Raw genomic sequence first — 104,820 nt, 5'->3', positions numbered from 1 at the left:
ATATTATTTGCTGGGCTTGCAAGATATGTTGATCATAAAAGCGATGGCTGTAGAGTGGCAGCAGTACCTTGTTCCCATACCAATTGTGTAAAGGATTTTTCGTGGAAATTCTTTCGCGCATGCGCAGTGGCATTCTCTGAAGCACGGCAGAAAAAAAGAAGGAAACCTTCAACCTGAACACTCTTCATGTCCACTTGTTAGTCGTACTCGGTTTGGCCTACGATGGTTCCTGACGTTGACACGCCAGAAACTGGGCATGGCTATTGCTGTAAGCAAGTAAATACAGAAATAAAACTAGATAAGGACAATTAATAAGTCATACTGAATTACACGAAGCAATAGCTTACGGCTGTCACCCTAGTATTGCTCACCTTTCCCAACCCGCGTCTCGGCGTAAGAACAGTCATGTACGGTCTCGTAACTGACTAAATATTGCATCGCGTATCAGTTTAAAAATAAATTCAGGATTATTCACAGAGGCATATTTTAAGCACGATGTAAAATATTAATAAAACGTTCGACGTGTCGGGTTTGTAGGTTCTCTTGCCATCAAATGCAACGCTCCGTTTGTTTCCACCGATATTTCCCAGTGAATCTGGGTATTATCAGAAACATTATCGTTATTAACATTACTGCACAGAATCTAATTAAATCGATTCATTACGTCCCTTCTTTTCGTTACTTTAACTTTTCTTGGCTGCTACTGTTGTGCGCCTGGTTTTATTGGAGGGCGGCGACGCTTGCCTCTGCTGGTCACGTGGTAATGACTGTCGTGTAACAAAAAGTCTGAAATGTATATCGTGCGGCACTCATGTAATCAAATCTTTATAGCAGATGCGTGTGGCACCTGTTCAAGGTTGACGCGTCCTATTTGAGAACATTCATTTCTGCCGGTTCAAATACGTACGTAATATCCGGTGTGAGACAGCGCTGTTCTTCAATTTCTCGCATATTACTGAAGGACGTGGGAATTACTTGCGTGACAAGTCGTAGTGTTGTGGTGGCGATTTTATTAGTGCAAAATTTACTTTTATTTATTCACTGGAGGGGGGTCTCACGCTGCTAATATTCAGAGTATAATTTGAATCCCACACTGGCATAACGCTGCATTGTCTCCATTCAGCTGTTTCGCCTTTACGATACCACAATACCACAATGGCTCGCTTTCCCTTTCCTGATACCTGTGTATATGTGTATATGTGTTCAAAACAAATAATAATAATAATAATAATACCACAATGGTTCACACCCAATTACTCAGAGAGGGTTTGCTACTGCTAAATGCTATTCATTGATAACAATGCCTTTCCTGTTTCTACTGAAGTGGGGCATGGGCTACTTCAAGAGCAGGAAATTGTCGGAGTAATTGCAAATGCATTTGTGTTCATGCTTCCTTTTTGGTGGGGATAGGAAAGGGTAGGTGGACAGCATTTGAGGCAGAAATAGATGTAAACAGGAGGTTTTCTGTTGAAGAACAGCCTTTCGTACTTCTTGAAGTTAATACTGCTTGACGAGCGTCACTGTGAAGAGTGAAACGGGACGGGGCTAGAGTGTACCGCAATCGTGGAGGGGGGTGTTCTTCTAAGTCGTGCCTAAAGGACGCATTCCATGGACCACCACAGACAACCACCTACCGCACAAAACCCATCCACAATCATTCCAGAAACTGTAGCGCTTACCTTACTGGAAAAGTGCGAGTCCTAAGGGGGCGTAGATGGAACTTGAGAGAGCATGGGAGAGAAGAGGCCATTCCCATGCAAGGGGGTTGGGGGTGGGAGGAGATAGGCCAAAGGAGACGTGAGAAAGCAAGTAAACGCTACTACTACAACACGAGAGTGGTTCCGCGAAAACAGGATAAAGTTCGATTCAATGTGCGGTCTGCTACCTTTCTGCTATTTCTCAAAAATGAACACCACGGAACTATGTCCAACGGATGACTTACCCAGGGCGTGAAGAAGCAGAGCCGCATTGTGAAAGCACACTGCAGGATCTAGGCGACACTACGGTAGCGGTCGCACATCAAATCAACACTCCTGTGCCCGCAGCAGCTGCTTTGAGACTATGGCATGGCTAGAAATAATCTCGCGCGTATTCGCGAGACTCTTTCACAATCGGAAAAACACTTTCATGTAGCGCGTCCTAGCGACAGAAAGCTGCATCGGGAGTTTTTTCTGTTGCTCTGCAATTTTCTCATTGACACTTTTGATCTAGTTATAATATTCAATAAGTTGACTAAATTAATTAAGTAGAGTGGTCTAATTTGGCGTGATGGAAACGATCATCCGAGTATTTCCAAGAGATGGAAAATAGCATTTCATTTCAGTTTTATGTTGCAGAAAAAACAGACATTTCTGCTTGGGATAAGTGGGCAAAAAGCTATTTTTTGACAGTTTTACTGGGCCCAGACAACCTGAAAACTTTTAGCAGTGGCGATATTTAGGAGATGAAACAGATTGATGAAAAAACATAGCCATTAATGAACACATAGAGGAGACATGCACATATTTTTTCACAGATACCCACATATATACTGACACTCACATATATACCGATTTGACTTGAACAGCTCATAGATATTCCAACAGTAAAATTTTATAACATATCCATTCCCAACAATAATATAGGTTCGAACTTTAGTCGAGATTGAAAATAAAACCACTTGTGGATTCTGCATTGCATCCTGATAGTTAACAGTATTATAAGGCTTCATATTCCGGAAACATTCTTTAAACTGTTTCAAAGCCAAGCCCATGGTATGATGGTTGTACCTGTTTAAGACACTAGGTAAATTATGTTCAAGCGTTGGTGACTTGTAGTTCGTGCAGAAACGCGGTGTAAACCACAAGTCCGTCTTTCGCGTGCAGGTGTTACTTAGTGCGGGTTTTAATGACGCTGTGTGTGTGTGTGTGTGTAAGGAAATCGTGAAAAAAGCTAGCCGAAAGATAGAACGAGTGCAAAATACGGAAGTTGTACATGTGATGAGAGACCATAATCTTATAGGTCTGGAATGCAACGCCAGTGTGTGGTAAGTACGGAATGTTTGCAATGTATCGAACTGGTACCTTGGTTTGGTCCAGCTACATTTGCATATGTTTAGGGTGCGATCTTGTACGCGTTCCAATATAGAACGGAGGCGGTTCGTTCTTTACGTCACGAAATAGGCGGAATGTTCCGTTCCGTTCGTCCGATAGCAGACGACACGCAATGATTGACAGCAGATATCACGTCACAATTGACGTCGTGGCGTTCGGCACGGTTCAAATTGACGAATCGTATTTGGCTCGGTGGAACGAACTGGTTCCGTTCTATTTTGGAACGCGTACAAGATCGCACCCCTAATGCCTGGCTCAAGTTACGTGCAACACCATGCATTCGCCTCCGACGTGGCTGGTTCCACATTTTAGTGGCGTTCGAGATTGGACGAAAAAAAAAAAAAGAACATCGGAGTTTATAGCCTGCAGTGCAAAATTCGTGACGCTCAGACAACTGTACGTACGACGCTGTGTTGCGGCAAAGCGAGATTTAACTCTCCGCAGTGCGAATGCTTAGTTGTGTGACCGCTACGTGAAATCACGTATGCGACAAATTCGCCATCTTTAATGTCATTCGAGCTTGTGTTATTTAAAATATTTTTTTTTTCTCTGGGTGTTGAATACATGGTCGCAGGGAGATGGAAGTGACCGATGTTGCTTTCTGGGTCACTCTGATGCGAACCACCGTGGAATCTCTTTTCTCACAGGTTCTTTTCTTTTTGGATACCGAATTCCACCGATGGCGAACAGCAACCGTACATTTCGTCGCCAATCACTATATCAGAACCCGCGTCGCAGTCGTACACATTTCTGCAGCTTTTCTCTGCCACAAATGCCATATCCGACCAATAAATGACCCGTTGCCCGATATTGATCAATCTTCCTGGTCGAGAAAAAGAAGTGGCGATATAAGGATGTTAATCTCAACCCCAAAATGCTACAAAAATGTCTCATCAATTGCATGTATAATCGGTTGCTCCTGCTTACGTGTAAAAACTTTCGTAACGAGACCCGTAGCTCACTGGGTTGCGGTAGCGTATCATAGATCCAAAACAAAACAAAAGAATAAAAGGATTGTGTCCGCGTGTCTGAATCGTGCATATTTCTTCGTATACCTGCGCGGATCCACAGCTAGCCTATGGCTAAGGATACAGACGTTGTCGCATACCAGTCTTGTACATTGATCTGAATAAAGTTATTATTATTATTATTGTGTTATTACATAGCTTGGTGCCCTAGTGTCTCGGAGACGGAAGAGTAGCCCGATGGCGCATCTCGTGCATAGTCGGTTCGCGGGTCGTCAGTGTTGTACTCCTGCTTCTGCGGACGACACGCACCGGCACAAATTACCACGCAGATTACTCGTACGTTTCTCGTACCGGCATTCTGCGCCAAGATGCGCGAATATCTCGGCGCGAAATAGGTTGTTTGCAAGTCACCGTCAGGTTAGGCGCGCACGCGAGACGTGTCCTTGCTTGCGGGAAACTAACGCAATATGCGGGGCTATAGTTGGTGTTGATGCATTTAGTGAGACATAGATACTAGCGCTAACGAGACTAACGGGGAAACAGTTTGGGACAGGACAGAGCGCCAGTGCTGTTGTATTCAGCTGGTGGCCAAATGAACGGTTGTTTTCTTTTGTATTCAGTATGTGTTACACCTAATTTTTCTCATTTCTGCAGCACACCTATGACTGTCATGACACAGAATGCTGACATATAATAATAATAATAATCATAATAATAATAATAATAATAATAATAATAATAATAAAGAAAAGTATGGCGCCTTCGCTCAGGCAAGAGCTCGCCATATGGAACTGGAGGAAAACTGCAAAAACATGAACGCGATGGCCACAAAAAAAACAAAAAAAGATTGCGTGGTTCACGTTGGCCGTGTGTCTGTTTGACCTTGGAGAGGCATAGTCAAAACCTTCCCGAACAAATAGCAATACCTGGAAAACCTATTTGCACGCCGACTTTAGAAGCTGCTTCTTGGAGATTTCACTTCACAGCAAAATAATGTGCCTTTCCTTTACGATGCATCATGCTGTGGAACGGGTGCGATATGACCAGCTTTTCTTTATTCTGCACATAATATGTCGTATGAAGCCGCTTCGTTGTGCTACAACTTTACCTTCGTGCTTCCGGAATCTCGTGTCTTCGAGCTTTCACCATTGTCGTCGTGGTCGTCTTATGAAAATGCTTGCGCAGCCAAAGACTACAGTCGCGGTATAGGAAGCCAGTAAAACCTCTTGATAGCGCAATAAAAATACAGCTAATGAAACTCGAGTGGTAATATATATTTCAGTAATTGGCTATTACGGTTCCACTGTAATCGGTGTTCGCAAAATATCAAATCATTTCCAATAATATGTTCATAAATACAAACTAAACACCTAAATGATGCATATATGTTTGCAGCGAAAATACTCCTACGCAGATGAAGTATATGAAGGGGAAATACCCTGCCTTAATCCCTGCGTCCCAGCTGCCAACAATATTGGTTCTGAAGTGACTTTGATTCATGCATTTACCATTCACGTGCGAATTTCTTATGTAAAAAACCAAAGGCATTGCAGAGCCAAAGCTAGAAAGTATACGAACACAACACCCAAATGAAATGCGATTACACAAGTACTCGGTTGAAGGAGATGGGAAGACCGACATAAATGTAAGGAGGCTAGCAGAAGTCATTCCGGTTTACTACCCTACACGGAGGCCCTTATAGACGTTTTCATTGAGCGAGGAGGAAAGCGTGCGTGGCGAGCCTTTCTTCCTCTCTGACTTGTTCGATCCGGCGCGGCGCTGCTTGAAAGTATTGCTGTCGCGTGCTGCGGAACGATTTCGACATGCTTTAGATCGTACTTTGCGAAATTTACGCAGTGTCCGTTCCTATAGGATGGTCAGGGAAGCCTTTGGGTGCATCGGAAACTACAGTACGCGGAAATCTCTCTCGGGGGCGCAAAGATGTGACCCGAATTATCAGCCGCGGTGTGTGTATGTGTTGTAAACTATTTTGCGTATATCGGTTTTAATTCAACGAAGAGAACCGGTGTTTCTCAGCATTAAATGGTAAATCTGCTCACTATCTGATCGCTTGTCGTAGCCGAGCCCCGGAAAGAGAGTGCCAATCTCGGTTTCAAGGAGCATGCGCGCTCCAAGCTGTAGCCGGACATCCGAACGTATTTTTTGTTTATTTCTCTTTTTGTGGATTTTAAATCGCGTGAAGTAGTTGTCTTCGTGCATCCGTCAAGCTTATCTCCGCTCACCCTTGCCACTCGCTCAGCGATATAAATATTCGGATGGCGCTTGGTCATCTGCTTCGGCTGTCGTCCCAAGTATGAAGATGGGTAAGATAAGGCAGGCAAGCTCGATCGGGCGTGCAACGAACGCAAGACGCAGCAAAGGTCAACCAAGCATTAGACGACGGCGGCTGAACGAGGCATCACATGTGTTCCGCGGTTGTGCGGTGTTCCAACACCGGGAATTCCAGTTCTGCAATGATGTTCTGGTTTATTAACGACAGCTGGTAAGCACGAGTATTTCACTTTATTTTCTGAGCAGGTATTCATATTGCATGAGTAAACCAGTTCTGTGCAAACCTCAGTCAACTGAGGATTGCGCTGAACGCACGCTTGAGAGCAACGCAATACCACTGTGCAAACGCTCCGCCACATCTTTTTTTTTTTTTTTTTCATATTTCGCGGGCTTTCTTTGCAACCCGGAAAAAAAAGAGGACTACGTGAGACGTATGGAGGAGGAAACAACTCGATCGGTGGTTTCGGAAGGTGCTCTACAAATTTGCCTCTCTGCCGGCTGCGATGCGTCGTGGTGACCTCGACGTCCGAGTTGTGTTCTTGCTGTTACGAAGTGTGTTCGCAACATATAAATCGCCATCTATATGTACGATGCGTCGCGGCTGTGCTAGGCGTTAAAAGTGTTCGTTTTACGCATAGTGCGCGTGCTCAGAAGTCTGCGTAAGTGTTGCCGATCGCGTTTTCTTATGTAGTACCCCGACAGGGAAAGCCACCATCACACCGGCCTCCTCTGCTTCGTACATGTACTGTTTGTTTCAAAAGCTGTTACTGCACTTTTGAAGATGCTTCTGTCGGTGAGGGGAACTTAAGGAACGTCTTAAAAGTTACATACATCGAAACATGCAGCGCTGTCGTGAAATGCGGGCACGCCTGAGAGCGCTATTGTCATGAATCCAAATTTCGGGCCTGTGGACATTTGAAATTGAATGCACGCATTGGGGTACATATTCAGAAGGAGGTCCCATAGCACATCGCGGAAAGCGGACCTCCTCTTAAATATGAAGCGTAGATAAGTACAAAAAAATGGCAAGAAATAGCATTGAATTAGTTCTAACAATGAAAAAACTACAAATATGCACGGATAATATACACCATCAGAATATAAAGACAGTGAATAATGCAACTGCGCACGCAAACACGCCGCAGTAGCTTTGCGACTATGGCGTCGCTCGGGGTGGCGGATTTGATAAGCATGGCTGGCAGCCGCATTTCGTCAGGAGCGAAATAGAAAACGCAGTTCCACTTAGATTTTAGAACAAGTTAAAGAATACCACGGTGTCAAAATTAATCGGCAGGCCGCCAGTAAATCGTGCCTTATAATCCGATGATCGTTTTGACACGTACAGCCGCGTAATGCAAATCAAATTTATTACTTCTGCCACGATGTGATGTGTCATGTCAGGCAATGACAATGCTGTATACCCTCTGAGGTTACGAAACATGGCGCACAACAATGCCTCAAGCAGACAACTCTCACTGTGCGTTCTGCACGCACACAAAAAGCAGTGGTGTACTCAACGTAACGTTTAATATCAAATCACCCCTGTTGCGTTGTACTGAACGTTGAAGAAATTAGGCATTCCCCATCAACATCACCGCTAATTATTCGCCAATGAAGGTAACCAGAACAGAAAGCTTCGCTTACACCGATTCCCACAGTGCGTGGGATATACATAATTTCTTTTTAGTCAGTTGAATTGTTTTTTTCTCTCTGCATTTTTTCGGTAGTGTTTGTGACCCTGCCGTCGACAGCCACATTTAGTGGGCTCTCGGCTCTTGCGTACTTTATTGGGCTGTTTCTACACGTGCTTTGTAGCCCACTTCAGAGTGGCGGAAGAAACTTAATCAAACCATGACCGGATGGACCAGCGCTCGTAGCAGTGCGTGCTACCTGCTTTGTGGCGTCTTGACTTCTCAGATGTCAGTGGCGAAAAGTACTTCATCTCGCAAGGCAAACCATCACACCAAGAAAGTCGGCGAAAAAAACAAAACATCCAGTAATTTCGTATGCAGCCTGGGTACCCAGCGTGGCAATCAGATGTATTACCGCAGCGTTAACAAAACTGCCAACTTGCAATAGCTTCTGTGGTTGTCATAATAGGCACTGAGTGGAAACTTTTCACATTTCTGTCGCATGATTTCTGTGGATTTCGGCGTTCCTCGAAGCAAATTCTTGTGCGCGCTACGTAAGTCGTACTCTAACATTTATTGTAACGCAATGAGCACAAACCGCCACTGCATGTTTCATTAGAAAAGCGTGTCCTCACCTGGGTGCGCCCACTGAAAACCATAACAGTGAATTACCTTGCGTCTGTTCTTCCATACAGCATAATGTAGTTCATGTAGACGACGGTTGCAGCATCAATGTCGCGTGTGGGTGTATTTTACTGGCGAGGGTGACAATGGTTTTAAGCGAAAAATTACCCACGTCTTAAACAACGCCGTATTTCACGCTGCCAACATTTAGGTTTAGGTAGCAATTTGCCTAGCAATGTGATTAAAGCACTCTCCCGAGGAAGTGTCAATAACGAACTGCTCTGAGCGAAGGTGCAAACGGTACGACTAAGGTCACTCACGCTGGTTTCCGAACGGAAGGTGCCGGTGACTTGAATAACACTGAGCGGAACAACGGAGAAGAGTTGCGCTTGTCTGCTTTGGGTCGTTAAGGATTTTGTTAATTTGTGTATTGCAGTTTCGACTTTTGACATCTTTGTAAATGTCAAATGCTGCAACGGATTCGGATTTCCACCAATCACTTAGTCAATAGGTAGCGGAGCTTCATTGCATCATTCCGCTCTATTGTTGCGATAATCACGCGTTGTCATAGTATGGGGTCGGGGACGAAAAATATGAATTGCGTTGTTATTATTCCTAGGCAAGTGCGCGTCAACGCCATGGAAGCACACGCGGCAGTTGTTATTGCAGTGACAAACACTCCCGTGTGAGCGGGCTGCAACGAAACATGCACGCTGCCCTACAGTATAGCCGGTGACGCGAGGGAAAACGATATTTAGCTGTTAATATTGATTATTAGCGAAGTATGTGAAGTCGAAACCTGGAAAATAGCAAAGAGAAACCTCCCACTTGCATCGACAAAGACAATGCCGAATACGTCTAACGTACCTGTGAAATGTTGGAGACAGTGTCGGACGTACCTTTAGCTACAGCTTTTCTTTAACGGAGAAAACGCGTACGCTCACTGGCACTACTTATTAGGTCATCAGACTGGCTCGATGTAAGGCCAGTTATTGTTAGCTATACTATATGCTATAGTTATCAATATACCGACAAGTATATACCCATCTAGGAACCCAGCCACGTGGGATAAAGCCCACGTTCGCTAAACTCCTAGCCACTTTCTCTCGTAAATCCTAAATGCTCAAAAAATAATGAAAAAAAAAACACCTGGTCTATACCTAATCAACGTGATGCAGCTGTTCAGGCCGTTTCCAGCCGACCGCCGCATGGCACGCAAATAATCGAGCAATTCGGAAAATGAGAAGCAAGAATATTTATTATGAATTTGAGCAGTACAGGTATATCTTCAAAGGCAGCTGCTTCGAACTTCAGTGCACATGGTCACAGGCTACGTAATTGCAGCGCCCTCTCGTGAGCGGCACTGTGCTGACTGATCCAGCGGTGAACCCAGGCCTAGGCGCCGGCGATGCTACCAACACCGAGGCATCAACACGAAGGTCTCGGTTCTGATGAGGCATTGCCGCAGGTGACCCTGAAGTTTTCCAAGCTTTCCGACGAACGGGCAGCCTAAGCCGGCATGGAAACAGCGCACCGGAAGTTTCAGAAGATGCGGCACTGGGAAATCCAGAACCACGAGGTCGGTCTCCACAAAGGGTTGACTGTCCAGGGGACACGAGCCGTCACGGGGCCTGTCTTCGAAACTGTCGCCCTCCCGCCGAGCCGCATTTGTCCCACAATCAGAAATGTCGTCAAGGCAGCTATCACACAAGGTGTGACCGCAGGGAAGCAGCACAGTATCGGCCGCAACCACCGTGCATCTCACGCAGACGCGCACCCAGGACAACGGCTTCAGGAAGGTGATGGGTCGCTCGTTCACGAATGGGCAGTTGAACCCTTCCAGGGTGTAAGTGGTATCCGGGCGACCCTCGGAAGACCCGGATGGCTGCAACGGAGAGCCAGGTTGCCCGTGTCCGTAGCCTGAGTGGTCGCTCTCTCGAGCGGTCGTCGGATGGCTCGCTCGGCGATGGAAAGCTTCTCTGTTCATCTCTGCTGGTTGTCGGTGTCTGGGCGCCTGCCTGGTGTTAGACGAGTTTGAACAGGGTGCCTTTCACGATGCTGATGCTTGCAAGACGATCAGGGAATGATGGGCGTCTCACGGGCTTCGTCTGCGGCCAGGCGCAGGTCGTCAAGGTTGTTTGCGGCGAGGAAGTGCGTGGCGTCACGAAGATCCAACTCAGACGCGCTGAGAGCTGAGAAGAATGTTGCCGAGATGGGCACTGTGCCTTTTATAGCCTGGCAGGTGCGGCTTCCATTCTTGGTCGTGATTGGTGGCAAATTGCTGGTGAAGGGATTAAAGAATTCTCCAATCTCAGGACGTCTTTGTGGCGAGAGTGCGAGACATGCCGGCAGCAGAGAGAGACAGAGACTTTCACTCAAAAGGTCAAAGGAGGGGTGTATTTTTCCAGAGTAGGCAAAGAGGGATTTATTCATCAGCTCTCATCGCAAGTACACAAAGACGAAACAGAGACGCTCCCATTTCACGAAGATATTCCAACTCGCTCGATTCTCGGTACTTGGCGAAAAAGGAATACAAGCTATAAGTAAGTGGCCAGCCCGCGTCCGCATTCCTTTTTCACACTGCTCCCACCTGACAATAGAATAAGTCATTGACAGCTTTTCAGCCACGCTGCTTCGAGCCTAATGTCTTTAAAAGCATGGCTGCACATATTTTAGCTCGTTGCTATTGCTCCATATGGTGTAAGCGCTGACAGGTGTTCAAAGGCGGAAGGCATGTACGAACAGGAGGACTGACGAATTCTGTAATTCATAAAAACGAAGCGAGTAAGGCTCACCTATTTGAAATTGCCTTCATGTATGTATGTATGTATGTATGTCTGTATGTATGATATATATATATATATATACATATATATATATATATATATATATATATATATATATATATATATATATATATATATATATATATATATATATATATAGCTGCAGTAGTTCAATGTGCTAACAAACGTCAATATGCTTCGGTAGTAAGCAATAACAGTGTCGTGTTTCCTGTATACAAATGTGAAAAAGTGCAGTGCAGAAATTGTAATATGCTTCACGAAAAATACTGCAAGGGTGGTTCATTCTATTAAATTTATATTATTATTGGGTACCCCATGAAAACCCTGCATTGACGAGGTGCATTTGGGGACTTCTAATTTTTATAGTCGTCTATTTACGCATTTATTTAGTTATTGTTGCGCTGTTATTATTTGCTGGACTTGCAGGACATGTTGATCGTAAAAGCGATCGCTGTAGAGCGGCCGCAGTACCTTGTCCCCATACCAATTGTATAAAGAATTTTTCTTGGAAATTCTTTCGCGCATACGCAGTGGCTCTCTCTGAAGCACGGCAGAAAAAAAAAAGGAAATCGCGAACCTGAACACTCTTCATGCGCACTTGTTAGTTGTACTCGGTTTGGCCTACGATGGCTTCTCACGTTGACGCCCGAGAAACTGGGCATGGCTATCATGTAAGCAAGTAAATCCAGTAATGAAACTAGATAAGGACATGTAATAAGTCATACTGAATTACACGCTTACGGCTCCATGCTTACGGCTGTCACGCTAGCATTACACACCTTTCTGAACCCGCGTCTCTGCCTAACAACAATGATGTACAGTTTCATAACTGACTAAATATTCCATCGCGTATCAGTTTAAAAAATAAATTCAAAACTATGCACGGAGGCATCTTTGCAGCACGATGTAAAATATTGACAATACCATCGTCAGGTCGAGTTTGCAGGTTCTCTTCCCATCAAAAGCAACGCTCTGTTTGTTTCCATCGATATTTCCCAGCGAGTCTGGAGAATATCAGAAACATTAACGTTATTAACATTACTGTACATAATTTAACTAAATCCATTCACTACATCACTTTTTTTCGTTACTTTAACTTTTCTTGGCTGCTATTGTTGTGCGCCTGGTTTTATTGGAGGGCGGGGACGCTTGCCTCTGCTGGTCACGTGGTAATGACGGTCGTGAAATAAAAGTCTGAAATTTATATCGTGCGGCACTCATGTAATCAAATTTTTATAGCAGATGCGTGTGACAGATGTTCGAGGTTGACGCGTCCTATTTGAGAACATTCATTTCTGCCGTTTCGAATACGTAATATCCGGGGTGAGACAGCGCTGTTCTTCAATTTCTCGCATATTACTGAATGACGTGGTCATTACTTGCGTGACAAGTCGTAGTGTCGTGGTGGCGATTTTATTAGTGCAAAATTTACTTTTATTTATTCACTGGAGGGGGGTGTCACGTTGCTAATATTCAGAGTATAATTTGAACCACGCCCTGGCATAACGCTGCATTGTCTCCATTCAGCTGTTTCGCCTCTACGATACCACAATGGTTCACACCCAATTACTCAGAGAGGGTTTGCTACTGCTAAATGCTATTCATTGATAACAATGCCTTTCCTGTTTCTACTGAAGTGGGGCATGGCCTACTTCAAGAGCAGGAAATTGTCGGAGTAATTGCAAATGCATTTGTGTTCATGCTTCCTTTTTGGTGGGGAAAGGAAAGGGTAGATGGACAGCATTTGAGGCAGAAATAGATGTAAACAGGAGGTTTTCTCTTGAAAAACAGCCTTGCGTACTTCTTAAAGTTAATATTGCTCGACGAGCGTCACTGTGAAGAGTGAAACGGGAAGGGGCTAGAGTGTACCGCAATCGTGGAGGGGGGTGTTCTTCTAAGTTGTGCCTAAAGGACGTATTCCATAGACCACCACAGACAACCACCTACCGCACAAATATTTGCAAAGGGGGGTAGGGGGTACAGCGCTTTGCCCTCCTCCGTTTCGCTGAACTGTCGAAGCAGGATTTTCTGTGTCCGCCGGACTAAATGTGTAAACTTTACGGCGATAGTTTGCCACAAGTTATTTGTGTTGAAGGGCACTTACACCATCTGATCTGGATCAAGGTCAAATAATTATTTTGACCATTGAAACGCCGGGACACCATAGATAACGCTGCATATTTAAGTAAACGGCGCAGAAGAAAGCCATGAAAAAAGACGTGCTCATGCAAAGAAAATCTGCATTTGTGTCACGCTTTACGTGTATTTCGTGCGTGCAGCGCATATTGAATGGCTCTAAGGCAAATTATGCTTTCATACAGTAATTTACCAGCCAAATAAATAATCGTTAGGACGAGGTAACTTCTTTTTTTCCTTTAAAAGGTATGAATGCGAGCTAGTTAGTACGAATTCATTGAGAAAAGACAGCGCAAGATAAACACGGACAAAGGAGGAGACAGGGCGAGATTGATAACGAAATGATTTCCATGGGTGCAGAAAATAGCCGAGGACATTTCGACGAGTAACAGCCGATAGCAAGATCGCACGAGGCACCCATGTCTTGCCTGGGTTGCTGATGGCAACAGGTCGTGGCGGAACTGCTGGGTCGACGAACTCATGATTGAGATGGGGGGTATCACGAAGCCATTTATTGCATAGAAATATCTAGAATACTTTAGAACGCGATTCAAAGGGAAGCTTTATTTGCCTCTTCTTTCGAATTTCCCATTGGGGATGTCTGGCCCACCAGGTAGGGTTGGGGCTCAAAGAATTCCATGCACGACAGTGGCGTGGCAGAGAAGAGAGGCGATGCGTGAAACTACTTTTGACCTTACCGCGGTGAATGTGCACGATGCCCCCTCGAGCTAACTGGTCGTCAACACATCCCCCTCTTGACAGCTGTAATTATCCGTGACCCCTCCACAATCATTCCAGAAAATGTAGCGCTTACCTTACTGGAAAAGTGCGAGTCCTAAGGGGGCGTAGATGAAACTTGAGAGAGTATGGGGGAGAAGAGGCTATTCACGTGCAAGGGGTTGGGGGTGGGAGGGGATAGGCAAAAGGAGACGTGAGAAAGCAAGGAAACGCTACTACTACAACACGAGAGGGGTTCCGGGAAAACTGGATAAACTTCGGTTCAAGATGCGGTCCGGTACTTTCTGCTTTTTCTCAGAAAGAAACACCACGAAATTATGTGAAGCGGACAACTTAGGCAGGGCGTGAAGAAGCCGAGCCGCATTGTTAAAGCGCACTGCAGGGTCTAAACGACACTACGGTAGCGGTCGCACATCAAATAAACACTTCTGCGCCCGCAGCAGTTGCTTTGAGACTATGGCATGGCTTGAAAGAATCTCGCGTGTATTCGCGAGACTCTTTCACAATCGGAGAAACACTTTCATGTAGCGCGTGCTAGCGACAGAAAGCTGCATCGGGAGTTTTTTCTGTTGCTTTGCAATTTTCTCATTGACACTTTTCATCTAGTTATAATATTCGATAAGTTGATTAAATCAATTAAGCAGAATGGTCTAATTTGGCGTGACGTAAACGATCATCCGAGTATTTCCAAGACACGGAAAATAGCATTTCATTTCTTTTATACTGCAGGAAAAACAGACATTTCTGGTTGGGATACCTGGGCAAAAAGGTATTTTTTGACAGCTTTACTGGGCCCAGACAACATGAAAGCTTTTAGCAGTGGCGATATTTAGGAGATGAAACAGATTGATGAAAAAACATAGCCATTAATGAACACATAGAGGTGACATGCACATATTCTTTCACAGATACCCACATATATACTGACACTCACATATATACCGATTTGCCTTCAACAGCTCATAGATATACCAACAGTAAAAGTTTATAACATATTCATTCCCAACAATAATATAGGTTCGTACTTTAGTCGAGATTGAATATAGTACCACTTGCTCAGTCTGCATTGCATCCTGATAGTTAACAGTATTATAAGACTATACATGTTTCGGAAATATTCTTTAAGCTGTTCCAAAGTAAAGCCCATGGTAAGGTTGTACCTGTTTAAGATACTAGGTAAATTATGTTCAAGGGTTTGTAACTTGTAGTTCGTGCGGAAACGTGGCGTAAACCACAAGTCCCTGTTTCGCAGGCATATGTTACTTAGTGCGGGTTTTAATGACGCTGTGTGTGTGTAAGGAAATCGTGAAAGGAGCTCGCCGAAAAATAAAACGAGCGCAGAATACGAAAGTTGTACATGTGAGGAGAGGCCGTTTTCTTATAGGTCTGGAATGCATGGCCAGTGTGTGGTGAGTACGGAATGTCTGCAATGGGTATCGAACTGTTACCTTGGTTCGGTCTAGCTACATTTGCATATGTTTAATGCCTGGCTCAGGTCACGTGAAACACCACGTGTTAGTCTCCGACGTGTCTGGTGCCGCGCATCAGTGGCGTTTGATATTAGACGAAAAAAAAAAAAAGAGAACATCGGCGTTTGTAGCTTGCATTTTAAAATCCGTTACGCTCAGACCACTCTACGTACAACGCTGTGGTGCGGCAAAGCTATGCTTAGCTCTCCGCAGTGCGAATGCTTTACTGTGTGACCACTACGGGAAATCACGTATATGCGACAAATTTGCGATCTTTAATGTCGAACGCGTTGTTTTCCTAAAAAAGTTTGTGCTTTTTTTCTCTGGGCGTTGAATACACGGCCGCAGGCTCGTGGAAGTGACCGATGTTGCTTTCTGTGCCGCTCTGGGCGAACTGCTCTGGAATCTGATCTTTTCTTACAGAGTTCTTTTTTTTTGTACCGAATTCGACCGATGGCGAACAGCAACCGCACATCTCGTCTCCAATCACTGTATCAGAACGCACGGCGCCGTGGTACACGTTTCTACAGTTCTTTTTTCTGCCACAAATGCCACATTCGGGCATTAAAGAGTCATTGCCCGATATTAATCGATCTTCCTGGTCGAAAAAAGAAAAAGAAAACACGAGTATAAGGTTGTCGATCTCAACAGTAACGTGTGACAAAAATGTCTCATCAATTGCATGTATAATCGGTTGCTCCTGCTTACGTGTAAAAACTTTCGTAACGAGACCCGTGGCTCACTGTGTTGCGGTAGCGTATTATAGATCCAAAACAAAACAAAAGAAAAAAAAGGATGGTGTCCGTGTCTGAATCATGCATATTTCTTCGTATAACTGCGCGGATCCACAGCTAGCCTATGGCTAAGGATACAGACGTTGTCGCATACCAGTCTTGCACATTGATCTGAATAAAGTTGTTATTATTATTATTGTATTATTATATAGCTTGGTGCCCTAGTGTCTCGGAGACGAGACTGTAGCCCGATGTCGCATCTCGTGCATAGTCGGTTTGCGGGTCGTCGACGTTGTACACTTGCTTCTGTGGGAGAGAACGGCGCGCGGACAACACAGATCAGCATAAATTACCATGCAGATTACTCGTACGTTTGTCGTACCGGCATCCTGCGCCAACGTGCGCGAATATAGCTTGTTTACAAGTCACATCAGGTTAGGCGCGCACGCGACACGTGTCCTTGCTTGCGGGAAACTAACGCAAAAAGTAGGGCTAGTTGGTGTTGATGCACTTGCTCAGACATAGTTACTAGCGCTAACAAGGCTAACGGAAACAAAAAGTTGAGACAGGACAGAGCACTAGCGCTCTGTCCTGTCCCAATTTTCTTTTTTCCATTAGTCTTGTTAGCGCTAGGTAACTTTGTCTCAGCTTGCAGATATCTTTTTTCGCTGAATTTGGTGACAATAAACGCTTGGTGAATATAAAAAGCAAAAACCAAAATAATAAAAAGGAATGAGGCACTAAGCGTCCGGTTCATCGCTGCCTTTGTTATAGGCTCTTGCTGATATCGGGAACGAGCGAAATAATAAATGCATAGATGCGTTTACATCATCCATCTCCTGACATCATCAGAGATAATGGCTACACAGACAAAAAAAAAAGAATGATTTTGAAAGTGTATCCTTGTACCAACTGTATATTACTACAACATATCCTTCCAAACGAATGATCATTTACGTTCTTTACTCTTTCTTCTGATTTATTAATGCTTTCAGGACACATGAGTGCAGAAATTCGAAAGACCGCATTTCTAGCACTACCTAGACTTCCACATTTATTGAAGCAATATTTTATTGTGTGTACTGTAATGGTCTTCTGTCGCTATTTGTATGCAAACGAGCTACATTGTGTTGAGGGGGGGGGGTCTTTTGAGTCGTGCCTACAGGACGCATTCAATAGACAACCACAGACAACCACCTACCGCAAAAAAATTTATAACAGCGGGGGCACAGCGCTGTGTCCTCCTCCGCTTCCCTGAACTGTCGAAGCATGATTTTCTGTGACCCTCCGACTACGTGTGTAAAATTTACGGCGACAGCTTTCCACAAGTACTTTGTGTTGAAGGGCACCTACAACATCCGATCTGGATCCATCTAAAAGAATTATTATCACCATTGAAACGCAGCAACAGCATAGCTAACGTTGTATCGCTAAGTCAACGGCGCAGAAGAAAGCCATGAAAAAAACAGCTTATGCAAAGGAAATCCGCGTTTGTGTCAAGCTTTACATATTAAATATCTCTAAGGCAAATATCCTTTCATACAGTAATTTACCAGCTAAATAAATAATCGTTAGGATGAAGTAACTTCCTTTATCGCCTCGGAGCGTTGCATACATGACTTGGACGACGCCGAGAGGAAAGGCGACGCGAGAAACTTGCTTGCGACCCACCGCGTGGAATGTGCACAATGACCTCTGGAGATAAGCGGTCGTCAAGGCGTCACCCCCTTGACAGCTGTAATTATCCGTGACCCCTCCTAAACCATTGTAGAAAGTGAAGCGCTTATCTTATTACTAATGTGCGAGTCGAGATAGGACTTTAACCGCTGAGTTCAAACTCTTCTGATGTCTGCCGCACCTAGAAACGAATTCTTTATTGTAACCCACTGAGCATAAAGAACCACTGATTACGATCAAAGCGAGCTACTCTAGGTTTATTCTCAATCAAGTTGGCGCAGAACCCCGTCTATACAGCATAATCTACTTGATGTAGACGAATCTAGCAGTACCAATGTCGCAGTGTGTGTATTGGACTGGAAAGTGCGAAAATGTTTTTAAACGTAAAACAAAACCAGGTCTTATACGACGCCGTAACTTGGGCTACCAACGTTTAGGTTTATATTAGTGATTTGCGTAGGGCTCTCATTAAAGCCGTCTCCCGAAGAAGTTTCAAGAACTGCTTTGAGCGAAAAAGCAAGCAGTACGACAAGGATCAGTCACGCCGGTTTGCGAACGAAAAGTGCGGGCGACGAAAAGAACAATCAGCGGCACTTGCCATACGGTGTTGAGTTGCGCTTCTATGGTTAGCTTATTTGCGGATTTTGTTACTTTCTGTATTGCAGTTGCGACTTTGACATCTTTGTAAATGTCAAGTGCTGCAAAGCGATCGCATGGCCACCAATCACTCTGTGAATAGGTAGAGAAGCGTCATTGCATCATTGTGCTCAAGTTGCGATTAAGCACTCGCTTTGATAGTGCGGGGTCGGGGAGGCACCATACGGATTTCGATGATAGCACTGGCGGCAGTTATTACTGTAGTGAAGATCATGCCCATCTGAGCGGGCTGCCTCGAAAGAGGCAGGCTGCACCAGAGAATAGAATAGTTGACGCGAGGGAAATATAAGTGTACCTCTTAAAATTACTTTTTAGCGAAGCATCTGAAATTGAATCTTGGAGAACACGGAAGAGAAGCCTCGCAGTTGCATCAATAAAGGCAATGACGAATACTTCTAACGTACCTCAAAAATATTGGAAGGAGTGTAATACGTACTTTTAGCTACAGCTTTTTTTAACGCGGAAAACTCATACGCTCATTGCAACTACTAAGTACATCATCAGACTGGCTCGATATAAGGCCACTTATTGCTAGTTCTGCTATATAATATAGTTTTACTATGTACTGGCAAGTATATGCCCGTCCAGGAACCCAGCCACGGGGAAGAAAGGCCACGTTCGCTACACACCTAGCCGCTTTCTTTTGTATATCCTCAATGAGAAAAAAAAAAGAATGAAAAAAAGATACCTGGTATGTAACTCATCAACGTGCTGCAGCTGTTCAGGCCGTTTCCAGCCGACCACCGCATGACACGCGATTAATGGAGCAATTGGGAAAAGGAAAAACAATATTTATTACGCACTCGAGCGGTACAGGCATATCTTCAAAGGCCGCTGCTTCGAATTTCAGCGCACGTGGTCACAGGCTACCTAATTGAAGTGGTCTATGCGGCCCGTCGTAAGCGGCACAGGGCTAGATCCACCGGTGACTCCAGGCCTAGGCGCCAGCGATGCTACCAACTCCGAAGATGCATTCCAGCAGGTGACGCTGAAGTTCTCCAAGTACTCCGTTGAACGGGCAGCCCAGACCGGCATGGAAACAGCGCACCGGCAGTGCCATAAGATACTCCAGAGGGAAGTACACGTCGAAGACGACTTCCGCCAGGAAGCATTCACCGTCGAGGGGACACAAGCCGAAACGGAGCCTGTGTTCGCAGCTGTGGTCATCACAAGCGTCTTTGTGGCACCGACCACACAAGGTGTGCCAGCAGGGAAGCAGCACAGCGTCGGCCGCCACCACCTCGCAGTTCGCGCAGACGCACTCTGAGGGCAACGGCTGCTCGAAGGTGATGGGTTGCTCGTTCACGAATGGCCAGTCGTACGCTTGAAGGGTGTACGTGGTCGCTTCCATGGTGTAAATGTGATCGTGGAGATCCTCGGAAGACCCGGATGGCTGCGACGGAAAACCAGGTTGCCTGTCTGCCCGGTCTGAGTCGTTGTCGTCGTCTGGAGCGGTAGTCCGGTCGCAGGGTCGGCGATGGACAGATTCTCCGTTCCTCTCTGGTAGTTGTGGCTCCCTAGGTGGTTGGTGGCAGCCAAGTTTGAAGAGCGCGCCTTTGACGAAGCTAATGCTTGCAAGACGATGGGGCAATGATGGGTGCCTCACTGCATTCGTCTACGGCCAGCCGCAGGTCGTCAAGGTTGTTAGCGGCGAGGATGTGCGTGACGTCACGTCGGTCTGACTCGGACGAGCTGAGAGACGAGAATGGTGTCGCCGAGGTGCACACTGCGCCTTTTATAGCCTGGTAGGCGGGGTCTCCCTTCGGGGTCGTGATTGGTCACAAGTTGTTGGAGAGTGGGTTTGAAAAATTAACCTATCTCTGGACGTGTTTGGAGCAACAATGGCAGAGAGCAGCAGAGAGAGAGAGAGTGGGACACATACACGCTCATCGTCGAAGGAGGGGTGAACATTTCCAGGAAAGGAAAATAGCAATTCATTGGTCATCTGTCAGCGCAACAACTACACAAAGAAGAAACCAAATAAAGGCTGAAGTTCACGAATATATTCCAACTCCCTCAATTCTCGGTACTTGGGGGAAAAAATGCAAGCTGTAGTAATTGGCTTAACCCTGTCGGCATACCTCTCAACCAGCTGCTTCCACATGACAATAGAGTAAATTACTGTCACCCTTTCAGCTATGCTGCTTTCAGCAAATGTCTGTAGAAGCATGGCTGCGCATTCTTTAGCTATTTACTTTTACACTATATGGCGTAAGTGCTAATAGTACAGGCTGCTTAAAGGCGGAAGGCATGTACAAACAGAAGCACCAGTCAAATATTCATAAAAAAAAGTAACCGAAACAAATAAGGTGCGCCTATATGAAGTTCGCTGATATATATATATATACACACACTTTCGCTGCCGACATCCTCGCTAATTATCGTCAATCAAAACAACCGGTGCAGAAAGCGTCGCTTACATCGATTCTGACAGCGCGTGGGAACTGCGTAACTTTTCATCTGAAAAAAAAAATTGAACTTCCGTATTTATTCCGATTTTTTTCTACATTTGGACGCTCTCCAGGCTCAAAATTCATCCCTTGAGATTTGAAAGGACAAACGCGGACTTCGAATAGACCTCCATTTGATGCATCTGTATGAATGTTTATATGTTTAGATCAAATTACTCTGACAATTTTGACTGGGGTGTTGTTCTCATTCGGTATCTTTGCCTTTATTATACCTGTACTGTGCACACCCCTCTATTCTGGAATGGTATGACATTCCTAAAAGCTGATGAATGACATGGTACAATGCGTCTCTGTCGCCTAGTGTGGGGAACTATGAAGATAGTACATTTTGGTGTGATTCTCGAAACGGCTTGGTGCTCGCCCTTCCTTTCTGGTTGGGAAAGGGAAACGTGGGGCCGCACCTGGTGACGAGAGTGTCTCGTCGAGGAGCAGCCTTGCCTGGCAACCGCGATTAATTTCGCTCGATATGCTTAACTTTTGTTGGCTTCTATTGTTGTGCGCGTGGTTATATTGGCGGGCAGGGACGCTTGCCCCTCCTGGTCACGTGGTAATGACCGTCGTGCAATAAAAAGTCTGAAATGTATATTGTGCCGCACTCATATAATCAAATCTTTATAGCAAATGCTTGTGCCAGCTGTTCAAGGTGGACGCGTCCTATTTGAAAACATTTATTTCTGCCGGTTCAAATACGTCTGTAATATCCGGCGTGATGCGACGCTGTTCTTCAGTTTCTCGAATATTACTGAAGGACGGGGGAATTACTTGCGTGAGAAGTCGTAGCGTCCTGGTGGCGATTATAAAATTGCAGAAATGTATATTTATTGATCCACTGGGGGGGGCCTCACGTTGCCAATATTGCCGAAAGAATTTCAACCACATGCTGGCATTACTCCGTATTGTACCCATTCAGCAGCACCGCCTTAACCATACCACAATGGTACACCCCGAATTATTCTGAGAGGGCATGGTAATGCTAAAGTCTATTCATCGATTACAATGCTTCGCTGGGTCAAGAAGAGTAGGGCGTGGGTTATTTCAAGAACGAGAAATTTGGAGTAATTGCAAATACATTTGTGCTTCCTCCTCGGTGGGGAAGAGAAAGGATAGATGGACCGCATTTCAGGCAGAAATGCCTGTAAAAAGGACCTTTTCCGTTGAGAAACAGCTTCGCGCACTTTTTCAAGTTAATATTGCTCAACGTGCGTCACTGTGAAGAGTGAAACGGGACGGGGCTAGAGTGTGCCACAATAATGGAGGGGGGGAGGGGGGTCCTTTCAGTTGTGCTCAGGGGACGCATTCCGTAGACAACTACCTACCGCAAGAAAATTTACAACAACGGGGGTACAGCGCTGCGTACTCTGTTTCTCTGAACTGTCGAAGCATGATTTGCTGTGGCCGCCGGACTACGCGTGTAAACATTGCGGCGATAGTTTGCCACAACTTCCTTTTGTTGAAGGATACCTACACCATCCGATCTGGATCAAGCTCAAAAAATAATTTGGCCATTGAGACGCCGCGACAGCATAGCTACCGCGGCATCGTTAAGTCAGCGGCGCAGAAGAAAGCCACGAAAATGAAAAAAAATGCTTATGCGAAGGAAGTGCGCTTTTGTGTCTAGCTTTGCATTTCGTTCCAGCCTGCGGTACATATTGAATGTCTCTAAGGCAAAATATGTTTTCATACAGTAATTTATCAGCTAAATAAATAATCGTTACCAGGAGGAAGTTCTTTGTTCTTTTAAAGGCTATGAATGCGAGCTCGTTGGTAAGAATCCATGGAGAGAACACCGCGCAAAATAAATACGGACAAGGGAGGAAACACGACGAGATTGATAAGGAAATTATTTCCATTGTGGCAGAAAATAACCGAGGGCGCTTCTACAAGTAACAGCCGATAACAAAATTGTCGGTGGCACCCATGTCTTGCCTGAGTTGCTGAAGGCAACTGGTCATGGCGGAGCTGTTGTGCCGACACATTCTTGATAGACATTGAGGGTGTCACGAATGCATTTATTGCTTAGAAACATCTAGAAAAAAAAAGACGTCTTTTTGGGCGAGTTGATCACAATTCTTCTTGGGTACTAGGCCCGAAGGCACACAAGAAAAAAGGAAGGAGACGGGACAGAGCGCCTGTCCCGTCTCCTTCCTTGTTTCCGGTGTGTGTTCGCGCCAGCACCCAAGAAGGATCTAGAATACTTTAGAACTTGATTCAAAGGGTAGCTTTCTTTGCCTTGTCTTTCAATATTTTCCACTGGTGCTGTCTGGCCCACCACGTTGGATTATGGCCCAGAGCATTGCATACATGACAGAGCGAGGCAGAGAGAAAAGGCGATGCGTGAAACTACTTTGGACCTCACCGCGTCGAATGTGCACAATGTGCCTCTGGAACTCCCTGGTCGTCAACACACCACCCTCTTGACAGCTGTCATTTCCGTGACCCCTCTGCAATCATTCCAGAAACTGCAGCGCTTACCTTATTTCTAAAGTGCGAGTCAAGAGGGGACGAAGATAGAACTTTACAGAGGAGGGGGAGAAGAGGCCGCTCCCGTGCTATGGGGTGGGGGTGGGTGGGAGGGGATAGGCAAAAGGAGACGTGAAAAGGCACGGGAACGCGGCCGCTGCAACACGAGAAGGGTTCCGGGAAAACTGGAGAAACTTCAGTTCAAGGTGCGCCCTGGTATGTTTCTGCTATTTCTCAAAAATAAGCACCACGGAAGTATGTCAAGCGAACAACTTACACAGGGCGTGAAGAAGAAGAGCCGCCTAGTGTAAAGCGCACTGCGGGGTCTAGGCGACACTACCGTAGCTGTCGCACATCAAATCAACACTTTTTTGCCCGCAGCAGTAGCTTTGCGACTATGGCATCGCTCGAAAGAATCTCGCGTGTATTCGCGAGATTCTTTCACACTCGGGAAAACACTTTTATGTAGCGCGTGCTGAGCAACAGGAAGCTGTATCGGGAGTTTTTCGTGTTGCTCTACAATTTTCTCGTTGGCACTTTTCATCTAGTTATACTGTTCGAGTAGTTCATTAAATTAGTTAAGTAGAATGGTCTAATTTGGTGTGATGTAAACGATCGTCCGAGTATTTCCAAGAGACGCAAAATGGCATTTCATTTCAGTTTTATTTTTCATAAAGAACAGACATTTCTGGTAGGGATACCTGGGCAAAACGCTATTTTTTGACAGCTTTACTGGGCCCGGGCAACCTCGAAACATTTAGCAGCGGCGATATTTAGGAGATGAACCAGATTTACGAAAAAAGATAGCCATTAATGAACACTTATAGGTGACATGCACATATTCTTCGACATATACCCACGTATATACTAACACACACATATATACCGATTTGACTTCAACAGCTCATAGATATGCCAACAGTAAAATTATTTTGTCCATTTCCAACAATAATGTAGGTTCGAACTTAAGTCGAGATTGAAAATAAAACCACTTGTGAAGTCTGCATTGGATGCTGATAATTAACAGTATCATAAAATTATACATGTTTCGCCAATATTCTTTAAGCTGTTTCAAAGTAAAGCCCAATGTATGCTTGTACCTGTTTAAGATACTAGGTAAATATGTTCCAGGGTTTGTAAGTTGTAGTTCGTGCGGAAACGCGACGGAAACCAAAAGTCCCTGTTTCGCGTGCATATGTTACTTAGTGCGTGTATTACTGATGCTGTGTGTGTAAGGAAATCGTGAAAGCAGCTAGCCGAAAAACAGAACGAGCGCAGAATACGAAAGTTGTACATGTGATGAGAGGCCATAATCTTATAGGTCTGCACTGCAACACCAGTGTGTGCTAAGTGCGGATTGTTTGCAATGCATCGAACTATTACCTTGGTTTGGTCCAGCTACATTTGCATATGTTTAACGTTGTTTAATCTATTGAAGCAAAAGTTATTGCGTGTACGCAATGGCCTTTTAGCGCTATTTCTGTGCAAACGAGCGACATTGCGTTGTACGTTTAATAAAGAAATAATTTTACTTTCTTGTACTGTGTTTGTTTTCTAGCAGCACCTTTGTGCATTAACGGTAGTCCTCAACGAAATTCTTTTTTTATTTCTTTTGCGTTGTATATTTAAAAAGGTTACGATGCCTAATACTCAAAATGCATATAGTTACCATTGGTTAGTTGTTGCCCGCATTGCACAGAGGGACCGTCCACAGTTTTTTTTTGTCAAGTTCTTGCGTCCCAGAAGTGTAATATATTTATGCATTCTATCCAGCTGGTGACCAAATGAACGGTTCTCTTTTGTTTTGTATTCAATATGTGTTACACGTATTTTTTCTCATTTCTACACCACACCTATAACCGTCATAACACCGACTGCTGACAAAGAATAATAATAATAATAATAATAATAATAATAATAATAATAATAATAATAATAATAATAAAGAAAAGTATGGCGCCTTCGCTCAGGCAAGAGCTCGCCATATATATGGGTCTGGAGGAAAACTGCAAAAACATGAACGTGATAGCGACAAAAAAAAAAAAAAGAAAGATCGCGCGGTTCACGTTGGCCGTGTGTCTGTTTGACCTTGGAGAGGCATAGCCAAAACCTTCCCGAACCAATAGCAATACCTGGAAAAGCTATTTGCACGCCGACTTTAGAAGCTGCTTCTTCGAGATTTCACTTCACAGCAAAATGATGTACCTTTCTTTTACGATGCATCATGTTGTGGAACGGCCGCGAGATGTCCTGCTTTTCTTTATTCTGCATATAATATGTCGTATGAAGCCGCTTCGTTGTGCTACAAGTTTACCTTCGTGCTTCCAGAATCTCAAATCTTCCAGCATCCGCCATCGTCGTAGCGGTCGTCTTATGAAAATGCTCTGTGGTGCACACCAAACAGCCAGACCAACCGGAGCAACCGTCAATACCACCTGCCCTCTTTGATGCATCGCTGTATGCCAACTAGACTCCGCCGAAGAGAGGCGACTCTGCTTTATCGCTTGTGGCTAGGGGTGGCTTTCACGCAATCTCACTCATTTCTCATTGGAATGGCCGACAACGCTCTCTGCAATGCCTGTCTTTGCGAGGAGACGGTGGAACACATTCTGTGCGACTGTCCTGAATATAATGTTCAGCGACAGTCCCTGGCATCCGTTCTAGCGCACCTAGACACTAGATCATTGTCCCTTGAAACGATTTTCACATGATGCAGACAAAAGACATCGCAGCTGAAGGCGACGAAGGGACTACGTCGGTTTTTGAAAGAGACGGGATTGGACAAGCGGCTGTGACAGTGATATGACGTACCGCGCAAGAGTGATGGACTCTAACGGATGATGTGTGTGCGCTGTGCTATGTACTCTCTCTCTCCCTTCCCCATCTTTCAACGCCCCCATCCAGCTCCCATGTGTAGGGTAGCAGACCGGTTAAGCTAAACTGGTTAACCTCCCTGCCTTTCCTTTTCCACTTTTTCCTTCCTTCCTTCCTTCCTTCCTTCCTTCCTTCCTTATGAAAATGCTTGCGCAGTGAAAGACTACAGCCGCGGAATAGGAAGCCTTTAAGCCTCTTGATAGCGCAAGAAAAATACCGCTAATGAAACTCGAGCGGTAATGTACGTTTCAGTAACTGGCAATTGCGGCTCGACTGTAATCTGTTTTTGCGGAAAATCAAATTATTTTCAATATTATGTTCATAGATACAAACTAAAAACCTAAACGATGCATATATGTTTGCAGCAAAAATACTCCTATGCAGTTGGAGTTTATGCACCGGCCTTCATAAAAAATATTCTAGTGCGTTTTTATACATAAACAACATCCTACGAAAATACTGCCCAGATTATTCAGTAACGAGCGTCTGAGAAAAGCGTTCCGGTGTGTACCAAGGGTTTCCTGTCACCGCAGCCGAGACATTAAAGACATGTTACTGTGCTCAAATGTCGGCCAACATCATTCCCGCATAATAAAAGCATGTTGTCGTCCGAGGTTCAAAACCTGCAGGCACCTTCAAAGTGAAAATAAAATAAAAGCACCACAAATTGTTATACATACGAAGTGTACCTTTACTTGCACAAATTCGGATGTGATTTATATGCTTGAATGTTACTTCTGTAAAAAACAATATATCGATGAAACGGGAAAATCAATGAACGTCAGACTAAACAGGCATCGCGCGGACAAAGCTAAAAAGCTTTTCAAAGCGGTTGCGGAGCATTTCAACCAACATTGAGGAACCTAAACTCTACATCTTACAGTCAAATTTCTGTTCTGAACGAGAAATAAAATAGAGAGAATCATACGTTATCCATAGGTTCACGACATTGCGGCCAAGAGGCATAAATGTTCCAAAGGGAGCTTTAGAATCGGTACGCTTTGCTAAATTTCAACATATAGGCAACAACAATTGGTTTGGCTGCTTAGTGTTCCTTTTTTCCTTTCCATTTTTCCTCTTTTATTTATTTATTCCATTGCAGTACTTTCTTTTTCATATGCTTTATTTTCACGTGCAGCGGTTTCTGCCGCGCCATCTATTATGTATTTCCGAGACATGGTAGCCCACGAACACCAACGAAACAGGTAATAGATGGCTGCTGCGCACGCCGTTGGCACTTCGGCTTACAAAAGGCCGTTGACATGCGGCTGAAAGATGGCCATGTTACCAGCCTTGTGCACAGCACTCCTTCTTTCTCATTCCTACACCTTCGCCGCTAACACACCTTCATTCGTTGCCACACCCACCCACCTTACCCCTCACCCCTTTAGAAGAACCCTACCTATGTGTTCTGTGACGAGGAAAGCATACGTAGCCTTGAAAAAGACAAGTCTGCTTGTCGAAACGTTTGCTTTCACCTTGTTCTCGTTTTGACCATCGTCTTTATTATCCATCTCCCGCATTCCCCTGTTTTTCCTAGACATCAACAGGGCATTTGACACTGTTAGACTCGTTCATGCGCTGCTTATTATGTTTGAACTCGGAATGTCTGGCAGGTCCTTGCGACGTATTTCTGAATTTTTACTAGGTTCTAAAGTACTTGTTCAGACGGGTGAAGGAAAGAGTGCTGAATATGTTTCGTCAAATAGGGACTACAACAGGGAAGCCTACTCAATCCTGTTCTCTCTAACTGCGTCATGGCAGATTTACTAAGAAGACTGCCATCACAGTTAGCATTTTCACTGTTTGCAAATGATGTCTGTAGTTGGAGATCTGGGTGAAGTCAAATAAAGCATAAAGGCCACCCATTGGCTTTAGACATAATGAAACGAGATATAAGTTTAGTTTAAAAGGAATTCGAGAACATCTTCATATATTGCTAAAAATAATTTTAGAACTCAGACTTCCAACATCCTCCATGGCTGCCTATACTTCCAAAAATCGATTTGTCAGTAGACCGAATATTCTGAAAAAGACATCTTCATTCAAGTTGATCAACAACTATCACTTTACCAGATATTTATGCCGTATTCAGGATACAGACAGATATACACAGATGGCTCCAGTAAAGCAACCTCTTCAACTTTGATCAGCACTCATTATAGCGCACCTAAATAAACAAGAACGATTTTAGTTACCTATTGCGACTTTGTCCACAACGGCTAAACTATTCGGAATTCTATGTGGGATAAAATTTATAACTTCTGCAAGAGATGCCTAAAATGTGTAAATTTCAGCGATTCATAGGCGGCTCTAACACCACTGTGCAGCACAAAAGAAAAACAATCACTGATAGCATAACTTACGAGACACTTAAAGACCTCACAAAGGCAAGCAATGCGAACCATGAAATAGAATTCCAGTTGAAGCCAGGGCACTGTAACATTTTTGGCAACACAGCTGCCGATGAAGTAGCACGACAAGCGCACCTCAAGGTTGATGTTGTTCCGCTACCACTGTCGAAGAATGAATTTTGCTGCATTTATAAGGACAATGTCTTTCAAGATGTTTAGAAATACGTGGTTTGACCCGAATTCTCAGAGCTCGGATTTATATGCTATGGATCCATTCGTTGAAATCAAATTTTCATTGTCCTTACACAGAAATATGGAAACCCTTATTAATCGATTAAGGGTCGCTCCTGCCTAAACAAAACATTTCTCACATAGAATTGGCCATGCGGAAATTTCCGAATGTGATTGTGCATTTGGAGATGAAGATGCACATCACTTCCTTCTAGATTGCACACATCACGGCACACGAAGACACAGACTTAAATCAACCCTAATTACATTAGACGGCAGACCTTTCAGCTTAAAAAAGCTTTTGGGTCCTTGGCCAACAACGGCCTTTTTCCCTGTGAATGTGTCGTTAGCTAAGGTGAAGAAGGCTTTTCCTTTATGTAAAGAGCTCGTACTAGAAAAATTAAGAAAGAGCATCAACGCGGCTGACGCAGGGTCTTTGAGTGTATTCTTTACTGTAAAGACCCACAAGGAATCTGTTCCGTTCAGGGCTATTGTCACTGAGAAGCGCTCCTGGCCAGGCATCTTGTCAAGGTATCTGCAGAAGCACCTTAGTACCGACCCGTTAGAAGACCCTTTTCTGGTTAAAAATTCTGCCGAGGTCATCGAGTATTTATCTGGCTGTGATGCCTCGTGTCAAACGAGGTGCGCTTTTTCTATTGATGTAGAAGACTTGTTCTACTCATTGCCTCATCCTGAGCTTTTCTGCGCGGTTAGAAGTCACATTGAAGACACGGGACTAGTGGCCTTCCAAAAGATGACTGGGTTATCAACCGACAATTTTTTAGAGGTAATATCCTTTTATCTCTCATCCACCATTATCACTTGTAATGATAGCTGTTTTATCCAAAAAGAAGGAGTGTGCATCGGCTCTTGCGTAGCTCGACTTTCAAGCGATATGTTGTTATCCAGTGTTGACAAGCGCATTCAAGCGTCCCTTTACGATGCAGTCATGCTGAAAGATTGTACATATGTCGACGATTACGCAATGGTAATGAATGCGACTAATCCTCAGGATAGAGGTAATAGTATGATCAACATTGTCGATACTTTTGCTAGCAACGCCTTTGGAGTGAAGTTCACGCACGAGCTGCCGGAGGATGGTCGCATCCAGTGCTTCAATGTGTGTCTTATCTTTCACAGAGCGCGCGTGTGCTGGCAGTACAAGCCACGGTCGAAAAAACAAATTAATAATTATCAATCGGCCAACTCCAAGCTGGTAAAAAGAGCTATAGCTAAAAACTGCATCCGCTCTGCTAAAGAGAAGGCCTGCGAACATCAAGTTCGTGAGAGCGTCAACGCCCAGCTAAGGTGTATGGAGAAGGCTGAGCTCCACGGACATATTATGGCCTCGGTGCTAGAGAGCCGGATTCGCAAGGTAAAAGTTGGTGGGAGGCGTAGGAAAATTTTTTGAAGCCTTTTGTATCTCTAATGAAAACGATTGCTGCGTCAGTCCTGCTTCTGTTGTGCTCGGGGAAAAAGAACATTATTATCTCTCGGCAAACGTATGTGTGGGAATGAAGCCCTGTTTTCGTGAATAAAGTTTAGTTGAAGTCCGGCGTTCGTTTTGTCCTTCTGTTCTCGTCCGTGTTCACTTGTGAGCTGCAACAATGTTTCATAATGCATATCACAACCAACTAGCCCAGCTGTCCATTCTGAGGAAAGGCGACGCGAGAAACTAGTGTGGACCCCACCCCGTCGAATGTGCACAACGCCATCTGGAACTTCCTGACCATCACCACATTACCAACTTGACAGCTGTAATTATCCGTGACCCCTCCACAATCATTGCAGAAAGTGCAGCGGTCACCCTATTTCTAAAGTGTGAGTCAAGAGGGGACGCAGAGAGAACTTTAGAGAGGAGGGGGGAGAAGAGGCCCTTGCCATGCAAGGGGGGGGGGGGGATAGGCAAACGGAGACGTGAGAAAGCAGGGAAGCGCTACTACAATACGCACGACAGTGGTCGCGGGAAAACTGGAAAATGTTCGGCACAGTACTTTACTACTATTTCTCAAAAATGAACACCAGGGAAGTATGTCAAGCAGACAACTTACGCAGGGCGTGAAGAAAGAGAGCCGGATACCTAAAGCGCACCGCAGTGTCCAAGCGACACTACGGTAGCGGTCGCACATCAAATCAACACTTCTGTGCCCGCTGCAGTAGCTTTGCGACAATGTCGCGGATTTGATGACGACAGCCGCCGTACCATTTCGGCAGGGGCGAAATGGAAAACGCAGTTCCACTTAGATTTTAGAACACGTTAAAGAAAACCTCGGGGTCAAAATCAATCCGCAGGTCGCCACTATACATCGTGTATCGTACTCGGATTGTGCTTTTGGCACGTACAGCCAAGTAATCCAATTCAAATTTAATGCTTCTGTCATGATGTGATGTTCTATGCGAGGCAATGAAATACTGAATACCCCCTGAGGTGATGAAATATAGCCCACGTCAATGCCTCAAGCAAGCACCTCTCACTGTGCGTTCTGTACGCAAACAAACTGCAATGGTGCACGCAACGTAAGGTTTAACATCAACTCGCCACTCTGGTGTTGAACTAAACGTTGAAGAAATTAAGCATTCGCCGCCAACATCACCGCTAATTATGGTCAATCAAAGAAACCACATCAGAAAACTTCGCTTACATCGATTCCCGCAGTACGTGGGATCTACATAATTTGATTTTCCTCAGTTGAATTGTTTCTCTTTTCCCTCCGCATTTTTTCCGGAAGTGTTTCTGATACGTCCTCATTTCCGCTCGACAGCCCGTGTTTAGCTTTTATTATTCCTCATTAGCGAAGTATGTGAAGTCAAAACATGGAAAAGACCAAGGAGAAACGTCGCACCTGCATCGATAAATACAATGGCGAATACGTGTAACGTACCTCTAAAATGTTGGAGACAGTGTCGGACGAACATTTCGCGACAGCATTCTTTAACGCGGAAAACGCGTATACGCTCACTGCCACTGCTTATGGTGTCAGACGGGGACGATGTATAAAGCCAGTTTCTGCTAGTTTTTGCACGCATTGAATCCATATACCGGCAAGTATATACCTATCGTGTAGCCAGCCTCGTGGCATAAAGGCCACGTTCGCTGCACTCCTAGCCGCTTTCTATTGTGAATCCTAAATGAGAAAAAAAAAATTATGAAAGAAAGAACACCTGGTATATAGCTAATCAACGTGATGCAGCAGTTCAGACCATTTCCAGCCGACCACCGTATGGCACGCCAATAATCGGGCAATTCGGTAAATGAAAAACAATATTTATTACGCACTCGAGCGGTACAGGCATATCTTCAAAGGCAGCTGCTTCGAAGTTCAGCGCACGTGGTCACAGGCTACCTAATTGAAGTGGTCTATGCGGACAGTGGTAAGCGGCACAGGGCTGACTGATCCACTGTTGACTCCAGGCCTAGGCGCCAGCGATGCCACTAACTCCGAAGATGCATTCCAGCAGGTGATGCTGAAGTTCTCCAAGTACTCCGTTGAACGGGCAGCCCAGACTGGCATGGAAACAGCGCACCGGCAGTGCCATAAGATACTCCAGAGGGAAGTACACGTCGATGACGTCTTCCTCCACGAAGGTTTCACCGTCCAGGGGACACCAGCCGAAACGGGGCCTGTGTTCGCAGCTGTGGCCATCAGAAGCGTCTTCGAGGCACCGACCACACAGCGTGTGCCAGCAGGGAAGCAGCACCGCATCGGCCGCAACCACCATGCAGTTCGCGCAGACGCGCACCCAGGGCAACCGCTGCTCGAAGGTGATGGGTTGCTCGTTCACGAATGGCCAGTCGTATCCTTGAAGGGTGTACGTGGTCGCTTCCATGGTGTAAGCGTTATCGTGGAGATCCTCGGAAGACCCGGATGGCTGCGACGGAGAACCAGGTTGCCTGTCTGCCCGGTCTGAGTCGTTGTCGTCGTCTGGAGCGGTAGTCCGGTCGCAGGGTCGGCGATGGACAGATTCTCCGTTCCTCTCTGGAAGTTGTGGCTCACTAGGTGGTTCGTGGCAGCCGAGCTTGCAGAGCGCCTTTCTGGAAGCTAGTGCTTGCAAGACGATGGGGCAATGATGGGCGCCTCGCTGGCTTCGTCTAAGGCCAGCCGCAGGTCGTCAAGGCTGTTTGCGGCGATGATGTGCGTGACGTCACGTCGGACTGACTAGGACGAGCTGAGAGACGACAAGAGTGTCGCCGAGGTGCACACTGTGCCTATTATAGCCTGGTAAGCGGTGCCTCCCTTCGGGGTCGTGATTCGTCACAAGTTGTTGGAGAGTGGGTTTGAAAAATTAACCAATCTCTGGACGTGTTTGGAGCAACAATGGAAGAAATGCCGGCAGCACAGAGAGAGAGAGAGGGACACATACACGCTCATCGTCCAAGGAGGGGTGAACTTTTTCAAGGTAGGCAAACAGCATTTCATTCGTCATCTGTCAGCGCAACAACTACACACAGAAGAAAGAAAAGAGAGGCTGACAGTTCACGAAGCTATTCCAACTCTGTCAATTCTCGGTACTTGAGGGAAAAAATGCAAGCTGTAGTAATAGGCCTAACCATGGTAGCATACCTCTCAACCAGCTGCTCCCACCTGAGAATAGACTAAGTAATTGACACCATTTCAGCTAGGCTGCTTTCAGCAAATGTCTGTAGAAGCATGGCTGCGCATATTTTAGCTAGTTGCTATTGCACTATATGTTGTAAGTGCCAATAGGCCAGGCACAAAAAGAAGCACTAGTCAAAGATTTATAAAAAATAAACGAAACGAATAAGGTGCGCCTATTTGAATTTCTCCCATATACACACACACATATATATATATAGTCATATAAGAAGCCAACAAACACTGGCACCAAGGAAAAGATAGGGGAAACTACTTGTGCTAAATAAATGAAATAACGAAACGATAAATAACCGGAATTAATTCTCCATACAATTTCATGGGTAGTTATGTTTCCTAGGTGAATCCCGTGAGTGTTAGCCAGCGGCACCACTTACAAACCTTGGCTGCGGGAATGCTTTATATATATAAACAGCCGTGGTGCACACAAGGGCACGTTTAATATCAACGCACTAAGCGTTGCAAAGAAGTTAAGCTTTCGCTGCCGACACCCTCGCTATCTTATCGTCAATCAAAACAACCTGTCCAGAAAGGTTCGCTTACATCCATTCCTACAGTGCGTCGGAACTGCGTAACCTTTCATCTGGAAGAAAGAGAACTTTCGTATTGATTACGATTTTTTTCTTCTTTTGGACGCCCTCCAGTCTCCAAATTCCTCCTTTGAAATTTGAACGGACAAACGCGGACTTCGAAGGACCTTCTTTGATGCACCTGTATGACGGTTTAGATGTTTTGATCTAATTACTGTGACCCCTGTTACTGGGGTGTCCTTCTCATTCAGTATGTTGGCCTTTATTATACCTGTACCGTGTAGACCCCTCTACTCTGCAAGGGTTTGACATTCCTAAAATCTGATGAATGGCACTGTACAATGCGCCTGGTTCGGGTAGTTTGGGGAACTACGAGGAAAGTACATTATGGTGTGATTCCGGGAACTGATTCGCTCTCGCCCTTCCTTTCTGATTGAGAAAGGGGAACGTGGGTCCCCACGTGGTGCGGAGAGTGTTTTGTCGAAGACCAGCCTTGCCTGGCAACCGTGATAAATTTCGCTCGATATGGGGCACTGTTAAAAGTCAAACGGAACGGGCACATCGTAAATCGACGACGACTGACGACGCGTAACTGAACCAACGATGTGCGGTCAAACGAAATTAGGTGCACCTGCTTGATTGGTGTTGCTTATTGCTCGAACTGCATGAAATACTTGTTTTACAGCCATGCGACCAGGCAAGTACTTTCTAGTTTGGTAACAGACTCGCCTTGAAAATTTACAGGTTGTCAATTACTTGATCGACTATTCACCCAAAAGAAGCAACTAATTTTGCGACTGAAGCTACAGCACTGGAAAACAAAAACGCCAAATGACGGGACAGTGACAACCAATGACGTTCAGCGCGGGCTATACAATATAGGTTTTCGACAGTCATCGAAATACATACGACAAAACCAGAATTTCTTGTGCACCTTCTTTTTTCGTTCATCAGAAATTCAAGAGAAGCTACAGCAGTCCTGACACATGCAACTTGATGTTCTCCGTTCGAGTGAAAACTGAATTACTTGTTGCCTGGTTGAGCACCAGTTGTGGATGCGTCCACAAAAGGCACTGCACCTACCTAGATCAGCAATGCGTGAATATATATGAAGGAACAGATTCCAGGCAATTTCGCATATATTATAATTGGGAGCTTCTGCATCGCTTCCGTTTCCTCGTACGCCGTCACTGTCAAGGCAGATATCGATCGGGACGTAGGTTTCAGTTTATTAGCGTTGCAAATATACGTGAATGCATAATAGGACATTGCTCGGTGACGTCACAAAGAGGCGGAGCATGTGCATGAACAACCGGCTTTAACAAGGCTGAGCACGTGGCAGCGGTCTGCATGTTATGCAAACCATGTCCTTGCGTTCAGAGTTCATAAAACACACGAGTTCATAATACACGTATTATATCACATAGTGTGATACAATAACAGTGGTCCCGCAAATGCGGGACCTTAGTGTTGCATAAATATTTCCAGAATAGTGCCATGTAGGAACGCAAAGACTTTGTCTCGCGCATTGTATTTTGACCTTTTGAGTAACTGTCGACTCGATAATTGCAGTTCAGAGTGGTAATTCTTTGAGAGCTCCACAAACAATGGTATTTTTATTGTACCAAGAGTTCCAACATGCGCGCCAAGTTCAACGTTCCTTCCGACGTCAAAAAGAAGGGTTTTCTCGTGACAGGAATTGGAGGTGGCATTCGCTCAGCACCAAAAACAACTGAATAGAGTGCTAACGAGTAGAAATGGGGTTAACCAAGGGGCGCGGTTTTTATTAGGGATATCATGAGAAGCCAACGAAAAAGACACCAAGGAAAACATAGGAGAAATTACTTGTACTTGCTAAATGAGATAAATAATTGATAAATTAACGGCAGTGAAAGTCGATGAAAAAACAACTTATAACAACGATCCCACGTCTTCGCATTACGCGTGTGATGCTCTAACCAATTGTGCTACCGCGGCGCGGTTTCCCCATCCACTTTCATGGGAGTTTGTGTTACTACTAGAACTTCGGGAGTGTTAGCCAGCACCACCATTTGTAAACCTTGGCGGCGGACGTGGAACGTCCTTCCTGCCGCAGGTGTCACGAGAGTGCGACATCTGATTATTCTTCAAAAGCTGAATATCACCTCATCATGCCCAAGGAGAAAGAAGCAGGCCGTTTTGAACTTCTTCAAAATACATAAAGTTCCCGTCGAAGAAATATTCCTAGCAGAAATTCGAGGTTGGCCTGTTATGTCTAATAACTATACAAGTATCGAGTGTCTATATAAATTCTTAAATCACCACCTGCCAACATGTCCACCACCCTCCCATTACTTGTTCAAGACACGCTGCACCTCCTTGGAATTAAGGACTGCACCAACTTTAACAAAATCCTTTAGGACCTCGCTACTCTAGTCACTTTGGATGTTTCTACTTTTTTCATTATAACATACCCATTAGTGAAGGAATCGAAGCCGTATCAAAATCCCTCGCAATCAATCCCCAAGCACACGCTCCCGAAGTTTACCTATCGCTCCTTAGGTTAGTTCTCACGCTCAACTGTTTCGAATTCCATTCTATTCGCTACTTGCAAACTTTCGGCACTAGCAAGGAAACAGCATTTGCTCCCACGTATGCGAACATATTCATATTAGAGCTTGAAGCAAACCTGCTGAAATCCTGCCCTTTTAAATCCCACACCTATCTTCCTTAGATTGAGGAGATATTTATAATATGGGAACACAGCACGAGCGCATTAACCGACTTAATTAACCTTTTCAATCGCTTTCACCCGAGAATTTAATTTACTGCTCACCAGTCTACTAGTCAAATTAACTTCCTCGAGACGACGGTCTACATAGAATACGGAAAACTGAGAACGACACTTTTCTGGAAGCTTACGGATAGCTAGCAATATTTAGACTACAACAGTGATCACCCGTTACACTGCAAGCAATGAATTTTTCTCGGACTAACGAAACGAATTAGAAGAATATGCAGTAAAGATAACTAATAAATCCACCACCTAAACGACCCTAACAACGCTATAGCTGAAAGAAACTGTCAACAAGTTATTCTCGACACAGCTTATGATGTCGCGTCAAAATTCGAGAGACAGTCGGAATTATCTAAGGAACACCCTGCACCAGAATCTGACAGCCCGCCAGCCTTAATAACAAAATATTCTAATGCCCTCTCAAACATAAACAACATCGTACGAAAATACCAACCAATATTATCAAGTAAGGAGCGTCTGAGAAACGCCTTTCCGGATGTACTAAGGGTTACCTATCGCCGCAACAGAAACCTTATAGACATGTCACCGCGCTCAAAAGTCAACCAACATCCTTTCCTGGTCATAAAAAATTTGTCGCCTCAAGTACAAAAACTTGCAGGCACCTTCAAAGTGACATTAAAATTAATAAAACAGCAGATATTTATACACTCGAAGTGAAAACTAGCTTTGCTTGTAGTAGTTCGGATGTGATTTACATGCTTGAATGTTCCATCTGTAAGCAACAATATATCGGTGAAACGGGACAATCAAAGAACGCCAGACTAAACGGACACCACGCGGACACAGTTAAAAAGCTTCCAAAAGCCGTCGTGGAGCTTTTTAACCAACCAGGTTATAACTTTGGTGAACATATACTCTACATCATACAGTCAAATCTCAGTTCTGAATGCGAAATAAAATACACTGAATGAAACCGCATCCGTAAGTTAAAAGCATAGCTGCACATTTTTTAGCTCTTTGCTATTGCACCATTAGTGGAAGTGCTGACAGGCATTTAAAGGCGGAAGGCATGTACGAGCTCAAGCACTAGCCAATTATTTATGTATAAAAAGAAACGAGTAAGGCGCACCTTCTTGAAAGTTACCCTATGTATCTATCTATATATATATAATATGAGCATGCCAATTACAGATAGTCGCACTCTTTTTTTATATAAATAATTAGTTTGTCCTTCTTTTCATATATGCCTCCCGCCTTTAAATAGCCGGTGCAATAGCAACCAGCTAAATATGTGCAGCCGCGCTTCTAAACACAAGAGGTGCAGTGCAGATTTGGTAATATGCTTCACGACATTTACTGCATGGGTGCTTCATTCTATGAAATTAATATTCTTTTTGGGCACAACATGAAAACAATGAATTGGCGAGGTGGATTTCGAGACTTCTTACGTTTATAGTCGTGTATTCATGCATTAATTTAGTTATTGCTGCGCTCTGTTATTATTTTCTGGGGGTGCATTGTATGATGATCGTAAAAGCGATGGCTGTAGAGTGGCAGGAGTACTTTGTTCTGCATACCAATTGTCTAAAGGATTTTCAGTGTAAATTAATTTTTTCGCGCATGCGCAGTGGCATTCTCTGAAGCACAGCAGAAAAAAAAAGACAGGTAACCTCCAACCAGGAGACTCTTCATGTCCACTTTTAGTCGTATTCTGTTTGGCCTACGATAGTTTCTCACGTTGATGCGCGACAAACTGGGCTTGGCTATAGCTGTCAGCAAGTAAATCTAGAAATAAAACTAGACAAGGACAAGTAATAAGTCATACTGAATTACACGAAGCAATGGCTTCTGGCTGTCACCCTAGTATTACGCACCTTTCCCCACCCGCAACTCTTCGCAAGAACAATGATGTACAGTTTCATAACTGACTAAAGATTCCATCGCGTATCAGTTAAAAAAAAATTATTCACTGAGAGAACATTTCAGCAGGATATAAAATATTGACAATACGATTGTCGTGCCGAGTTTGTATATCATGCGGAACTCATATAATCAGTTGTTTATGGCAAATGCTTGTGACAACTGTTCGAGGTTGACGCGTCCTATTTGAGGACATTTATTTCTGCCGGTTCAAATACGTCTTTATTATCCGGTGTGAGTCAGCGCTGTTCTTCAATTTCTCGCATATTACTGAAGGACGTGGGACGTATTTGCGTGGCAAGTCGTAGTGTCCGGGTGGCGATTTTAAAACAGCAAAAATTTATTTTTATTTATTCCGGGATGGGGCCTCACGTTGCTAATGTTGCATAAATAAGTTCGACCACACACTAGAATAACGATGTATTGTCTCCATTCACCAGCTCAGCCTTTACCATCCCGCAGTGATTCGCACCCAATCACTCAGAGGGGCTTTGGTGCTGCAAAATGCACTTCATTGATAACAATGCTTCGCTGGGTCAACAAGAGTAAGGTGTGGGTTATTTCAAGAACAATAAACTCGGAGTAATTGCAAATGCCTTTGTGTTCGTGCTTGCTTTTCGATTGGGAAAGGAAAGGGTAGACGGATCCCATTTGAGGCAGAAATGCCTGTAAGGAGGACGTTTTTCTTTGAAAATCAGCTTTGCGTACTTTTTCAAGTTAAAATTGCTCGACGAGCGTCACGGTGAAGAGGGAAACGGGGTGAGGCTAGAGTGTGCCACAATCAGGGGTGGGGGGGGGGAGGGGGGTTCTTCTCAGTCGCGCCGAAAGGACGCCCTCGATAAATAACCAGAGACAACCACCTACGGCGAAAATTTACCACAGCGGGCGTACAGCACTGTGTCCTCCGATTCGCTGAACTGTCGAAGCACGATTTTCTGTGGTCGCCGGACTACGAGTGTAAACTTTACCGCTAAAGTTTGCCGCAAGTCCTTTGTGTTGAAGGACACATGCACCATCCGACCTGGATCAAGCTCAAACAATTATTTTCTCCGTGGAAACGACGCGACAGCATAGCTAACGCTTCATCGTTAAGTCAACGGCACAGAAGAAAGCCATGACAATAAAAAAAATGCTTATGCGAAGGGAATGCGCTTTTGTGCCTAGCTTTGCAATTATTTCCTGCCTGCAGCACATATTAAATGACCCGCCGTGGTTGACCAGTGGCTACGGTGCTGGACTGCTGAGCACGAGGTCGCGGGGTCATATACCGGCCACGGCGGCCGCATTTCCATGGGGGCGAAAACACCCGTGTACTTAGATTTAGGTGCACATTAATGAAACCCAGGTGGTCACAATTTCGGAGTCCTCCACTACGGCGTGCCTCATAATCAGAAAATGGTTTTGATACGTAAAACCCAAGAATTTATTTTTTCATATATTAAATGTCTCTAAGACATAACGTGTTTTCATACGGTAATTTATCAGCTAAAGAAATAATCGTTACCAGGGCGCAACTTCTATTTTCTTTTAAAGGGTATGAATGCGAGCTATTCAGTACGAATTCATGGAGAAAAGACCGCGCAAAATAAATACGGAGAAGGTAGGAAACAGGACGAGATTGATAATGAAATCATTTCCATCGTGCGAAAATACGCTTCGACGAGTAACGGCCGATAACAAAATCACCCGTGACACACATGTCTTGCCTTTGTTGCTGATGGCAACAGGTGATGGCGGAGCTGCTGGGCCGACGCATTCATGATTGAGATTGGGGGTGTCGCGAAGGCATTTATTGCTTAGAAACATCTAGAATACTTTAGAACGCGATTCAAAGGGAAGCTCTCTTTGACTCTTCTTTCAAATTTCCCACTGGTGCCGTCTGGCCCACCACGTCGGGTTGGGGCTCAGAGAATTCTATGCATGACAGTGGCGTGGCAGAGTAGAGAGGCGATGCGTGAAACTACTTCGGACCTTACCACGTCGAATGTGTACAATGGCCTGTGTCATTGGCCCTGGTCATCAACACCATTACCTCTTGGCAGCTTTAATTATGCGTGACCCCCTCCACAATCGTTCCAGAAACTGAGAGGGAAAAGAGAGCAAGCTATGGGGAACTGTCCAACAAACGTCCGCATTCCTTTCTGCACCCTGCTCCCTCCTGACAAATGAATCAGTCATTGACACCCTTACAGCTATGGTACTTTCAGCTAAATTTTTTAGAAGCATCACTGCATATTCTTTAGCGAGTTGCTATGGCAACGTGTGGTTCCGTTGCTGACAGGGTATTTAAAGACGAAAGGCACGCACAACACACAAAGCAGTACCCAGCACTTCCTAAAAAAAGTTTTAAAAAAATAGGACTAATTTGCGCTAATGCGTAATGGTGCTAATAAATTCCAAGTAATGCTCGAATAGTTCCAGTTGCAAGTAGACTTGAATATGCTTTGGCAGCTGGGAATAGGATTGTCGTGTTTCTTCGATACAACATTGATATAGTGCATAGTACATTTATTAACATATATTAGATGGGTAATCAGGGGTCTTTCTTATCATTACATTTATATCATTTTTATGTAGAACATAAAGATGTTGGCAATTAAAACTCGGTACTGTTAATTGTTGCAGAAGTGTATTCATGGCTTTATCGATTGTGCGTTTTTGGTTCACAACTTTTTTTTTCTGGGGTTGCAGGGTTCGAAGGCCGTAAAGGCCGAATCATTTCAACGGCAGCAATATGTCGTCCCGATAGTCTGTTGCACAATGGCTTTGGGCCCGAATATGTTTTTTTCACGAATGCGGTGTTATGCTTTTTGAATGGTCATAAGAAAGCTTTGCTCTGTTTTTGAGCATGATGATAAACAATTTATCTCTGACTTTTAAGCACGAAAGAAAAGACAACCTCAAACGTGACAACTTTGTATTCATGCCAACCTGTAAGGTGCATTTTGCTTGGGCTACGATGGATTCTAACGTGAACGTGTGAAAGAGTCGGTATAGCTATCTCAGTGAGCAAATTTCCCAGCAAATAAGACTAGATAAGGACATGCGATAATTAGTAAGTCAGCCTGGATTATTTCACACGTTTTCCAACACAAATATGCGTCACAAAAACACTGCTCTGCAATTTCATGTCTTACTGATATTTCTATTGCCAATTACCTTAAAATAGCAATTCAAAATAATTCACTCAATCTTCTGTTCAGTATAAGTTAAAGATAGCCAAGCTGGGAGGGAAGGCCTGGGAGATTCTACGTTGTGTTTCCATCAACAGCAACTCTTTCATTTCAGCTTTTTTCCATGTTATTTCGAGGAATATCAGAAACTGTAACCTTATTAGCATAAAATTACGCAAATGTACTACGCTAACTTATTTACCTGTCACTTCTTTTCATTGCTAAGCTTTCTGTTGACTTCTATTGTTGTGCACGTAGTTTAATTGCTGGGTTAAGACACCTGCATTTCCTTGTGACGTGCTAATGACTGTCGTAAAAATTAAGTAGGGAATCTGCTGCATTAGTAGCGACAGTTATATTAATCAAATTATTTTCAGAAGAAATGTTAAGCAGTTCCCACGCACTGTGACAATCGATGTAAGCGAAGGTCTCTGAGCTTGTTGTTTTGATTTACGATAATTTGCGATCGAGAATTTCGGCATGGAAACCTCAATTTCTGCAACGCTTAGTGCGTTGATATATATATATATATATATATATATATATATATATATATATATATATATAATATGTAAGCACTTCCGCAGCCAATGTCTGTGAATGGTGGTGCTGGTTAACACTCACTGTGTTCTACTAGGCAGCCCAAGAAAGTGTATGGGCAAAGGGTGCCGCAGTAGCTCAATTGGTAGAGCATCGCACGCAGGAATGCGATGGTTGTGGGTTCGTTCCCCACCTGCGGCAAGCTGTTTCTTTTAATCCAAATTTATTTCCATTATTTTATCGTTACTTTAGTTTACTTATTAAGCGCAATTAATTTCCCCGACGTTGTCTTTGGTCTCAGTGTTTGTTGGATTCTATGATATGACCATAATATATATATATATATATATATATATATATATATATATATGCATTTTTAGTTCTTTGAAATTGCGATAACGATCTTGCGTTTTTCATTATGAAAGGAAGAGTGTTCCATATTGGTATGGAAGTGAATTCACCAGTCTGTTCACCATAGGTAGTGCAGATTGCAAATGCAAATGAAATTCATTCATTTATTTTTTCACCCACCTATGCAGTGGACCTAAAGAACTTCCCTTTGAATTATATATATATATAGGCTAACTTAAAGGCGGCGCGCCTTATTATTTCCTTGACTTGTTATAAATATTTCACTGGTGCCTCGGTTTGTACGTGCCTTTCGCATTTAGATAGCCTGGTCTATTAGCACTTACAACACATAGTGTATAAGAAACTAGCTAAAAAATGCGCAGCCAAGTTTCTAAAGACATTTGCTGAACGCACCATAGGTGAAAGGGTGTCAATGATTTGGTCTATTGTCAGGTGCGAGCAGCTGGTTGAGAGGTATGCGGACACGGTTAGGCCAATTACTACAGCTTGCATTCTTTTGGGTGGAACTACCTGGAATTGAGCGAGTTGGAATATGTTCGTGGAACTGTCAGCCCCCTCTTTACTTTCTTCATGTCTAGTTGTTGGGCTGACAGATAATGTATAAAATGCTGTCTGCCTAGCTTGTAAAAGTTCACCCCTCCTTCGACGGTGAGCGTGTATGTCTCCCCTTCTCTCTCTGCTGCCGCACTTTCTCCCATTGTTGCCCCAAACACGTCCAGAGATTCGATAATTTTCAAACCCACTCTCCAACAACTTGTGACCAATCACGACCCCGAAGGGAGGCCCCACCTACCAGGCTATAAAAGGCGCAGTGTGCACCTCGGCGACACCATTCTCGTCTCTCAGCTCGTCCTAGTCAGACCGACGTGACGTCACGCACATCCTCGCCACGAACAACCTTGACGACCTGCGGCTGGCCGTAGACGAATGCAGTGAGGCACCCATCATTGCCCCATCGTCTTGCAAGCATTAGCTTCGTCAAAGGCGTGCTCTTCAAACTTGGCTGCCACCAACCACCTAGGGAGCCACAACTACCAGAGAGGAACGGAGAATCTGTCCATCGCCGACCCTGCGACCGGACTACCGCTCCAGACGACGACGACTCAGACCGGGCAGACAGGCAACCTGGTTCTCCGTCGCAGCCATCCGGGTCTTCCGAGGATCTCCACGATCACAATTACACCATGGAAGCGACCACGTACACCCTTCAAGCGTACGACTGGCCATTCGTGAACGAGCAACCCATCACCTTCGAGCAGCCGTTGCCCTCAGAGTGCGTCTGCGCGAACTGCGAGGTGGTGGCGGCCGACGCTGTGCTGCTTCCCTGCTGGCACACCTTGTGTGGTCGGTGCCACAAAGACGCTTGTGATGGCCCCAGCTGCGAACACAGGCCCCGTTTCGGCTTGTGTCCCCTCGACGGTGAATCCTTCCTGGCGGAAGACGTCTTCGACGTGTACTTCTCTCTGGAGTATCTTATGGCACTGCCGGTGCGCTGTTTCCATGCCGGTCTGGGCTGCCCGTTCAACGGAGTACTTGGAGAATTTCAGCATCACCTGCTGGAATGCATCTTCGGAGTTGGTAGCATCGCTGGCGCCTAGGCCTGGAGTCACCGGTGGATCTAGCCCTGTGCCGCTTACGACGGGCCGCATAGACCACTTCAATTAGGTAGCCTGTGACCACGTGCGCTGAAATTCGAAGCAGCGGCCTTTGAAGATATGCCTGTACCGCTCGAGTGCGTAATAAATATTGTTTTTCCTTTTCCCAATTGCTCCATTAATCGCGTGTCATGCGGTGGTCGGCTGGAAACGGCCTGAACATCTGCAGCACGTTGATGAGTTACATACCAGGTATCTTTTTGTCATTCTCTTTTTTTCTCATTGAGGATATACAGAAGAAAGCGGCTAGGTGTGTAGCGAACGTGGCCTTTCTACCACGTGGCTGGGTTCCTGGACGGGCATATACTTGCCAGTATATAGTAAATAGTGCTAATAGTACAGGCTGCTTAAAGGCGGAAGGCATGTACAAACAGAAGCACCAGTCAAATATTCATAAACAAAAGTAACCGAAACAAATAAGGTGCGCCTATATGAAGTTCGCCTATATATATATATATATATATATATATATATATATATATATATATATATATATATATATATATATATATATATATATATATATATATACACTTTCGCTGCCGACATCCTCGCTCATTATCGTCAATCAAAACAACCGGTGGAGAAGGCGTCGCTTACATGGATTCCGACAGTGCGTGGGAACTGCGTAACTTTTCATCTGAAAAAACAAATTGAACTTCCGTATTTATTCCGATTTTTTTCTACTTTTGGACGCCCTCCAGGCTCAAAATTCATCCCTTGAGATTTGAAAGGACAAACGCGGACTTCGAATAGACCTCCATTTGATGCATCTGTATGAATGTTTATATGTTTAGATCAAATTACTCTGACCCTTTTGACTGGGGTGTTGTTCTCATTCGGTATCTTTGCCTTTATTATACCTGTACTGTGCACACACCTCTATTCTGGAATGGTATGACATTCCTAAAAGCTGATGAATGACATGGTACAATGCGTCTCTGTCGCCTAGTGTGGGGAACTATGAAGATAGTACATTTTGGTGTGATTCTCGGAACGGCTTGGTGCTCGCCGTTCCTTTCTGGTTGGGACAGGGGAATGTGGGGCCGCACCTGGTGACGAGAGTGTCTCGTCGAGGAGCAGCCTTGCCTGGCAACCGCGATTAATTTCGCTCGATATGCTTAACTTTTGTTGGCTTCTATTGTTGTGCGCGTGGTTATATTGGCGGGCAGGGACGCTTGCCCCTCCTGGTCACGTGGTAATGACTGTCGTGCAATAAAAAGTCTGAAGTGTATATCGTGCCGCACTCATATAATCAAATCTTTATAGCAAATGCTTGTGCCAGCTGTTCAAGGTGGACGCGTCCTATTTGAAAACATTTATTTCTGCCGGTTCAAATACATCTCTAATATCCGGCGTGACGCAACGCTGTTCTTCAGTTTCTCGAATATTACTGAAGGACGAGGGAATCACTTGCGTGAGAAGTCGTAGCGTCCTGGCGGCGATTATAAAATTGCAGAAATGTATATTTATTTATTCACTGGAGGGGGCCTCACGTTGCCAAAATTGCCAAAAGAATTTCAGCCACATGCTGGCCTAACGCTGTATTGTACCCATTCAGCAGCACCGCCTTAACCATACCACAATGGTACACCCCCAATTATTCTGAGAGGGCATGGTAATGCTAAAGTCTATTCATCGATAGCAATGCTTCGCTGGGTCAACAAGAGTAGGGCGTGGGCTATTTCAAGAACGAGAAATTTGGAGTAATTGCAAATAAATTTGTGCTTCCTCTTCGGTGGGGAAGAGAAAGGATAGATGGACCGCATTCAGGCAGAAATGCCTGTAAAAAGGACCTTTTCCGTTGAGAAACAGCTTCGCGCACTTTTTCAAGTTAATATTGCTCGACGTGCGTCACTGTGAAGAGTGAAACGGGACGGGGCTAGAGTGTGCCACAATAATGGAGAGGGGGGGGAGTGGGGTGCTTTCAGTTGTGCTCAGAGGACGCATTCCGTAGACAACCACCTACCGCAAGAAAATTTACAACAACGGGAGTACAGCGCTGTGTACTCTGTTTCTCTAAACTGTCGAAGCATGATTTGCTGTGGCCGCCGGACTACGTGTGTAAGCTTTGCGGCGATAGTTTGCCACAAGTTCTTTTTGTTGAAGGATACCTACACCATCCGATCTGGATCAAGCTCAAAAAATAATTTGGCCATTGACACGCCGCGACAGCATAGCTACCGCGGCATCGTTAAGTCAGCGGCGCAGAAGAAAGCCATGAAAATGAAAAAAAAAATGCTAGGAAGTGCGCTTTTGTGTCTAGCTTTGCATTTCGTTCCAGCCTGCGGTACATATTGAATGTCTCTAAGGCAAAATATGTTTTCATACAGTAATTTATCATCTAAATAAATAATCGTTACCAGGAGGAAGTTCTTTGTTCTTTTAAAGGCTCTGAATGCGAGCTCGTTGGTGAGAATCCATGGAGAAAAGGCCGCGCAAAATAATTACGGACAAGGGAGGAAATAGGACGAGATTGATAAGGAAATTATTTCCATTGTGGCAGAAAATAACCGAGGGCGCTTCTACGAGTAACAGCCGATAACAAAATCGTCTGTGGCACCCATGTCTTGCCTGTGCTGCTGATGGCAACTGGTCATGGCGGAGCTGTTGTGCCGACACATTCGGGATAGACATTGAGGGTGTCACGAATGCATTTATTGCTGAGAAACATCTAGAAAAAAAGTACGTCTTGTTGGGCGAGTTGGTCACAATTCTTCTTGGGTACTAGGCGCGAAGGCACATAAGAAAAAAGTAAGGAGACGGGACAGAGCGCCTGTCCCGTCTCCTTCCTTGTTTCCGGTGTGTGTTCGCGCCAGCACCCAAGAAGGATCTAGAATACTTTAGAACTTGATTCAAAGGGTAGCTTTCTTTGCCTTGTCTTTCAACTTTGCCACTGGTGCTGTCTGGCCCACCACGTCGGATTATGGCCCAGAGCATTGCATACGCGACAGAGCGAGGCAGAAAGAAAAGGCGATGCGTGAAACTAATTTGGACCTCACCGCGTCGAATGTGCACAATGGCTTCTGGAACTCCCTGATCGTCAACACACCACCCTCTTGACAGCTGTCATTATCCGTGACCCCTCTGCAATCATTCCAGAAACTGCATCGCTTACCTTATTTCTAAAGTGCGAGTCAAGAGGGGACGAAGATAGAACTTTACAGAGGAGGGCGAGAAGAGGCCGCTCCCGTGCTATGGGGTGGGGGGGGGGGGTAGGAGGGGATAGGGAGAAGGAGACGTGAGAAGGCACGGGAATGCTACCGCTGCAACACGAGAAGGGTTCCGGGAAAACTGGAGAAACTTCAGTTCAAGGTGCGCCCTGGTATGTTTCTGCTATTTCTCAAAAATAAGCACCACGGAAGTATGTCAAGCGAACAACTTACACAGGGCGTGAAGAAGAAGAGCCGCCTTGTGTAAAGCGCAATGCGGGGTCTAGGCAACACTACCGTAGCTGTCGCACATCAAATCAACACTTTTTTTGCCCGCAGCAGTAGCTTTGCGACTACGGCATCGCTCGAAAGAATCTCGCGTGTATTCGCGATATTCTTTCACACTCGGGAAAACACTTTTATGTAGCGCGCGCTGAGCAACAGGAAGCTGTATCGGGAGTTTTTCATGTTGCTCTACAATTTTCTCGTTGGCACTTTTCATCTAGTTATGCTGTTTGAGTAGTTTATTAAATTAGTTAAGTAGAATGGTCTAATTTGGTGTGATGTAAACGATCGTCCGAGTATTTCCAAGAGACGGAAAATGGCATTTCATTTCAGTTTTATTTTCCATAAAGAACCGACACTTCTGGTAGGGATACCTGGGCAAAACGCTATTTTTTGACAGCTTTACTGGGCCCAGGCAACCTCGAAACTTTTAGCAGCGGCAATATTTAGGAGATGAACCAGATTTATGAAAAAACATAGCCATTAATGAACACTTATAGGTGACATGCACATATTCTTCGACATATACCCACGTATATACTAACACACACATATATGCCGATTTGACTTCAACAGCTCATAGATATGCCAACAGTAAAATTATTTTATCCATATCCATTTCCAACAGTAATGTAGGTTCGAACTTAAGTCGAGATTGAAAATAAAACCACTTGTGAAGTCTGCATTGCATGCTGATAGTTAACAGTATAATAAAATTATACATGTTTCGCAAATATTCTTTAAGCTGTTTTAAAGTAAAGCCCAATGTATGCTTGTACCTGTTTAAGATACTAGGTAAACTATGTTCCAGGGTTTGTAACTTGTAGTTCGTGCGGAAACGCGACGGAAACGAAAAGTCCCTGTTTCGCGTGCATATGTTACTTAGTGCGGGTATTACTGATGCTGTGTGTGTAATGAAATCGTGAAAGGAGCTAGCCGAAAAACAGAACGAGCGCAGAATACGAAACTTGTACATGTGATGAGAGGCCATAATCTTATAGGTCTGCACTGCAACACCAGTGTGTGCTAAGTGCGGAATGTTTGCAATGAACCGAACTATTACCTTGGTTCGGTCCAGCTACATTTGCATATGTTTACTGTTGTTTAATCTATTGAAGCAAAAGTTATTGCGTGTACGCAATGGTCTTTTAGCGCTATTTCTATGCAAACTAGCTACATTGTGTTGTACGTTTAATAAAGAAATAATTTTACTTTCTTGTACTGTATTTGTTTTCTAGCAGCACCTTTGTGCATTAACGATAGTTCTCAACCAAATTCTTTTTTATTTCTTTTGCGTTGTATATTTAAGAAGTAACGATGCCTAATACTCAAAATACATATAGTTACCTTTGGTTAGTTGTCGCCCGCATTGTTTTCACAACACCGCGTAACAGAGGGACCGTCTACCGTTTTTTTTGGCAAGTTCTTGCGTCCCAGAAATGTAATATATTTATGCATTCTATCCAGCTGGTGACCAAATGAACGTTTCTCATTTGTTTTGTGTTCAATATGTGTTACACGTAATTTTTCTCATTTCTACACCACTATAACCGTCATAACACCGACTGCTGACAAATAATAATAATAATAATAATAATAATAATAATAATAATAATAATAATAATAATAATATAATATTAATAAAGAAAAGTATGGCGCCTTCGCTCAGGCAAGAGCTGGCCATATATATGGGTCTGGAGGAAAACTGCAAAAACATGAACGTGATAGCGACAAAAAAAAAAGAAAAGAACGCGCAGTTAACGTTGGCCGTGTGTCTGTTTGACCTTGGGGAGGCATAGTCAAAACCTTCCCGAACCAATAGCAATACCTGAAAAACCTATTTGCACGCCGACTTTAGAAGCTGCTTCTTCGAGATTTCACTTCACAGCAAAGGGATGTACCTTTCTTTTACGAAGCATCATGTTGTGGAACAGGCGCGAGAAGTCCTGCTTTTCTTTATTCTGCATATAATATGTCGTATGAATTAAGCCGCTTCGTTGTGCTACTAGTTTACCTTCGTGCTTCCAGAATCTCATATTTTCGAGCTTGCGCCATCGTCGTAGTGGTCGTCTTATGAAAATGCTCTGTGGTGCACACGAAACAGCCAGACCAACCGGAGCAACCGTCAATACCACCTGCCCTCTTTGATGCATCACTGTATGCCAACTAGACTCCGCCGAAGAGAGGCGACTCTGCTTTATTGCTTATGGCTAGGGGTGGCTTTCACGCAATCTCACTCATTTCTCATTGGAATGGCCGACAACGCTCTCTGCAATGCCTGTCTTTGCGAGGAGACGGCGGGACACATTCTGTGCGACTGTCCTGAATTAATGTTCAGCGACAGACCCTGGCATCCGTTTTAGCGCACCTTGACACAAGACCATTGTCCCTCGAAACGATTTTGACATGCTCCCGACAAAAGACATCGCAGCTGAAGGCGACGAAGGATCTACTTCGGTTTTTGAAAGAGACGGGATTGAACAAGCGGCTGTGACAGTGATATGACGTACCGCGCAAGAGTGATGGACTCTAACGGACGATGTGTGTGCTGTGCTACGTACACACTCTCTCTCTCTCTCTCTCTGCCTTGCCCATCTTTCATACCCCCATCCCGCTCTCATGTGTAGGGTAGCAAACCGGTTAAGCTGAACTGGTCAACCTCCCTTCCTTTCCTTCTCCATTTTTTCTTCCTTCCTTCCTTATGAAAATGCTTGCGCCGTGAAAGACTACAGCCGCGGAATAGGAAACCTCTAAGCCTCTTGATAGCGCAAGAAAAATACCGTTAATGAAACTCGAACGGTAATATAGGTTTCAGTAAATGGCAATTACGGCCCGACTAAGTGCAAGCCTCAGTGAACTGAAGCTTGCACTGAATGCACGCTTGAGAGCAACACGATACCAGTGCGAAAACGCTCTGCCACGTGTTTCATTTTTTTTTTCATATTTCGCAGGCTTTCTTTGCAACCCGAAAAAAAAAAGGACTACGTGAGACGTATTGTAAAGAAACAACTCGATTGTTGGTTTCGGAAGGTGCTCTACAAGTTTGCCTCTCTTTGCCGGCTGCGATGCGTCGTGGTGACCTCGACGTCCGAGTTGTGTTCTTGCTGTTACGAAGTCTGTTCGCAACATATAAATCGTCATCTATATGTGCGATGAGTCGCGGCTGTGCTTGGCGTTAAAAGTGTTCGTTTTACACAACATGCGTGTGCTCAGAAGTCTGCGTAAGTGTTGCCGATCGCATTTTCTTATGTAGTACCCCGACAGGGAAAGCCACCATCACACCGGCCTTCTGTGCTTCGTACATGTACTGTTTGTTTCATTACTGCACTTTTGAAGATGCTTCTATCGGTGAAGGGAACTTAAGGAACGTCTTAAAGTTCGAAACATACAGACATACAAACAAACATTCATACTTCGAAACATGCAGCGCTGTCGTGAAATGTGGGCACGCCTGAGAGCACTAAAGCCCGGAATACATGGAGCGTTTTTGAGGCGATTTTCGCCTCACGGCGCCGATTTGACGCCCGGCGTCAAGAAAAACGCCCGCCGCCGCCGATCAGGACCGGCTAGAGAGAGAGAGAGAGAGAGAATGAAGAGGAAAGGCAGGGAGGTTAACCAGATATGAGTCTCCGGTTTGCTACCCTACACTGGGGATGGGGGATAGGGGTTGGAAAGATGATAGAGAGGAAAACGAAAAAAGAAATAATAATAAAAAAGGGAACGCGCACACATGGAGACACACACACAAAAGGCGTTCCAGTTAAAGTCGTTCAAACAGGCCGGTAGATCGCAAGAAGCGCAAAAGCGCTTGCACGGCCTTCTTCTGTGCAGGTAGGTCCTTTCGATGTTGTAGAATTCTTTTTTCGGATAGCGGTTGGTCGTGCAGTCGGTCAAGTTCGTGGCTAAGACATGCCCTCTGTGGACTGTACTGCGGGCAGGCACACAAGATATGGCCAATTGATTCTTCAAGGCCGCAGTGGTCACAGGTTGGGCTGTCGGTCATCCCTATGCGGAATGCATAGGCTTTAGTAAAGGCAACGCCCAACCAAAGTCGGTATAAAAGCGTGGCGTCTCTACGGCGAAGCTGTTATGGCGCTCGAAGACTTAGTGTGGGATTAAGTGAGTACAGTCGCATGTTTCTTAAATGTGGCTCATTCCATGCATTGCGACGCGGTGCACTGCCGAGCGAGTAGGCGGAGCTTCCGCGCTGCGTCAGTTCTAGAATGAGGAATTGGGACGTGGCGCTCCTCAGTATGGGCTGAGCGGGCAGCGTGATCCGCCCGTTCATTGCCGATAATCCCGCGACCACTATAATTAGCAAGCCTGTGACCACGTGCCCTGAACTTCGAAGCAGTGGCCTTTGAAGATATGCCTGTACTCCTCGAGTGCGTAATAAATATCGTTTGTCCTATTCCCAATTGTTCGATTCATTGCGTGCCATGCGCTGGTCGGCTGGAAATGGCCTGAACAGCTGCAGCACGTTGATTAGGTATATACCAGGTATATTTTCACATGATGTTTTTTTGTGTCATTTATCAGTTAGAAAAGAAAGCCGCTAGGAGTGTAGCGAACGTGGCATTTATGTCACGAGGCTGGGTCACTCGATGGCTATATACTTGCCAGTATGTAGCTTCAATGCGCGCGAAAAACTAGCAATCCCTGGCCTTATAATCAGCAAGTCTGATGACCTAATAAATGGTGGTAGGTGGCGTACTAGTCTTTTGCGTTAAATAAATGCTATCGTTAAAGGTACGTCCGACACTCTCTCTAAAATTTAAAGGTGCGTTACACGTATTCGGCAATGTCTTTATGGATGCACGGGTGGCGGTTCTCTTCGTGATTCTCCAAGTTTCGATTTCAGATACTTCGCTAATAAGCAATATTGACATCTAAATATAGGTTTACCTCGCCTCACCGTCTATTCGATGGTGCAGCGTGCCTGTTTCTTCCAAGCCCGCTCACACGGGTGTGTTCGTCGCGTCAGTAACAACTACCGCGTTTGCTTGCAAAACGTTGACGCACGCTTTCCAAGGTGTAACAACGCAATCGTTGTGGTGCGTCCCCGACCACACTATGACAACGCGTGCTTACCGCAAATAGAGCGCTACGATGCAATGACGTCTCTCTACTTATTGACTGAGTGATTCGTGGAAATCCGATCGCGTTGCAGCCTTTCACAATTACCAAGATGCCAAAGTTGAAACTTGAGTACACAAATGAACAAAATTCTCTACTAACCAAAGCAGAGAAGCGTAAATATCTCCGTACGGTAAGTTCTGTTTACTCATCAAGTCGCCCGCACTTTTCGTTCGGAAAAAGGTGTGAGTGACCTTCTTGGCACCTCTTGCTTTTTTTCGCTCGAAGCAGTTCGTACTTCACGCTTCTTCGGAAGACTTCTTTAATCGCATCGCTACGCACATCAATAATATGAACTTAAATGCTGGTAGCCCGAGCTACGGCTTCGCATAAGACGTGGCTCTGTATTACGTTTAAAAGCATTTCGCCCTTGCTAGTATAATACACGCACTGCTACCTTGATGCTGCCAGATTCCTGTACATGAAAATTAAATTTTGGCTTTTTACGCGCCAAAACCACTTTCTGGTTATGAGGCACGCTGTAGTGGAGGACTCCGGAAATTTCGACCACCTGGGGATCTTTAACGTGCACCTAAATCTAAGTACACGGGTGTTTTCGCATTTCGCCCCCATCGAAATGCGGCCGCCGTGGCCGTAATAAGATCCCGCGACCTCGTGCTCAGCAGCCCAACACCATAGCCACTGAGCAACCACGGCGGGTTCATCTACATCAAATATATTACGCTGTATAGATGGGGTTGCGTGAAAACTTGATCGAGAACACACGTACAGTAGCTCACTTTGGTCGTAATTAATGACAACACAGCTGACGGCTCGCTTTTCTCATGAAATATGCAGTGGCTGTTTCGGCTCAGGGCGTTGCAATGAAGATTAGAGTACAAGGGCCCTATAACGTAAAACTATTGCAATATGTTTTTATTTCAATCTCCTCACATCAACTCTGCATAACCGCCGATGCAAGCATCAGGCGGTCACCCGGACGGTTCTCTGAACATGCCAATCAAAAGCTCTCCTCGTTCATGGGAGGTCACGTTTGTTTGCTTGAAAAACGAATAACATTGTCTACACTGAGCGGCTTGCCTTATCTAATTGGCTGACAAGAGGCGAGGAGCACGTTCAAGTGGAGAGGGTTTCGATGGAGCCGAGCCACTGCACTGAAAATCCTTAGCAGGATGAAGAGGGTGGTGCCCGCGTCTACGACTGGTCCCCTTTCCCTTTCTTGGCTTGCGGTAGCTTGGCTAAAATCGCGATGGCGTGCAACAGACAGTTAAAAATGCCGCTAAACGGATACCCAGTGAAGAAGAGTTGGCAGAACGATGTCGTAAACGTGCCGAAAGTGCTCGAAAACGTTACACCGCCTCGCAAAAAGTTTTATTATACGCAAATAAACCCATACTCTCCGGCAGGTGCGAGTAGCCAGTGCCTGAGCGATCGACGGCAGCCATCTTTTATTCTTTTCGGAAAGGGGCAGCCTGCGACTATTCAGAAGAGAATTCAGTTTTGTTCCGCATATTAACGCATATTTAACACGTACACATCACTTTGACGGGGTGAGTTTTTGCGGTGTTGTGACGTCGCGTGGGAGGCAGGTGAATTGGGTGCAGGCTGAAAACTTTTCACCAATAACTGAGGGATAATGGCAAGAACGAGTCCAATCAGAAATACCAATTTTTCTTTTCTTCGGTCAAATGATACATAATCAGTGTGTACACGCCGTACCAGATCGGGAGGTATCGCGGTTTTCGTGACGTTGCGTGACAGACAGGTTAAGTGGGGGTGGTCCAAAAATTTATTGATCAATCGCGTAGGGCTGACTGCAGAATTGGAATAGAAATGTTTGGAATAGTTTTACGTTATCGCGCGCCAAGTTAAGTAAAGCGCACAGGAATTGGCTTCTAGGAATGCTGAAATTTCCAAAACTCATGAGGCAGAAATCTAAACAGTTTGCACTGAGTGGTTAATATGACAAGCACAGAAGCCATTGGAAGTTGGCATGTTTGTTAGCTTTGCGGTGATACCTTTGACTGCTACGATGGGTACCCACTTTGCATACGAATTTACTGGATGCTTTGTTTTTGTTTTTGGAGTTCGTATTTTTTGCTGCGACAGTTTGCCTGACGTACCGAAACACTTTTCGCCACTTACATTTGACATGTCAAGACGCCACGAAGCAAGTTGTACGGACTGCTACACGCGCTGTACCATCGGGTCATGGTTTAATGAAGTTTCTTCCGCCGCTCTTAAGTACGCCAGAGGAACGGGTCGAAACAGCGGAATAAAGGTGAGTATGAGCCGACAGCGCATTAAAACTGGCTGTCGAGTGTAAGTGAGGACGTGTCAGAAACACTTCCGAAAATATTCTGAGAGAAAAGTAAAACAATTTAAATGAGGAAATTAAAATTATGTAGATCCCACGCAATGTGGGAATCAATGTAAGCGAAGCTTTTTGTTTTAGTTGCCTTGATTGAGGATAATTTCCGGTGATGTTGACGGGGAATGCTTAATTTCCTCAACTATCAGTCGAACCCGACATCGGTGAGTTGATGTTAAACGTTACCTTGCGTTCACCACTGCTGTTTGTCTGCGTACTACAAATAGGACACACAAGGAGAGGTGTTTTCTTGAGGCATTGTTGTGCACTATTTTTCTTGACCTCGGAGAGTCGAACATTGTGACTGCGTCACATGGCACATCGCGTCATGGCAGAAGCATGAAATTTGAGATGGATTACGCAGCTGTACGTACCAAAACCATAATCGGATTATGAGGCACAATTTAGTGGCCGTCCCCAGAATAATTTTGACACCGTGGCGTCCTTTAACGTGTTTTGAAATGTAAGCGGAACTGCGCTTTCTATTTCGCTCCTGCCGAAATGCGGCTGCCGCTTTTGTCATCAAATCCGTGACCTCTAGCAATGACTTAGCTACAAGGATACCGCGGCGGGCCGAGAAGTGTTGATTTGATGTGCGACAACTACCGTAGTGTCGAATGGACACTGCGGTGCGCTTTTGTAATGCGGCTCTGCTTCTTCACGCCCTGCGCAAGCTGTCCGCTTGACATACTTCCGTGGCGTTTATTTTTGAGAAATATCAGAAACGTACCGTGCCGCACCTTGAACCTAAGTTTATCCAGTTTTCCTGGAACACCTCTCGTTTTGCAGTAGTAGCGTTGCCTTGCCTTCTCACGTCGCCTTTTCGCAATCCCCCTCCCTCCCACCCCTTTCTTATGGGAACGGCCTCTTCTCCCCCATCCAGTAATAAGGTAAGCGCTGCAGTTTCTGGAATGATTGTGGAGGGGTCACGGATAATTCAGCTGTCAAGAGCGGGATGTGTTGACTAGGGATCTGCCGAGGGAATTGTGACCATTCGACGCGGCGAGGTCCCAAGAAGTTACTCGCGTCTTTAGACTGGAAGCATAGCGCAGGAAGGACGATCGACAAAGACGAGACGGGACAAGCACTAACTTTCAACACTGCGTTTGTTGCGGCAGAGTAGCATATACACGCAGCTGATTCTGCTAAGGGAAAGAAGGACATAAACGCTTGACAAAAACGCCACATGCCGTAAGGCCATGGATTCAAGCTCTGTAGTAGATGATGCCACAGATGGCCCGCTGACGCATACATCACCTGCCCGTGCAATCTCGGTTGCTTCCTTGATTTCTCTTGTCAGGTCACTGCGGTGCCGGTACAAAATGACCGTCTTATCGAACAACGGATGGCAAGGTGGTTGTGTAACACGCTTTTTACAATAGGCCACCAGAATACCGTCTGTGTGAAAAATTGCCCACTTTATTACTGTGCTGTTGGAGGCGCACATTCAAACATCTGCCCGTTTGGCTAATGTAGTACCTTCCACGCGAGAGTGGAATTTTGTGCAACACCCCCCGCCTGCAAGGCACGTAGGCACATCTGTGTTTTATTGTTGATTCAGGCTTCCGCGTTCGAGTAGGTCAGCTCTTGTTTCAGACACTCAACAGCTTTTTTGGCACATGTATATCTTCATCTACAAATCCACAATTACGTTCGGGGGTTTCCGCAAGGCCGATTCTATGTAAGAAATGTTTTGCGTAGGCAGTGGTTAACCTTATTCGATGAATAAGGTTTTCCACATTTCTCTCTAATGGCAATGAAACATTGAATTCAATGAATGGATCAATACCATACGCATCCAAGCTCGTATAATTCTGGTCAAGCCACGTATTTCTAAACATTTTAAAAGACGTTGTCGTTATAAAGCAGCGCAATTCATTATTTGATAATGGGAGCGGAACCACATCAACTTTGAGGTGCGCTTGTCGTGCTGCTTACTCGGCTGCTGTGTTGCCAGGAATGTTACAATGCCCTGGCATCCACTCGAATGCTATTTCCTGGTTCGCTTGGCTTGCTTTGTGAGGTCTTTAAGTGTTTCGTAAATGTCGCATTGCTGCAGCAAGCGAACAGATATGAAACTATAATGTAAACGTGCCAGTTTTCTCCATGGTGCTTAGACCAGGAACTGTCGGTGACAGCTGTACTGCAAGCACGTGATCGGGCTAGAGGTTCCTTGATTGTGACTCTAGAGGCCGCTCCGAATTTTGTTAATTATCAATTCACAAAATTTTCTTCGCATGTACAGTTTTCGGATAGGCTCATGACTGCTATATACGGTATGCGGTAAGAATGTACACCGCCAGTGGATATGCAGTGTTTGATTGATGGGTGTAGCTCTTGCGCCTGTGTAATGGGAAAATAAAATACTGCTTCGCTGGGCGCCAGAGTCTAAGAAAAGTGGCCCGCTTATCGCAATAAGTAAATCACCGTCCCAAACCTGACACCTATTTTCATTGCACCGACAAGGGCAAGCACCATATCTCTCCCTCATTCTGTCTTTTTAGCGCGCCCCCTACCCTTCGTTTTTTTCTTTTTGTGATGGAACTTCACTGTACCGCGGATTCGCTGGTACTAAGTTATTCACGCTCTCCGCCAGGGCGTGGGTACGCGTCTAAGAAATTGTTGCTGCCATGAAGAAGCAAAGTGCCCACGTCCGAACGCTGGCAACAGCGACATTCCTTTAATAACTCCTTACAACCCTGCTTAGTATTCTGTCTCTAGGCCATTTGAAAAAAAAAAAACACATTCTGTGCATGGTCCTGATAAATATTTTCACACCTAAATACCCGCATTGACAAACTAGTGCAGTAATGTATTGTTCCCATTCACCAGCTTCTCCTTTACAGATTCTAGAACTCTGGACATTCTTCTACTGTGCAAGTATTCGGCGGTGCTGAATCCTATCGAATGGCAAACAATAGAATTCTTGGGGGACTGGAAATGTTCGTAGTAGTTGCACTGCTTTTCTGTTTCCCTTCTTCGTTGGGAGGAGAGGGATAGCACTTGGTGGACAACACGCACACGACCGGCATATTCCGACGAGCGTGGAATGAATAATTATGCAAATACCATCGACAATGGATGCCAATGGAAGCGATCAGCCCAAACGAACGAGCCAGCGACAGTCCCCCCCCCCCCCCCCCCCCCGTCTTGTTGTCGCGAATCCTCGCCACTCGCTTGCGCAAGAGACCGAACCCTTTTTCTTGGCACCTTACTTGAAGATGGCTTGCTGCTGGGCTAGTTAGTTCTGGGTATAGAGTAAAACTTAAAAAAGCACAGGAAAATTATGCAGATCCCACGTACTGTGGGAATCGACGCAACCAAACTTTTCTGATCTGGTTGCCTTGATCAACGATAATGAGCAGTGAGGTTGACGGCGAAAGCTTCATGTTAATTGATATTGAACGTTACCCGGCGCGCACCGCAGCTGTTTGTCTGCATAGTACACAGAAAGAACGGGGAAGGGTGTTTGCTTGAGGCGTTATTGTGCTTATTGTGCTAGGGTTCAGCATTGCCATTGCCTCACTAGGCACATCGCATCGTGGCCGAAGCATTAACGTTGAATTGGATTGCTCGGCTCTGCATCCCAAAACCACGATCGGATTATGAGGCGCGCCGTAGAGGCGGACTACGGATTAATTTTGACACCGTGGTGTTCTTTAACCCGTCCTAAAATCTAAGTGGAAGTGCGTTTTATATTTCGCCCCTGTCGAGATGGAATTGTCGTGCGACCGCTTCCGTATTGCCGCCGGCACCATGCGGCGCACTTTAACAATGCGGCTCTGCTTCTGCACGCGCTGCGTAATTCGTCCGCTTGAAATATTTTGCATGGTGTTTATTTTTCGGAAATAGCAGAAACATACTCTGCCGCACCTTGAACATTAGCTTATCCAGTTTCCCCGCAACCGCTGTCCTATAGTGGTGGCGTTTGCTCGCCTTCTCCCGTCACAACACCCCCCCCCCCCCCCCCCCGCCCCGCTTGTATCGAACTGCCACTTCTCCTCCCTCCTCTGCAAAGTTCTATGTAGGTTCCCTCCGGACTCGCACGTTAGCAGGAAGGAAAACGCTGCAGTTTCTGCAATGCTTTTTAGTGCGGTCACGGGTAATTACAGCTGTCAAGAGGCTAATGTGAAGATGCCCAAGCAGCTTCGCAGAACATGTGCACATTCGACGCGGTGGGCCCAAACGAGTTTCTCGCATCGCCTTTCCTTTCTGACTCGCCTCTGACATGTATACACATGGTCTAACCTCCTCCCCCCCCCCCCCCCCCCGCGCTCGTTCAGCAAGAGCAGCAATGGGAAAGTCGAAGGAAGAAGCACAGAAAGCTTCAATTTCAAATGATTTTTTTTATTCACCTGAGCAGGGCCTACGTTGGAAATGTAGCGAAAACACTTTCGACCAAACACTGGCATAACGTTGTATTGTCCCCATTCAGCATCTTCGTCTTTACCATCCCACAAACGCATACACCCACTTCTCTGCGAGTGTTTGTTATTGCTAAGGGCTACTGAATGGCAAGAAGAGCTTAGCTGGGTCAATAGGAATGGGCCGTGGGCTATTTCAACAACAGGAACTTATAGGAGTACATGCAAATGCATTTGTGTTCGTGCATCCTCCTTGGTGGAGAACGGAAAGGGTTGATGCATGGCATTCGAGACAAACGCCTGTAAAAAGTAGGTTTTTCGTTGAACAGTGTTACATACGCTTGAAAGTAAATATTGCTCGATGTGCGGCACTGTGAGAAGTTAAACGAGATGGGCGTAGAGTGTTCCACTATCAAGCCGTAATCATCGAGCAGGGCTTTCTGGTCATTCATGCAGGCGTAATTCATACAAAAAACAAAGTATTGAGTCATTTTTATACAAACTGGATACCCAGTGTAGCAATCAGATGTATCACCGCGAAGCTAACGAAAATGCCACATTAAAAAGGCTTCTGTGCTTGTCATAACAACCACTGAGTACACACTGTCTAGATTTCTGACTCATGCTTTTGTAGATTTCAGCGTTCCTAGGAACGAATTACTGTACGCTCTACGTAACCTAACCTTCATTGGAGCGCGCTGAACAAAATTGCATGTTTCATTAGAAAAGCAAGCTCTCAACTGCATTTACAGACTGAGCACCGTCAAAGCTATCTAACGCTCGTCCGTTCTCGATTACGTTTGCGCAGAACCCACTCTATACAGCATAATCTACTTGATGTAGACGAAGCTAGCAGCATCAAGGGGGCAGTGCGTGTGTTCTACTGACAAGAGGAAAATGCTATCAAACGTAAAAGAGAGCCACGTCTTATACGACGGCGTTAGTCGCACTGCCAACATTTAAGTTTCTATTAGTGATTTGCGAAGGGATATCATTAAAGCAGTTTCCCGAAGATGCTTCAAAAATGAACTGCTGTGAGCGATAAAAGAAAAGGCACGACAAGGGCCACTCACTCCTCTTTTCAAACGAGAGATGCAGGCGACTTGACGAACAGATCAACGGAAGTTACCACACAGAGAAGAGTTGCGCTTGTCAGCTTCAAATCGCTATGGATTTTGTTAATTTTTGTATTCCAACAGAACTGCTTGTTGGCCTAGTTGGTGCTTCTTAAAGACATGTTTTTTGCCGCAATTGAACACTCACAAAAGAAAGACACATAAAGACAACACGGGCGGGGTCGTGTTGTCTTTATGTGTCTTTCTTTTGTGAGTGTTCAATTGCGGCAAAAAACATGTCTTTTTGTATTGCAGTTTGGAGACTGACATCTTGGTAATTGTGAAGTGCTGCAAGACGATCGCATTTCCACAAATGAGTTAGTCGATAGGTAGCGAAGCGTCATCGCATTGTTGCGCTGCAGTTGGAATAAGCACGCGTTGTCCTAGTACGGGGTCGGGGAGGCACCATATGGATGGCGTTGTTATTAAACCTTGGCAAGTGCGCGTCAACGCCATGGAAGCACACGTGGCAGTGGTTACTGCAGTGACGAGCCCTCGCATGAGAGCGGGCTGGGAAGAAGCAGGCACGCTGCACCACCGAATGGATCGCGACGCGAGGTAAACCTATATTTATCAGTTAATATTGATTGATTAATGCATCCATAAACACAATGGCTTTTACATGTAACGTACTTTTATATGTTGGAGGGAGTGTCAGACGTAACTTTAGCTACAGCATTTTTTTTCACGCTGCTGACTCGTACGCCCACCGCTACTAATTATCAGGTCATCAGACAGGCACGATGTAATACCCCTGACCCACGGGCAACACTAAAGTCCTTTCCACTAAACCCCTTTTGCTACTCTGAGGGACCCTTTGCAGAAAGGAGTTGCGCCGATGACAAACGGCACCGCACTGAACTTCTTTAGGTAGTTCCTCAGATGAACGCCGCAAGAAAAATAGCGCTGGCTGCTAAAGCCACAATAGAGAAAACATTCTCAAAAAGCTGCGTATTTAATTACACTTAGCTACTGTAGAACCTAAAAATATATTTTTTTCCATTGTTGACGGCTAATAATGCTTAGAGTCGTTTATTTTATTCGCGTTTTTGCGTTGTTAGCAGCCATTTAACTTGGCCCAGCAACTATGTGCAGCCGGTGTTTTGCTGTGCGTGTTGTTTATTCTGGTGATGCCCACGTTTCCGTCGTCATTTTTCACGTCTTTGCAGTCCCTTCCTTTGTGCGGGCAGGCGCAACGCGTTTTATTCAATATGTTATTCCAACAACTGTGGTTTCTTCTGGGTATTTCCTGCGGGCGGTGATTGTGCAGTCTCCATCTCGCGACGTGAACACACCACATGCGCGCAGCAAACGACGACAACAATGCCGGAATTCAACATGGCGGCACTAGCGACGTTATGCGAGCGTTTGAGAGTATAGCTAGAGGAAATCTTCGCTATTCGACAAATTGTATTACCGCTAACAATTAAAACATTTTCGCAAGGTAAAAAAGATACCTATGGGCACCGTAGTTGTGTGGCAGGTTTCCTTCTATACTGACGAGTTGTGCACGCTGTGTGCGAGAGTAACTCGTTTTGCGCCCGAAAAGTAGTTGTGTGATCTCCTTTCCCGAAAAGGAACTTTGCCGTGAATTTAGGAGATACTCCTTTGTCGGGTGTCACTGCACTTGAATGTCTTTCCGGTAGATGTCCCCTTACCTAAAGGACTTTAGAGTGCCCGTGTGTCAGGGGTATAAGGCCAGTTATTGCTAGTTTTTCGGGCGCACTGAAAGCACATATTGGCAATTGTATGTACACATCGAGGGACCAAGCCTTGTGGCATAAGGCCGCGTTTGCTGAAGTCCTAGCGCTTTCTTGTTGTAAATCCTAAATTTAAAAAAAGTGATGAAAAAAAAAAACCTGGTATGTACCTAATGAACGTGATGCAGAGTTCAGGCCGTTTCCAGCCGACCACCACATGGCACGCAAATAATGGAGCAATTCGGAAAATGAGAAGCAATAATGTTTATTACGCACTTGAGCAGTACAGGCATATATTCAAAGTAGCTGCTTCGAAGTTTAGCGCACGTGCTCATAGGCTACATAATTCTTGCACACAATTGAGCGCATCGTAATATGTACAGGGACGACTGATCCACCGGTGACCGGAGGCCTATGCGCACGCGATGTTACCAACGCCTAGGCGCCAACACGGAGGTCTCGCTTCTGAAGAGGCATTTCGGCAGGTGATCCTCAAGTTCTCCAAGCTCACCTTCGAACGGGCAGCCCCAGCCGGCATTATAGCAGTACACCGGCAGTGCCATAAGTTCCTGCAGTGAGAAGTACAGGTAGGCGACGTCCTCCTCCTCGAAGGGTTCACCGTCGAGGGGACACGAGCAGAAACGGTGCGTGTCTTCGAAGCTGCCGCTCTCGCTCCGATCTGAATCAGTACCGCGATCACAAGCGTCTTTGAGGCACAAACCACACAAGGTGTGACAGCAGGGAGGCATACCCGCATCGGCCGCAACCACCGCGCAGTTCGAGCACACGCGCACCCACGGCAACGGCTGCTGGAAGGTGATGGGTCGCTCGTTCACGAATGGGCAGTTGAACCCTTCCAGGGTGTACGTGGTCGCTTGCATGGTGTAAGCGTTATCGCGGAGATCCTCGCAAGACCCGGATGGCTGCGACGGAGAACCAGGTTGCCTGTCTGCCCGGTCTGAGTCGTCGTCGTCTCGAGCGGTAGTCCGGTCGCAAGGGTCCGCGATGGACAGAGTCTCCGTTCCTCTCTGGTAGTTGTCGCTCCCTTGGTGGTTGGTGGCAGCCAAGTTTGAAGAGCGCGCCTTTCTCGAAGCTAATGCTTGCAAGGCGATGGGGCAATGATGGGGGCGTCACTGCTTTCGTCTACGGCCAGCCGCAGGTCGTCAAGGTTGTTCGCTGCGAGGAAGTGCGTGACGTCACGTCGGTCTGACTCGGACGAGCTGAGAGACGAGAAGTATGTCGCCGAGATGGACACTGCGCCTTTTATAGCCTGGTAGGTGGGGCCTCCTTTCTAGGTCGTGATTGGTCACAAGTTGTTGGAGAGTGGGTTTGAAAAATTATCGAATCTCTGGACGTGTTTGGGGCAACAATGGGAAAAATGCCGGCAGCAGAGAGAGAGAGGGAGAGAGATCGACGCCCACCGTCTTCGCCGAAAGAGGGGTGAACTTGTCCACTGTAGGCAAAGAGGAATTTATTCTTCGTCTGTGAGCACAACAACTAGACAAAGTAGAAAAGAGACGCGGGCAGTTCACGAACATATTCCAACTCTCTCAATTCTCGTTATTTGGGGAAAAAAAGAATGCCAGCTGTAGCAATTGGCCTATCCCTGTCCGCATACCTCTCAACCAGCTGCTCCCACCTGACAATAGACTAAGTCGTCGACACCCTTTCAGCTACGGTGCTATCAGAAATCTTTTTAGAAGGATGGCTGTGCATTTTTTAACTTGTTGCTATTACACTGTATGTTGTAAGTGCTAATAGGCCAGGCTGTTTAAAGGCGGAAGGCTCGTAGAAACAGAACCACTAGTTAAATATTTATAAACAATAAACGAAATGAATAAGGTCTGCCTATTATAAATTTGTCTATAATATATATATATGTATATTTATATATATATATATATATATATATATATATATATCATATCATATCATATCATATCAAAACAAGCCAACTGACACCAAGAACAACATAGGGGAAATTACGTGTGCCTAATAAATGAAATAAAGAAACAAGAAGTTAATGGTAATGAATGTGGATGAAAAAGCAATTTGGCGCAGGTGGGGAACGGTTTCACAACCTTCTCATTTCGTGTGCGATGCTCTACCACTTAAGCTACCACGGCGCCGTTTCCCCATCCACTTTCATTGGGAGTTATGTTTCCTATTAGAACCCTGGGAGTGTTAGCCAACGCCACCACTCAGAAACCTTGGCCGCGGAAATCTATATATATCTATATATATATCAACAGCAGAGGTGCATGCAAGGTAACGTTTAACATTATCGCACTAAGCGTTGAAGAAGTTAATCTTTCGCTGCCGACATCCTCGCTAATTATCGTCAATGAAAACAACCAGTGCAGAAAGCTTCGCTTACATCGATTCCGACAGTGCGTGGGAATACCGTAACATTGCATGTGAAAAAAATTTTGCTCGCGTATTTATTCCGATTTCCTTTTATTCTTTTGGACACCCTCCCGGCTCAAAATTCATCCCTTGTAGATTGAACGGAAAAACGTGGACTTCGAATCGACTTCCTTTTGATGCACCTGTGTGACAGTTTAGATGCTAAGATCAAAGTACTGTGACCCCTGTGACTGAGGTGTTGTTCTCATTCAGCATCTTGGCCTTTACCATACCTGTACCATGCACACCCATCTACTGTGCAACGGTTTGACATTCCTAAAAGCTGATGAATGGCACTGTACAATGCGTCTGGTTCGCCTAGTTTGGAGAACTATGAGGAAAGTACATTTTGATGTCATACCCGGAACGGCTTCCTGCTCGCCCTCCTTTTATGGTTGGGAAAGGGGCACGTGGCTCCCCGCGTGGTGCCGAGAGTGTTTTGCTGTAGAGCAGCCTTGCCTGGCAACCGTGATAAATTTAACTCGATATACGGCACTGTTAAAAGTCAAACGGGACGGGCACATCGTCAATCGACGACGACTGACGACGCGTAACTGCACGAACGAAGCGCGGTCAAACTAAATTAAGTGTGGCTGCTTGATTGGCATTGCTTATTGCACGTACTGCATGAAATACTTGTTTTACAACCACGGACGAGGCCCGTGGTTTCTAGGTTTGGTACAAGAGGTCCATTAAAAATTTACAGGCTGTCAATATCTGGATTGGGGCTTCACACAAAAGAACCAACTAATATTGCGGCTGAAAGTATAGCAATGGGGGAAAAAAAAGAACGCCAAATGATGGCACAATGACAACCAATGACGTTCATCACGGGCTATATAACATAGGCTTTTTACATTCATCGAAACAAATTCATCAAAATCAGAATTTCCTGTGCACCTTCTTTTTCTGGTTCATCGTAAATTCAAGAGAAGCTGCAGCAGTTCTTACACATGCAACTTGATGTTCCCCGGTCGATTGAACACTGAATTACTTGTTGCCTGGTTGAGCACCAGTTGTGGATGCGTCCACAAAAGGCACTGCACCTACCTAGATCAGTAATGCGTGAAAAAAATATGTAGGAACAGATTCCGTGCCATTCCGCATATGTTATAATTGGGAGCTTCTGCTTGGCTTCCGTTTGCTCGTATGCCGTCACTGTCAAGGTGCATATCAATCGGGACGTAGGTTTCAGTTTATTAGCGTAGCAAATATACGAGAACGCATATTAGGACATTCCTTGGTGACGTCACAAAGAGGCGGAGCATGTGCATGAAAAACCGGCGTCAACAAGGATGAGCACGTGGCAGCGGTCTGCATTTGATCCAAACCATGTCCTTGCGAGGAGAGTTCATAAAACACGTGAGTTCATAACACACGTATTATATCACATAGTGTGATACAATAACAGTAGTCAAGCAAATGAGATAATGGCCAAGCTGTTTACATTGCTGCGTCTATTCTATATTGTAGGGGTCTTACTAGTTAAAGTTGTGTGCGCGTGTCGTACTTCTGCTATGCGGCGATATATTTTGTTTATTTCCGCGCAGTGTGTATAGAAGTCCGTTGTCGCCATCAGAGACAACACGAATTTGTAGCAAACATTTTGTGGGAAATTGCAAAAATGACTTTAGCAAACACGCATCGTATGTGCCGACGACTCTTCCCGCGGCAGAGAAGATGTTTCCAGTGGCCTGCTCAGCGTCACTTACATGCCTAAGCAGACGCTGCGTTTTAGCCGCATTGCAGCCACGAAAATAATCGTCAAGCCTACCGATCTTCATAAAGGCAAATGGAAGCGTGTACATCGTCCTTCGAATAACGTCCACGCACACACACCTAGGCACACACCACGCGTGGTATGAAACGTGCCCAAACACGCGCAGTGCAAGAGGCAATCAAGGCGGCGTGAACGAGAGGTGGAACCGGTGTACGCCCGCTAGTTGATTTTTGGCCCGCATGCGGCGCTCTCACGATGGCACGGCAGCGCCACTCGGCGGTGTCGTTCTTCTCTATCCTACTTCGTAAAAGCCACAAGAGACGAAAAAAAGGTAACGACGTCCAGAATAAAAAACAGAGGACAATTTCGACGAGTAACAGCCGATAACCAAATCGCACGTGGTAAACATGTCTTGCCTGTGTTGCTGATGGCAACAGGTCATGGCGGAACTGCAGTGCGTGGCACTCGTGATTGAGATTGTCGCGAAGGCAGCTACTGCTTAGAAACGTCTAGAATACATTAGAACTTTATTCAAAGAGAAGCTTTATTTGCCTCTTCTTTCGACTTTCCCACTGGTGCTGTCTGGCCCACCACGTCGGGTTTGGGCTCGAGCATTGCATGCATGACAAGGGCGAGGCAGAAAAAAGAAGGCGACGCCAGAAACATGTTCGGAGGTCGCCGCGTCGAATGTGCACAATGCCCTCTGGAGCTCCGTGGTCGTCAACACATCCCCCTCTTGACAGCTGCATTATCCGTGACCCCTCCACAATCATTCCAGAAACTGCAGCGATTACCTTATTACTAAGGTGCGAGACCAGAGCGGACGTAGGTAGAACTTTAGGGAGGATGGGGGAGAAGAGGCCGTTCCCTTACAAAGGGGGTTGGAGGGGGGGATACCGAAAACAAGACGTGACAACACGAGAGAGGTTCCAGGAAAACTGGATAAGCTTAAGTTCAAGGTGCGGCACTGTACTTTTCTGATATTTCTCAAAAACAAACACCACGGAGGTTTGTCAAGCGGACAACTTGCTCAGGGCGTGAAGAAGCAGAGCCGCATTATTATATCGCACTGCCGGGCTCAGGCGAGACTACGGTAGCGGTCGCACATCAAATCAACACTTCTGTGCCCGTCGCCGTATCTTTGTGGCTATGGCATCGCTCGAGGTCACGCATTTGATGACGACAGCGACAGTTGCTTTTTTACCGGGGTGAAATAGAAAACGCACGTCCACTCAGATTTTATGACAGGTTAAAGAACACCACAGTGTCAAAATTAATCCACAGTCCACCCGTGCATCGTGCTTCGCGATCCGATTGTGGTTTTGGCACAGAAAGCCACGTAATCCATTTTAAGTTTCATGCTTCTGCCATGATGCGATGTGCTATGTGAGGCAACGACAATGCTCAACGCTCTCCGATGTTAAGAAAAATAGCGCACGACAATACCTCCAGAAAACCCCTCTCCTTGTGTGTTCTGTTTATAGTACGCAGACAAACAGCAGTCGTGCAGGCAAGGTAACATTTAACATCAACTCACCGAGGTCGGGTTTGACTAGAAGTTGAGGATATTAAGCATTCCCCGTCAACATCACCGCTAATTATCGTCAATCAAAGCAGCCAGCACGGAAAGCCTCGCTTGTATCGATTCCTGCCGTGCGTGGGATCTATACATAATTTTATTTTCCTCAGTGTAATTCTTTCTTTCTCTCAGCATTTTTTTCGGAAGTGCTTCCGACGCGTCTTCACCGCAGCTCGACAGCCAAGTCTAATGCGCCCTCGGCTCATACGTACTTTACGGGGCTGTTTCTACACGTGCTTTGTAGCGCACTTCAGAGTGGCGGAAGAAACTTAATCAAACCATGACCCGACGGTCCAGCTCCAGTAGCAGTGCGTGCTACCTGCTTTGTGGCGTCTTGACTTCTCAGGTGTAAGTGGCGAAAAGTACTTCGTCTCGCAAGGCAAACCATCACACCAAGAAAGTCGGACAAAAAAACAAAGCATCCGGTAATTTCGTATGCAGCCTGGGTACCCTGCGTGGCAATCACATGCATGTATTACCGCAACGTTAACAAAGCTGCCGACTTGCAATAGCTTCTGTGGTTGTCATAACAGGCACTGAGTGGAAACTTTTCAGATTTCTGTCGCATGATTTCTGTGGATTTCGGCATTCCTAGAAGCACATTCTTGTGCGCGTTACGTGAGTCGTACTCTAACCTTTATTGTAACGCACTGAGCACAAACAGCCACTGCAGGTTTCATTAGAAAAGCACTGAATACCATCACGGTGAATTAGCGTATGTCTGTTCTCCATCAAGTTTGCACAGAACCCCTTCCATACAGCATAATGTAGTTCATGTAGACGATGCTTGCAGCGTCAATGTCGCGTGTGCGTGTATTTTACTGGCGAGGGTGAAAATGGTTTTAAGCGAAAAATTACCCACGTCTTAAACGACGCCGTATTTCAGGCTGTACGCCGGTACGCATACGGTACGCCGAAGGTAAGCATATGGTACGCCGAAGGTCACTTACGCTCGTTTCCGAACGAAAAGTGCGGGGGACTTGAATAACACTGAGCGGAACTTACGGTACGGAGAAGAGTTGCGCTTGTCTGCTTTGGGTCGTTAAGGATTTTTTAATTTTCTGTATTGCAGTATCGACTTTTGACATCTTTGTAAATGTGAAATGCTGCAACGGATTCGGATTTCCACCAATCACTTAATCAATAGGTAGCGGAGCTTCATTGCATCATTCCGCTCTACTTGCGATAATCACGCGTTGTCATAGTATGGGGTCGGGGACGAAAAATATGAATTGCGTTGTTATTATTCCTAGGCAAGTGCGCGTCAACGCCATGGAAGCACACGCGGCAGTTGTTACTGCAGTGACAAACACTCCCGTGTGAGCGGGCTGCAACGAACCAGGCACGCTGCCCTACAGTATAGCCGGTGACGCGAGGGAAAACGATATTTAGCTGTTAATATTGATTATTAGCGAAGTATGTGAAGTCGAAACCTGGAAAATAGCAAAGAGAAACCTCCCACTTGCATCGATAAAGACAATGCCGAATACGTCTAACGTACCTGTGAAATGTTGGAGACAGTGTCGGACGTACCTTTAGCTACAGCTTTTCTTTAACGGAGAAAACGCGTACGCTCACTGGCACTACTTATTAGGTCATCAGACTGGCTCGATGTAAGGCCAGTTATTGCTAGTTTTACTATATGCTACAGTTTTACTATATACTGACAAGTGTATACCCCTCTGGGGACCCAGCCACGTGGCATAAAGCCTACGTTCGCTAAACTCCTAGCCACATTCTCTTGTACATCCTAAATGAGAAAAAAATAATGAAAGAAACACCTGGTCTATACCTAATCAACGTGATGCAGCTGTTCAGGCCGTTTCCAGCCGACCGCCGCATGGCACGCAAATAATCGAGCAATTCGGAAAATGAGAAACAAGAATATTTATTATGAATTTGAGCAGTACAAGTATATCTTCAAAGGCAGCTGCTTCGAACTTCATTGCACATGGTCACAGGCTACGTAATTGCAGCGGTCTGTGCGCCCTGTCGTGAGCGGCACAGTGCTGACTGATCCAGTGGTGATCCCAGGCCTAGGCGCCGGCGATGCTACCAACACCGAGGCATCAACACGAAAGTCTCGGTTCTGAAGAGGCATTCCCGCAGGTGACCCTGAAGTTCTGCAAGCTTTCCGACGAACGGGCAGCCCAAGCCGTCATGGAAACAGCGCACCGGAAGTTTCAGAAGATGTGGCAATGGGAAGTCCTAGTATATATATATATATATATATATATATATATATATATATAGCTGCAGTTGTTCAATGCGCTCACAAACATTAATATCCTTCGGTAGCAAGTAATAACACTGTCGTGTTTCTTGAACGCAAATGTGAAAAAGTGCAGTGCCGATTTTGTAATATCCTTCACAAAAATAATGCATGGGTGGTTCATTCTATTACATTTATATTATTATTGGGTACCACATGGAAACCCTGAATTGACGTGGGGGATTTGGGGACTTCTAATATTTATAGTCGTGTATTTATGTATTTATTTAGTTATTGTTGCGCTGTTATTATTTGCTGGGCTTGCAAGATATGTTGATCATAAAAGCGATGGGTGTAGAGTGGCAGCAGTACCTTCTTCCCATACCAATTGTGTAAAGGATTTTTCGTGGAAATCCTTTCGCGCATGCGCAGTGGCACTCTCTGAAGCATGGCAGAAAAAAAAAGGAAATCTCCAACCTGAAGACTCTTCATGTCCACTTACTCTGTTTGGCCTACGATGGTTTCTCACGTTGACGCGCGAGAAACTGGGCATGGCTATTGCTGTAAGCAAAGAAATCCAGAAATGAAACTAGATAAGGACATGTGATAAGTCATACTGAATTACACGAAGAAATGGCTTACGGCTGTCACCCTCGTAGTACAGACTTTTCCCAACCCGCGACTCCTCGCAATAACAATGATGTACAGTGTCATAACTTACTAAATATTCGATCGGGTATCAGTTTAAAAAATAAATTCAGGATTATTCACTGAGGCATATTTTAAGCACGATGTAAAATATTAATAATACGTTCGTCGTGTCGGGTTTGTAGGTTCTCTTGCCATCAAATGCAAAGCTCCGTTTGTTTCCACCGATATTTCCCAGTGATTCTGGGGAATATCAGAAACATTATCGTTATTAACATTACTGTACAGAATCTAATTAAATCGATTCATTACGTCACTTCTTTTCGTTACTTTAACTTTTCTTGGCTGCTATTGTTGTGCGCCTGGTTTTATTGGAGGGCGGCGACGCTTGCCTCTGCTGGTCACGTGGTAATGACTGTCGTGTAACAAAAAGTCTGAAATGTATATCGTGCGGCACTCATGTAATGAAATCTTTATAGCAGATGCGTGTGGCACCTGTTCAAGGTTGACGCGTTCTATTTGAGAACATTCATTTCTGCCGGTTCAAATACGTACGTAATATCCGGTGTGAGACAGCGCTGTTCTTCAATTTCTCGCATATTACTGAAGGACGTGGGAATTACTTGCGTGAGAAGTCGTAGTGTCGTGGTGGCGATTTTATTAGTGCAAAATTTACTTTTATTTATTCACTGGAGGGGGGTCTCACGTTGCTAATATTCAGAGTATAATTTGAACCAAACACTGGCATAACGCTGCATTGTCTCCATTCAGCTGTTTCGCCTTTACGATACCACAATTGTTCACACCCAATTACCAGGGTTTGCTACTGCTAAATGCTATTCATTGATAACAATGCCTTTCCTGTTTCTACTGAAGTGGGGCATGGGTTACTTCAAGAGCAGAAAATTGTCGGAGTAATTGCAAATGCATTTGTGTTCATGCTTCCTTTTTGGTGGGGAAGGGAAAGGGTAGGTGGACAGCATTTGAGGCAGAAATAGATGTAAACAGGAGGTTTTCTGTTGAAAAACAGCCTTGCGTACTTCTTAAAGTTAATATTGCTCGACGAGCGTCACTGTGAAGAGTGAAACGGGAAGGGGCTAGAGTGTACCACAATCATGGAGGGGGGTGTTCTTCTAAGTCGTGCCTAAAGGACGCATTCCATAGACCACCACAGACAACCACCTACCGCACAAATGTTTGCAAAGGGGGTGGGGGGGGGTAGAGCGCTTTGTCCTCCTCCGTTTCGCTGAACTGTCGAAGCAGGATTTTCTGTGTCCGCCGGACTAAATGTGTAAACTTTACGGCGATAGTTTGTCACAAGTTATTTGTGTTGAAGGGCACTTACACCATCCGATCTGGATCAAGGTCAAATAAATATTTTGACCATTGAAACGCCGGGACACTATAGATAACGCTGCATCTTTAAGTAAACGGCGCAGAAGAAAGCTATGAAAAAAAAAACGTGCTCATGCAAAGGAAATGCGCGTTTCTGTCACGCTTTACGTTTATATCGTGCGTGCAGCGCATATTGAATGGCTCTAAAGCAAATTATGCTTTCATACAGTAATTTACCAGCTAAATAAATAATTCTTATGACGAGGTAACTTCTCTTTTTCCTTTAAAAGGTATGAATGCGAGCTAGTTAGTACGAATTCATTGAGAAAAGACAGCGAAAAATAAACACGGACAAAGGAGGAGACAGGGCGAGATTGATAACGAAATGATTTCCATGGGTGCAGAAAATAGCCGAGGACATTTCGACGAGTAACAGCCGATAGCAAGATCGCACGAGGCACCCATGTCTTGCCTGGGTTGCTGATGGCAACAGGTAGTGGCGGAACTGCTGGGTCGACGAACTCATGATTGAGATGGGGGGTATCAAGAAGCCATTTATTGCATAGAAATATCTAGAATACTTTAGAACGCGATTCAAAGGGAAGCTTTATTTGCCTCTTCTTTCGAATTTCCCATTGGGGATGTCTGGCCCACCACGTAGGGTTGGGGCTCAAAGAATTCCATGCATGACAGTGGCGTGGCAGAGAAGAGAGGCGATGCGTGAAACTACATTTGACCTTACCGCGGGGAATGCGCACGATGCCCCCTGGAGCTACCTGGTCGTCAACACATCCCCCTCTTGACAGCTGTAATTATCCGTGACCCCTCCCCAATCATTCCAGAAAATGTAGCGCTTACCTTACTGGAAAAGTGCGAGTCCTAAGGGGGCGTAGATGAAACTTTAGAGAGTATGGGGGAGAAGAGGCTATTCACGTGCAAGGGGTTGGGGGTGGGAGGGGATAGGCAAAAGGAGACGTGAGAAAGCAAGGAAACGCTACTACTACAACACGAGAGGGGTTCCGGGAAAACTGGATAAACTTCGGTTCAAGATGCGGTCCGGTACTTTCTGCTTTTCCTCAGAAAGAAACACCACGAAATTATGTGAAGCGGACAACTTAGGCAGGGCGTGAAGAAGCCGAGCCGCATTGTTAAAGCGCACTGCAGGGTCTAAACGACACTACGGTAGCGGTCGCACATCAAATAAACACTTCTGCGCCCGCAGCAGTTGCTTTGAGACTATGGCATGGCTTGAAAGAATCTCGCGTGTATTCGCGAGACTCTTTCACAATCGGAGAAACACTTTCATGTAGCGCGTGCTAGCGACAGAAAGCTGCATCGGGAGTTTTTTCTGTTGCTTTGCAATTTTCTCATTGACACTTTTCATCTAGTTATAATATTCGATAAGTTGAATAAATCAATTAAGCAGAATGGTCTAATTTGGCGTGACGTAAACGATCATCCGAGTATTTCCAAGACACGGAAAATAGCATTTCATTTCTTTTATACTGCAGGAAAAACAGACATTTCTGGTTGGGATACCTGGGCAAAAAGGTATTTTTTGACAGCTTTACTGGGCCCAGACAACATGAAAACTTTTAGCAGTGGCGATATTTAGGAGATGAAACAGATTGATGAAAAAACATAGCCATTAATGAACACATAGAGGTGACATGCACATATTCTTTCACAGATACCCACATATATACTGACACTCACATATATACCGATTTGCCTTCAACAGCTCATAGATATACCAACAGTAAAAGTTTATAACATATTCATTCCCAACAATAATATAGGTTCGTACTTTAGTCGAGATTGAAAATAGTACCACTTGCTCAGTCTGCATTGCATCCTGATAGTTAACAGTATTATAAGACTATGCATGTTTCGGAAATATTCTTTAAGCTGTTCCAAAGTAAAGCCCATGGTAAGGTTGTACCTGTTTAAGATACTAGGTAAATTATGTTCAAGGGTTTGTAACTTGTAGTTCGTGCGGAAACGTGGCGTAAACCACAAGTCCCTGTTTCGCAGGCATATGTTACTTAGTGCGGGTTTTAATGACGCTGTGTGTGTGTAAGGAAATCGTGAAAGGAGCTCGCCGAAAAATAAAACGAGCGCAGAATACGAAAGTTGTACATGTGAGGAGAGGCCGTTTTCTTATATGTCTGGAATGCATGGCCAGTGTGTGGTGAGTACGGAATGTCTGCAATGGGTATCGAACTGTTACCTTGGTTCGGTCTAGCTACATTTGCATATGTTTAATGCCTGGCGCAGGTCACGTGAAACACCACGTGTTAGTCTCCGACGTGTCTGGTGCCGCGCATCAGTGGCGTTTGATATTAGACGAAAAAAAAAAAAAGAGAACATCGGCGTTTGTAGCTTGCATTTTAAAATCCGTTACGCTCAGACCACTCTACGTACAACGCTGTGGTGCGGCAAAGCTAGGCTTAGCTCTCCGCAGTGCGAATGCTTTACTGTGTGACCACTACGGGAAATCACGTATATGCGACAAATTTGCGATCTTTAATGTCGAACGCGTTGTTTTCCTAAAAAAGTCTGTGCTTCTTTTCTCTGGGCGTTGAATACACGGCCGCAGGCTCGTGGAAGTGACCGATGTTGCTTTCTGTGTCGCTCTGGGCGAACTGCTCTGGAATCTGATCTTTTCTTACAGAGTTCTTTTTTTTTGTACCGAATTCGACCGATGGCGAACAGCAACCGCACATCTCGTCTCCAATCACTGTATCAGAACGCACGGCGCCGTGGTACACGTTTCTACAGTTTTTTTTTTTCTGCCACAAATGCCACATTCGGGCATTAAAGAGTCATTGCCCGATATTAATCGGGTCGAAAAAAGAAAAAGAAAACACGAGTATAAGGTTGTCGATCTCAACAGTAACGTGTGACAAAAATGTCTCATCAATTGCATGTATAATCGGTTGCTCCTGCTGACGTGTAAAAACTTTCGTAACGAGACCCGCGGCTCACTGTGTTTCGGTAGCGTATTATAGATCCAAAACAAAACAAAAGAAAAAAAAGGATGGTGTCCGTGTCTGAATCGTGCATATTTCTTCGTATAACTGCGCGGATCCACAGCTAGCCTATGGCTAAGGATACAGACGTTGTCGCATACCAGTCTTGCACATTGATCTGAATAAAGTTGTTATTATTATTATTGTATTATTATATAGCTTGGTGCCCTAGTGTCTCGGAGACGAGACTGTAGCCCGATGTCGCATCTCGTGCATAGTCGGTTTGCGGGTCGTCGACGTTGTACACTTGCTTCTGTGGGAGAGAACGGCGCGCGGACAACACATATCAGCATAAATTACCATGCAGATTACTCGTGCGTTTGTCGTACCGGCATCCTGCGCCAACGTGCGCGAATATAGCTTGTTTACAAGTCGCATCAGGTTAGGCGCGCACGCGAAACGTGTCCTTGCTTGCGGAAAACTAACGCAAAAAGTAGGGCTAGTTGGTGTTGATGCACTTGCTCAGACATAGTTACTAGCGCTAACAAGGCTAACGGAAACAAAAAGTTGAGACAGGACAGAGCACTAGCGCTCTGTCCTGTCCCAACTTTCTTTTTTCCATTAGTCTTGTTAGCGCTAGGTAACTTTGTCTCAGCTTGCAGATATCTTTTTTCGCTGAATTTGGTGACAATAAACGCTTGGTGAATATAAAAAGCAAAAACCAAAATAATAATAAGGAATGAGGCACTAAGCGTCCGGTTCATCGCTGCCTTTGTTATAGGCTCTTGCTGAAATCGGGAACGAGCGAAATAATAAATGCATAGATGCGTTTACATCATCCATCTCCTGACATCATCAGAGATAATGGCTACACAGACAAAAAAAAAAGAATGATTTTGAAAGTGTATCCTTGTACCAACTGTATATTACTACAACATATCCTTCCAAACGAATGATCATTTACGTTCTTTACTCTTTCTTCTGATTTATTAATGCTTTCATGACACATGAGTGCAGAAATTCGAAAGACCGCATTTCTAGCACTACCTAGACTTCCACATTTATTGAAGCAATATTTTATTGTGTGTACTGTAATGGTCTTCTGTCGCTATTTGTATGCAAACGAGCTACATTGTGTTGAGGGGGGGGGGGGGTCTTTTGAGTCGTGCCTACAGGACGCATTCAATAGACAACCACAGACAACCACCTACCGCAAAAAAAATTTATAACAGCGGGGGCACAGCGCTGTGTCCTCCTCCGCTTCCCTGAACTGTCGAAGCATGATTTTCTGTGACCCTCCGACTACGTGTGTAAAATTTACGGCGACAGCTTTCCACAAGTACTTTGTGTTGAAGGGCACCTACAACATCCGATCTGGATCCATCTAAAAGAATTATTATCACCATTGAAACTCAGCAACAGCATAGCTAACGTTGTATCGCTAAGTCAACGGCGCAGAAGAAAGCCATGAAAAAAACAGCTTATGCAAAGGAAATGCGCGTTTGTGTCAAGCTTTACATATTAAATATCTCTAAGGCAAATATCCTTTCATACAGTAATTTACCAGCTAAATAAATAATCGTTAGGATGAAGTAACTTCTTTTATCGCCTCGGAGCGTTGCATACATGACTTGGACGACGCCGAGAGGAAAGGCGACGCGAGAAACTTGCTTGCGACCCACCGCGTGGAATGTGCACAATGACCTCTGGAGATAACCGGTCGTCAAGGCGTCACCCTCTTGACAGCTGTAATTATCCGTGACCCCTCCTAAATCATTGTAGAAAGTGAAGCGCTTACCTTATTACTAATGTGCGAGTCGAGATAGGACTTTAACCGCTGAGTTCAAACTCTTCTGATGTCTGCCGCACCTAGAAACGAATTCTTTATTGTAACCCACTGAGCATAAACAACCACTGATTACGATCAAAGCGAGCTACTCTAGGTTTATTCTCAATCAAGTTGGCGCAGAACCCCGTCTATACAGCATAATCTACTTGATGTAGACGAATCTAGCAGTACCAATGTCGCAGTGTGTGTATTGGACTGGAAAGTGCGAAAATGTTTTTAAACGTAAAACAAAACCAGGTCTTATACGACGCCGTAACTTGGGCTACCAACGTTTAGGTTTATATTAGTGATTTGCGTAGGGCTCTCATTAAAGCCGTCTCCCGAAGAAGTTTCAAGAACTGCTTTGAGCGAAAAAGCAAGCAGTACGACAAGGATCAGTCACGCCGGTTTGCGAACGAAAAGTGCGGGTGACGAAAAGAACAATCAGCGGCACTTGCCATACGGTGTTGAGTTGCGCTTCTATGGTTAGCTTATTTGCGGATTTTGTTAATTTCTGTATTGCAGTTGCGACTTTGACATCTTTGTAAATGTCAAGTGCTGCAAAGCGATCGCATGGCCACCAATCACTCTGTGAATAGGTAGAGAAGCGTCATTGCATCATTGTGCTCAAGTTGCGATTAAGCACTCGCTGTCATAGTGCGGGGTCGGGGAGGCACCATACGGATTTCGATGATAGCACTGGCGGCAGTTATTACTGCAGTGAAGATCGTGCCCATCTGAGGGGGCTGCCTCGAAAGAGGCACGCTGCACCAGAGAATAGAATAGTTGACACGAGGGAAATATAAGTGTACCTCTTAAAATTACTTATTAGCGAAGCATCTGAAATTGAATCTTGGAGAACACGGAAGAGAAGCCTCGCAGTTGCATCAATAAAGGCAATGACGAATACTTGTAATGTACCTCAAAAATATTGGAAGGAGTGTAATACGTACTTTTAGCTACAGCTTTTTTTAACGCGGAAAACTCATACGCTCATTGCAACTACTTAGTACATCATCAGACTGGCTCGATATAAGGCCACTTATTGCTAGTTGTGCTATATAATATAGTTTTACTATTTACTGGCAAGTATATGCCCATCCAGGAACCCAGCCACGGGGAAGAAAGGCCACGTTCGCTACACACCTAGCCGCTTTCTTTTGTATATCCTCAATGAGAAAGAAAACAGAATGATAAAAAGATACCTGGTATGTAACTCATCAACGTGCTGCAGCTGTTCAGGCCGTTTCCAGCCGACCACCGCATGACACGCGATTAATGGAGCAATTGGGAAAAGGAAAAACAATATTTATTACGCACTCGAGCGGTACAGGCATATCTTCAAAGGCCGCTGCTTCGAATTCCAGCGCACGTGGTCACAGGCTACCTAATTGAAGTGGTCTATGCGGCCCGTCGTAAGCGGCACAGGGCTAGATCCACCGGTGACTCCAGGCCTAGGCGCCAGCGATGCTACCAACTCCGAAGATGCATTCCAGCAGGTGATGCTGAAGTTCTCCAAGTACTCCGTTGAACGGGCAGCCCAGACCGGCATGGAAACAGCGCACCGGCAGTGTCATAAGATACTCCAGAGAGAAGTACACGTCGAAGACGTCTTCCGCCAGGAAGGATTCACCGTCGAGGGGACACAAGCCGAAACGGGGCCTGTGTTCGCAGCTGGGGCCATCACAAGCGTCTTTGTGGCACCGACCACACAAGGTGTGCCAGCAGGGAAGCAGCACAGCGTCGGCCGCCACCACCTCGCAGTTCGCGCAGATGCACTCTGAGGGCAACGGCTGCTCGAAGGTGATGGGTTGCTCATTCACGAATGGCCAGTCGTATCCTTGAAGGGTGTACGTGGTCGCTTCCATGGTGTAAATGTGATCGTGGAGATCCTCGGAAGACCCGGATGGCTGCGACGGAGAACCAGGTTGCCTGTCTGCCCGGTCTGAGTTGTTGTCGTCGTCTGGAGCGGTAGTCCGGTCGCAGGGTCGGCGATGGACAGATTCTCCGTTCCTCTCTGGAAGTTGTGGCTCACTAGGTGGTTGGTGGCAGCCGAGTTTGAAGAGCGGGCCTTTGACGAAGCTAATGCTTGCAAGACGATGGGGCAATGATGGGTGCCTCACTGCATTCGTCTGCGGCCAGCCGCAGGTCGTCAAGGTTGTTAGCGGCGAGGATGTGCGTGACGTCACGTCGGTCTGACTCGGACGAGCTGAGAGACGAGAATGGTGTCGCCGAGGTGCACACTGCGCCTTTTATAGCCTGGTAGGTGGGGCCTCCCTTCGGGGTCGTGATTGGTCACAAGTTGTTGGAGAGTGGGTTTGAAAAATTAACCTATCTCTGGACGTGTTTGGAGCAACAATGGCAGAGAGCAGCAGAGAGAGAGAGTGGGACACATACATGCTCATCGTCCAAGGAGGGGTGAACATTTCCAGGAAAGGAAAATAGCAATTCATTCGTCCTCTGTCAGCGCAACAACTACACAAAGAAAAAACACAATAAAAGCTGAAGTTCACGAAGTTATTCCAACTCCCTCAATTCTCGGTACTTGGGGGAAAAAATGCAAACTGTAGTAATTGGCTTAACCCTGTCGGCATACCTCTCAACCAGCTGCTCCCACATGACAATAGAGTATATTAGTGACACCCTTTCAGCTATGCTGCTTTCAGCAAATGTCTTTAGAAGCATGGCTGCGCATTTTTGAGCTATTTACTTTTACACTATATGTTGTAAGTGCTAATAGTACAGGCTGCTTAAAGGCGGAAGGCATGTACAAACAGAAGCACCAGTCAAATATTCATAAAAAAAAGTAACCGAAACATAAGGTGCGCCTATATGAAGTTCGCCTATATATATGTATATATATATATATATATATATACATATATATATATATATATATTCTTTCGTTCGCCGCCGACATCCTCGCTAATTATCGTCAATCAAAACAACCGGTGCAGAAAGCGTCGCTTACATCGATTCCGACAGTGCGTGAGAACTGCGTAACTTCTCATCTGAAAAAAAAAAAAATTTAACTTCCGTATTTATTCCGATTTTTTTCTACTTTTGGACGCCCTCCAGGCTCAAAATTCTTCCCTTGAGATTTGAAAGGACAAACGCGGACTTCGAATAGACCTCCATTTGATGCATCTCTATGAATGTTTATATGTTTAGATCAAGTTACTCTGACCCTTTTGACTGGGGTGTTGTTCTCATTCGGTATCTTTGCCTTTATTATACCTGTACTGTGCACACCCCTCTATTCTGGAATGGTATGACATTCCTAAAAGCTGATGAATGACATGGTACAATGCGTCTCTGTCGCCTAGTGCGGGGAACTATGAAGATAGTACATTTTGGTGTGATTCTCGGAACGGCTTGGTGCTCGCCGTTCCTTTCTGGTTGGGAAAGGGGAACGTGGGGCCGCACCTGGTGACGAGAGTGTCTCGTCGAGGAGCAGCCTTGCCTGGCAACCGCGATTAATTTCGCTCGATATGATTAACTTTTGTTGGCTTCTATTGTTGTGCGCGTGGTTATATTGGCGGGATGGGACGCTTGCCCCTCCTGGTCACGTGGTAATGACCGTCGTGCAACAAAAAGTCTGAAATGTATATCGTGCCGCACTCATATAATCAAATCTTTATAGCAAATGCTTGTGCCAGCTGTTCAAGGTGGACGCGTCCTATTTGAAAACATTTATTTCTGCCGGTTCAAATACGTCTGTAATATCCGGCGTAATGCAACGCTGTTCTTCAGTTTCTCGAATATTACTGAAGGACGGGGGAATTACTTGCGTGAGAAGTCGTAGCGTCCTGGTGGCGATTATAAAATTGCAGAAATGTATATTTATTTATTCACTGGAGGGGGCCTCACGTTGCCAATATTGCCAAAAGAATTTCAGCCACATGCTGGCCTAACGCTGTATTGTACCCATTCAGCAGCACCGCCTTAACCATACCACAATGGTACACCCCCAATAATTCTGAGAGGGCATGGTAATGCTAAAGTCTATTCATCGATAACAATGCTTCGCTGGGTCAACAAGAGTAGGGCGTGGGCTATTTCAAGAACGAGAAATTTGGAGTAATTGCAAATACATTTGTGCTTCCTCCTCGGTGGGGAAGAGAAAGGGTAGATGGACCGCATTTCAGGCAGAAATGCCTGTAAAAAGGACCTTTTCCGTTGAGAAACAGCTTCGCGCACTTTTTCAAGTTAATATTGCTCGACGTGCGTCACTGTGAAGAGTGAAACGGGACGGGGCTAGAGTGTGCCACAATAATGGAGGGGGGGAGGGGGGTGCTTTCAGTTGTGCTCAGAGGACGCGTTCCGTAGAACCCCACCTACCGCAAGAAAATTTACAACAACGGGAGTACAGCGCTGTGTACTCTGTTTCTCTGAACTGTCGAGGCATGATTTGCTGTGGCCGCCGGACTACGTGTGTAAACATTGCGGCGATAGTTTGCCACAACTTCTTTTTGTTGAAGGATACCTACACCATCCGATCTGGATCAAGCTCAAAAAATAATTTGGCCATTGAGACGCCGCGACAGCATAGCTACCGCGGCATCGTTAAGTCAGCGGCGCAGAAGAAAGCCATGAAAATGAAAAAAAATGCTTATGCGAAGGAAGTGCGCTTTTGTGTCTAGCTTTGCATTTCGTTCCAGTCTGCGGTACATATTGAATGTCTCTAAGGCAAAATATGTTTTCATGCAGTAATTTATCAGCTAAATAAATAATCGTTACCAGGAGGAAGTTCTTTGTTCTTTTAAAGGCTATGAATGCGAGCTCGTTGGTAAGAATCCATGGAGAAAAGACCGCGCAAAATAAATACGGACAAGGGAGGAAACACGACGAGATTGATAAAGAAATTATTTCCGTTGTGGCAGAAAATAACCGAGGCGGCTTCTACGAGTAACAGCCCATAACAAAATCATCTGTGGCACCCATGTCTTGCCTGTGTTGCTGATGGCAACTGGTCATGGCGGAGCTGTTGTGCCGACATATTCATGATATACATTGAGGGTGTCACGAATGCATTTATTGCTGAGAAACATCTAGAAAAAAAGGACGTCTTGTTGGGCGAGTTGGCCACAATTCTTCTGGGGTACTAGGCGCGAAGGCACACAAGAAAAAAGGAAGGAGACGGGACAGAGCGCCTGTCCCGTCTCCTTCCTTGTTTCCGGTGTGTGTTCGCGCCAGCACCCAAGAAGGATGTAGAATACTTTAGAACTTGATTCAAAGGGTAGCTTTCTTTGCCTTGTCTTTCAACTTTTCCACTGATGCTGTCTGGCCCACCACGTCGGATTATGGCCCAGAGCATTGCATACGCGACAGAGCGAGGCAGAGAGAAAAGGCGATGCGTGAAACTACTTTGGACCTCACCGCGTCGAATGTGCGCAGTGGCTTCTGGAACTCCATGGTCGTGAACACACCACCCTCTTGACAGCTGTCATTATCCGTGACCCCTCTGCGATCATTCCAGAAACTGCAGCGCTTACCTTATTTCTAAAGTGCGAGTCAAGAGGGGATGAAGACAGAACTTTACAGAGGAGGGGGAGAAGAGGCCGCTCCCGTGCTATGGGGTGGGGGTGGGTGGGAGGGGATAGGCAAAAGGAGACGTGAGAAGGCATGGGAACGCGGCCGCTGCAACACGAGAAGGGTTCCGGGAAAACTGGAGAAACTTCAGTTCAAGGTGCGCCTTGGTATGTTTCTGCTATTTCTCAAAAATGAGCACCACGGAAGTATGTCAAGCGAACAACTTACACAGGGCGTGAAGAAGAAGAGCTGCCTTGTGTAAAGCGCACTGCGGGGTCTAGGCGACACTACCGTAGCTGTCGCACATCAAATCAACACTTTTTTTGCCCGCAGCAGTAGCTTTGCGACTATGGCATCGCTCGAAAGAATCTCGCGTCTATTCGCGAGATTCTTTCACACTCGGGAAAACACTAACAGAAATTAGTTAAGTAGAATGGTCTAATTTGGTGTGATGTAAACGATCGTCGAAGTGTTTCCAAGAGACGGAAAATGGCATTTCATTTCAATTTTATTTTCCATAAAGAACAGACATTTCTGGTAGGGATACCTGGGCAAAACGCTATTTTTTGACAGCTTTACTGGGCCCGGGCAACCTCGAAACTTTTAGCAGCGGCGATATTTAGGAAATCAACCAGATTTATGAAAAAATATAGCCATTAATGAACACATACAGGTGACATGCACATGTTCTTCCACATATACCCACGTATATACTAACACACACATATATACCGATTTGACTTCAACAGCTCATAGATATGCCAACAGTAAAATTATTTTATCCATTTCCAACAATAATGTAGGTTCGAACTTAAGTCGAGATTGAAAATAAAACCACTTATGAAGTCTGCATTGCATGCTGATAGTTAACAGTATCATAAAATTATACATGTTTCGCAGATATTCTTTAGGCTGTTTTAAAGTAAAGCCCAATGTATGCTTGTACCTGTTTAAGATACTAGGTAAATTATGTTCCAGGGTTTGTAACTTGTAGTTCGTGCGGAAAAGCGACGGAAACCAAAAGTCCCTGTTTCGCGTGCATATGTTACTTAGTGCGGGTTTTACTGATGCTGTGTGTGTAAGAAAATCGTGGAAGGAGCTAGCCGAGAACCAGAACGAGCGCAGAATACGAAAGTTGTACATGTGATGAGAGGCCATAATCTTATAGGTCTGCACTGCAACACCAGTGTGTGCTAAGTGCGGAATGTTTGCAATGCATCGAACTATTACATTGGTTCGGTCCAGCTACATTTGCATATGTTTAATGTTGTTTGATCTATTGAAGCAAAAGTTATTGCGTATACGCAATGGTCTTTTAGCGCTATTTCTGTGCAAACGAGCTACATTGTGTTGTACGTTTAATAAAGAAATAATTTTACTTTCTTGTACTGTATTTGTTTTCTAGCAGCACCTTTGCGCATTAACGATAGTTCTCAACCAAATTCTTTTTTTATTTCTTTTGCTTTGTATATTTAAAAAGTAACGATGCCTAATACTCGAAATACATATAGTTACCATTGGTTAGTTGTTGCCCGCATTGTTTTCACAACACTGCATAACAGAGGGACCGTCCACAGTTTTTTTTGTCAAGTTCTTGCATCCCAGAAGTGTAATATATTTATGCATTCTATCCAGCTGGTGACCAAATGAAGAGTTCTCTTTTGTTTTGTATTCAATATGTGTTACACGTAATTTTTCTCATTTCTACACCACACCTATAACCGTCATAACACCGACTGCTGACAAATAATAATAATAATAATAATAATAATAATAATAATAACAATAAAGAAAAGTATGGCGCCTTCGCTCAGGCAAGAGCTCGCCATATATATGGGTCTGGAGGAAAACTGCAAAAACATGAACGTGATAGCGACAAAAAAAAAAAAAAGAGATCGCGCGGTTCACGTTGGCCGTGTGTCTGTTTGACCTTGGAGAGGCATAGCCAAAACCTTCCCTAACCAATAGCAATACCTGGAAAACCTATTTGCACGCCGACTTTAGAAGCTGCTTCTTCGAGTTTTCACTTCACAGCAAAATGATGTACCTTTCTTTTACGAAGCATCATGTTGTGGAACAGGCGCGAGATGTCCTGCTTTTCTTTATTCTGCATATAATATGTCGTATGAAGCCGCTTCGTTGTGCTACAAGTTTACCTTCGTGCTTCCAGAATCTCAAATCTTCCAGCATCCGCCATCGTCGTAGCGGTCGTCTTATGAAAATGCTCTGTGGTGCACACCAAACAGCCAGACCAACCGGAGCAACCGTCAATACCACCTGCCCTCTTTGATGCATCGCTGTATGCCAACTAGACTCCGCCGAAGAGAGGCGACTCTGCTTTATCGCTTGTGGCTAGGGGTGGCTTTCACGCAATCTCACTCATTTCTCATTGGAATGGCCGACAACGCTCTCTGCAATGCCTGTCTTTGCGAGGACACGGTGGAACACATTCTGTGCGACTGTCCTTAATATAATGTTCAGTGACAGTCCCTGGCATCCGTTCTAGCGCACCTTGACACTAGATCATTGTCCCTTGAAAAGATTTTCACATGCCGCCGACAAAAGACATCGCAGCTGAAGGCGACGAAGGGACTACGTCGGTTTTTGAAAGAGACGGGATTGGACAAGTGGCTGTGACAGTGATATGATGTACCGCGCAAGGGTGATGGACTCTAACGGATGATGTGTGTGTGCTGTGCTATGTACTCTCTCTCTCCCTTCCCCATCTTTCAACGCCCCCATCCAGCTCCCATGTGTAGGGTAGCAGACCGGTTAAGCTAAACTGGTTAACCTCCCTGCCTTTCCTTCTCCACTTTTCCTTCCTTCCTTCCTTATGAAAATGATTGCGCAGTTAGACTACAGCCGCGGAATAGGAAGCCTTTAAGCCTCTTGATAGCGCAAGAAAAATACCGCTAATGAAACTCGAGTGGTAATATACGTTTCAGTAACTGGCAACTGCGGCTCGACTGTAATCTGTTTTTCTGGAAAATCAAATTATTTTCAATATTATGTTCATAGATACAAACTAAAAACCTAAACGATGCATATATGTTTGCAGCAAGAATACTCCTATGCAGTTGGAGTATATGCACCGGCCTTCATAAAAAAATATTCTAGTGCGTTTTTATACATAAACAACATCCTACGAAAATACTGCCCAGAATATTCAGTAACGAGCGCCTGAGAAAAGCGTTGCGGTGTGTACCAAGGGTTGCCTGTAACCGCAGCAGAGACATTAAAGACATGTTACTGCGCTCAAATTTCGGCCAACATCATTCCCGCATAATAAAAGCCTGTTGTCGCCCCAGGTTCAAAACCTGCAGGCACCTTCAAAGTGAAAATAAAATAAAAGCACCACAAATTGTTATACATACGAAGTGTAGCTTTACTTGTACAAATTCGGATGTAATTTATATGCTTGAATGTTACTTCTGTAAGAAACAATATAACGATGAAATGGGAAAATCAATGAACGTCAGACTAAACAGGCATCGCGGGGACAAAGCTAAAAAGCTTTTCAAAGCGGTTGCGGAGAATTTCAACCAACATTGAAGAACCTAAACTCTACATCTTACAGTCAAATTTCTGTTCTGAACGAGAAATAAAATAGAGAGAATCATACGTTATCCATAGGTTCACTACATTGCGGCCAAGAGGCATAAATGTTTCAAAGAGAGCTTTAGAATCTGTAAGCTTTGCTAAATTTCAAGACTTAGGCAACAACAATTGGTTTGACTGCTTAGTGCTCATTTTTTCCTTTCCATTTTTCCTCTTTTATTTATTTATTCCATTTCAGTACTTTATTTTTCATATGCTTTATTTTCACGTGCAGCGGTTTCTGCAGCGCCATCTATTATGTATTTCACAGACACGGTAGCCAACGAACACCAACGAAACAGGCAATAGAGGGCTGCTGCGCACGCCGTTGGCACATCGGCTTACAAAAGGCCGTTGACATGCGGCTGACTGATAGCCGTGTTTCCAGCCTTGTGCACAGCACTCCTTCTTTCTCATTCCTACACCTTCGCCGCTAACACACCTTCATTCGTTGCCACACCCACCCACCTTACCCCCTCACCCCTTTAGATGAACCCTACCTATGTGTGCTGTGACGAGGAAAGCATACGTCGCCTTGAAAAATATGTCTGCTTGTCGAAACGTTTGCTTTGACCTTGTTCTCGTTTTGACCATCGTCTTTCATATCCGTCTCCCGTCTTCTCCTGTTTTTCCTGGACATCAACAGGGCATTTGACACTGTTAGTCACGTTCATGTGCTGCTAATTATGTTTGAACTCGGAATGTGTGGCAGGTCCTTGCGATGGATTCGTGAATTTTTACAAGGTCGCAAAGTACTTGTTCAGACGGGTGAAGGAAATAGGGCTGAATATCTTTTGTCAAGCAGGGACTACCACAGGGAAGCGTACTCAGTCTTGTTTTCTTTAACTGCGTCATGGCTGATTTACTAAGAAAACTGCAATCACAGTTAGCATTTTCACGCTTTGCAAATGATGTCTCTATTTGGAGATCTGGGTGGAGTCAAACAAAGCATAAAGGCCACCCATTGGCTCTGGACACAATGAAACGAGATATAAGTTTAGTTTATAAAGAAATTCGAGAACATCTTCATATATTGCGAAAAAATAATTTTATAACTCAGACGTCCAACATCCTCCATGGCTGCTTATACTTCCGAAAATCGATTTGTCAGTAGACGGAACATTCTGGAAAAGAGACATCTTCATTCAAGCTGCTCAACAACTATCACTTTACCAGATATATATGCGGTATTCAGGATACAGACAGGTCTACGCAGATGGCTCCAGTACAGCAACCTCTTCAACTTCGATCAGCATTCAATATAGCGCACCTCAATAAACAAGAATTGTTTAAGTTACCTTTTGCGACTTTGTCCACAATGGCTAAACTATTCGGAATTCTATGTGGGATAACATTGATAACTTCTGCCAGAGATGTGCAAAAATGTGTAATTTTCGGCGATTCATAGGCGGCTCTAACATCACTCTGCAGCACAAGATAAAAACAATCTCTGATCGCATAATCTACGAAATACTTAAAGACCTCACAAAGGCAAGCAATGCGAACCATGAAATAGAATTCTAGTGGAAGCCAGGGCATTGTAACATTCCTGGCAACACAGCAGCCGAGTAAGCAGCACGGCAAGCGCACCTCAAAGTTGATGTGGTTCCGCTCCCATTATCAAAGAATGAATTACGCTGCATTATAAGGGCAATGTCTTTCAAAATGTTTAGAAATAAGTGGTTTGACCAGAATTCTAAGAGCTCGGATTCATATCATATTGATCCGTTTCTTGAATTCAAATTTTCATTTGCAAAAAAATGTCAAACATTTTCAAAGGAAATTTTCAAGATTTCCTTAGAATGAAATAAGGAAACCCTTATTAATCGGTTAAGTGTAGCCACTGCCTAAACAAAACATTTCTCACAGAATTGGCCATGCGGAAATTCCCGAATGTAATTGTGCATTTGAAGATGAAGATGTACATCACTTCCTTCTAGATTGCACACATCCCAGCACAAGAAGACACAGGCTTAAATCAACCCTAATTACATTAGGCCGCAGACCTTTCAGCTTAAAAAAGCTTTTGGGTCCTTGGCCAACAACGGCCTTTTGCCCCTGTGAATGTTTCGTTAGCTACGGTGAAGAAGGCTATTCCTTTACGTAAAGAGCTCGAACTAGAAAAATTAAGAAAGTGCATCAACACGGCTGACGTAGTGTCTTGAGTGTTTTCTTTACTCTAAAGACCCACAAGGAATCTGTTCCGTCCAGGGCTATTGTCACTGAGAAGCGCTCCTGGCCGGGCATCGTGTCAAGGTATCTGCAGAAGCACCTTAGTGCCAACCCGTTAGAAGACCTTTTTCTGGTTAAAAATTCTGCCGAGGTCATCGAGTATTTATCTGGCGGCGAGGCCTCGTGTCAAACGAGGTTCGCTTTTTCTATTGATGTAGAAGACTTATTCTACACATTGTCCCATCCTGAGCTTTTCTGCGGGGTTAGAAGTCACATTGAAGACACGGGACCAGTGGCCTACCAAAAGATGACTGGGTTATCAACCCACAATTTTTTAGAGCTAATATCCTTTTATCTCTCATCCACCATTATCACTTGTAATGATAGCTGTTTTATCCAAAAAGAATGAGTGTGCATCGGCTCTTGCGTAGCACCACTTTCAAGGGATATTTTATTATCCAGTATTGACAAGCGCATTCAAGCGTCCCTTTACAATGCAATCATGCTGAAAGATTTTAGATATGTTGAACATTACGTCGTGGTAATGAATGCGACAGATTCTCAGGATTGGGGTAATAGTATGATCAACATTGTCGATACATTTGCTAGCAACGCCTTTGGAGTGAAGTTCACGCAGGACCTGCCGGAGGATGGTCGCATCCAGTACTTCGACGTGTGTCTTATCTTTCACGGAGCTCGCGTGTTCTGGCAGTACAAGCCACAGTTGAAAAAACAAATTATTAATTATCGATCGGCCCACTCCAAGCTCGCAAAAAGAGCTACAGCTAAAAACTGCATCCGCTCTGCTAAAGAGAAGGCCTGCGAACATCAAGTTCATGAGAGCGTCAACGCCCAGCTAAGGTGTATGGAGAAGGCTGAGCTCCACGGACATATTGTGGCCTCGGTGCTAGAGAGCCAGATTCGCGAGGTAAAAGTTGGTGGGAGGTGTAGGAAAATTTTTCGAAGCCTTTTGTATCTCTAATGAAAACTATTACTGCGTCAGTCCTCCTTCTGTTGTGCTCGGGGAAAAAGAACTTGATTATCCCTCGGCAAACGTATGTGTCGAAAAAGCTAGGTAGGGCGGGATATATGAGCAAGATTGTACTTGATTGATGTGGAAAAATGTGTGGGCATGAAGCCCTGTTTTCCGTGAACAAAGTTCAGCTGAAGTCCGGCGTTCGGGTTGTCCTTTTGTTCTCGTCCGTGTTAACTTGTGAGCTGCAACGATGTTTCATAATGCCAATCACAACCAACTAGCCCAGCTGTCCGTTCTGAGGAAAGGCGACGCGAGAAACTACTTTGCCCCCCCCCCCTCCCCCGTCGTATGTGCACCACGCCCTCTGGAACTCCTTGGCCATCACCACATCACCACCTTGACAGCTGTAATTATCCGTGACCCCTCCACAATCATTGCAGTAAGTGCGGCGGTCACCCTATTTCTAAAGTGTGAGTCAAGAGGGGACACAGAGAGAACTTTAGAGAGGAGGGGGGAGAAGAGGCCCTTGCCATGCAAGGTGGGGGGGGGGGGGGATAGGCAAACGGAGACGTGAGAAAGCAGGGAAACGCTACTACAATACGCACGACAGTGGTCGCGGGAAAACTGGAAAATATTCGGCACAGTACTTTTCTGCTGTTTCTCAAAAATGAACACCACGGAAGTATGTCAAGCGGACAAGTTACGCAGGGCATGAAGAAAGAGAGCCGGATACCTAAAGCGCACCGCAGTGTCCAAGCGTCACTACGGTAGCGGTCGCACATCAAATCAACACTTCTGTGCCCGCTGCAGTAGCTTTGCGACAATGGCACCGCTCGAGGTCGCGGATTTCATGACGACAGCCGCCGTACCATTTCGGCAGGGGCGAAATGGAAAACGCAGTTCCACTTTGATTTTAGAACACGTTAAAGAAAACCTCGGGGTCAAAGTCAATCCGCAGGTCGCCACTATACATCGTGTTTCGTACTCGGATTGTGCTTTTGGCCCGTACAGCCAAGTAATCCAATTCAAATTTATTGCTTCTGTCATGATGTGATGTTCTATGCGAGGCAATGACAATACTGAATACCCCCTGAGGTGATGAAATATAGCGCACAAAAATGCCTCAAGCAAACACCTCTTACTGTGCGTTCTGTACGCAAACAAACTGCAATGGTGCACGCAACGTAAGGTTTAACATCAACTCGCCACTCTGGTGTTGAACTAAACGTTTAAGAAATTAAGCATTCGCCGCCAACATCACCGCTAATTATTGTCATTCAAAGAAACCACCACAGAAATCTTCGCTTACATCGATTCCCGCAGTACGTGGGATCTACATAATTTGATTTTCCTCAGTTGAATTGTTTCTCTTTTCCCTCCGCATTTTTTCCGGAAGTGTTTCTGATACGTCCTCATTTCCGCTCGACAGCCCGTGTTTAGCTTTTATTATTCCTCATTAGCGAAGTATGTTAACTCGAAACATGGAAAAGACCAAGGAGAAACGTCGCACCTGCATCGATAAATACAATGGCGAATACGTGTAACGTACCTCTAAAATGTTGGAGACAGTGTCGGACGAACCTTTCGCGAAAGCATTCTTTAACGCGGAAAACGCGTATACGCTCACTGCCACTGCTTATGGTGTCAGACGGGGACGATGTATAAAGCCAGTTTCTGCTAGTTTTTGCACGCATTGAATCTATATACCGGCAAGTATATACCTATCGTGTAGCCAGCCTCGTGGCATAAAAGCCACGTTCGCTGCACTCCGAGCCGCTTTCTATTGTAAATGCTAAATGAGAAAAAAAATAATGAAAGAAAGAACACCTGGTATATAGCTAATCAACGTGATGCAGCAGTTCAGACCATTTCCAGCCGACCACCGTATGGCACGCCAATAATCGGGCAATTCGGTAAATGAAAAACAATATTTATTACGCACTCGAGCGGTACAGGCATATCTTCAAAGGCAGCTGCTTCGAAGTTCAGCGCACGTGGCCACAGGCTACCTAATTGAAGTGGTCTATGCGGACAGTCGTAAGCGGCACAGGGCTGACTGATCCACTGTTGACTCCAGGCCTAGGCGCCAGCGATGCCACTAACTCCGAAGATGCATTCCAGCAGGTGATGCTGAAGTTCTCCAAGTACTCCGTTGAACGGACAGCCCAGACTGGCATGGAAACAGCGCACCGGCAGTGCCATAAGATACTCCAGAGGGAAGTACACGTCGATGACGTCTTCCTCCACGAAGGTTTCACCGTCGAGGGGACACCAGCCGAAACGGTGCCTGTGTTCGCAGCTGTGGCCATCACAAGCGTCTTCGAGGCACCGACCACACAGCGTGTGCCAGCAGGGAAGCAGCACCGCATCAGCCGCAACCACCATGCAGTTCGCGCAGACGCGCACCCAGGGCAACCGCTGCTCGAAGGTGATGGGTTGCTCGTTCACGAATGGCCAGTCGTATCCTTGAAGGGTGTACGTGGTCGCTTCCATGGTGTAAGCGTTATCGTGGAGATCCTCGGAAGACCCGGATGGCTGCGACGGAGAAGCAGGTTGCCTGTCTGCCCGGTCTGAGTCGTTGTCGTCGTCTGGAGCGGTAGTCCGGTCGCAGGGTCGGCGATGGACAGATTCTCCGTTCCTCTCTGGAAGTTGTGGCTCACTAGGTGGTTGGTGGTAACCGAGATTGAAGAGCGCGCCTTTGACGAAGCTAATGCTTGCAAGACGATGGGGCAATGATGGGCGCCTCGCTGGCTTCGTCTAAGGCCAGCCGCAGGTCGTCAAGGCTTTTCGTGGCGATGATGTGCGTGACGTCACGTCGGTCTGACTAGGACGAGCTGAGAGACGACAAGAGTGTCGCCGAGGTGCACACTGTGCATTTTATAGCCTGGTAAGCGGTGCCTCCCTTCGGGGTCGTGATTGGTCACAAGTTGTTGGAGAGTGAGTTTGAAAAATTAACCAATCTCTACGTGTTTGGGGCAACAATGGAAGAAATGCCGGCAGCAGAGAGAGAGAGTGGGACACACGCTCATCGTCCAAGGAGGGTGAACTTTTCCAAGGTAGGCAAACAGCATTTCATTCGTCCTCTGTCAGTGCAACAACTACAGAAAGAAGAAAGGAAAGAGAGGCTGACAGTTCACGAAGCTATTCCAACTCTCTCAATTCTCGGTACTTGAGGGAAAAAATGCAAGCTGTAGTAATAGGCCTAACCATGGTAGCATACCTCTCAACCAGCTGCTCCCACCTGACAATAGACTAAGTTATTGACACCATTTCAGCTAGGGTGCTTTCAGCAAATGTCTGTAGAAGCATGGCTGCGCATATTTGAATTTCTCCCATATATATATATATATATATATATCGTCATATAAGAAGCCAACAAACACTGGCACCAAGGAAAAGATAGGGGAAACTACTTGTGCTAAATAAATGAAATAACGAAACGATACATAAAGGGAATTAATGCTCCATCCAATTTCATGGGTAGTTATGTTTCCTAGGTGAATCCTGTGAGTGTTAGCCAGCGCCACCACTTACAAACCTTGGCTGCGGGAATATATATATATATATATATATATAAACAGCCGTGGTGCACGCAAGGGCACGTTTAATATCAACGCACTAAGCGTTGCAAAGAAGTTAAGCTTTCGCTGCCGACACCCTCGCTATCTTATCGTCAATCAAAACAACCATTCCAGAAAGCTTCGCTTACATCCATTCCTACAGTGCGTCGGAACTGCGTAACTTTTCATCTGGAAGAAAGACAACTTTCGTATTGAATACGATTTTTTTTTCTTGTTTTGGACGCCCTCCAGTCTCCAAATTCCTCCTTTGAAATTTGAACGGACAAACGCGGACTTCGAATGGACCTTCTTTGATGCACCTGTATGATGGTTTAGATGTTTCGATCTAATTACTGTGACTCCTGTTATTGGGGTGTCCTTCTCATTCAGTAAGTTGGCCTTTATTATACCTGTACCGTGTACACCCCTCTACTCTGCAAGGGTTTGACATTCCTAAAATCTGATGAATGGCACTGTACAATGCGCCTGGTTCGCCTAGCTTGGGGAACTACGAGGAAAGTACATTTTGGTGTGATTCCGGGAACTGCTTCGCCCTCGCCCTTTCTTTCTGATAGAGAAAGGGGAACGTGGGTCCCCACGTGGTGCCGAGAGTGTTTTGTCGAAGACCAGCCTTGCCGGCAACCGCGATAAATTTCGCTTGATATGCGGCACTGTTAAAAGTCAAACGGAACGGGCACATCGTCAATCGACGACGACAGAAGACGCGTAACTGAACCAACGATGTGCGGTCAAACGAAATTAAGTGCACCTGCTTGATTGGTGTTGCTTATTGCTCGTACTGCATGAAATACTTGTTTTCCAGCCATGCGACCAGGCAAGTAGTTTCTAGTTTGGTAACAGAGGCGCCTTGAAAATTTACAGGTTGTCAATTACTTGATCGACTATTCACCCAAAAGAAGCAACTAATTTTACGACTGAAGCCACAGCACTGCAAAACAAAAACGCCAAATGACGGGACAGTGACAACCAATGACGTTCAGCGCGGGCTATATAATATAAGTTTTCGACAGTCATCGAAAGATATACAAGAAAATCAGAATTTCTTGTGCAGCTTCTTTTTGCGTTCATCAAAAATTCAAGAGAAGCTACAGCAGTCCTGACACATGCAACTTGATGTTCTCCGTTCGAGTGAAAACTGAGTTACTTGTTGCCTGGTTAAACACCTGTTGTGGATGCGTCCACAAAAGGCACTGCACCTAACTAGTTCAGCAATGCGTGAAAATATATGAAGGAACAGATTCCAGGCAATTTCGCATATATTATAATTGGGAGCTTCTGCATCGCTTCCGTTTCCTCGTACGTCGTCACTGTCAAGGCACATATCGATCGGGACGTAGGTTTCAGTTTATTAGCGTGGCAAATATACGTGAATGCATAATAGGACATTCCTCGGTGACGTCACAAAGAGGCGGAGCATGTGCATGAAAAACCGGCGTCAACAAGGATGAGCACGTGGCAGCGGTCTCCATGTTATGCAAACCATGTCCTTGCCTTCAGAGTTCATAAACCACACCAGTTCATAATACACGTATTATATAACATAGTATGATACAATAACAGTGATCGCGCGAATGCGATAGCTTGGTGTTGCATAAATATATTGACAATAGTGCCATGTAGGAACAAAAATACTTTGTGTCGCGCATTGTGTTTTGTGCTTTTGAGTAACTGTCGAGTCGATAATTCCAGTTCAGAGCGGCAATTCTTTGAGAGCTCCACAAACAATGGTATTTTTATTGTACCACGAGTTCCAACATGCGCGCCAAATTCAATGTTCCTTCCGACGTCAAAAAGAAGGGTTTTCACGTGACAGGAATTCGAGGTGGCCTTCGCTCAGTACCAAAAACAACTCAATAGAGTTCTAACGAGTAGAAATGGGGTTAACCAAGGGGCGCGGTTTTTATTAGTGATATCATGAGAACCAACGAAAAAGACACCAAGGAAAACATAGGATAAATTACTTGTACTTGCTAATTGAGGTAAATAAATTATAAATTAACGGCAGTGAAAGTCGATGAAAAAACAACTTATAACAACGATACCACGTCTTCGCATTACGCGTGCGATGCTCTAACCAATTGCACTACCGCGGCGCGGTTTCCCCATCCACTTTCATGGGAGTTTGTGTTACTACTAGAACTTTGGGAGTGTTAGCCAGCGCCACCATTCGCAAACCTTGGCGGCGGACGTGGAACGTCCTTCCTGCCGCAGGCTTCACGAGTGTGCGACATCTGATTATTCTTCAAAAGCTGAATATCACCTCATCGTGCCCGAGGCCGTTTTGAACTTCAAGATACATAATGTTCCCGTCGAAGAAATATTCCTAGCATAAATTCGAGGTTGGCCTGTTATGTCTAATAACCACACAACTATCGAGTGTCTGTATAAATTCTTAAATAACCACCTGCCAACATGCCCACCACCCTCCCATTACTTGTTCAAGACACGCTGCACCTCCTTGGAATTATCGACTGCACCAACTTTAACCAAATCCTTTAGGACCTCGCTACTCTAGTCACATTGGATGTTTCTACTCTTTTCACTACATCATACCCATTAGTGAAGGAATCGAAGCCGTATCAAAATCCCTCGCAATCAATCCCCAAGCACACGCTCCTGATGTTTACCTATCGCTCCTTAGGTTAGTTCTCACGCTAAACTATTTCGAATTCTATTCTGTTCGCTACTTGTAAACTTTCGGCTCTAGCTAGGGAACCGATTCGCCCCCACGTATGCGAACATATTCATATTAGAGCTTGAAGCAAACCTGTTGAAATCCTGCCCTTGTAAATCACACACCTATCTTCCTTAGATTGAGGACATATTTATAATATGGGAACACAGCACGAGCGCATTAACCGACTTAATTGACCTTTTCAATCGCTTTCACCCGAGGATTGAATTTACTGCTCACCAGTCTACTAGTCAAATCAAATTCCTCGAGACGACGGTCTACATAGAATACGGAAAACTGAGAACGACACTTTTCCGAAAGCTTACGGATAGCCAGCAATATTTAGACTACAACAGTCATCACCCGTTACACTGCAAGTAATGAATTTTTCTCGGACTAACGAAACGAATAAGAAGAATCTGCAGTAAAGACAACTATTAAATCGACCACCTAAACGACCCTAACAACGCTATAGCTGAAAGAAACTGTCAACAAGTTACTCTCGACACAGCTTATGATGTCGCGTCAAAATTGGAGAGACAGTCGGAATTATCTAAGGAACACCCTGCACCAGAATCTGACAGCCCGCCAGCCTTAATAACGAAATATTCGAATGCCCTCTCAAACATATATAAACAACATCATACGAAAATACCAACCAATATTATCAAGTAAGGAGCGTCTGAGAAAAGCCTTCCCGGATGTACCAAGGGTTACCTATCGCCACAACAGAAACCTTAAACACATGTCACTGCGCTCAAAAGTCAACCAACATCCTTTCCTGGTCATAAAAAATTTGTCGCCTCAAGTGCAAAAACTTGCAGGCACCTTCAAAGTGACACTAAAATTAAAATACCCGCAAATACTTGTACACACGAAGTGAAAACTAGCTTTGCTTGTACTAGTTCGGATGTGATTTACGTGCTTGAATCTTCCTTCTGTAAGCAACAATATATCGGTGAAACGGGACAATCAATGAACGCCAGACTAAACGGACACCACGCGGACACAGTTAAAAAGCTTCCAAAAGCCGTCGCGGAGCATTTTAACCATCCAGGTTATAACTCTGGTGAACCTAAACTCTACATCTTACAGTCAAATCTCAGTTCTGAACGCGAAATAAGATACAGTGAATCAAACCTCATCCATAAGTTAAAAGCATAGCTGCACATATTTTATCTTTTTAGCTGGTTGCTAGTGCACCACACGTGGAAGTGCTGACAGGCTTTTAAAGGCGGAACGCATGTACGAGCTGAAGCACTAGCCAATTATTTATTTATAAAAAGAACCGAATAAGGCGCACCTGTTTGAAAATTACCCTTATATATATATATATATATATATATATATATATATATATATATATATATATATATTATACAAAAATTCGCACCTTATTCGTTCTCTTTTTTATGTAAATACTTAGTTTGTCCTTCTATTCGTGTATGCCTCCCGCCTTTAAATCGCCGCTGCAATAGCAACTAGCTAAAGATGTGCACCCGTGCTTCTAAACACAAAAGGTGCAGAGCAGATTTGGTAATATGCTTCACGACAAATACTGCATGGGTGGTTCATTCTACTAAATTTATATTCTATTTGGGTACAACATAAAAACACTGAATTGACGAGGTGGATTTCGAGACTTCTAATGTTTATAATTGTGTATTCATGGATTTATTTAGTTTTTGCTGCGCTCTGTTATTATTTTCCGGGAGTGCAGTGTATGATGATCATAAAAGCCATTGCTGTAGAGCGTCAGGAGTACTTTGCTCTGCATACCAATTGTCTAAACGATTTTCATTGTAAATTAAATTTTTTCGCGCATGCGCAGTGGCACTCTCTGAAGCAGAGCAGAAAAAAAAGACAGGTAACCTCCAACCAGGAGACTCTTCATGTCCACTTTTAGTCGTATTCTGTTTGGCCTACGATAGTTTCTCACGTTGACGCGCGACAAACTGGACCTGGCTATCGCCGTCAGCAAGTAAATCCAGAAATGAAACTAGATATGGACAAGTAATAAGTCATACTGAATTACACGAAGCAATGGCTTCTGGCTGTCACCCTAGTATTACGCACCTTTCCCCACCCGCAACTCTTCGCAAGAACAATGATGTACAGTTTCATAACTGACTAAAGATTCCATCGCGTATCAGTTAAAAAAAAATTATTCACTGAGAGAACATTTCAGCAGGATATAAAATATTGACAATACGATTGTCGTCTCGAGTTTGTATATCGTGCGGAACTCATATAATCAGTTGTTTATGGCAAATGCTTGTGACAACTGTTCGAGGTTGACGCGTCCTATTTGAGGACATTTATTTCTGTCGGTTCAAATACGTCTTTATTATCCGGTGTGAGTCAGCGCTGTTCTTCAATTTCTCGCATATTACTGAAGGACGTGGGACTTATTTGCGTGGGAATTCGTAGTGTCCGGGTGGCGATTTTAAAACTGCAAAAATGTATTTTTATTTATTCACGGGATGGGACCTCACGTTGCTAATGTTGCATAAATAAGTTCGACCACACACTAGAATAACGATGCATTGTCTCCATTCATCAGCACAGCCTTTACCATCCCACAATGATTCACACCCAATTGCTCAGAGGGGGTTTGGTACTGCAAAATGCAATTCATTGATAACAATGCTTCGCTGGGTCAACAAGAGTAGGGTGTGGGTTATTTCAAGAACAAGAAACTCGGAGTAATTGAAAATGCATTTGTGTTCGTGCTTCCTTTTTGATTGGGAAAGGAAAGGGTAGACGGATCCCATTTGAGGCAGAAATGCCTGTAAGGAGGACGTTTTTCTTTGAAAAACAGCTTTGCGTTCTTTTTCAAGTTAAAATTGCTCGACGAGCATCACGGTGAAGCGTGAAACGGGAAGGGGCTAGAGAGTGCCACAATCATGGGGGGGGAGGGGGGTTCTTCTCAGTCGCGCCCAAAGGACGCCCTCGATAAATAACCAGAGACAACCACCTACGGCGAAAATTTACCACAGCGGTCGTACAGCACTGTGTCCTCCGATTCGCTGAACTGTCGAAGCACGATTTTCTGTGGTCGCCGGACTACGAGTGTAAACTTTACCGCGATAGTTTGCCGCAAGTCCTTTGTGTTGAATTCTGCGCTCGTTTTATTTTTCGGCGAGCTCCTTTCACGATTTTCTCACACACACACACACAGCGGCATTATAGCCCGCACTAAGTAACATGTACATGCGAAACAGGGACACTTGGTTTACGCCGCGTTTCCGTACGAACCACAAGTTACAAACCTTTGAATATAATTTACCTAGTATCTTAAACAGGTACAAGCCCCCACCATGGGCTTTACTTTGAAACAGCTTAAAGAATATTTCCGAAACATGTAGCCTTATAATACTGTCAACTATCAGGATGCGATGCAGACTTCACGAGTGGTTTTATTTTCAATCTCGACTAAACTTCGAACCTATATGATTGTTGGATATGATATAAATTCTCACAGTTGGTATATCTATGAGCTGTTGAAGTCAAATCGGTATATACGTGTGTGTTATTATGTATGTGGGTATCTGTGAAAGAATATGTGCGTGTCACCTGTATGTGTTCATTAGTGGCTATGTTTTATCATTGAGCTGTTTCATCTCCTGAATAGCGCCACTGCTAAAGGTTTCCAGATTGCCCGGGCCCAGTAAACCTGTCAAAAAATTGCTTTTTGCCCAGGTATCAGTACCAGAAATGTCTGTTTCTTCTGCAACATAAAACTGAAATGAAATGCTATTTTCCCTCTCTTGGAGATACCCGGAGGATCGTTTACATCACGCCAAATTAGACCATCGTACTTAATTAATTTAGTTAACTTTAGAACATTATAACTAGATGAAATGTGTCAATGAGAAAATTGTAGAGCAACATGAAAAACTCCCGGTACAGCTTTCTGTTGTTCAGCACGTGCTACATAAAAGTGTTCTTCCGTGTGTGAAAGAATCCTTGCTACCGAAGGATATTGATGTTTGTTAGCACATTGAACTACTACAGCTATATCATATATATATATATATATATATATATATATATATATATATAGAACTTCCCACTGCCACATCTTCTGAAACTTCCGGTGCGCTGTTTCCATGCCGGCTTGGGCTGCCCGTTCGTCGGAAAGCTTGCAGAACTTCAGGGTCACCTGCGGGAATGCCTCTTCAGAACCGAGACCTTCGTGTTGATGCCTCGGTGTTGGTAGCATCGCCGGCGCCTAGGCCTGGGATCACCACTGGATTAGTCAGCACTGTGCCGCTCACGACAGGGCGCACAGACCACTGCAATTACGTAGCCTGTGACAATGTGCGCTGAACTTCGAAGCAGCTGCCTTTGAAGATATGCCTGTATTGTTCAAATTCGTAGTAAACATTATTGTTTCTGTTCTAACGAATTGCTCGATTATTTGCGTGCCATGCGGCGGTCGGCTGGAAACGGCCTGAACAGCTGCATCACGTTGATTAGGTATAGACCAGGTGTTTCTTTCATTATTTTTTTCTCATTTAGGATTTACGAGAGAAAGGGGGCTAGGAGTTAAGCGAACGTAGGCTTTATACCACGTGGCTGGGTTCCTAGATGCTTATATACTTGTCAGTATAGAGTAAAACTATAGTATATAGTAAAAATAGCAATAACTGGCCTTACATCGAGCCAGTCTGATCACTTAATAAGTAGCGGGAGTGAACGTACGCGTTTTCGGCGTTGAAGAAAAGCTGTCGCTGAAGGTACGTCCGACACTGTCTCCAACATTTGAGAGGTACGTTATACGTATTCGGCATTGTCTTTATCGATGCGAGTGCGAGGTTTCTCTTTGCTATTTTCCAGGTTTCGACTTCACATACTTCACTAATAATCAATCAATATTTAAAAACATCAATCAATTAACAGCTAAATATCCCTTTCCCTCGCGTCACCGGCTATACTGTAGGGCAGCGTGCCTGTTTCGTTGCCCCCGCTCACACGGGATTGGTCGTCACTGCAGAAACAACTGCCGCGTGTGCTTCCATGGCGGTGACGCGCACTTGCTAAGGAATAATAACAACGCAATTCATATTTTTCGTCCCCGACCCCATACTATGAACATGCGTCATTATGGTAAGTAGAGCGGAATGACGCAATGAAGCTCCGCTACCTATCGACTAAGTGATTGGTGGAAATCCGAATCCGTTGCAGCATTTGACATTTACAAAGATGTCAAAAGTCGAAACTGCAATAGACAAATTAACAAAATCCTTAACGACCGAAAGCAGACAAGCGCAACTCTTCTCCGTACCGTAAGTTCCGCTCAGTGTTATTCAAGACCCCCGCACTTTTCGTTCGGAAACGAGCGTGAGTGACCTTCGGCGTACCGTATGCTTTTTCACTCAGAGCAGTTCGTTCTTGACGCTTCATCGGGAGACTGCTTTATTCGAACTCCTAGGCAAATTACTCATCTAAACTTAAATGTTGGCAGCGTGAAATATGGCGTCGTATAAGACATGGCTAATTCTTACGTTTAAAACCATTTTAAGCCTCGCCAGTAAAATACACCCACACGCGACATTGATGCTGAGAGCGTCGTCTACATGAAGTACATTATGCTGTATGGGAGGGGTTCTGCGCAAACTGGATCGAGGAGACACGTACCGTAGCTAACACTGATTGTATTCAGTGGGTGCACCCAGGGGAAGGCTCGCTTTTCCAATGAAACATGCAGTGGCTGTTTGTGCTCAATGCGTTACAATAAAGGATAGAGTACGACTTACGTAACGCGCACAAGATTTTGCTTCTAGGAACGCCGAAATCCACAGAAATCATGCGACAGAAATCTGAAAAGTTTCCACTCAGTGCCTATTATGACAACCACAGAAGCTCTTGCAAGTTGGCAGTTTTGTTAACGTTGCGGTAATACATCTGATTGCCACGCTGGGTACCCAGGCTGCATACGAAATTACCGGATGCTTTGTTTTTTTTTTTGTGCGAGTTTCTTGGTGTGGCGGTTTGCCTTGCGAGACGAAGTACTTTTCACCACTTACATCTAAGAAGTCAAGACGCCACAAATCAGGTAGCACGCACTGCTACAAGGGCTGGTCCGCCGGGTGATGGTTTGATTATGTTTCTTCCGCCACTATGAAGTGCGATACAAAGCACGTGTAGAAACATCCCCGTAAAGTACGTATGAGCCGAGGGCGCATTAGGCTTGGCTGTCGAGCTGCAGTGAAGACGCGTCGGAAGCACTTCCGAAAAAAATGCTGAGGGAGAGAAAGAATTCAACTGACGAAAATAAAGTTATGTAAAGATCCCACGCACTGCAGGAATCGATATAAGCGAGGCTTTCCGGGCTGGCTGCTTTCGTTGACGATAGTTAGCGGTGATGTTGACGGGGAATCCTGAATTTCCTCAACTTTCAGTCGAACCCGACATCGGTGTGTTGATGTTAAACGTTACCTTGCGAGCACCACTGCTTTTTGTGTGCGTACAGAACGCACAGTGACAGGTGTTTGCTTGAGGCATTGTTGTGCGCCATGTTTCTTAACCTCAGAGGATATTCAGCATCGTCATTGCCTCACATGGCATCGTCGCAGAAGCATGAAACTTGAAATGGATCACGCGGCTGTACGTACCAAAACCATAATCGGATTATGAGGCACGATGTAGTGGCGGACCCCAGATTAATTTTGACACGGTGGTGTTCTTTAACGTGTTCTAACATCTAAGTGGACGTGCGTGTTCTATTTCGCCCCGGTCAAAAAGCAACTGTCGCCGACTTCATCAAATCCGCGACCTCAAGCGATGCCATAGCCACGAAGGTACCGCGGCGGGCACAGAAGTGTTGATTTCATGTGCGACCGCTACCGTATATATATATATATATATATATGCATATATATATATATATATATATATATATATATATATATATATATATATATATATATATATATATATAATATAGACTCGCCTGAACCCGGCAGTGCGCTAGAATAATGCGCCTCTGCTTCTTCACGCCCTGAGGAAGTTGTCCGCTTGACATACCACCGTGGTGTTTGTTTTTGAGAAATATCAGAAACGTACAGTGCCGCACCTTGCACCTAAGTTTATCCAGTTTTCCTGGAACCCCTCTCGTGTTCTCACGTCTTCTTTTCCCTATCCCCCCCTCCCACCCCTTTTGTATGGGAACGGCCTCTTCTCCCCCATCCTCTCTAAGGTTCTATCTACGTTCCCTCTGGACGCGCACCTTAGTAATAAGGTAAGCGCGGCCGTTTCTGGAATGATTGTTGAGGGGTCACGGATAATTCAGCTGTCAAGAGGGGGATGGGCTGGCGATCAGGGAGCTCCAGAGGTCATTCTGCACATTCGACGCGGTGAACTCCGAACAAGTTTCTGGCGTCGCCTTCTTTTTTCTGCATCGCCCTTGTCATGCATGCAATGCTCGAGCCCAAACCCGACGTGGTGGGCCAGACAGCACCAGTGGGAAAGTCGAAAGAAGAGGCAAATAAAGCTTCTCTTTGAATAAAGTTCTAATGTATTCTAGACGTTTCTAAGCAGTAACTGCCTTCGTGACAATCTCAATCACGAATGCCATGGCACTGCAGCTCCGCAATGACCTGTTGCCATCAGCAAGACAGGCAAGACATGTGTACCACGTGCGATTTGGTTCGGCGGCATAGTGTTGCTGTGAAAACGTTGCTTGACAAGTTCTGGTGCTTGTATGAAAAAGTTATTTGATATGTAATCTTGTACCCGGTATGTTGTAGGCTAGACCCATATACGGGCAAAGGAGAAGCCGGTACATTAAACTAGGCATCAACATCTTACATTCTATCAATGAAAAAAAACATTAAGATATATGTATCAGTGCTACAGTGTCTCCTCCATAAACATTTAACATATACCACAGGGTATAAACTTCCGGCACGCCAAGTTTTATCCGAGACGCCAGCGCTCGTTTCTCCCCCCCTGGCGGAACGATTTCCCCTCCGACGGGTGTACGTTTCCGCCGTTTCCCTTCAAGGCCGCGCCCGCGCTCAGTTCGAGCTGCGCGCGAAACTTCTGTGTTTTTTTTGTTTTTGTTTTGCGACGGCGCCTCTTCGGATGACTGGAGATTATTATTGTGTCGTTCACTGTCAAGACAGCAATGTAAACACGAGAGGGTTCATCCACCAGTGAAATTCTGCCGATTCACAAGAAAATGATGCAAAAAAAGGAACGACAGACATGGACTACGGCGGTGCGCCGAAAGAAGTAAACGACTGGCAAACGAAGCCATCTCGTTCATTAATCACTCGTGAGTGTATGATGCTTTTACATGTAATCCACATGAATCTCATGATTACAAGGTATTTAATCCTTTTATTATTATATAAGCTTTCAGTTGTTCGACCAACGCTTGTCCCGTCTTCTTTCACGTGTTTCGTTTGTTTTCGCTGCCCAAGAATGGAAACAACTTCTGTTGTATGCGCTGGCAGTGGCCGAAATTCATGAATGCAGAAAAATTGAATATGTGCACGATGCATGGAACATGACCGGAGTTCATTTCTGCATCACCACTGCACGGATCGAACGAGTTACTGGACGACAGACGCCCGCGTTTTGGTCGCGCCGGCAATGCTGAAGCAGAAATGATTACTAATACTTTCAACTTCTGTTCCTTGAGCACTGTGAAAAAATGGCCAAGCTGTTCACATGGCTGCGTCTGTTCTATATTGTAGGGGTCTTACTAGTTAAAGTTGTGTGCGCATGAGGTACTTCT

General features: G+C 45.0%; 1 long non-coding RNA gene and 1 other non-coding gene across 2 annotated transcripts; both read left to right on the top strand.

The window, feature by feature from the left end:
• Positions 1-6,431: 6,431 nt before the first annotated feature.
• LOC129383894 (uncharacterized) lies at positions 6,432-100,474 on the top strand. Its single transcript, XR_008611719.2, has 2 exons — positions 6,432-6,563; positions 100,216-100,474. It is a non-coding gene; the product is annotated as an uncharacterized lncRNA (long non-coding RNA).
• TRNAL-CAG (transfer RNA leucine (anticodon CAG)) lies at positions 42,856-42,929 on the top strand. The gene has a single exon. It is a non-coding gene; the product is annotated as a tRNA-Leu (tRNA).
• Positions 100,475-104,820: the final 4,346 nt, after the last annotated feature.

The sequence above is a fragment of the Dermacentor andersoni genome, chromosome 9, assembly GCF_023375885.2.
Source record: "Dermacentor andersoni chromosome 9, qqDerAnde1_hic_scaffold, whole genome shotgun sequence".
NCBI lineage: Eukaryota > Metazoa > Arthropoda > Arachnida > Ixodida > Ixodidae > Dermacentor > Dermacentor andersoni.
Note: the sequence above shows the minus strand (reverse complement) of the source record. Positions and strands in the feature narration are given on the sequence as shown.